This window comes from Amblyomma maculatum, chromosome 5, assembly GCF_055883805.1.
Source record: "Amblyomma maculatum isolate TAMU_Amacu chromosome 5, ASM5588380v1, whole genome shotgun sequence".
In the NCBI taxonomy this organism is placed as follows: domain Eukaryota; kingdom Metazoa; phylum Arthropoda; class Arachnida; order Ixodida; family Ixodidae; genus Amblyomma; species Amblyomma maculatum.
Window position 1 is genome coordinate 78449635 of NC_139348.1, and position 143680 is coordinate 78593314.

The window sequence follows — 143680 nt, forward strand, 5'->3', positions numbered from 1 at the left end:
TTATGTCACCGCCGGGTGAGAGGTCTGCTAGATATGCGGAGGTCTGAGGCGGCAGCCGCGGCGGAGTCTCGATGGACGCTTCTACGTAGCATGTGGTGTGTCATATTACAGTGGACGAAGAGACCGGCCCGGTGCAGGGTGCTCAACGCTAGCGCAGAGTACCATGGAGATGCGCGCTGCTTTTGACTCGCGCAGTGGCACGGCGTTGCCAGCGCCGACGCTCTAAAACCCCTGTCGATGCTCTAGGGTATATATCTAGGGCAACTATAAACGTTGATCTAGGGTGCCTCGATGCGCGTACTCCGGAAGAGAGTGCGCGCATCAAGGCACCCTCCGACGCTCAGGAAGTGTCGTTGGAGTTGAGCCTTACGTCAAATTACAATTGCTGTTCGAGAAGACCATAACAGTCAAGCATTAAACTCAAGGACGACGAAGGAAACATATTTTAATCTTATTGGAAAGTTCGCGGAAATGCTCACTCTCGTAATCTGGACACATCGCTAGCGCATTGACTGTGACATAGGTATATTCACTGAAAAAAGCACTATCAAGAATTTGTGACGTCATTGCAAGTTTTCTGACGTTGGAGACAATGTTCTGACTTTTTAGATATGCTGCCATCAGTCCAAGCAACCCTGCCGTTGCTGGTCGGCTCCATTCTACTGCACCCGTACATGTACCGGCGTGGCAGTGTTCTAACAGTTCTAACGCACGGACAACACGATGGCTCACTGTGGCGAAAGGTATATTTGATATGGCCATTTTCACTCGCTAAAACTTGCGAAGGTTGCCGCCGACTGCGTGGTGATGGTCAGCGGATGTACGACCTGGTACTGTGTTGTCGGTCACCGCAGCCGAGACCAGAGTGGTCGCGCGGCGCAGCAGTGTAGCGCTCCTTGGCTTCGTACTATATGTTATCAGGACTTCATGCGACAGCAGCATGCCTGCACAAGTGTAGAGCTTTAGGCGACGGCGCCTCCGGCGGGTGCGCTAGGCAATGAACTGCGCTGTTCGATGTCTGCCCTACTCATCGCTATAGGCCTAGTCGGTTTCGCTGGACGGCACTTCGGAACGGGTGAGCACTGTACTAAAGGTTCGTCTTTAATTCGTCACCGCTTTACTATAGGAAGCCCATCTCATAATGAAATACGCTCGATAAGAGGCGTATTCGGAGACCGTCCTCAATCGGCCTAATTGCTCTCCACAAGTAGCGCCTGCGTCGACTGTTGCGGACTGTCATTCCTGGGCTCATCGAGACACACCGGCGCTTCGTGGAGATTGTACGCGCGTCCTGTGATGCAAGGAATTGTCGATTTCAATACACTGTTGCCAACACTATACTCGATAACCATTTTCATTCGCTAAAATTTGTGAATTTTCTTTCAACAATCACCGCGGATTCTGGCACATGACAGTGGCTCACAAGGGTGGGAACTTTAGCTAGTCGATAACGGTGATCCATGACATGAGCATGCAGCAGTGCCTCGAAAATGAAAAGTGTGCAACCAAAGCAGTGCCTCATTGCGACGAAAACTACAAACTTGCGAGTATTTACGCTAAGCAAGTTTAGACTAAATGAGATGTCTTCCGCTATTTAATTTTCCCGAGCCCCTCGTATAGCGCAGGAATTTGGGCGAAATGTTCACCCGACAAGCACCTCCCGATATCTTCGCTGCTACGAACAAATTTCTACGGTGTGATACGGTGTTGCTCAACTGTCGGAGAGCAAGTAGGCTTTAATGATCAGCCAGAATGAAGACGCCCAGAAGAAAATAATCCACCTGGCCCTGGACACCATTGATCCCAAGGGATTCCAGCCTGCTGTAAGGGTATAAAGATTCCTTTATTAGTTCAAATAAAATTATTCATCATAGCGACAGCTGTTGGCGGACGACAACATGTTTTTGACTAGTTTCTATAGGCGCGGTGTGACACGATCGCCAACACGACGCAAACATGTATGCGGATGCTGTTGACCAGCTGTTTCCGCAGAAAGCTCCGCCATGACAGTCACACTGCAGAACAAGCAGACGACGTGCTACTAGTTGACGTCGCAAGTTTTTGGTCAACGTGACATTTCAATGTTATGTCTTCTGTTTTTGACGTAAAGTAAAATCCTGGCGACTACAAACCGAAACCAAAGCTACTACGAACTAATAACCTAATAATACGATAATAAATTATGTAATGCGATTTCGTGCTCTGTGATTGCAGAATCGCTAAGCACTATTTGCAAAAGAAAAGTACAACACAAAAAATTGGTGTCTCTACCCTTTAATGTTCACGATGTATTCCCCTCCATACCCGTTCCAGTTTTTGAGGAAGGGTATCATAGAAATATTGAAAATGAGTCGGGATAAGACTGCCCACTGAGCGGTGCCCCTTAATAGCAAGAGCTTTACTCGTCGTCATCAATTCTCAGTATGACCTCGCGATTGGATAAAACGTCCTTGACCCACAGTTCAGTTCACAATTAGTGTCATTCAAATTTTCAAGACCTCAGTCATGTCTAACATTATCAAATGCCCCATTACGATTCAAATCTAGAACGGCCCTGACATTCTTTTTCATTGATGATTTTTTTTTAATAATTTGCTTCCTAGTTGCAAGGTGATATCCTTTGCAAGACAAGTGCGGCCTGAAGCAGAACATGATGTCTGCAAGGAATCCTCTTTCCTATAGGCACGTGGATCCCTGACTATGGTTTACATAAGTTTACCGACACACCAAGTGAGAGATTTTGTTGTCGGTGTCTATTGATTTTCCAGGTTTGGGAATGAAGGTTACTAAGGCATTGTCCAGTCCTGTTTTGAGTTCATGTAGAGCAAATTGAGCATCTTGCACAGTACGGTATAGTAGGGTGGCTGAAGGGTCCCACTGTGCTGTGCCATTGACTACCCAGGTGGTTGAAATTCATGTGAAGCTCTTCACTGCGGCTCCCCACGTAGGCTATGCCGCTTTGGGACAGTAAACCATTATGTTATATTCCACACAGTACTTGAATTTCTGGGTATGAATTTCCTCTTTTTAAAAAACCCACGCGAAAATAAAACAATACATATATTTTTGCATAGATGGCGCTGCCAGTCTGCTTGGCAGCGTCGCGAGCAGACGATGCTCTCTCTGCCAGCTGCACACATGCATATCCTGCAGGATGCATTAAAAGCAGGAAACTGCACTCGGAACTGTTCAAATATAGCCTTTGACTTCGTTGGTATTCAGATAGAGCGACTCAAAAGTATTCATCAGCGTAGTCTGACGCAGAAATCTCGATTGCAGAGCATATCGGCGTCGTGTACAACCTTGTAATGGACAAGCTTTGTGGTAATTGCAACTGCAGGAGACGGTAAGTGGGTATTTTAATATCTAATTTCAGACTATAAATGGATTTGACCAGTGCGCAGTATAAATAGCAGATTTCAGTGACTGGCTTTGAGCTTGCTTTCATTTTTGAACATTCGAGTTACAGTACCACTGCTTCGAAATTATAAAGGTTAATTGACAGGTGCCTTTCATCTGGTTTTTATTAAGGAAACAAAGATATGTAGAACGAATAATGCTCAGTATTCTGTTATTTTGCGCAAAAAACACGACACAAAGAAACGAGGTAGACAGGACAAGGAAGCGCTTGTCCTGTCTACCTCGTTTCTTTGTGTCGTGTTTTTTGCGCAAAATAACAGAATGCTTAGGCACCAACTAGCCTGCAAAAGCGTACTCGCAATGCTCAGTATTTTGCGGCGCATTTTGGTATCACCAACATTGCATGGCTTTCAGAACTCCCGCTAAAAGATTGTTCAATACGCGGCGCTGGTAAGCTGAACTTTGATTCTATCGCATGCTTTGCATGCAATATTAAATAAGCTGCATAAAATAAATAATAAATTGTGTTTGTGCTTGAATTTAAGTTTGCTAAGGCTACAGTGGTTTAAAACTTGTGAAAAATAAAACAAGAGTCAAAACTGTGTGAAACCGAAATCGATGAAAAGTAGCGCCACTTTTGGCCTTTAACGGAAAGAGCGTTCTTTGCAAGCCCTTTCGTCAACTTTCGTTACATCCACCCCCCTTCTCACTGCTGCAGGGGGTGGTCTTGCAAGCTAGTTTTGCAAGGCCAGGATCTCGTTTACATTTTTATTTTAGTGCTAATTTAACCTGTTAACCGTGTTACACTACTGTTAACGAATCGTTTTTTTTTGTCTGTGTTCTCATCGCCTTCACTTTCTGGCCTCGTTGATGCGCTACCCTTCTTCGCCCGTTCGAGACGCGGACTCTCGTATGAATATGACTGCATCGGTGCCCAGGAGTACGGAGTCCTTTCCGACGTCCGGTAAGCCTACGAATCGTATTTCTGCTCTTCCGACGCGTGCCGTGCAACTGCTGGCCACCGCCTGTGCTCTGTCTGCAATCGTGTACAGGAGTTTTCGTCCGGCCAGTGACCCATGAGTTGGGAACCGAAAATCAATAGAGGGGGCAACAACAATCGTCCAGATTCCCAACGGACGCCGCCGAGGTCCGTGCGCGAGCCAGTTTTCGATAGTGAAGGCTGAATCGCATGCACGCGAAAACTCACGCGAACGCGAACGCGACGGCGGCACGCGTCGCGCGAAGCCTTCGCGCGAACAGAAATGCATGTGTCGCTTGGCTCGTCGCTCGGATCTGCCGAAATAGAAAATTTCGCTCGTTCGCCCGGAAGTAACCGTACGTCACTGCCGCTCATTTCGCATGCTTTCTTTATTTTGTCGTGTTGCATTGTGATTGTGCATTACCGCGTAAACATTTCGCTTTGTACGAACAATGGTGGATAGCCAAGGATTCAAAGAGCGTCTAATCGCAACCGAAACAGTAGAAACAAGGGGTCACGTGACTATTCGTGCCGATTACAGTGCAAGTTCACGCACATTCGATACGGTTTGCTGCAAATACATTTTACTTTGCCATGTTGTCGCAAAATAACGTCAATTCTTGCAATCGTTATGACTCTTGTTAGATTTGGCAATAGTTTTGCGGTGTACTAAGCCACTAAGCCAGCCAAATGCCAGCGTTGTCGTCGTTTCGCTCGGTTCGCGCTGTCGCGTGCATGCGTCTTCCCCAGTAGGCGACGGAGCGAACCATGATCGCTTACGCCGCGCCGCCTTGTCGCTTCGCTCACTTTTTCGCTCACATGCGTTTCCCGCTTGACGAGCTGCGAAAAGAGCGCTTATCTCATCGACAGGCCGACTCGGATGACTGAATATGCGCGGTTTCCTCCCGCAAGCGGATGTGTTGTGTGCTGCCATATGCGCTGCGGCGGTGGCCGATTATTGTTCTGCAGTTCTCTGAAAACGTGCTTGTTCTGCATGTATCTCAACGTCTTCGCGTGTTCGTTTTGGTTGTGCGTCTTTAGCAAGAGAACATCGCCTTTCTTGCGCCCTCGGGCCTGGATGTATTTGGTGTCGTCGTTGAAGTGCTGTTCCCCGGTATCCTGATGATCAATGTCACAGTTGTCACACAATGTGGTGACCGAGGTTTTCTTCAGGCCGTCTAGTGCAACTTGCGAGCTGTCATCTGCATCATTGCCCTACATTGCCCTGTGTCTTGTGTGAGACTCTGACCGAATCGATCAGATGCTGGCAAATGATGCACTCAGTTTTATCGTAAGCGCCCAAAGGGCATAAGTACCGGTAGTCAAGCATCGAAATGATAATTTGTTATAGCCTGCTTGTCAAGGTGTGTTGACATTCACGGTTTTGTTTACTACTGTTTTCTACCGATTTATTTTTGTCTACTTTACCAGATGTTCTGCCTCTATTTTTTTTTTCCTAGCGAGACAAGATCCGTGTTTTTCTTTTCCGCGGTAATTTTGCATTGCATCGATATCGCCGTCTCCTGTCTGCGAACACCAAACTGGTTTGGTTCCAGTTAAAAAAAAAAAAAAAAAAAAAGAAAAATCTTTCCTTGCAGACACTGGCACGGCCTTGTCCGCGTCTTTGTGAGCCTTCATTTCCCGGCTGGGGTGCCTCGTCTTTTGCGCTAGTTAACCAGTCAGAAGAAAAATAAAAATAAAAATAAAATTACTAAAAGGAAGTACCGCTGCAACGCCATTGCATACAAGGTCGCTCACATCTGTTTTTCCCTGCTGTGATGGCCTGATCATCCCTGCGAGGGACTGGATCCGCTTGTTGTTTTTATGTTCGTTGACTCGGCTGTCGTCTGCCGCTGTAGGGGTGGATGATCTGCGTGGAAAACCCAGCTCGCAGACCGCAACTAGTCGCTTGTGAAATGGTTCTTCCCATTTCTCATCGTGTGCCAATTATATCGTGCTCGTTGGGGGTTGTCTTAATTGTCAGGCTCTCTTTGGCCGATCACCAGTGACATTGCAGGGCCTCTCTGGCCGATCACGTAATGACGTTGCAACTTACGGTGGCTGATTGACCATAAAGTGGCGTCCAGCGGTGAAAGTTACCTCCATTGACGCAAACGGGTGAAGCATCGCAGCATCGCGGAGCAGACGATATCTTTACGGTTCGCTCTCCAGCAGACGATAACGGTTGAGGTCGTTTCTGACGTATCTTATCTTGCACCAGCCAAATTGAAATTTCTCCACACGGCTAAGGTGCGTGGAAATTTCGTATCGGTAGAGTTGACTAGTGTGATCGGAAATAACTTACGTCAGCCTTGTAACAATAAAGTTACGAAGTGTCTAAGGTACGTCCGACGGATCCATTCGATTCTCGTAAAGATACGGCGGACGTCGATATACAGGCTCATGGCTATATGCACGTCGAACGCGGCCCCATTCCGCTTGCTACGCGTGAATGGATCTCATCCTCTATGATATCAGCTAGCCGCGACTCTCGATGAGGTGCTACGAAGAGTGCATCCGTTCTAACATAGATCACGGTCTTCACTTAGGGTTGTGTACGGCAAACATCGCTGTCAAGCACATAGCTGCAGGCGATATGCTACGTACTGCACCAGCTCCACCAGCTGGCATCGAGATACGCACATTTACGAGCAGCTTTCGCTTCGCACTAAACTATCACCCCGATCTGCCCGTAATGCGAGCGAGCTATTCCTAGCATTTACGCTGTCTTAGGTCCTGCATCGACCTCTGAAGATCTAGCGCCGGCACAACACACACACACCTCGTCGTGCAGCTGAACATTCGGCAGTCCAAAGTATGTATGTGAAATGGCATTGTGCTCGTTCCTCACATGCAGACCGAGGAAACAGGATGTTTTTAGCTAAATTCTTCGTTTAAATTCTACCTCAGAGCCGTGGCAGAAGACATGCCGAATCTACTAGAGGCCTGCACATCGACTCGTCGAGGCGAAGACCTACTGCACCGCACCGCAAGAGTGCACAACCGGAAAGCCGGAAGCGTGAATGATCCGAATTCCCTGTGAACAGCAATGTTCTTTGGTATATAGGGGATTACTAGACTAAAGTGCTTAGGCTGCATCTTTTTCTTGTCGTTGAAGTTTGCGTACATGTAGTTTAAACCCCCGCATGCTCGAGGTTAGCGTGACCCGACTGAACGGCCGCGCAGCTTTGAAACGATCGGGATCGATATGCATGCATCGCCGGGCTTAGGTACGCGGTAGAAAATGTGCGCTGCACATTTCGTTGAAGAAGCTGACTCTTGGAATTTTGCAGAGTGTGCCATGCAAGCGATCGTTGCTACAACCACGCATCCATGTTCCCACGGCTGGCCTACCCCGAGGCGCATAAATGTTCAACCGTGGACGTATCAATGATCGAAGAGAGGACAGATTTTCACAATATTGGGCGCGAAATCGATAGCTACCAGTGCTCAGTGTTAGAGAAATTCTGCCTTGATCATGCGCAATTCAGTGTTTCAGGTGTGGTCAGTAGCTATATAAGTTTGAACAGTTCGCCTTTCAAGTCAGCGGCGCCAGCGATGGATCGGCGGAGCGATTTTCCACGCTACACCGCTGTCTTGCTAGAAAGCCTATCTAGGCGGCGTTTGACATTCACCTGCTTTTTGTTGGCCCCGTAATTGAAAGCAACGCCTTCAGAAACGCGTTAAATGTTCAAAAATGTATTCTCTTCAACAGTTTCACTCCAGGCTGTCAAAGCAGGCGGACGTTGATAAAACAGTTGAGCACTCCAGTCTTTAGAAATCTGTACAATCACCTTCAGTTTGTAAAATTATTGGAATAGGTCACTTTCCGATCGCTGGGACATAGACCCTCATGACAGCGCTGTCACGTGAGTAAGGACCACACCAGGCCGAAATCTTGTCTCATATAACATAGCTAACCAAGGTATACCTTACTACAGCATTGTGTTGATTTTTATGGTGCCTAAACGACTAATGCTGCCATGCACCAAGAACAAGGTTTAATGTATTTATTTTGTGTGTAATGACTAAAATGTTCTTTAGGATGTAGCTTGTTTAGGAACATTTTAGGAAACCAAAAATGCAGGAAATTTGCACGTCTCTCCTAGGATTATGCTGGGATGGAAATGGATCTGTTGGAAATTGTACAAAATGTTTCCTCTTTTCTCGACTCTGGCGCATGTGTAAGATATGGTTTATTGTTAGTTCATCTCCACACTCCTTGCATATTGGTTTGTCCTCTTTCATAAGTATGAAGCTGTGTGTGAGGTTTGGGTATGTGTTTTGTGAAGATGACCTAAAATGTCCTCCATGTTGTGTTTTTGATTACTGCATGATTTCCATTCCTTAATGACAGGTTTGACAAGTATAGTTTGTAGTTTATTTCAATGTTTCAAAAATCCTGCCATTTCACTCTCACTTTTCTTTGTACAAGCTTCTTGGTATCTTCATGCAGCATATTCACCCTCTGTAATTTAGCATTGCGTCAAGGTAACCTGGTTATTTCTTTTCACCTTTCAAGACTACTGTCCCGATTTCATAAAGTTTCTGACGACAGGAACTCCTTGGAAGTCATAGAAATAAATGAGATCCACAATCATGAGCTATCTAGGGTATGCATATACATGTCCATCGCTCAGTGGAATGGCGTCAGTACGCTGTTAGAACAGGTCTTGAGATAACAACAACCATTGTCGGAGGTGGTCCTTTAATGGGCATTGAAATGCTATGTAACTACAGGTACTGATAGAACTCTTGATCATGTTATGTGATGATGCAATCCTTGCATGAATATAGGTATACATTTCAGAATCTGCAGTGCACCACTTGACCATTTGCCATCAGTTTGTGTGAAAATGTATTTTTCATGCATGTTAACCAGTGTTTAACAGATGACCCCTGTGCACAAGCCAAAAGTGCCACGAGCCAAATGTCACGAGGCCACACGACATGGCAGGAGCTGTTAAGCCAAGCTTACAAAGTTATATTTGAAATATTTCATCTTCAACGTTTCAGCTCCAATTAAGAAAGGTTGAGGCTTACAGAGGTCTATGCCAGGTTGTCTATCACCTAACAGGGCAGCCTACGACCGTATGCTAATGAGTATATCTGAGATAACAGAGACATGAATTAAGGAATTAGTAGTAATGTTTGTAGCAAAGGGCATGTAAATTAACGAGAATCCACAGTGGGATCTGCAGACAAGAACCATTAACGCTGGCACACCATACCCTTACAGGTGGAGATTAGGAGTCTCCCTAATTTTTTTTCTGCTCAAAGCTTGTCATTTCCTTCGTTCTTCCAGATGAAGATGTGAAAATGATAGCATCTAAAATGCCAGAGACCATCGTTAACAAGGATGCTGATCCCAACAGCGTAAAAAGGAATTTCAGAAAAGATGGGTGACTAGTAATGCTGGCAACAGTTGAAACTAAGTGGAAAGGCATGAAATTGAAATGCAACATATGCAGAGATATGTTGCGAGACAACCAGTCTGTGGTGTGCGACATCTGTCTCCGTTAGTTCCATCAAGTGATTGGCCAAAGCAGATGGGGCTTGTGGTTTTGTGATAAGTGCAGTGTAGTAGTATAGATGCAACCTTGCCCATTAATAATTCGAGTGGAGTAAGTGCATTGTTTTGTTTTGTTCATGGTTTCCATGAAAACATTATGAGAAATTTTTTCCTAGAGAATGTTTGCTGAAATGTGAATATAATGTGCAATAAAACTTGTGTTTTCTTGCTGTTTACTTTTCCTTGTATACATTAGTTCTGTGAAGAAAACCACAGGCTAGAAAGAAATGTAATGGCATGCATTTTGATACTTGGCCCCGTTGTGCTGGCTCAAAGTGCTTGGCTGCTGAACCCAAAGATGCAGATTTGGTTCCAGCCACAGCAGGGACATTTTAATAGAGGCGAAACAATAGGCCGTCATGCACCGTGCGGTGTCAGTGCATGTAAAAGAACCCCAGATGGTCGAAATTATACCGGAGCCCTCAACTATTGTGTTCCTCATAGCCGTAGTTATTTTGGGATGCTAAACCAGATATATATCACATCATACTCTGAGTAAGATGCTATTCATGGTCAGTTAATCATACACTAAATGATCAATTTTTTTTCTGCATGGTACAGCAGCTGTTGTACAATTTTACTTTAGCCTTCATGAAGAATATCACACTGGCTCCACATGGCCTTCTGTTGACCCTTGATATGCGTCACAATCACACACCCAAGTATGTATTTGTCTAAAGGCACCTATGCATGCAAGGAGGGGACCGTTACTTTCCACTTGTCAGAACTGAAATGCATGATCCACATCATTTCTGTAATTCAACTGCTTGCTATTTGAACTGTCCAGCATTGATGCAAGTTTCAAAGAACTGCAATTAGCAAATTAATCCAAGCAGGAAACCATGCCAAGAACTGCTTCGGGTTCATCTTTAGCAACTGTTTGGGAACTAAAATTAGCCAAATGTTGCAAAACATAGATGAGAGGTTACAAAATCTAAAAAACAATGCAGCCTACCTGTGGCATGTAGGGTTTCACATCCTAAAGTGACATACGTAGCTATGAAGAATACCGTAGTGGAGAGCTCCAGACTAATTTGACTGCCTGGGCTTTGTACTTTGAATTGACATCTTGCAGAAAACAGAAGCATTTGCATTTCACCTGCACCAAAGTGCGACTGCCATCACTGGTATTAAACATCACGACCTTGGGGCAAGTAGCCTAACGTGCCACTAAGATGTCGCAGCGTGTACGTGCATGCTATACATGTCAACCTTTCTAGCATTAAAGCTGTCACATGCATGGCAGATATTCATGTTCAGCTTTGGACTGACAAGTTTAAAAGTGTACTATTTGTGTTTGTCTAGCATGAAAAACAAAGGAAACTAAGGAAAAACGAAAAAAAAATGAACATACTATGTTGAAAAAGCATTAGTCATTAACACATAAAGCATATTCGTTCCTTTATTAATGATAAAGTGGCCTTCAACAATAGTACAAAGCCTGAACATTTAGAAAGGTGCTGTGCCACGCAGCTATTTTACAGAAACCTGAACCATTTCACCTGTAGTAATACGCATCCCGGCGGTGTGGGCTGGGTACTTATTTTTCGGTCCACTCCAACATGCGAAAACTGCATCGTGCATTCCCATTTTCCGAGTTTTGAGCTCTGTAGTACAGGCTAACAAATTGTCGATGACTTATTTTCGTCTGATTGTTGCACAGCGCGTGTAAATAAATTACCACTGCACCTAATAAACACTGACATGCACGTGCAACATCGCCGATCATAAACGGACACACTGATGTCCGTCCGGACATCGGCGCACTCATCACAGCACTCTTCGTAGTCTCACACAGCACTCTAGTAGGACGTAATCCGTAATCACAGCATCTCACGGTAAGCACAAACCACACCTCCAGTTGTACAACAAACACGAATGACGCGATGCTTGGGCTAGAGACACGCCGGCGGTGCCCAGCTTTTTCAGCGCCGCTTGTACTACGTAGAACTTGCAGCACCAAACCTCAATGCGAGCAGAAAGCGATGCGTTACGTGACGCGTCTCATCACAGATGGAAGTGAGGAAACTTTGAAGAATCAAAACTACATAATTACATAACGACCGTCGTAGACGTTAATCCACATAATAACGAGGACCAAATGAGCGGGCGTGCGGGCCGCGGGCTGGCCGTCAACACCGCGATTACATGCGCTTGCGCTCTGGTCGTGCTTGCCACCCTGCCGCGGTCCAACTCACGTAAACCTATCATCATGCCATCACGTAGTATATCACCCATTCTAGGCACTATTCTTGCCACTGTACTATTCTTTGTAATTTCACATTTCACGCATGCAGTATGTAGTACATACTTCTTACACCTCGCACGTACACCTCATACCAACTTCGATTTGGCTACATATGGCTACCATGTTGTTGCTACAACCACATCTGAGTCCGGCTTTCCCGACGGATCCCAAGGCCCATATCGGAGAAAAATGCGTTGGGTCCGTCGGAAGAACCCTACCGATCGGGTCCGTCCGCCGTACCTCTGAAAAATATTTCCCGGATCCGTCGGACGGATCCCGAAGAAAAACGCACCGGGTCCGTCGGACGTACCTTTAAGACCATTGATCGGGTCCGTCCGACGTACCTTTAGCCACAGCCATAAAGTTATCGCGTTGATTGCGAAAAAGCCCGGGCAGGCATAAGGGATTACACTATTGAGGTATAGAAGCGAATGTAACGCGGCCTTTGCACTAACGATAATTGCGTATCAAGATTGCTAAGTTGCCTTTGTTATCTATGCGGGGAAGAGCGCCGATATATATGCCGTTCTGTGTGCCGGCGCAAACAAGTGCGACGGTCGCGCGCGCTGAGTCTCCCAGCCATTCGTTTTCACTTTGAAGCACATAATTTAGAGGTCGAGGGTATTACTCATGTCCCGGGTTTAGACGTTACTTTTGTTTGAGATGCAGCCGTATAGCATCTGTCGGAATTAAAAAAAAAAGATAAACCGAGAAAGAGGAACACCCGTCGAATAAGCTGCGGAAGGTTGAGGGTGCAAGTTACTCTCGCTTTCTTGGTTCACAGCCAAGCCCTGTGGGCTTTATTTTTGACAGAGGCTGTACCACGGCCGCTCGGTGGAACCTCGTTTGGTATTCAGCGGCCGTGACTGTAGTACGCTTGCATAGCTTTCCGCACACAATGCTTTTCAGGTATTATTACAGTCTTATGCAGCAATAAAAACAAAGTATTGGATATCACACGTTCAAAAACTGGGTCTGTGTGCGTCGAAGTAAAATTAGCGTTAAAATAACTGTTCTGCTTTCTCTATTGCTGTGACTGACGTTGACTCCATAGTGACAATTGGTCGAGTCATTTACGAATCGAAACACGCTGGGCAGTTTGCTGACAGTAAAGTGCATTGCTTGGCGTGCTGCTTTCTGCATATGAATGGGATTCAGCGTTTACAGTTGTTGAGAGCATGTTACGTTGAGGTAAAAGTACTTCGTGTATAGGTTTGTGCTTGGGCGTAGCATTTATTCTACAGGTCCGTGAGCAAGCACCTTGATGCGGCGGCTACATCAGTGTTGCGTTTAAGGGCATCAGTGGAGACTGTTGTCGCATTATCATGACACCTCACTCGCGGAGTCCAGCGTAAACGTTGAGTTGTGCGTAATGAAACCGAGGTACGTGTTCTAAGTCAACAAGCGGAGGAGGAAATTGCGGTGTTATGTATACTGAACTCGTTTCAAAGCGCTTATTGCACGGATCTTGCGAGCATCATGTTTCCTGTTTGGTCTTTGGGCGCCAAACGGTAAAAGAAACGCCGGAATCCCTAGCCCTGCAGCGCTTCGTGGAACGGTGTTTTGTTTGTTTCAGAAACTGACATCACTTTGTCTAGCGTCGAACTCCATATTTTCACTAACCACTGGACTGCGTTTCATCATAGGTACTGAATTCTTGTGAAGTTGGTATATAACAGACATGTTTGTAGTCACTTACGCCTCTATGGTTTAGTTTGGTGTATATTATAGGGTTTAACATCTCAAGGCTACTCGGGCTATGAGAGACGACGTTGTGGAGGGCTCCGGAAATTTGGACCACCTGAGGTTCTTTAACATGCACTGACATCGCACACAGCTCATGCGCGCCTAGCTTTTCGCCTCTACCGAAAAGTGGCCTTCGAGGTTGGGATTCGATCCCGCATTCTTGGTAACAATAGTCGAGCGCCATAACCGCTGCGCGCCACCTGGTCGGGGCACTTACTCCCTCGGTGGCTGAGTTTGGTCCTGTAAATATTTTGTTCACACTTCTAACTCCGTTTTTAGCAAGATCTGAAAGCGACCGCTTGAACAACTGATGTTTCAGAATACGTGTTGATTGGTGAGCAATGGCAAGTCGTTACCAGAGGGTTATGGACCGTATATTATATTCTGTTAATTTCAATTACAAGTCATTTAATAAGAATACGGTTTAATCACTGCTGCTTTAATGCAAAGCACAGCCTACCTGATCCATAGTTGTACAAAATCGTGTCCCCAGTTTACATAGGTTCATCAACCCGACTCTGGTAGCGATCATTGCGGTCGCGTCTACAGTCCGCCGCCTTTAGCCCGTTATACGTAGTTGCACGGGCAGAGCCATATTTTCTATTACTTTTGGGTATCCTCACCATAATATATGTCCGCCGCCTTAAGTCTAGTAGATTTTTCAGCGTACCCTAATTTGGGGGACCAGAGCTTTTATGCGGGTGACAGCCTTTTTGCCAGCACTAAACACGAACACGTAACATGCCCGACTAACGTGCGAGCGCGCACCTGGACAGCAGGTATAATGTGTGACTGCGTAATCCAGGACGCGTGAGCACCCAAAGATATGCGCGTCAGGCCCTTTGGAAACAGCGCAAAGGATGTCGTCACTGTGGCGCCCGAGGAGGAATAGATGAGGGAAGGGTGTACGGACGTCCTTGCGTCCATCCGAGCTGCCCAAGGTCGCCGGCGCTCGATGGGCGTCAATCAGCGCGCCATCGATGGTGTCGCGGAGGGCCTCCTCGGGCCTGGGGCGGGAGCGCTTCGTGCCGGGGCCTCGCCCTTCCCGTTGCGAACCCTTTTTTTTATTTTAGTTTTTTTTTTTATTATTAACCCATTGACCGCGTTTTCTCGTTTGGCACGTGGCCCAAGCGCCGTCACGTTGCTTGAGGGACCCGGGATGGGCTTTCGTCCTCACGTGATCAGGGTTCTGATTTGTGAAAAGCGTCCTAAGGTCTGATGCATCCGCCGCAGCCGCTTCGAAGTGGACAGATGCTGACAGTGCCGCCGCCGGTGGCGCGTTTCGTCTTGTCTTGGATCGGTTTCTTGGAGGGTCTCCCAAGGTTGCGTCCAATTCATTAGCGAGTGCGGGTACTCACTAGAGCTCGTGTGAGTTGCTGCTGAACGGCTGCAGAAGCGGGGTTTGCAGCTCGCGAAGGATGTTCGCGATTGACGGAAAAATCGTTGTTCCCCGTTTGTATTGTCGGTTTCGCAAGCCTAACAGTACAGTCCACTGTAAAAGGGAACATGAGATCGCGTGGCTGCCGGGCTTTACAGAGCACTTCCAAGAAACCCGGCGAGAAATTATCGCACAAGGTGCAAGCGCGGCAAGCACCGCCGGTTGCTTTTCCGGGGCATGCATATGGCGCCAGCCATTCTCGGCAGTGGTCGGCAGCAATGCTTTGTATAGTGTTTAGGCCACACAACCGCGTGTTCCCTTTAACAGTGGACCGTTCTGTATATGCGGTGCCGCGAAAGGTAGGAGGTGCTACCCAGCTAGGCCAGTCGGTCTGGCGCGCACTACGTTCATATCACGCTGTATTCAAACGCACCTGTCGACCACGCTGTATCAATGTTTGGTTTGGTTTGTGGGGTTTAACGTCCCAAAGCAACTCAGGCTATGAGAGACGCCGTAGTGGAGGACTCCGGGAATTTCGACCACCTGGGGTTCTTTAACGTGCACTGACATCGCACAGCACACGGACGCCTTGCTTTTCGCCTACATCGAAAAGCGGCCGCCGAGCCGGGATTCGATCCCGCGTCCTTGGGGAAGGGAGTCGAGCGCCACCCCGGTGGGGGCCCACTGCATAATACGCGCATGTGCGCTAGAGAAAACGGTTAAGTGATAAAAGGCAGGTGTTAGCAATGAAGTGCAGTACTTTTTGTTTTTGAAGCCCCGACCGCTTCTTTTCCAAATATTTGTTCAAGGGAATCGCAGATAAATTATTTATCCTTTCTCCGTTTATTGATTAGTTGGCGGAAAACTCACTTTCCCCTTTCCTTAGCCATTCATCGGCGCGGTTTATTAATTCATTCATTCACCATTCATTCAATCATTAACCATTCATTGGTGCAAAGGCGGGGCAGAGGGTTCAAAAGTAAGCGCTCACGGCTGAATTCTTATTGTCAACGGTTTATAGTCACGTTATAGATATATTTCTCGTTCCTTGTTCCGTCTTGTATTATATAGGTCTTAAAGGAATAGCTAATTTTACCACTTCTAGAGTTACGTGTTTGCGAGTTGTAGAACCACCAAGGCATCGGGAACCACGATTCTGTCGCCAACAGGGTTTTTCCTCTCATCGCCACCTGAATGAGAAACTTGACGCGAAATAATGTGTAGTGGAGTGCTACAACGAAAAAAATAAAGGGTGGGAGGCGTTAGGCGTAACGTAACCAAACTGCGCGCATGGGTGTGGTCAGTTGTATCAGTGCCCCTGCAGACACGACGAACAAACAGAGGGGGCTGCAACGCCGATGTCGCTACAGCTATCTACTTGAGTAAATTTACGAACTGGTGTTAATGTACTTTCGCGCGAAACTTGCCTCTGCCTCGAGGTGTTTTGGTGTTTTTCAGCCCTACAGTCCCCTCCATCAAGGTGTTGAGACAGTGTTGGTCCATTCGCGTGGCAGAGGTGGAAATAAAAAAAAAAATGCAATGGTAAATGGAGCCCACGGGAAGGTTGCTTTGCGCTGTCTTGGCTCCGCGCTCAGTGCGCCCTCTGCAATAATTGTTTTTGCGCGTCGTGGATGCTGCAACACGCAATCCAAACGCAGGGACATGCGGTGAAGTGGATCGCGGCGGAGACGCGTAATATGTGCGTCGTGAGCGGCACCTTGTTTGTCGGAGCGCTTGCATTGTCGTGGAAACAGCTTCGCGCGCGCGTGATTCGCACAGTTGTGGCAGTCCGCGGCTTGTTTTATGGCCGGGTTACAAACAACACCCGCCACAGTGGTCGCCATCTGGAGTGGACGAGTTTCGTCTCTCGACTCTTGCTGGAGTCATGCTGGAGTGTGCGCTTGGGAGCATCTATAGGGTTTTGAATATTTGGGGGCTGGGATTTAAAACATTCCTTTGCAAAATCTACTACACCATTCGAGCTGAAATAACGTTCACAAAGTAGCAAAATATCGTCTACGTTATCTGATAAGTGATTCAACATCGGTACTTGCCTAGATTTCTCGAAATCGAGAAAAAACTGCTCTCGGTGGCGTGCACAATTTTCGCAGAAGAGAGTCGAAAAGCTATTTTGACATGGTGCGTCATCTGTCGGGTAGCGAGGCAAGCGCGCTAACGGCCGAGATGGAGCTTGCCTCACTGCTCGACAGATGGCTAACCATGTCAAAGCAGCGTTTCGACTCTCTTCTGCGAAAATTGTGCACGCCACCGAGAGCAGTTTTTCCTTGATTTCGAGAAATCTAGGCAAGTACCGATGTTTAATCACTTATCAGATAACGTAGACTATATTTTGCTACTTTGTGAACGTTATTTCAGCTCGAATGGGTTAGTAGATTTTGCACAGGAATTTTTTAAATCCCAGCCCTCAAATATTCAAAACCCTGTACAATTGCGCTCCCTGGTGCAGTGTGAGCTTAGATGGAGCGTGCGCGCGTATACTGGTGTGCGAAACGCGTGAACGAAGCTATAGGAATGAAATTTGAGGCAAATCGGGGATTGCGTATATGCAATATCTGCAGCAAAAGTAAACGGACCAGTGCAAAAGCACGTTTACAGTCACTTTACAATGCCAGTGTTCTGAAATCGCGTCGTTTTCAGTTTCCACCCCCCCCTTATTTGACTGATGGAAATGCCGGAATCAAAAGTGGGCGTGGCAACATCCGGTTCTGGTGCTTCCACCAATCTGATGGCTCGAGGGGAGGGTGAAAACACTTTCGAAAGCGCCGCAAACTCGGCATACGGATCCTGAGCACCCGTAGATAGGTGTCATAAAATGACGACCTTTACCATGCATGCATAATTTCAAGGTCATTCTTTACATTGAACGGTTTCTGCGCCTTTTAATATTCGTCAAAATGAACTGTTTCTACTCTGACTGGCTTGTAGAAGGGGGTGGATCAACCTGGGACTGGCATGTTCGCCGGTCATGTCGGGGGCTCATTTGTCACCGGGCTTCTGGCCGTCGTCGCTTCCGCCGGACGACGGTTTTTGCCAGGCGCGTCCTCTTGGTCAATCTCTAATCTCGCGTCTCTGTTGTCCGCACGAGGCGGCTTTGGTGTCCCGGCTCGTCAGTTGGCAGTTTTTTTTTTTTTTCATTTTAATTCTTCCTTCAGTCCCAGCAACAAGTCCAGAAAAAAAAAAAATCAAGCCGCTACCTTATTGCGTTCACTTTTTCCGCCCGATAGTAGTACTGCGAGTGCGTAAAGAGGTGCATTATGTACCTCGCCCTGTTAATCGGCGGGGTGCTCTTGCGGCACCTTTCGGCATTTGCGCCAAGCCGTCGTGCGGCTGATCTAAGCCAACCAGTTGACGTGGCCTCCTAGATAGAAACCGACACCCTTCATATCGAGTTGGCATATGCACGCATAAAGTTTTTCTTACCGTCAGTACACAAATCTCCTCCACTGTTCTTTCTTTTTCTTTCTCTTGGCATGGTCCTATAGCGATAGCCGTCCTTATCATAACCACCAGCTCCAGAAAGTTCAGCGATGCCGTTTCTTGGGCTAGTTGGGGAAGTTTGCTCATTTTGGCGAAGTCTGAAGCGCAAAAAAGACACGTGAGAGTTAACAGGCGACAGGACACAGACCATTGCGTTCCTCGATGATCATTATGTTATCTTTATTTTTGTCTTAATTCAATAAAGTTGCGTTCACTCGCTCGATGGTCATGGCATGAGAGTGCTATGAGTCTCATCTCACTTTTCTTTTTTGGGGCGCTTTATTCTTTATATATGCCTCCGCGCTAGAAATAAAAATCAGTTTTCAAGTTACCGCTTTTCCCCATGTCTTTCTCTCACGTCCCTGTCCTTTTCGCGGTGGAGGCTTCGGCAAAATTAATGAGCACCACCACCAGCCCAACTGCGTCCATAGGCTCTGCTACAAACTGCTATCTCTCGCTGACTGCGCCACCCTGACCCCGCGAATTTTCTGGTTTCATCTCTTCAGGTCATCTGACCTTTCTGGTGTCGCCCCCTGGCGGGTGCAGGCGCTGCCATGTTTTCGTACCGAAGGGCAGCGGTACAAAGTGTCGACGTTTTATTCGGGAGGTATTTTTGCGTAGGCCTCGTGGATGCAAACACGCTGTCGAACTTGTTTTTATTTTTTATTCGCCCACTTCGATTTGGGTCCTCCCATCCAATTCGTGGCGGACATATCGCGTCGTCTTGCCGTCTGCGGTTGTCTTCGCTCGGCGTGTCGGTTCTTGTCGCGGGTCGGGGTGAGAAGCTGTCCGCAGTGTAGTTCCCACCGGATCCGGTCTCCCCGTACCGTCTCTCCGTTTTCCGCTTTCAGGAAAGAACCGGGTGAGATAAATGCTGTTTTTTTTTTTTTTTTTTTTGGTCTGTTTTCCTTCGCGACCACTTTATTTGTCTCGCATTTAACCGTCAGCTGTTCCTTCTCGCGTTCCGTGCTCTATTTGCGCCGGCGAATGGCTCGTCCAGAACGGCGACTGCTACTACGCCGGCCGCGACGTACGCCCAGCTGAAGGTGTCCAAAATAACGATGCATGTCCTTATCGGAAGGCAAGCCGCTGGTGCGGCATTTTTCTGCATCCACCGACCGACCGACAAAGCGCGCGTGCCTCGTTCGCCCGGTTTCGTCGTTGTCGTAATGACACGTGTGCCTCCTTCGACAAGGTCAGATGCTAATGGACGCCCTCCTCTCCCTCTTCGCGCGTTTTGTTGCAGCCTCTCGTCTGGGCAGTGCACGCGACCTGCTGTGCAAGAGCCGCGGGGCGTCAGCGTTGCCCTCTCTGCGCGCACGGTCGGCGGATGAGGGCATGAAGGGATGCGCGGCTGCGCGCGTTCGTTTGTACGTACGCGGTGTGCGTGTGGCTGTCGAGGACACACGCACAGAGTGCCCCGCGGTACGGTCTCTCTTGCCTCCGTCCGTCTGTGACCGCCGACTGTCGGTTTCCTCCTACGGACGTGCTCCGGGAATTTGACCTGAAACCCGGATTCTCCGTTCTCTCTCTCTCTCTCTCTCTCTGCACAACTTCGTCTCTGTGTGCGTTTCTCGCAGCCGTCCCTTTTTCTGCAGCTTTATTTTCAGGCCACGTCTTTTTTTTTTTTTTTTTTCCTTTGTTTGGCATGCATCTCCTGCTCATGCCTCTGCCGGGAACGGCAGTGCGAAGTTTCGGATTGCCGGTAGAGGCTGAAACTGCAATGCGAAGTTTCTGATTGCCGTTTCCTTCACGTCGACTCGTGTTTTGTGTCACTGTTGTGTCGCGGCACCGCGCTCCGTTGCCGCCGATTGCGCGCCTGGGGTCGTCTCCTCGCGAAGTGGAACGAACAGCGCAGTTTGTCCAGTCCGCTCTGATTTTGACTCGCTTTTCCTCCCATTTTCTTCCCTACGCTCTCGAAGGGGGCAAACGAGTAGCGCTGGTCGACGATATGCGTGCAGCTTAAATTGTTAAAATCGGGAACGTGACGTCGTTCGTTGGCAGGACGTATAACGCTATGCGACGTTTCGGTGATTCATACAGCAGTCGGTGCCGCTTTGGTTTTTATTCTTAATTTGGTTCCATTCGTTAGGGTTGATGGTTTAGGGAAGCGGTCACCGCTTACTTTCCTTCAAAGAGCGCATTGAGATATATATAAAGTAAAAAAAAAATGACGTCGAAACCGAATAAAGCACCGTCAACGATGCTCGTACAATTTTTTCCCCCTCTTTCCGCAACGTCAGCCGTGGGTATTTATGTTAGTCATCATTCATTTAGAGCGGCATTACATCGATAATTTTCGCAGCACCTCAGTTGTCATTCGTACGAGCGCTTGCTGACTACGCCGAGTACAAGCATAGCGGAGGATGGATGTGTGAATTTTTATTACTATTATTGGAGATTGATTGATTTATAGGAAAGGAATGGCGCGGTAACTGTCTTACGACACCTCAACCGCGCCGTAAGGGAAGGGAGGAAGACGGGAGTGAAAGTGGAAAGAAAGAAAGAGGGGCCGTAGTGGAGGGCTACGGAGTAATTTCGACCACTTGGTGATCTTTAACATGCGCTGACATCGCACAACACACGGACGCCTCTTCATTTCGCCTCCATCGAAACGCTGCCGCCGAGGTCGGGTTCGAACCCTGGTACTCCGGCACAGTAGTCGGGCGTCTTACCGCACCAACCCGGTGGGGCACTATTATTGGAGAAGGTGAGTCAAAGCATAACTCTAGTAAAGGGATGGGGGTATGACTTCTGGCATGCTATTTTTGTTATGCGTGCCCTACGTTGCCGACTGTTGTAGGCGTTACTACTGTGATGGATTGTTCGAGGTCCGATCAGTTGCTTTTCTGGAAGACAAATGCCCCTCGGTGACGAAGAGGTCACCGGTCTGAAGCGCACGGGCCGTGAATCGGACTTGGGAAATACCGATAACAACCGCGTGTCACCCCGAGACGTCGCCCGCGTGGAATTATGGGCGTCGTTCTGTATATGCGGGTATCGTATATGCCAGGGTGACCGCTTCACCGCATGACTGGGCCGGGGAGGGCGTATAGTGTGTGTACAAGCGCGAATGGCCTGCTTATATATACGCGGACTCGAGTGAGTAGTGGTTGTGGCGAAAACAAGCGCGCATATTATTCCGCCGCGGCCGGCGTTGAGCGCCGCGTTGTCGACACATCGCGTTGGAGTCTCGCTCGAAGCGAGACGCCTACTTGTGCGCCGGGCCAACCGAGGTCTCGGTTTGCTTGTTTGCTACTCGCTGATTTATTTTCCCCAGTGGCCGCGCGTGCGCCGACTCCGAGTGTGATGTGCCAAAGTTCCGACGAGGCGCGCGCGTCCTCCCGCGTTCACTTGGCGCGTCGTCTTTCCGCGAGTAGTTGTTGGGGGGGGGGGGGGGGGGGGGGTGATGCAAGCCCGACGTTAGCGCGCGATCACCTTCCTGCGGCGTCGGCGCTCAAGCGTGCGCGGAATAGTGCAACTAGGATGCGCAAAGAGGGCGAAAGGACGCAGAGAGGGTGTATGAGGTTGCGTCGTCCGAAAACTATTCGCGTTACTCGGGGCGGGGGAAGAAATGCTTTTTTTTTTTTTTTCCATTCCGACCTGTATGTTTTTCTTTTTTGCGCCTTAAAACTGGTGGTGCTGGTGCTCGGTCGTCAACTACGAGTATCCCCGTTCGGCTTCGAGGTTCTTGGAAGGCGTGAAGTGTCGTCCCCTTTGTTGCTTCGTGCGAGACTCGGAAGAAGAGTGAATTTTCGTAGTCGAGTAACCTTGAGCGGTGGTAATACTATATGTGCGCTTTGATTGTTCCCGCAGGCACAGAGTTGCAGCTTCTGCAGGCAAGCGCTTTGCGTGGACGTGATAGATATAAACCGGGAAGTTGTGAAGCGTAAGCCTTTCCCTTTCGAGCAGCTCCTACTGTGTCAACTGGTCGCTTAGGCCTGAGTTAACGAACTTGGTAAAATGCGATGATTCCTTCTACATAGCAGACTGCGGTCGAGCCTCCGCACTCTTAATTCGCACTCATTCCACCCCCCTCTCTGTTCTTAAGCGAACTGGGGAGGCACCACCTTGGTTCACAGGAAAGGAAACGCGCAGTATCTGTCACTTGTTCTGCGGACACCTGAACCACGCTGTAAGGGAAGGGAGGAGTGAAAGCGGAAAGAGAGAAAGGGGCCCCGGTAGTGGAGGGCTCCGGAGTAATTTCAACCACCTGGGGACCTTTAACGAGGTCACCGCCGCTTGCGGCCTGCCACCGAATTTTTATCTTGTAGGCCGTCATTGCACCTGCCTCTGCTTCAGTGGTGGACGACGGCTGTTGTTGCGGCACGCGTCTTTCTCTCCCTCTTCATTTTCTTTCTTCTCATATTTCTCTTCTGTCTGCACGAGGCAGCGGAGGTGGCTCAGCGACGACCCAATAGCAGGCCCGTGCATCCACAACAACAATGTGCACTGACATCGCACAGCACACGGACGCCACTTCGTTTCGCCTCCACCGGAACGCAGCCGCTGTATGCGAATTCAGGGCGGAACATTACAGATGTGCATAATATGCATGCGGTGCGTACCCTAATTACCCTCACTTACAAACAAGGGGGGTGCCGTATAATTTGTAGTCCGCGAAGGATTGGCTGCCCGCCAGCTGGTTTCTAACTCGCGTTCCCTGGAGCTCTACGTTGGTGGTTGTATATTCGAAGTGCGATCGCTACTTCACTCCCAAAATTCACCCTGGCTTGCCAGGAGTGCAGTAGCTCTTCGAAAGGGGAGAGAAACGGTTTATACCCGGCATTGCAGGGACACTCGTTCGGTGCCGGGCCCTGTTACGACCGTGCATCCGCATTTGCGCGCTCTATTGTTCGCCTGTGGGCATGGATACGTGTTGTGGATATGTGGTGATGGTCCAATGGCTCTAAGTGAGCCTGTTTCCAGGAATCCTGTTTTGTAAGCCTGTTTTGCTTTGTGGAGGCCTGCAAATGCCAAATTGACCCTGTCAAGAGAACGTCTGGAAAAACACAAAGAAACGTCCCCCTGCGGGAAATGCAGGAAGTGCTTTCTTTCTTTTGTTCACCCTTCCAGTCGAGAAGCCCTATCGTCCAGTGAGGAATGTCTACTTTCCAAAGGAGACGACAGAGTGACATGTCCGCTGACGTGCAGGACAAGAAAGGAGCATGACGCATACAGCCATTAAGTGATTTCCCAGGAATGCAGGAAAGATTTGCAATTGTCGAAAACGAAACAATGCCGGGCCAGTCAGTGCTTCAGACCATCAGTGCAGTGATGTGTTCGATTGGATGCCGATATCTGAGGGGCGTGCCCTGGATTTGGTTGGTCAGCATCTTCAGGGAGGGGCTGGACATAGGGGGTTTTAAGGACGCTGCAGAGCACGAAATGTCGCTCTGGGCCCTGGGTAAACGGCTCATCCAGTCGCTTCTCGCTATGAACTCTTAACGCTTGCCATTTTGCTGATGTACCCTTCTTTTTCGTGTAAATAATCTTGTAAATAAGTTTCTCAAAGTGCCATTAAACCTGCTTGTACATATTTCACCAACTTCGAAGATTCAATCCTACTTCAACCCCGAGTCTCTGCACGCTACCAAGTGAAGGCCGGGTCGACGTAGCCCCAGCGTCACAACTGGTGACCAGCGTTGGGATCTGAATCTACAAGCCACAACATCTGATGACTGGAGGTGGGATCTGGATCTACAAGCTACAACATCTGGTGATTCGAGGTGGATCAGAATCTACAAGCCACAGCTTGTGATCAGAGGTGGCATCTCAAGCAACAAGCAGGCGCAACAATCGGCCAACAAGAGAGCAGCTCGGAACATCGATCGCATGTGTGGGTGAGTGCTTGGCTTTCTTCTGATGTGGACCAGGTTCTAGAACAGGGTTAGAATTTAGAACTGGTAAAAAGTGTTGAAACGCCTTTAGGTTTGGTAGTTTGCACTGTTGTTTTGGAAGTAGCCGACACTCGGAGCGATCATGGACCTACAAAAGCTGCAGAAACCGGACCTGTTGCTATTGTGTGAGGAATTGGGAATTGATACAAGTGGTTTGGCACGAAAACCCTTGATTATAAAGGCAATCACTGATCTGGGAACCGATGATGAGGAGCTCAGTGAAGCATGGAACCTCATCGGGCAAAAAAAGGAACAGCTCAGACAGCAGAAAGAGCGGGAAAGAGAGGAAAAGAAGCTAGAAATTGAGCTCCGGAAATTAGAACTAGAGTTGAGCAAGAGGTCGGGCGATTGTCCCCAGCTAGCGGTACCTCGTCTCAACAAGGAGGCAGATTTCAAGATGTCAAAGTACATGCAGCCATATGTGATATCAGGGGATATCGGTCTGTATCTGGCTAACTTTGAGCGAACCTGCGAAAAACTGTCCTTCCAGCGAGACACTTGGTCTCAGAGATTATTGACGGTTCTGCCCTGCGAGGCAGCGGAGGTTGTCGCGCGGCTAAGCAAGGAGGACGCGGACAACTACGAGAAGGTCAAAGCTTGTCTTCTGAGAAAGTATAGGCTTAGCGCCGAGGCGTTCAGACAACGTTTTCGGAACGCTACTAAGTCCAGGGACGAGAGTTACCCTGAATTCCTGTACAATTTAAGAGTAAATTTGGGCGAGTGGCTAAAGAGCACAGATTCCTACAGTGATAGGGACGCTGTAGTCGAGCGAATTCTTTTGGAGCAGTTTTATAACTGCCTCCCAGAAAAAGAAAGAAATTGGTTACAGGACCGAGGCGAAATTAAGTCGGCAACTGAAGCTGCCGAACTTATTGAGGAGTATGCTTCGCGCCGACAATTCAGCAACCCAGCAGTGGATAGGCCCCGCAATCCCAAGTTCAGTGTGAAAAACCGTCAGGAAAGGCACTTTGCTAGAGTTGGAAACGAAGAAATGAAGGTTTCTTCAGGCAAATTCCCTAGAAAGGACGGCAGTGAGAAAAGTGGGGAAGTGACCAACGTGCAGAACACAAAGAATAAGCTTGAGGCTAGGAAGCCGCTCACATGCTTTAGGTGTAATGAGCAGGGTCACATTGCCGTCAACTGCCGGAAAGAAAAGATTGCTTTCTCGTATGTCAGGGACTGCGATGAAAATATGCAGCTTTTAGAACCCTACCTGCATGACCTAGTAGTCAACGGGAAGCCTTGCAAGGTACTGCGCGATTCGGCCGCAACGATGGATGTTGTCCATCCGGCGTATGTATCGCCTTCCGACTATACAGGACAGTGTGCATGGATCCGACAGGTAGTTGAGGAACAGAGTGTGTGCTTGCCGATCGCGAACGTGGTCATCGAGGGCCCTTTCGGCGAATTAACAACCGAGGCTGCCGTTTCAGGAAAGCTTCCTAAGTGCTATCCGTATTTGTTCTCCAACAAATCGGACATGCTGCTGCGAAAGAGGGGCATCCTTTTCGGAGACAGAGTTGTGCAAGCCTTAACACGTTCAAAGGCGCGAGAACTAGCTACACTGCTCATTCCAGAAAAATCCACAGCGGAGGAAACGGCAGTTAAAACAGTGGTAAATGCGGAAGATAGCAGGTCAGAAAGCTTTGAGAGCGAGGCATCTCAGATATGTCAACTTGACAGTGAGCTTGATGAGACGCGGAATGAGGACGTTCTTGAGAGTAACCTCTTGCCGCCAGTGTCTAGTAATCTCACGAGACTTTTAAGTGGAACCCGAGAGGACTTAGCTATGGAGCAAGCCGTGGTAAATCTAACGTTAAACCTTCCCGAGGAGATGGGGGACAACTTGATTTGCCTCAGCGGAAAGGGAAGCAACGCTCAGGAGCTTCTCAGAGAGACGGAGCAGAGAGGAGAACTAAAGAAATCCCAGCTGTCCGATCTGGGCGAAATAATAACAGAGTTTGAGGCCTGCTTCGTGGACAGGCCAGGCAGGACTGATTTGACTGAGCACGATATTGAGCTGACTTCAGACGTGCCAGTGCGATCAAGGTGCTACCGATTCTCTCCAAGGCAAAGAGAAATTCTGGATAGGGAAGTAACTCGCATGCTGGAATTGGGAGTAATAAAACCCTCGGAAAGCGATTATGCTTCGCCTATGATCTTAGTAGAAGCTCCAGGTAAAGACCCTAGGCCTGTGGTAGACTACCGAAAGCTAAATTCTCTCACCAGGGATCAAGTGTATCCTATTCCGAATATTGAGGAGAGAGTAGAACAGGTCAGTAGAGCGGCATATGTGACTACGCTGGACCTTACTCGAGGATACTGGCAAGTACCGCTCACTGAACGCGCCAGCAGATACGCGGCTTTCGTCACTCCGACGGGCAACTACCAGCCAACAATGATGAGTTTCGGGCTCAAAAATGCTCCATTTTGTTTTTCCCGACTCATGGATAGGGTTTTAAATGGGTGTGAAACATTCGCGGTGCCTTATTTAGATGACATTACGGTTTTTTCCGACTCATGGGCGGACCATATGGTACATCTAAGAGCTGTACTGAGCCTTTTGCGTCAAGCTGGACTAACCGTAAAGGCCGAGAAATGTTGCCTGGCAAGGGCGACCGTGGACTACTTGGGTCACAATGTAGGTCAAGGTTTCAGGAAACCCAGCGAGATTAAGATTTCTGCGGTAGCAGACTACCCGCGGCCGAGCACGAAGACGGAAATTCGAGCATTCCTGGGTCTGACGGGATACTACAATCACTACATCCCTAACTATTCAGCTTTGGCTAGCCCTCTGACCGACGCTCTCCGCAAGACAGAACCGACAAATGTAGTCTGGGACGAACAAAAGGAAGCCTCCTTCGTAAACCTGAAGGCTGTGCTGATTAGCCGTCCGGTATTGCGAGCTCCAGACTATGCCCGAGAATTCACGGTCCAGTGTGATGCCAGTGATCGAGGGCTAGGTGCTGTTCTCTGCCAGAGAGATGACGACGGTAATGAGCACCCCGTGCTCTACCTGAGCAGAAAACTGAGTTCTAGAGAGAGAGCTTATTGCGCGTCAGAGAAAGAGTGCGCTTGCATTGTATGGGCCATTCAAAAATTGCAGTGCTATCTTGGAGGGGCCAAATTCATCGTAGAGACGGACCATTGTCCCCTGGCTTGGCTGCAAACTGCGACATCGAAGAACAGTCGCCTTCTTAGGTGGAGCTTGATTTTACAGCAGTACAATTTTGAAATAAGATACAAAAAGGGGAAGTTAAATGGGAATGCGGACGCGCTTAGCCGCTGTTTCTAAGCGGTCCGAGATGTTCCTCACCATGTATCGAAATTGATAATCAGGTTTTTTTTTTTTTTTTTTTTTTCCGTGCGCTTGTATATGTGTGACTATGTAAAGCAGCACGTTTGGTTTTCTAGGCATACGTGGGTCCTGAACGTCTTGAGAGTGGGCTTTTCTCGAACAACAATGGCAGTTTTCTTTTGACCTGGTCTCTTCAGACGGGAGCCGAGTGCTTGTTTAGACATGTGGTTGAGTTTCAGACAGCTCGAGCAATTTGGCCTACAACAATCAAGACAACGCGACAAGCAACAGCGAGCTTCAAGCGTTCACGTGCAGGCCATTAAGTCGTCTCTTCATGCAGCAGCGGCGACTGCTGCCCTCCGTGACTCTTCTGGCGGGGGAGGAGGCTGTTACGACCGTGCATCCGCATTTGCGCGCTCTATTGTTCGCCTGTGGGCATGGATACGTGTTGTGGATATGTGGTGATGGTCCAATGGCTCTAAGTGAGCCTGTTTCCAGGAATCCTGTTTTGTAAGCCTGTTTTGCTTTGTGGAGGCCTGCAAATGCCAAATTGACCCTGTCAAGAGAACGTCTGGAAAAACACAAAGAAACGTCCCCCTGCGGGAAATGCAGGAAGTGCTTTCTTTCTTTTGTTCACCCTTCCAGTCGAGAAGCCCTATCGTCCAGTGAGGAATGTCTACTTTCCAAAGGAGACGACAGAGTGACATGTCCGCTGACGTGCAGGACAAGAAAGGAGCATGACGCATACAGCCATTAAGTGATTTCCCAGGAATGCAGGAAAGATTTGCAATTGTCGAAAACGGACAATGCTGGGAGCGTATGCGGCGCCCACGTGCACTTGGGTTTCTGAGAAGTAAATCCACTTGCCGGAACCAGCTGCCTATCGATTCTTGGCTGAAGAATAGAAATGTACCTCCTCGCCGTTCCCAAGCTTTTCCCGCCAACAAGTGACCAGGCTCAACGAAACAATGCCGGGCCAGTCAGTGCTTCAGACCATCAGTGCAGTGATGTGTTCGATTGGATGCCGATATCTGAGGGGCGTGCCCTGGATTTGGTTGGTCAGCATCTTCAGGGAGGGGCTGGACATAGGGGGTTTTAAGGACGCTGCAGAGCACGAAATGTCGCTCTGGGCCCTGGGTAAACGGCTCATCCAGTCGCTTCTCGCTATGAACTCTTAACGCTTGCCATTTTGCTGATGTACCCTTCTTTTTCGTGTAAATAATCTTGTAAATAAGTTTCTCAAAGTGCCATTAAACCTGCTTGTACATATTTCACCAACTTCGAAGATTCAATCCTACTTCAACCCCGAGTCTCTGCACGCTACCAAGTGAAGGCCGGGTCGACGTAGCCCCAGCGTCACGACAGCCCCCAAGCAGTTGCGCAATTAAGGCGCTCGACTGCTGTCAAGGATGCGGGATCGAATCCCGGCCGCGGTGACCCATTTTCGATGGAGGCGAAAATCAAGGCACCCACCCGTGCGCTGTGCGATGTCAATGCACGTTAAAGAACCCCAGGTGATCGAAACCTCTGGAGACCTCCGCTACTTCGCCTTTCATAGCCTGAGGCGCTTAGGGACGCTAAATCCCGTAAACCAATCAATCATTCGATGTATAAGTATAATTACTAGTTATTTACTCCGCCGGCGTGGCGCAGTGGTTACGGCGCTCGACTACTGTTCCCAAAGACGCGGGATCGAATCCCGGCCTCGGCGGCAACTTCTCGTTGGAGGCGAAAAGCAAGGCGCCTGTGTGCTGTGCGATGTCAGTGCACGCTAAAGAACTCCAGGTGGTCGAAATTTCCGGAGTCCTCCACTACGGCGTCTCTCACAGCCTGAGTCGCTTTGGGACGTTAAACCCCACAAACCACACACCATCAACCGTTTGTACCGCTGTTGCCGCAACTGGCGCGTGGACGCTCATGCAGATCGTTCGCTTTTCGCGGGGCGCACGCGATATACATATATATATATATATATATATATATATATATATATATATTAAAGGGAAATGAGGGTGCTCGTTATAATACATGAAAGAAAGAAGCCAACAGTCGGCGAGGCCAAGGAAAGCGTTGGGGATGGTACTTTTATGTCTTTTTTTTAATGTTTGCTTGGATAATCACAGAAATTAGTAATGTAATCGGTTTAGGGGAAAGATAAGGCCGCTCGCCGACTGTTGGCTTCTTTCTTTCATGTATTATAACGAGCACCCTCATTTCCCTTTAATTGATCTGCTTGTAGCTTACGGGGGTCTCGGTTCTGGCAGTCTTGAAGCCATAGGTAGCGTAAGAGAGTTCTAGCACAGCTTTCGCCCTCGCTCTTGATCACGTTCTACGTGACGCTGGCGGTAACAAAGGACGTTCTACGTCCGCCGCTATGGCTGAGGGTGGCGCTGGTGAACACTCTCAAGGTTAGTATACAGACAACATAAATACCCAAGCAAGTAGCAGGGGGAACAGCGGCCGATGTAGCTCAGTTGGAAGAGCACCGGACGCGATATTCGGAGGTCGTGGGTTCGGATCCCACCATCGGCACGTTGGTTTTTCTTCTACTTTGTGTTTAATTATCTTTCCTCTAAACCGATTACATTACTAATTTCTGTGATTATCCAAGCAAACATTAAAAAAAAGACATAAAAGTACCATCCCCAACGCTTTCCTTGGCCTCGCCGACTGTTGGCTTCTTTCTTTCATGTATTATAACGAGCACCCTCATTTCCCTTTAATTGATCTGCTTGTAGCTTACGGGGGTCTCGGTTCTGGCAGTCTTGAAGCCATAGGTAGCGTAAGAGAGTTCTAGCACAGCTTTCGCCCTCGCTCTTGATCACGTTCTACGTGACGCTGGCGGTAACAAAGGACGTTCTACGTCCGCCGCTATGGCTGAGGGTGGCGCTGGTGAACACTCTCAAGGTTAGTATACAGACAACATAAATACCCAAGCAAGTAGCAGGGGGAACAGCGGCCGATGTAGCTCAGTTGGAAGAGCACCGGACGCGATATTCGGAGGTCGTGGGTTCGGATCCCACCATCGGCACGTTGGTTTTTCTTCTACTTTGTGTTTAATTATCTTTCCCCTAAACCGATTACATTACTAATTTCTGTGATTATCCAAGCAAACATTAAAAAAAAGACATAAAAGTACCATCCCCAACGCTTTCCTTGGCCTCGCCGACTGTTGGCTTCTTTCTTTCATGTATTATAACGAGCACCCTCATTTCCCTTTAATTGATCTGCTTGTAGCTTACGGGGGTCTCGGTTCTGGCAGTCTTGAAGCCATAGGTAGCGTAAGAGAGTTCTAGCACAGCTTTCGCCCTCGCTCTTGATCACGTTCTACGTGACGCTGGCGGTAACAAAGGACGTTCTACGTCCGCCGCTATGGCTGAGGGTGGCGCTGGTGAACACTCTCAAGGTTAGTATACAGACAACATAAATACCCAAGCAAGTAGCAGGGGGAACAGCGGCCGATGTAGCTCAGTTGGAAGAGCACCGGACGCGATATTCGGAGGTCGTGGGTTCGGATCCCACCATCGGCACGTTGGTTTTTCTTCTACTTTGTGTTTAATTATCTTTCCCCTAAACCGATTACATTACTAATTTCTGTGATTATCCAAGCAAACATTAAAAAAAAGACATAAAAGTACCATCCCCAACGCTTTCCTTGGCCTCGCCGACTGTTGGCTTCTTTCTTTCATGTATTATAACGAGCACCCTCATTTCCCTTTAATTGATCTGCTTGTAGCTTACGGGGGTCTCGGTTCTGGCAGTCTTGAAGCCATAGGTAGCGTAAGAGAGTTCTAGCACAGCTTTCGCCCTCGCTCTTGATCACGTTCTACGTGACGCTGGCGGTAACAAAGGACGTTCTACGTCCGCCGCTATGGCTGAGGGTGGCGCTGGTGAACACTCTCAAGGTTAGTATACAGACAACATAAATACCCAAGCAAGTAGCAGGGGGAACAGCGGCCGATGTAGCTCAGTTGGAAGAGCACCGGACGCGATATTCGGAGGTCGTGGGTTCGGATCCCACCATCGGCACGTTGGTTTTTCTTCTACTTTGTGTTTAATTATCTTTCCCCTAAACCGATTACATTACTAATTTCTGTGATTATCCAAGCAAACATTAAAAAAAAGACATAAAAGTACCATCCCCAACGCTTTCCTTGGCCTCGCCGACTGTTGGCTTCTTTCTTTCATATATATATATATATATATATATATATATATATATATATATATATATATATATATATATATATTGTCTGTCTCGACAGTTGTGGGTACCGCGGGCCCTTCTAACTCATGGTGGGCGCTTGTGTTGATCGCCTCCATGTTTCCTTTTTGTTGTTGTTTTTGTTGTTGTTGTGGCGCGCCGTGTCCCTCTCTGCGTGACATGACGAGAGCAGCTGCGGTACGCGTGTTCGTTACGCATCGTTTTGCCGCTCGTTTCCTGTCACCTGCCCGCTGTCGATATACATGTCGCGTTATAATGACCTCGACCCACTCGTCCGTGGCTTCTCTTGCTTTCTTTGGTGAACGTTATTTTGCGGCGTACCAATTTGCGCTAATTTGGGCACTTACGACGAGCGTCGTCGCGTGGCTCAAATTTGACCCCTCGCAAGCGTCGAACGTTGCTTCAACGCGCCGCCCATTTCGACCAATAGAACGAAGGGGACATCTTCGATGAAAGGTTCACTGACCTCGGCGGCCAGCTGTTCACACAACGCATTAAGCGGCCCCTCTTCGCCGTGGCCATGCGGGTTTGTGCGTTGACGTTGTCTCGAGTGCTTTGCGGATTGTCACATACTCTCTTTCGGGAAGTGGGGTGGGGGTGGAGTGCAGGTGCGGAGCAGTTCACGGTTCGTGTCTGTTTGTGGCCTCCGTTCTGTCCGGCTTGTACCGAAGGGAGAAAAAGAGAACAGGGGTACAAGAGAATATCGGCGTTTCGCTTGGCCGGCTACACGGATCGCGGGTGGTGGTGCTTCGGGCGTTGTGCGTCGAAGTTGACGCGGACATCTGCCGCGCCCTGTCATTGTCCGACGCCGCCTGTTTGCTTTGCGCGGCGGTTGTTTGTCTCCTGATGACTTGTATTGTGTAAACGCGTTTGCCTTACTTAAGCGGGCCTGACGTCGGTAGCCCCCCAGAGTTCCTGTGTTCGCTGGGTCCCATATCCTTTGTTCCATTTCCCTGGTGTCAGCTCAGACGATTTCTGCGGGCACTGCACCTGAGACCTCACAGACATTACCCACACCTCAATTGACGCTTCATTAAGAAAGTTGTCTGGGACGTGTGCCGAGTTGTCTGGGACGTTTAATGTGTAAATTGAGTCGTCGCTTTCATCGCCGCATCGGCAATGCACTGCACCCTAGTACAAATGTATTTCTATTGTAACGTTCCTGGGTTCCTCGCTGCTTCACGCAAATTTCGCTTGCGGCTTGCCGCTGTCTTTTCTGAAGTGATATATCACGTGGTTATCAGCTCAAAGTGTTCGGGAACTCATGCTGTTGTATGTACGCACGTTACCAAGGGAGCTTTGTTTTGACATAGCCTCCTTTATACTCAAAGGAGGCAATGGTTTCGAAGAGCGCACACCATGCCAGTGAATCCTATGCCCAAGCGGCACACAGACGGGCTTACGACAATCAGATATCGATAGCGTTTTTTCCCTCTTACTTCTTGGAAGGTGTCACGAGGAGCGCGCTTAACCCTTTGACTATTTTTGCCGTACGGGTACTGCGCTAAAGGCATAGCGTAAAAAAAAAAAAAAAAGAAAGAAACCGACACTGGGGCTGAGTGCTTTTTTTTTTTTTTTTCGGAATATTCGACAGTCAAATGGTTAATGGACTATCGTGACTGGTCAAGGAGGTTTCTAGGTTGTACAATGCTGCGAGGAACTGACGACTGCGTGCTCTGCAGTCCGCTTTAGCGGGGCTCATAAGCGCCGAACTCCGGAGACAGTCGCGGGGCTAATGAATGCGCATACAAAAGTCTACAAACGTCGAAGATACACAAGCAGAAGGCTCTCGAAACGCAACCCGAGACGAGATCAAAGACATTTTTCAGGCTACTACAACTCATTTCATTCAGTCCAGAGGTGGGTGATCTCATGTAAATAAAAACTGGGCCCCGTCCCGTGTCCTAGCGCTGTTTCCGTTATTGTAATCACACCTTATATGACTGTTTATATTGAGGGGTATATGTGCTATATATTAGTGTCAACAAGCTTAACTACCCTATTTCGAGCCGTGCTTGCTTTGACGCGCTATGCAGCCGGAATTAACGTTCGTGTCACGAAGGCATTTCCCACTGTGCGGTTTCAGTGTTGTCACCGACACCGCCTGAGGCGCAACGTGACGCTTGTGTGAGTCCGTATAGGGAGCGGCCATCTCCGTTTGCACCGGGACTTCGTCCACGGCCGGTAGACGCCGTGACGACTCGCGCACGTTTGTGTTCCGTTTCTCCGAAGTGTGCGTACACCTGTACCGGCCACGTGCGAAAAAGGGTGTGGTCGCGTAGAGGTGCGGCCACCACTTGATGGGACAGAAACGCTGCGCTCGTAACAAATTGTGGAGAATGGCACAGTATAGGAGAGGCGTACTGAACGACGACTGATGTACGCTCATGTGTACGATCCCCCTGTTCTTTTTTACTGGTTCTCCTTTTCACTGTGTACCAACTGGCCCAGATTCCCTCTCTGCTGCTATAGCGATGAATTGGCAATTCAAAATTACGCAGTCGACATGGTGAAACTGACGCCGGCTGGTATCTTTACTTTATACTCTGCTCCGCGATCGTGACTTTTCGAAATTCGAAAAAAAAAAAAAAAAATCTGGTTCCGCAAGCTACTGACCAACACTTCTAAACAACTCACGATGACTACACGTAATAGATCCAGAACCGTTTGACACACAAAGCAAATTCTGCGGGGAGAAGGTGGACCTGTACCACATGGTGTGGGCCTCCCAACGAAATGAGACTATCACTTAATAATAAGCAAACGTAGGAGGGGTGGGAGGCAGCTCTGACCAGCTGGGATGCAAGGGGTCAAAAAGAACTCGTCGAAAGAGCGCGGACAGCAGCCTACGCCAATGGGGTTCCGGACTGAAGACTCCAACCGCCTCTACAACCTCATAAACATTTTCATTAATATATTTTCACCACCAGCCTCTAACAGCCTTGTTTCAAAGCGGACCTCGTTCCGCCGGTGGTTCACACGAATGGCCGCTGCTTTTTTTAACGCGATAACGCTAGGGCCCCCTGTCGCTAAAAAGCCGGAGTCGGCATTGCGGTTGTAACGCGAAAATCGGAAGAAAGTAAAGAAACAATGAAAGTTTTGTGGAAACCCGCGGAGGCGACCACGGTTGCTTCGCAGTGTATGTGAGGCGAGCAACCACTCCGCCACAAAACCGCATTGCTTCTCTCCGAATAAAAATGGGCCTAATCTACGCGTTACCTTATGACTGTTAGCTAAGGTGCGTCATTAGAAACAAATTACGGAAGTAATAGTTAAGCTAGTGGCAAACAACATTTCCGCTTTGTATACCTGCGATGCGGCGCTCACTGGAAAATTCCTTCGATCGTACGGCACTTCCACAACAGATGGCGGGAGCCGCCGCCTGATTCAAAAAGTCTTATACATCCAGTGTCCAAAGCATTGAGGTTTGAAACGCTATCGCGTTGTGACTCTTAAAAGCAAAGCTTAAGCGACCTCCAGTTTTTTTTTTTTCGCTTGCCCGTGTTCATAATTACAGAACGATCATGTTGGGTACAGATGAAAAGGTCTTTGTAGACACACCTGTGTGCGCATACGTTTTTCTTCTCCGTTCCTAACCGCGCGTGGAGTACAGTTCCGCTTTCGTCGTGTGTGTAGGGCGCTGGCTAATTATCGGGCGCGAACAGCGGCGAGCCGTCTTTCCCGAGTGTGAAACAAGGCGACCGCGCGCGGTTCCTCGTTTGCGGGCCTTATAATCAGCGACGCAGCAGCGGAAGGAACAACGCACATAACACGTGGCTTGCGCGTGCCTTCCTGGAAAAGCCGCTGCCATCCTGATTAGTTCTTCTGTGGAATAGGCGCCCTTTCCGGAGCGCCGCGGCGTCCCGGTCGACGACAGCGCGTTGTGCTTCGTCCTTCAAGAAGGTTCCTCCTTTTTTCCACATCCCATACACTGCTGCGACTATTTAAATGTCGCCCGGACGCCCGTCATATCCGCTCGTCCTGCTCCCAGTGCTGGAGGGATGCTCGCGGGTCGATACACGGGTGCAAGGCGGGGCTCCCTGGGGGAACGGAACTGCTTGCCCTCGTGCATTGTCTTATTCATTTACTTCTAGTTCGTTTTGAAGACACACTCCACCGTCAGATATCAGAGCATTCAACGTCCTGCTTTGAGGTAAAGGAACCGTGTTCGTTCCGTGTTTTCGGCCTCGGCGCTGAAGCGTCCTGTTCGGACTTCCCATGGGAGGAAGAGATGGCCGTGCTTGTAATCCGGTTGCGACGTTCACTTCGATGGTGTGCATGGGTCCGGTGAAGGGTGCCGGGCTGTGATCTAGTGGCCAACACACTTAAAGAAGCCTAGACTCGCAGCCGGAGTTGTCCCCGCACAGACGCGAGATTAAAACAGACGTCGTGGTGCACACATCTAGTGGAAACCTTGTACACGGAGTAGTCTTCGGGTTGTCCCTAGAGGTGCGCATTGGAAACAAGTCTGGTGCGTCGACGCGTTAACGGCAGTCATTCGCAAATATATCAATAGCGTAGACGCATTTTTTTTTTTTTTTTCTTGGGACGCTCACGCGGGACAAGTTTCAAGGCAGGGTCGTGGAGCGGAGGTCAAACTCTGCACACAGTCACTTCCAGAATGAGTGAGCCTTCAAATAAGTAAGCTACCTTATGTCTTGCTTTGAGTGGTGTTGCGTCACAGCTAATATTTCGTTTACCCATCCTAGTTCACCGCCGCGCGAAATAGATAAATGCTTTTCGTAAGGTTTACACTTAGTGGCAGCTCTGTCGGCAGTGAATGACCCCGCTAGCGTTTACGATCTGAACATTGCCTCGCCTCCGTTATCCGCAAGCAGTAGTCCGCGCTGCAACCGTTCCGGTTGCGAGTGCCGGGCTCGTCGACCCTTTTCCCCGTTCGTAACGGCGAGCCGCGGCCTGACCCTCCCTCCTTGCCTCTGCGGTGGCGTTTTTCCACCGACGCCCCGTGTGGTGGTGGTTGTTGCCCACAAGGGCGCGGTCTGGGTCTCCTCTTGCTCGTTGCGCTGTCGGGTCACGCGCCGGCTCGCAGCGCTCGCTATCTCCGCTCTCTCGCCGCCGCCTCGGCGGGTTGCGTTGCTGCCGCTGCGCGGGCGTAGTGGTTTTTTGGACGACGCGGATGGAGTCTGTACAGCTATTTTTTAGCTTTTTTTCTTTTTTCGGGCGTCTTTGTTTTGAGGCCTCTTCATCTCCCGGCTGCGCGCGGTAACTCGGGGTCACCACACCCTGCGCGCTTTCTTTGTTCGCCTCAACTCTTTTCGTTCCTGCTTTCTTTTGTCTTCCTTGGTTGCTTTCGCTCCTCGTGCAGCGCTGCCATTCGATACCTGCCTGTCCTGTACGTGCGCTTAATTTCCCCGGGAACACTCACTTGGTGGTGAAGTTGCGTATGCGTTTCGTTTTTAAACTTGCCGAATTCCTTTCTTTTTTTTTTTTTTTTTTCCCTGTAGTTTCTAGCGTTTTCGCGTCACTTTTTTTCATTTTCGTTCTTCCGTCGGCCGTTTTGGTGGACCCGCACGGAACGTCGTCTTCCCGGGTGCGTGCTTTGCATAGATAGCGCGCGCGCTCGTGCAGTGCCTGCGGGCGCTTTCGCGCGTTTTTCGCGTGGGGCGGTGGGGGTCGGCGAGCGCTGCTACGCGGGCGTTTCCCCCGCTGAGCCGAGCGCGTGTCGTCCTGCGCGTGCGCGGCCCAGTTTCCTACCTACCATGCAGTTTCCTCGCTAACGCGGCTACAGCGACTTGAACATTCTCCACGTACACGCGAGGTTTGGAGTTCAATTCCCTGTGCCTCCGTTTTCTCCACTGGTTTTACAATGACCACAAAAGGTTCTTCCCGTTGTCTGGTTGGCTTTTTTTTTTTCTACTTTTAAATTCAAGTCGTCACCCTGTTGGGCACAGTGCGCAAGATTCCTTGACCTTAACTTTTTTTTTTTTTTTTTTTTTTTTTTTTTTTTTTTTTCATTTTAAAAGCCTATGGTGGCAGAGTGCGCTCTTCGATCTGTCCAGTGGTGCCTCTCTGTTGTCTGAACCGGACGACGGCCGTGTGGAGCCGTTGGCTTATTTTCAGCGGCGCTTATTAAGATCCGGGGTGTTGAGCCAAGAGAATCTCTCATATGCTTGAAGACTGCTTTCGCTGGCTCTCTGCAATTGCGAGCGATCTTTCGACGCGGCGAACTCCTCAGAAACGTCTATTGGGAGGGCGTGCCAAGCTCCAGGTAGCGGTGGTAAGGTGTTTCCAACCGGGCACCGCACCAGCTCATTTTGGAACGAGCTGGTCGAATTAATGTTAACTTGCTGCTTGTTAGGAGACGCCTGCTTCTGGGAAAGAGAGCAATGGTTAGCCTTGACCGCCTAGTAAAGAGCAGAGACATTAGTCTACCAACCAAGATCCGTATAACCCGTGCTATGGTCTTTCCAGTTGTGATGTATGGATGCGAGAGTTGGACTGTTAAAAAGGCTGACCGCCGAAGAATTGACGCGTTTGAATTGTGGTGCTGGCGAAGACTCTTAAGAGTTCCTTGGACTGCCAGAAGATCAAATCAGTCGATATTGTCGACCATAAACCCTGACTGCTCATTGGAGGGTCAAATTTTAAAGTTAAAGATCAGCTACTTTGGTCATCTGATGAGAAGAGAGGAGTCGCTGGAGAAAGATTTGATGTTGGGAAAGGTTGAGGGTCGCCGGAGAAGGGGTAGGCAGCGAACGCGATGGTTAGATGGCATTCTCGAGGCATTGCAGATGAAGCTATGTGATGTTAAGAAGATAGTGAGAGACCGGAAAGTGTGGCGTGACATGGTCCATAGGGTCACGAAGAGTCGGACACGACTGAACGCCTGAACTGAACTGCTGCCTTTAGACGGGCGTGATAAGTTGTGTATTGTCTCGGGTGCACGCAGGAGTGACTGAACCTCTTCCTGCGTCTGCTTCAGTGCGCGTAGCTGCGCAATGCTTCTAATGTGTCGTTGATTCATTGTGACCGGAGAATTCCAAGTCGTCCGTTTGTTTGCCTGCAGTATGCCTTCGCGTGTGGCCCTTCCGGTCCTCTCCCCAGCTATTGGCCTCCGGCGGAGCGCTGTTTACTTCGGGCGAGTTGCCTGCCTCGCTTTCCGAGTGTTATACGACACCAAGGGAGATTTTGTTTGTCGCTCGATCGTGACTCAGTTGTGCGCGCCGGCATGCGCCGTGTTGACTAAGCGCCGGGAATCCGCAACGCTGTCAGCAGCAGAGTGGGGGGTGTCGGCAGCATGACTAAACTCTCTCTGGCCGGCGTACAAATGCCTTGACCTGCATTTGTGTGTGTATTGCGCGTAGGGAGGGAGATTTCTTGTACTTTCTTCAACGCGGATGTACTCATCGATGTTGTGAAGGGGGCTTTTCCTCTTGGCACGGAGCCTGTGCGGGGAAGCGCGTTGTTTGTTTGCAGGATGGAGGACGGGGGTACAGTCGCAAAGATGTACCTGAATGTTCAGCCGTATTGCTTTAGAGCAGCGGCAACTGTCCCATTCTTTTAAAAACTGGTAAAACTCACCGGTCTGACAGGTCAGATTGATATTGGCTATCTGGGACGCTACATCGTTCAATACAGCCGCCAGGAATGGGAGTTTCATTTAATGCAATAGTCCTTCAACTTCTTCTTTCACACACCCGTAATTCTAAGCGACTCTTTTTAGTGAATTCACGAGGGGCAAACGCGAGAACGCTGTTGCGAGCAGCCAGAATACGGCTGATGGATGCTATCATTTGGTTTAGTTTATCTCTGTGCTTGTCGCACTTTTCCACCTGGGTTGCGTTGCTGCACGGGTCCCACGAATCTTTCCCACCCCATCTTCTTTCGGTCACCGCGAAATGGTAGCTTTTGTGTCTACCCCGTATGCCTTGCGCTCGTCGGTGTCCCAACGCGACAGAGGAGGACGAAGTGCACTGTTTCATTTCTGGAGGCAAGCTCGGAGAAGGGAAGGGAACGTCGCCTGTCGGCTCCCGTGCTACTCCGATCTCTCGTTGGTCGTCTTTGCGGCAGCTGGTGGGAGATATTTAAAGACGAGGTCGGAGTAATCTGTTGTGCACGTCTACAGAGAGAAGGGGCCGGTTAAAGGGGTGATGTGATTTAACGCCGCGGTCACGTGTGACCTCCCTCTACTGTCTCAACCACAGTAGCTTCTTTTCAGAAACTCGCTGTTTTTCTTTGCGCCTTTGTGCACTCCCCCCTCCCCCTTCACATGTGCGCGCGCGTGCCATAGTGTATCTTCGCGATGAATATTTTTAGGGCATATCGAAGCACCAATCATAAGGCTACTACTCCCTGCGAAATATTGTCTTGCTTATTGTGGAGCCGCTGCATAGCAAAACCGCCCAACTGTTATTCAAGCACAGGGTCATCACTGTACCTGCGCATAATAGCCACACCAAGGTCAGTTGGCCAGGACCTGGGTCATGCCCTTTGGCCGGGACCATGTCCTATGACCTTGACCCTGGCATCGAAATCGTCTCTGATTCTGACGCCGAAGCAACGGCAAGTACCGTTATTATGGCGCTGCAGTCGCGCAGCCGATCAGCGAGGGCAGATATATATATATACTTAGTGTGTGACAAACGCGTGTCTCGATTCTAGCCTACCTTATAAAGCTGGGCGGCCAGGATTGCAAAACCTGTGCAAATACCGCTTTCATACCATATTTGAATTTCAGCAAAAAAATATATATTCTTTTTTTTTTTTTTCACTTCTTAATTTTAACACTTTGTTTTATGGATGTTAAAGTGACACGCAGAAAAAATAAGTTGGCCTTCAACGACTGGAGATACCGTGTCCAAGTTACCTCCCCGACCGAATGCGGAGAATTGTATACCTGAAAAGTAGCCATCGCCGGTCGGGGACACAAGCGCGCGCTTTTTGAAAACTTACGCTACACTAGCTGCCGTTCGCATCGAAACAGTACGCGACATCTGGTCGGTATCGGCGAAGAAGTCACGAATTTGAATAGACTTGCTGAAAGAATTTTAAATCTTTTTCGGCGACGTCTCTCGTTGCCGCACAGTTACAGCGTATACAGCGTTGCCGTACAGTTACTTTAAGCGTAGCCCATGCAGGCTTGATAATCAGCTTCCGCCGAGAGACGTAAATTGGCTGCAGCTGTCCTCTAATTGTTTCTAACTTCTATATTCTGTCCACGTCAGCTCCCGGCGACAACTGGGAACGGACTCGGCGCCATGCGTGCATTTTACTGACACTGATAGGCCTCGAGAAGGGAGCTTTGTTCCTCTTACGTCTGTCAGCGTCAGCCTTATCTTCGGACAGCCTTATCTAATCGCGCCCGTTGGGGCATCTCATTGGCGGTCGACCTTCGGAACTGCCGTAAATGGGCGCCTGCATGCCCCTGGCGGTACTTTTAGAAACAGTAATAGGGGCGAGGGGGACTTAAAATGAGGCCTCTCATCATCAGATACTGTATATAGCGCTGTGCAGCTAGCGACCTCTTGTATTTTTGAGCGAACGCACGGAGCGCTATCTTTGTTCTGCCGATTACGTACTACGTCGGACGCGGTTGTCGTAGCTGGTATTGCCGTTCCGTGCGCACGTCTGTCGCTCTAAAATTTTGGCATCGCTGAGCGTTTTGTCGTGACAGTGAAGTTCCAGCTGTCAATCGTTTCTTTTTTTTTTCTTTTTGTCGCAGGTCGTTACTGATATATGCTTGCAGCGCTTCCAATGTATCGGCTATGTGCCAATCCCGTTACCCCTGATAAGTCTTTCGTTTACGGATATCTCCTGAGATGAGTGCGATGTGTGCTTTGCGACCTTAGCCTTCACGGCGCGCCTCCGCGATTAGAGGAAAGGGGTTTGTTTCAGGCAATGACACACGTTTTATCTGTCGTTACCTTGCTATGTGGCAGCTGAGGTGGCGATCAGCGGCAGTGTGTGAGGACCCTCAGTCAGCAACGGTAGGAACCAAGGTTAATGTGCAAACGAAAAGTGTGCCAAAGCTCTGCTTGAAAGGTCGTGTAGGCCCGGGGGTCGCGACGAAAAAAATAAAAATTGATGTTTGTGGCGGGTTTCCTTGTGTGCGGTCAGCGCTTTATTGCCCGGAGCTACGCCGCATCGTACCCGTCATTCCCGGAATGGAAAACAGCACATGGCGGATGTCTTCTGCCGGAGCTTGTATGTGGGTGCCACTACTTGGAAGGCTAATCGTGGTATCTCTGAACGAGGTTGGGCGACACTCGAGAGGTGTAACGTTGAGTGGACGAGCGGCACGTAACCGTGTTGCAGATGGGATGAAAGACGGTGAAAGTGACCTTCATGGAGCATTCCGTTCCGCAGCCAATTGAGCAGTTTCTCTTAGGCTTTGAAGGGACAGTTGACCACTGGACGCGATTTTTGTAATTAGCATTATATATATATATATATATATATATATATATATATATATATATATATATATATATATATATATATATATATATATATATATATATATATATATATATATATATATATATATATATGACGCCGCGCTTATGTATATCTCGTGCATATATAGTAGTCAACGTTTGAGTACTCATAACTAATTCGTCCCTTTTAGTAAAATTAACTGGCCTCTGTTCTGTGGCGCAGTTTCCTTTTCTCTCATCCGGACGAGGGCTTACTGCAGACCGGGCATATCCAATCCAGCGGGACAAAAAGGCCAGTGTTTCAAAACGCGGCTTTTTAAATTAACATTGGGCATGACAAGAAGCGGCTTGTATGCGCCACTCGTGTTGCGCGCATGGCAGACACACACAGAAACGGTTTGCGGTCACAGTGGGGTGCCTACTGTTCGTTTATGCCTAATTGGAATCGGTGGCGGAAGCGGAAACAGGCCCAATTGTACCGGAATCGCTGTCCTAGCGCGTGCGAGATACAGCATACAGCGTGTAGTGCAATCGTTGTCTTTCGTCTGCCCTTTGCCCTGTTCGCCCGGCTTCGACGTCCGGTCTAGATTCCGTGGCTTCAATAGTTGGTGTGTTCGAGTTTTTTTTACGTTCAGGCTTCTTTCGGAATTTTTTCTTTTAGTACATCAGACGTCGATCTTATACAGTGTTTTACAACTATCGGAACTGTTTTGTAAAATTCTCCCGCCTCAACTGTAGGCAAGTTTGCTGTGAAACCGTGCAGAAAGCTTGGAGGACCATTTTGTTGCGTGATAAGTCGTATAGTAGTGCTTACTTGGTTTTTGGTTGCGCATGAACAACCAGAGCTGTATGTGACGAGACTAAAGAAACAAAAGCCGCGAACGCCCATATCCGGCGAAGGGGCATCGGTGGCGCCATCTAGCCTTGTTAGGAAAACGTGCCCCGCCTTTCTGGCCGCTTTGGAAGTGCTGCGCTTTCTTCCAGCGACGCCAGATGGCGCCACAACTGCATTCGCCGGAAGTAGTAATAGTAAGTTGTTTTATTATTATAAACTAAAATAAAAATAATAAAGGAAGGAAAATATTTTTTTTGTCTGCCCCCTTGGCATCTTTGCTCTTCAATCTCGTCTCAGTTGTTTCTGGGTTTTCGTCACGCGCAGCCAATTAAGCTAGGCAAGCGCCATGGTTAAACTTCCTACGTAAGTAAAGGATCAACAACGCGCAAGCTTTATGCGCAGTTTCAGCGCAGATGAGTCTCTGGTTGAGGCGGGACAAATTTTCAAAACGGTTCCGATGAAGTTGCAGAACACTGCATAACAGGACAAGCAGTGTCAGCTTGGAAAGCTACGCAGACTACTCATTTTCACGTTGGCTGGTTCGAAAACTTGTTTCGGTAATTGCAAATTATCATTGCCTCATTTCGACCACTAAACTTATTACCGTGCCTTAACGGCTGTCGCAGCAGAGAGTGTTTGTGTTCTGGCGCGTTTTCCCCGAAAGCTTACTAGGGTAAATAGCTGGGAGATAAAAGCGCCCATAAGTGCATAGTGTAGTAGGGAATGTGGAGCAAAAATGTGATCGAAATGGATACTTATGTCAGACGAGGTCTACGCGGCGTCACTTTTGGCAACGATGCTTGGCAGATAAAGTTGGTCTGGGACTTCGTGGAACGCTGTGTATCGCCCATTTGTTCCGCGTTTCGTAGCAGCCACGGGGATAAAAGCTGCGCGGAAGTATGCAGCATGGTCATGGTGGTGTTGCTTCTCGCCCAAATGTTACACCCACCGGTAGCTGACGCGGGTGGTCCAGCGTTCGAGCGTCGGCTTCGTTACTGTCAGGTTCGAACTGTGCGCCTGCTCCGACCATCGGCATGATGGCGCAGACAGCCTGTCCGCGATGCGAAGCGTGGTCGAGGCTTCTGTCATCCGCCCTCCAAGCTTTTCAGCGGGTGCACGGTGAGTGGTGATCGCTATCAGGGTCGGAGATCTTGCCTCACGTAATGTCTGAACCGTGTAAACAAAGGCTGCTGAGCGGTAGGGTGCTAAGACAACCTCGGATCGCATTGCAGCGGCATTCATTACCCGAACAGAGAGCAACTGTGCGTCAACAGTATTCTCCACCACTAGCCTCAGAAACCTGTCCAAGCAGGCTTCTTTTTATATAGAGAATAGGGCTCATTACCGCGAGTTACGTAAGCAAGTTAGCAACGATTTTTTTTTACGAGTGTGTGATTTGGTGCGAACAGCTATGATGTGTTGTTGCGGTCTCCTTTTCCTGCAGGTGCGAGATGCGTACAAAGGGTAGATTCGGTGTTATGATAGTAAAAGTACAATTAACGTTGAGCTTGAATTGACCTTGAACTGCTTACTCTGAAGTACAGTGAAGGAAACAAACTCTTGTTGCATGCAAGGTTTAGTGGTCTGCAGTGGTAGCTCCATAAAAAGAATCGTTTCTAATTATGGTCAAAACCTGTAGCTTGACTCGCGACACTCACTGCGTGCATTGACATTCGCGGAGGAGCAAGATGAGCGAGGGCTCCTTTCAACGACGATTTACTGCGCAACTCACCTGTGCATCTTGTGCGCAGTGGCTGAGGTTGGGTGGTCACTTCGGTTACCTTAGGAGACGCTCGATAAGTACGGGATCCATAACGACGTGCGCAAACAGCATGCGCGCAAAATTACAGACGACGCAAACCAATATTTATTATCAGTGAGCATGTGCAAGTGGCAGGGGTCAGGCCCAGACTTTAAAGCCAAATGTGCTGGCTGTAGCTATAGGTGGTATTGAAGGAGCCTCTTTCTGCTCGTCACTGCGACCCAGCTATGGAATCGCTGGCGTAATTGGCGCTGGCACGGTTTCACGTTCTTTTTTTTTTTTTTATTTTTGCGCACACGAAAGGTGCCCGGGTGCGCTGATGCTTCACCGCATAACAGGCGTGCATGACGGCAGAGAACTCTGCGGCTGCGCTTCGATGTCCTCACTGCCGAGCGTGGACGACAGGGTCGGCTTTGTCGTCGGAAGCGTACCTCGCATTCATGGGCGAGTGGGTATGGGGACATGTTAATGTTGAGCAGAGTACCACTGGGAAGAGGAGGATAGAGTTTTAGATAGCCCCGATATTTTGGCGGCGATGGTGATGAAGCTGATGAGTTCTAATGGTGTCAGGGCAGCTTCGGCTATATAATGCCGTATCATGCGATCTTTTGTCTTTTACCACCTGTACAAGGCGGGGTCGTGGATCTCTTTTCCACGCATTTCACTCGGAGAATCTGGGAAAACTAACCTGGGTATGACATTGTAGTCACCGTGTCACAGGCGGGCACCAGGCGGGGCATGGAGATCCAATTCTAACTTCCCGCATGTGGGGTGCGATTTGGATGGACCCGGGGCCGCCGTCACTACGGTCCGGCTCAGGTCGTACGCAGTGGCTTCTAGGGGCAGTTCGTTTCTCGCGCTAATCTTCACGTTTTCTTTTTTTTTTTATTTGGGAGAGTGATGTTGCTTTTTTTTTTTTTTTTGTTACTGATGGGCTTGACACTCCTGCCTCCTTGTTTCGGGTTTGAAACTATCCGTGAGGCTCGAATGAGATTCTTACGAAATGAAAACGCGCCTAATAATGTGAGACGAACGCAAACGAGGCAGGCCGCGATGTCTAAGTCGGATAACTAGAGTAGTAGTAGTAAAAACATTTATTTAAACGACTTGAGCTAAGCAGAAGGTCGTCCGTGACGACCGCTGCCCTCGTCTGGCGTGCTGTGGGAGCAATTCCGCCTCTTTCCGAGCTCCATGCGCGTCCCTATCGTCCCTTCTTGTTGCACTTTCAGACTATTCGACCCACGGCGTGCGTCACTAACGTGCGTTAACCAGTCGCAGTAGGTTTGGCGCTTTTTCCTTTTTTGGCCCGGGAAGCCTTTCAGGCAGAAACGTCCATCTTCACCTTCCCCTCTCCGAGCTTTTGACGCTATAGCTGCTGGTCTGCCGCGGTTTGCTGACGCTCGCTCGCTGGGGCTTTCGTGGAAAAGGTAACTGCATGCGATCCTTTTTCTAAAGTTGTAGCTGAAGAATTACGTTCGCGAACACTTTTTCCAATAACGCTGCACCATCTGCGTTCGCAACCGAGTTAAGGCAATAAACTAAACGCATTGCGCGGTAGATGTAGTGAACGTACGGCAGTCGAACCACGAATCGGCTTTTTTTCTAAAGAAGTGGTAAGGCAGCTTTCGCCACTCATTCTAACTCCAGCCTGTTGTGCACTTACATGCCTTCCGTAGAGGACAGGCATTGTAAGGATTCTGCTGAGACTGTAGTCAGGCACGAATCGGTTAACAAGATCGGGCTCATTGTGTTGGCCGAGGTTGCAATGGGCGGCGGCAGACACAAACCTTACAAGACCGGCGAATGCTGACGAAGAACGCGCACGGTTGTGCAGATCTTTTCCGGTGACTTCACCGCTCGGAACGGCGCCCCAGCGCTCACGTGATCACCTCTCTTTAACCGTTAGTATTTAATGTGCAGTTAGCGTCGAGTTCTTTTTTAATGCTAGTTACTGGCGCTTTTCGGCCTTGGACGGCCTTTTGCGCCAAAAATCCGCGGCTCCTTTGAAGGTGCGTGACCGTACGCGGATGTATCACTTTGTGAATCTCGCCCGATACGTCGCGTCGCGCTCGGCAGCCGGGGCTGCGTCGCCGCTCCTGGAAGCCGGCTTCGCCCTAGCGCGCGCCGTACGAGCGGTGAAGGCCATCTGTTACCGATGAGTAGAGGCGACGAACGCGAGACTCGTTTTGCAGTGTGCGGTCGGTTGTAATAGTCGCAGGACGGCGTCCTTGGAGGTCGCGGCGGACTTCCCACTGCTGTCCGCTGCCGCGGTGGTACAATGCCGCCTCCTTAATTTAACCCAGGAAAGCGGCCCTTGTAGTCTACGTGACCTCCACTTTGCTTTGCCCGGGAGGCACTGCGCAGGTGTCGCTTTCGGCTCCGTGTTGTTCCCGCGTGTGTTCGCTTGCGGCGTTTTTTTTTTTTTTTTTTCTCTCTAGATCGTTTTGGCATTCGTGGCTTGAAGCCTGTATACACTGCATTAGGATCTGGGCTACAGTGTGCACCGACGACTTTGTCGGAGTAGCTGTAAGACTGGCTCAGGTGGTGCATTATTTCTTGCACAAGAGGTTTACCCGCCGCGATGGTACGGTGGCTAGGGCGCTCGACTTCTGCGTTTTGGGCGAAAAGCGAGACGAACAATTTCATGAGAGGGGTGTATATAGATTTTCAAAATGAGCCTTTGGAAATCCCAAGCATTGCACCGCCATGGTCTTTTGGTCTTCATTCGAGCTGTTACCCTTCTAAGTAGGTGTATTCTTGACCCGCCGAGATAACATTTTACAGCGTACGTCTCGCCAGCCTGATGTGTACTAATCTCCTCTTTATGGTGCGCACGCGTCGGAGTTATCCCTTTTTTCATTTGGCGGACTTGTGTCGCTCGCTTGTAAGGCGTGGCAGCGGCTGCCGCTGTTTGGCGGCATGGGCACTGCTGCCACGTCATCACATTTGGCGTAAATTACTCCTCCTTTCCCCAATGCCGGATGAGGTGCCTTGGCCGTGAGCTTTTTCACACGCGGTATAAAATATACTTTTGTATTTTATGCGCAAGTGTGCTGCGCCCTGGCAGGGGTAGTTCCGGCTCGCGACCGAAAATTCCCTCACTGAGGACCGCAGCAACAACACCAAACAGCTCGAAGCTCCCGTTTCAGCCGAAGCGGTGGCCCAGTATAAATAGCCGATTCCCTGGCCCCGTCGTTTCTCCGTGCCCAGTAGTATAGTGTGTGGTTTGCCTACTGGTTTGCGCTGCTGTCAGGCCGAGGAAACGCCTCGCGCTTCCTGCTTCAAAATTCTTCTCCCCGCGTTGCGCGAATAGTTGGGAACAAAAAGGGGGAAACGAAATGGAGCGACGGAAATAGCGGCGTCGAGCTCGGCTGCGTTGACAGCCTGCCGTTTTTCACGGGGCTCGGTTACGTGTATCCACTCGTGGCCGTCGTCCTCTCAGACTTTCTTTGGCTGCCGCGGGCTCTGCACGCGCGCCGTGTGGTTATATACTTTGCATACCTTGGCCGCTTTGGCTGCCGCCGCTGCTGCGCTGCTGTCCGCCTGGAGAGCTGCCTCTTGCGATGCAGAGTATACGCGTAGAGTTCTAACGCACCCGGAGTTTGCGTAACCCCGGTTAGAGCGTTTTAGCGGGCGGGCGTGCAGTTTCGCTTCATCCAGAGATCGCGCGGCGTATGCGTGTCTTCCCGTTGCCGCCGCAGTCTTGGAGATGACGAATCCCAACCATTTAAGAAGGCACACAGTTGTGCACATAGCTCGTAGTGTGTTCGATATAGGTGTGATTTATCTGCAGGTTGTGCATTCCAGCATAGCTTATCTCGAGTTTGGGTTTTTGTTACGGCCCCGCCGGGGTGGTGCAGTGGTAAGACGCCCGACTACTGTGCCGGAGTACCCGGGTTCGAACCCGACTGCGTCGGCTGAGTTTCGACGGAGGCGAAACGAAGAGGCGTCCGTGTGCTGTGCTATGTCAGCGCACGTTAAAGATCCCCAGGTGGTCGAAATTACTCCGTAGCCCTCCACTACGGCTGCCCCTTCTCTCCTTCCACTTAACGCCCACCTTCCTCCTTTCCCTACGGCGCGGTTGAGGTGCCCTCAGATACAAGTGTGACAGATACTGCGCCTTTCCCTTCCTGTGAACTAATTATTATTATTATTTTTGTTACGCCAAAGGTAAACAGCATTCGCTGAAAAAAAATGTACATATATTGAGGGTAGTAGAACATTTTGCTTCATGTTTGTGCAGATAGCGATTACCGCTTTTCTCTCTCTCATTTCCTTATCAAAAAGAACGTTTCCATCTTCTCGCTCCCCGCCGGGGTGGTGCAGTGGTAAGACGCCCGACTACTGTGCCGGAGTACCCGGGTTCGAACCCGACCTCGCCGGCTGCGTTTCGATGGAGGCGAAACGAAGAGGCGTCGTGTGCTGTGCGATGTCAGCGCACTTTAAAGATCCCCAGGTGGTCGAAATTACTCCGTAGCCCTCCACTACGACCCCCTTTTCTCTCTATCCACTTTCACTCCCATATTCCTCCCTTCCCTTACGGCGCGGTTGCGGTGTCCACAGAAAAACAAGTGAGACAGTTACTGCGCCTTTCTCTTCCTATAAATAAATAAATCATCTTCTCGCTCGTGTCACGAGTGGTGCTATTTGGTTCTTCGATTTTAAGCCTTCGTGACATTTCTTGTACGAAACTTTTCGCGCTCTCCTGTGCAGAAATGAACAGCGGGTGTCTTGATATTGGAAAACTAACGAGAATCGTCATTGATTTGGGCCTGAATACATTATTCTGGCACTTGAAAAGGTTCGCAGGCTTCGTGTTAGGGAACATCTGAAGGCGCAGTGCGTTTTCTTTCTTTCTGCTATACGGGCGCGCAGTCGGTTTTGTAATGCGAAGAGTTATTTGTGGGCGCAGCGCAAACGGAAGGGTATTTACACTTTGGTAATGATAGTATTCGCACGTTAGCGCACTTCATAGTAGGAGGGGGAAGAAAGGAGATGAGTAACCTAGCTGTACGTGTCCCGGCACCGTTGGTATGTAGTGCGCGACGCGCGGTTTGAATCGGGCTGGTCGAAGCGAATCGGGCAGCGTGATTGGCGTCGTATATGTACTCAGGTCTGTGCATCTCGTGCAGTCTCCTCCCCTTATTGGGTGTTGTCGGCGGTATGTTTTTTTTTTCAACGATACACTCGACGACAAGCAGCGCACGCTCACTTTGAGAGTTACTGCATGCTCCGAAGGAAACTGGTTTGCGCGCCAAAATGAAACTGCTTCCAATCCTCAGACTTCCGCCAGAAAGAGCCCCATTGCATACATTGCTCGCGGATTCTGGTCGGCCCATTGCGCGCGCTGCTCTCGTTTCGTGTATACGGATCAGTTGTGTACGGGCGCCGTTGGATCGACTGGCGACTATACCGTGGGAATGGTATCGCGCTTTGCCTGTGTCTCTAACTCTGCGCGTACGTCCGGTTATTTTTTTTTTTTTTTTTTTTTTTGCAGTGCATGCACGTGCTCCCTCGCTTTTTTCTCACCTATTCCTGGCCCATCACTGGGCGGCAGTGTTCACGCCCGTTTTATTAATGTTATGATTGTTGATATCCCTTCCCTCGCCTCTCTCCTCTTGATTGGGAGTGACCGTAGTTTTCTCTCAGCTCTTGCAGCGTGTTCACGAATGGAAGTTTGCCAGCATCCTTGATGCGGCGCCTTTCATTAGCGTTATCCTGTATATATTTTTTTGTAACCTGGTGTGGGGCTCTTGCTGGCGTTTAGTTTTCTGGATTTCCCTGTGCGGGCTGTAAGTGGCGTCGGTGACGGTTACGCCCGGCCTGCGAGCAGATAGAGCTTTCCTCTGTAGTGCAGAGGCGCGCATTCAGTGTGATTCCCAGGAACCGTTTGCTTTTTTCCTGCTTTTTATTTTCACGATAATTCTGTTTTCGTTCGTGACCAATCTTGGAAACCATTTTCGCGTGCCCGCATATCGATCCTGTCTTGGCAGCAGGTACACCGGACAGAGATATAACAAGAACGCGGCCCCCGTCCCTAGCGAGTTCTTTCGGGGCAAGAGGGATCACGTGACTCGCGCTGCCCGAAGCTTTGTATAGTTTGTGCATATTATGAGGCAGGTGTATCCTGCGCATCGTGACACTTGGAGGAGAAAGGTGGAGCGATGGTGCTGGCACAAACTATTATTTGAAACTCTAAACTGTTTGTCGCAGTTTATGGAGATTAAAGTCCTAGAGCTATACTTAGGCTAGGAGAGACTATATACGAGCAGCGCAGTTAACGGGACACACGAGGAAAGAGACATACACACGGGCGCTTTGGCTCTTTCCTCGTGTGCCCCGTTAACTGCGCTGCTCATATATATGCATATGCAATACCAATTAGCCCATCACATCGCTCTAGGAAATACGCCGTAGTGGAGGGCTCCAGAAATTTCGACCACCTGGGGGTTCTTTAACGTGTACTGACATCGCACATCACACGGGCGCCTTGCTTGTCGCCTCCATCCAAAACCGGCTGCCGTGGCCGGGATTCGATCCGATCCTTGGGCACAGAAGTCGAGTGCCCTAACCACCACTGCACCACCGCGGCGAGGGCTTGTCGTAGTGGCATTTCTTTTTCGTGCGGTTGTTCTACGTTCGTTCGGCACATGGTTTCTACGTTTCTTTTTTTCTTTTTTTTTTTTTTTTTGTTGTTGAATGTATTTTCTAGTACACGCAGATACGTGTCTTTGATGGAGAACTCTGGGGATGTGTTCCTTTTTTTTTTTTTTTTTTTTTGCCCCTTCGGTATATATAATTCCCTCCCCAGACGGGATTCTGGCGAACTTTGGCTGGCTTCACACGGATTCGTTTGAACCCTTTCGATCTGAGTATGTTTAACATTCGAAACGAAACAAAACGGAACGAAAAATGGTAGGGGTAACATTAAGAGATAGGAAGCGTGCAGAGTGGGTCAGAGAAATAACTCAGATTACTGACATTCTAGTGGAAATCAAGAAGAAGAAATGGGCATGGGCAGGACATGTATTGCGAAGAGAGGATAGCCGATGGTCGCTTAGGGTAACAAACTGGATTCCAAGGGAAGGAAAGCGTAGCAGGGGGCGGCAGAAAGTTAGGTGGGCGGATGAGGTTAAGAAGTTCGCAGGGGTCAAGTGGATGCAGCTAGCACAGAACCGGGTTAAGTGGAGAAATATGGGAGAGGCCTTCGCCCTGTAGTGGGTATATTCAGGCTGATGATGATTATGATGACGTTTAACGTATAGAGGATTGATAGATAGTTGCAAAACCTTGTGAAGCCTGCGTAACACTGTCTTCCGAACAGACTCGCATTTATGCATTTATCGCGTGTGAATTGTGCCGAACAATATCTTCGCTGTCGTCGCTCGTACGTTACTGTTCTCGTGGTGCTTTTGTTTATCGGCGGTATAATATTTCCTCGTAGTTTTCAGCGCCTTTTGTACCTTTCCGTGCAACAATACCTTTCCGAAAACTGCATTCCTTCTCTCACACTGGCCGCAATGAGCGGGGAGGGGGTTGGGGTGGAGTCGAATTTGGAACACCTAGGGCTCTTCAATGAGCGCGAAAATCGCCGCTCATTGTCGCCTTCATTGATCATCAAGCCGTTCCGAACGCGGTTCCATCTGCTTGTGGTTCGAGCCAGTGACATGAACCGTGTCAGTGCATGTCATTGATTATTCGACGCAAAAACTCTCTCTCTCTCTCTCTCTCTCTCTCTCATGGTGAGGTTGAACTCGGTACAAAGCGTTGTTTCATGAATGCGAGCGACAGTTGCAACAACGTATCTGGGTTGTGAAATTTGTCCTCGAGATGTTTCGTTCTTTTCGTCGGGTTCGCAACCGGCACCTTTCAATTCATTGCTCCTTTCTAAAGGAAGGAACATGGGAATGTTCCCGAGTTATTCGGATGACAGGTGCGGAGCGTCACCCGTGTCGGTTGCGTTGGCGGCCTTTTTACTTTTGAGTTGGACGATTTCGAGTGGAATAAAAGGCCTGGCTCCCCAACCGGGCGTGCAGATTCGGCGCGGATTTGTAAACGGCGTTCGTTCGTTCGTTCCCTTTTTTTTTTTTTTTTGCCTTTTTTGTCTCCCCTTCGCGTGGAATGAATGGGGGCCTCTCTCGAACACCTGCTCTTTTCTCTCTCCCCGCTACTCCTCGTGCCCCTGGCCGGTGGCACTCTGTTCTTTCCCCTCCACTGTCGGGGGTCGCGGCTCGGCTCTGTGTGGGAAACACCCCCGGTGTGCAGCACCGGTGCCGCGTCTGGTTGCGGGGAGGCATGTGAATGGAATTCGTGGTGTCAGACTCTGAACGTGGCTGCATTTGGTTCCCTGCTCCCCTTCCATTCTTCCAGACGTCCCGTGTGCTGGAAAGGAAAAGAAGACTGGAAAAGGATCGAAAGGTAGAAAGAACAGTCGGGAAGGGGAGACAGGGGGGGGGGGGGGGGGGGGGGGGGCGGAATCCCATGGAGTTGCGATTACGAAAGTGGGGACGAAAGTATGAATAAACTGCTTGACCCAATATGGTTCGGGCAAAAATGCAGGCAACCTCCGAGACACACACAAAAGAAAAAAGAGGGGGGGGGGGGGGGGTGAGCAAGGGCACTGTTATTGCTTTTAGTCTGCCATTGTTTCGTTTTTGTACGCGCCTCCCTCTCTCCCCGTCTGCTTCGTGCCATGAGGAGGGACCTTCCGCTTGCTGCATCTTGCTGCCCCCCCACTTCCTCCCCTCTGTCGAACAAAGAACTTTAAAGGTGCGGGAAAGAGAGAGGGGAGGCGTGTCAGCTGCTCGTACAGGTGAGTCCAGCTCCCACGTCCCCACGCCGCCGCGATTAATGCGGGGAGGGTGCTGTGCGAGGGAGAGAGGATGGAGAGGATCATTTATGGTTGTCGAGGAGGAGAGGGGGCAGGAAGTAAAGACAAACATGGCCGGCGGCGTCGGCGCGTAACGACGGCGACAGCGGAGGGGCGCGCGGCGAGCCGGCGTCTGCGTCGTCGTCAGTAGTGCCGCGTCGGACGTCGGACGACAGTGCGTGCGGCAGATGGTGGAGCGTGCCGTCCGGGCTGCTTCGGTGGCTGCCGTCTCGTCCGGGATAACATGCACCCGCCCGTGGACGTCAGTGCCTGTGAGTGTTCTGTATCTCTCTGCTCGGGGCCCTGTTTCTCGGGAGGCACTTTCTCCGCTCTAAAACGGAGTCTTCGTACTGCGTCCAACTGGGAATCCGTTTTCTTTTTGTCGCGAGAGTTGATGTTCAGGTAAACGGGACCGCAGGGTGCAGTCGTCCACACACCGGCCTGGGGCGCTCAGTTGGCGTCGTTTACTAGCATCATTTACGACTGGCCAGGCGCTCGATCAACAGCGTGTTCATACACAGGGTCCGTGTTTACATTTTCACCTCTTCAAAGATACCTGCCTGGCCCTGATGGCAGCGCTGGTTGTCGTAAACGCACAACAGAGCGCACTGTTCGAGCGGTGTGTAAACAAGTGCGTGGACGATTGTACACGTGGGCGCTGCTGTCGAAGGCTAAGCTAAAGTTCCACCCACATGTTTTTCCTTGCAAGGGTTTGATTTCATCTGAGGGGGCTCGATTGCGGGATTCTTTAGCGTGCTCTGCGCGCTAGTGCACGGCTGTCTTGCTTTTTGTCTCCGTCGAAACGGGGCCTGGTTCGAACCCTGGTCTGCCGGTTTAGTAGTCGAGCGCTCTTACTTCTACGGTTCGGAAACCGCCACATTCAATTCCTCCTTACAGAAAGGGGTCCCCTTTTTTGTTTTGTTACCTAAATAAACAGCTAACCGCCGTACCAAATTACGAGCTCAACATTTCCAGTGAGCCTGGATTGTTTGATATTTTCTTTGCTGTTCAGCGGAGCAATATACGCTCCCCTTACCATGGCCCGTAGTTAGCAGCTGCTGGTTTAAGTTGTACCTTATACTAATTCATCCGGCTCGGGGACCCATGCGCTCACGTGGTGGTTAGCTGTCGTGGCGACTCCAGATTGCGTGCTTGTGGTGACCGTTGATAATCTTCACATGTACGAGGTGATAACAAAACCCCGTAGTCGAGCACGGAATGAACTCTCGTCATCACGCCTCCGTAATATTGCACTTTTGCACCTCCGTTCTACGCGGCTTACGAGCTGCGAACTCCTTTCGCCCCGTACTTTGAGCCAAGGTTGTGGACGAGCAGCTGCCGGTACCTTCTCGTTTATTTCTGTTTGCGCACGATCCGGCAAGAGGCGTGCTGCGCAAAGAGAAAATTATGGGGCGCGAATCAGTGTGGGGGAAAACGCGCCAATATATTCGCCTTTTTCACTCGCTAGTCGATTCCTGTTCTAGTTCTGTGTCATTTGTATTCGTAATCGCTTCTCTCCTGCACACCTTGGACTTTTTTCTTTCTCTGACCGACGGTTTGCGCAGACGCCGGACAATTTTTCATGACGCTCCCGGGGGCTATCGCGATAAAGAAACCTCGCTTCTTTCCGAGCAGTTCGACCAGTCGTCAGAAGGAAACGTGATTGTTGAGGTTCCTGTTTGCGGCGTAATGTGTACAGTGATTCCTTGCCGTTCGCATCTACCCGCGTGATCCTGGCGGAAGGTTGGAGAAGTCGATTTCCGACGTGCCGATAAAAGCAAACAGCCGGCCACCGATAGCCAGGTCGGAGAAAAAGAAGTCAACCACTTCCTATATATACCGGCGATAGCGGACCATAGCCGTCTTTGATTTCCGGTCACCGCGTGGTTTACGATCTGTCCGGAGCTCTTTCTCCCGGCATGTCTATAGAACTCTCGATTTACGCAATGCGCCGGTTCCCACACTCTTGGTTGTCCTTCCCTCCGCTGCCGTGGGAAATGTGGCCGCTGTTGCTGCTGCTCGACCAGCGAGACAGATAGCGCCGAGATGGCGATTTTAGATTTGGCGCCACTTTATTCCCCGCCCTTTTTTTCTTCCTTTCCGCGCGCATTTGTCCAAGACATGCTCCCGCGTACGTTTTCGTCGTCACCTTTCCTATTGCAGTTCCCTGCTGTTTCTGCATGTACTTTAGATGTGTATCTTCTCTGCGGACTGTGTTCTGCCGCGGCGGCCACCGCCCGCGTTGTGCGTTTTCGCCTTGGAAACAAACGCGCGCTGCTTTCGTATAGGGCCTGTCGGAAGCGTTGCCAAGGTCGTGGCCGCCCGAATTAAACGCCGTCCGTGGGCTATATTTCCCTCGCGAAGCAACCTTGTGCCGTCTTCGCCTCAGTGCTTGTTTTGGAGGACCTGGCAGTTGTATTTTAGAGGTTATGCTTTATTTTTTTTTTTTTGTTCCACCCGGGATTACAGTGCTTAGATTTTATAAACATCGCTGGAGTACACCTCCTCGCCTTAAGGTGCTCTGGCTACTTTCTCGTTCGGGCCACTTCATGAAACGGGTGCACGTTTTGCATTCGAGCGATGTCTTATCTCCCAATCTCAAAGCGGAAAAGAAGTGCGAAAAGGTCACCATCCTTTGTGCATCGCGCAGATTTGCACGGGCCCACTTGCGTCCCTTGTACGGTAGGTACTGCGCGTGTTCGCCCGCTGAAATGCGGGCCGTGGTAGAAAGTGTCCGTATTCGTCCCACTCCACCGCGAAGACGAATAGCGCATGGGCGCAGGTAACTTTCCGCCTCTTCTGGCGTTGGCGGCTGCGCTTCGGCCCGTGTTTTGACGCGCGAAAGTGGGTCACCCCCACGGAGCGCGCGTCCTGACCTCGTCTTCTTGCTCCTTCCTAACTTCGCTCCTGTCTGTGCCGAAGGTCGCGGCGGCCGCCCCTAAACTACCCTCCCCGTCTCTGTTGTTCCGGCGGTAATGCAAACAGCTTTGGCGCCACCTAACAGGTCGCTCCCCTCGGGCCGGACCAACGGAAAGTGAACGCGCCGGTGACCGGGGCCGCCGGAGTGTTGCTTACCAGGGTGCTGCAGAGGCGCCTGTTCGCACCCTCTGCTTGCCCCCGGCCGCCCATGCTCCAGCTTTCCGGGGGAGGTGTGGAGGCCCGGGAGGAATGTTCGGCCGGCCTGGGCAGTTCCGGGAGGTCGAGGCCTCTCGGGGCATCATCGTTGCTTCCTCGGGGGGTTTGGCCAAGTGCGCGTTGTCGGTCTCCCCCCTCCTCCACATTGCTTGCTTGCTGGCTGGCTCAGGTATACATAATCTAAAACGTCCTCTGATCGTGAGCGCTGACATTGCTAGTGAAGAGACCGCCATCTCGTCTTCGCTGACGGCCACGGTGGCCTGTTTGCTCTAAGACTGGTTATGTTTGTAGAGAAGCATGCTTATATGCCGAGGGGAATCCCCCTTGAGGACGTTCCACCCACCGCCGCTGTTCCCGTTGTGTGCGATGAGATGACCGAAGACGGACTTCCTTTTTTGCTGTAACTCTTGTGTATCCCCTTCCGTACCTCAGCGTGGCCGGCTCGTTCCAGCGATGCTTCGTTCCGCGCTGCTGGAGGAGGGGCAATTGTTGCTCAATGGTTGACGGCGCCGCTTTCTTCCCAGGACCGAACCATTCCGCGTCGTTCAGTATAATAAAAGATGAATCGTGGAATTCGCCAAGTAAGCAGACGCGGCGATATCTGGGGAAGGCCTCGGGGATTTTTGCGGAGTGCCCCGAAGATGAAAACAAGCGATCCGACGGTGCCTCCCCTCGATGTGAAACCTTGTGGGATGGTTGCGGTATTTTTCCTTACTTTTTCGTTTTGTCTCGTCGTGAGTGACCTGCATCGGAGGCCGCGTTGCTTTCACGCGCTGTTGACTGAACTAAGCGTGAGCGGCGCGCCCCCTCGTGACGGCGTGTCTCGTGGTCGTCGTGATCGAACAGAGAATGGCCGCGGGGGAAGCAGAGGAATCCGCCGTTTCCCCACGCGCTTTTTCTGGCAGCCCGTCGTTGGAGGACGCGAAAGACGAAAGATTGCCTGGAAGAGCGTGTGTAGGCAGACGCGTGCTCGCGGCCTTTGTTGCCGTTTTGCCGCTGCTGCAGGCCCGGCGGCCTCGCATTTTCTGGCTTGCGTAGTCTCCGTCCCCCGCAGAGATGCCTCCGGCATGCGTGCGCCCTCTCGGTCTTCCGTTCAGCCTCGCTTTTTATTCCACGTCTCATACGTGCTTATTTTGTGGTTTCTTCTCACTTCGTGAATGGCGGAGGTTGTGGTCCCCTGTGTGTGTGTGTGTGCTGCTGGGGCGACTGCTGTTTGTTGTCAATCAGCCGATAGAGGGAGAGGAGAGATGCCGTGGGTGCGCGCACCGCTTCGCTGCCAAACTAAACTCCTGAGCGTCGCCGCTAGAGGGCGGTAGGTGTGTAGAAACTTTCCAGGCGTCGCCGAGGGATAAAGGTCGTCGTGTTCTCGACTGCAGGACGTAGAAAACACTCCCGAACATTGAATCGGCTGCGACCATGCCGGCCCTCGATCGAATCATGAAAGCCTGTAGACGTGCCTTACCGGCCAGAGTTGAATCGCTCGAGCACACGCGGCTACCCAAGAAGCTACCGAAATCGGATTCCGGCCGGGGCGATTACATTTCGACCATTGTCGATGATACATCGTCGTATCAACACACCCCATTTGCGGCGGATGTTTCGGTTCACCGAGAACTGTTCTGCTGGAAGAATGAGGGAAATTTGTTTCTACCAAAAACAGATAGTGGACGCAGTTGTCCACTATATTTTTGAGGGAGCCATAACGACATGGTTAAACCCTACATGTCGTACCATAGTCTTGTGCTTCAAATGGATCGAAGTCGAGCGCTGCACGCATACATGGCAAAATTACTTTTGAAAGGGAATTAAATTACATTACTAATTACTTTGCTGAAAATCGCAGAAAAGTAATTAAATTACATTACTTATTACTGCTCCCAAAAAGTAATGAAATTACATTACAATTACTTCTACTGAGTAATTAAATTACTTTTAAACTACTTACTAGTTTTCATCCATGCATGCAAAAACTAAGCAAAGCTAGTAAACAAAACAACTTGTTCTCCAGACGCGAAGCACACCCATTCTTTCGTCTTCCCGCCAAATTTCGTCCCAGAGAGCTATTCCTTCCCTCTCTCCTATAGTACGGGCGATTACAAAAACAAGACGACCGCAAAAGAAAAAAAACATGGTCGAACGGTCTTGAAATGACCGGCAAACCCAGCGTCTTGCTGGCCTGGAACGGTATCCGCCATTTGGAAGGCCCGAAGCTAGGTTATTTATTGCTTCCGCAGTCCCAAGAATCGATGTCGGCACATTTGTACTCTGCGCAGTAATGTTCAAGCCACGGTGCCTCACTTCATGGACCCTTCTGCCTATCTCCCCCAACCCCAATCCTTCCTCGCCCCGTGGCGACGAGTGTAACCAGGCACCACTGTGCCCTAGCCGACGCAACAGGGAGTGACGCTGCGCCGCGCTCCAAACTAGTTTTCAGCTCCAGCCTTCTTGCACCATCTCTCCCTTCAGCATTCCCTTGACTCCTTGTATCCTGCTGCTTGGAAAATGGTTGAGGTCTCAGACGCACTGGCTGGTCCCCCTTGCCGATCCGTTACGCTGGCTTCGCTTGCCGCACGCCGTTCCTGCTTTCGCGGCACTCTATTTCGTTGTCTATTGAAAGAGTAGTGGCACATTTTAGTAAAAGTAATTTCGAAAGGAATTAATTGCTTTTGCTGCGAAATTACTGCTAAAAAGTAATTCATTACATTACTAAATTACCAACCCGAAAAAAGAATTCATTGCATTACAAATTACCGAGAAAAGTAATTATATTACAGTAATTCCATTACTGTAATTCAATTACTGCCATGTATGGCTGCACGGAGCGCTGTGTGTCGGCCCTCTAGCCTTTCTCTTTCCCAACCGCGGAGATCACACCTAACTGGGCATGGTTTCTGGAGAGGTCTACTTTCAGTGTTCACATCTGCAGTGTTTGCCATCGCGCCCCTGATGCTACTAGGCTGTCAGGTGTAAACGCTGCTCTCTGTACGACCCCGGTGGTGTGAGCGTGCTTGATGAAAGCGCGATTGCGACTTCCTTAGCGTCCGCTATGCTTCGGCTTTGGACCGTGGCACTGGCAATCTCGTCTCCGAGGTTGGTTGTGACGGTTTTTCTCTGTCCGACCCCCGTGTATTCGAAATACTGGAGAGTGCCTTGGAGGTGTCTTTGCAATGAAGTTGAGGCGTTTTAGTGCCTCGTGTCGTACACTCTTAATCTGGTTACACATATATTCTGTTTAAAAGTGGAGCCAGAACAAGAGCGTACCTACGCGGCAGGGAAACCTCGCGTGGTGCGGAAGTCGTTGCTTTGAGTCCAGCGTCCGTAATCTCTCGTGTGCGGCGAGGGAAACGAGCGTGACGTGCTTTATGCTTTGACTTGCCGCTTCTTTATCTGCCGCCCCCCTGTTTGCTCCCCTTTGTCTCTGGATTGGCGTCCTTCTTTATTTCTCCCTCGCCCATCTCGTGCGCGCGCGATGTATATGTGCGGCCTTTAGCCGGCAGAGCGGCGCGCTTCCGCGCTTGCTGCATCCGATGTGCTCGTCGTGCCTCCCCTCTGACCCGTGGAAAGCTGGGGGCCACCACGTGCGTGAAGAGCGAAGGACCGGCACAGTCGTCATAGTGCTCCTTCTTCTCACGGACATGCCGTGCCCTGCGAATCACATCGCCGGACGATGTCGGTATAAACAATTGCGCTTGCACGCACGTGCAGCAGCAGCCCTGCTTTCGACATGATGGATGGAATCGCCCGCGTGGCTTTCGCGGGGTTGTGGTGGTGGCCCAGTTTTCCCCTCCGGATGTCTCTCGCGCGACCGTTCGTTGCTGGCTGGACCCAGTCGCGTGTTCCCCGAATGGCGTTCGTTTGCCTCTGAATTAGCGTATACGAAGGCGGCCGCTTTGCTCGCGTGTGTCCAGTCGTCAGCGGAAGTTTACGAGGTGCGCACGGTTAAGGGACGAGTGCATTGTGGGTGGTGCCGCCTTGCGACCCACTTGTGCGGAGTATGCGCGGTTGCATGCTTCCCCTCCACACTTGTAGGCATTTCGAATTATTACTCCGGGAAAAGACGCGGAGTATATGTTTGTAATATCCGTTTTTGTTGTTGGTGTTGCTTGTAGCCATTGATTGTGCCGAGCTCTCCTGGCCAAAGTCCCTATATATGCGCCGCGCTGCCTTGAGCAGCGATGCGCCCTGGCCATGGTGCGCCTCCATTGTACGGAGTTGCGGTGGTAGATTATGCGAAAATTTGAACATCGAATTGTAGTGCTTTTTTTTTTTCCCCAATATTTTACACGAGTTTCGGAATATGGCCACCGTAGTATTTTTTTCTTCGACGACTGTTTATAGGGAACATGGGCCCACACCGACGCTGCAAGCAATCGTGCAGCAAGATGTCAATATGCGCGCGACGAAAGGATCAGTGCGGTACGCGATCCGTTCGTGTAGCAGCGTTCATATTTATCATACACGGCCTCTAACCGGCTAATAGCAAACCTAGCAACCTTGCCTTGACGCCCGAGTTGGGGGGGCTGTCGCCCATGTCATGTCCTTGGGTGTGGCTCTAGTTTATCCTCTTTCGTCATCGAGAGGAGCAAGGGTAATATTTCTGCACGTGTAACTCCTAGACCTAACGTATCCTGATTTCGTGTTGCGGCCCCGAAGTGGATATTAGTGTTCCGTCTTTTATTAGTTATAGCTTTAACTCCACAAGTTAGCTCCGTACTGCAGCGGCGCCGGCGGAGATTTATGTATGACAATTAGTGATGGTTTGTAAAATTATTCGCATGAGAGCGAGTATATTACTACAGTTCTATCCAAATTCAATTCGACATCAAGGTTGGATTCCTATTCAATTGGGTCGAGAAACAATGCACTATTCGAATTGAATTCCCTATTTGGGGGTACACCATTCGTGTTCGATTCGGAAAAAGGTATTGTTCGCACTCTTATAGGAGAGGAAGGGGGCGGGGCACTTGCTGTAGTATACTGTCATTTTCCGCCTGTACGCAGCGTGCCCTTCCTTTCCCCACTGTCCAGCAACAACGGGGCGCGTATCGGACTTCACTTGCCCAACTGGTGAGACGCAGAGAAACGCAAACTATTACAGTCGTCTACGGGTAATGCTTGCCAGAGGTTAATTTAGGCTCCGCGGATTCCCTAACGCGGGTTTATATCGGGACACGCGGAAATGCGCCGAGGGGGGCAGCCCTCGGGATTGGTGTATGGTCTCTGCAGTGCCCTTATCGCACGTGCAGGCTGGTCTTGTTCTCGGGAATAGTCTGGAACGCTCGGGGTTGTTTGACGTAGAGGGTGACGTAGAGGCTGCAATATTTCGCCCCACTCATTATCTAAATTGTACCGCACGAGGATGGCTGCCTGTTTGGCAAGCATTCGTATGCACTGAATCCAGGCTCGTTGCATGGTTATCGTGTCTCAACCCCTTGCGCAAATACATTTCGCGGTTCGCCAAAAAAAAGCTTCGAGCTTGGTTTCATATAGGGTAAGTGGAAATGCAGACGTGTATAGATGCGAACAGCGGGGAACTGAGCATGCTGTTGCCTCCGAACACTCTTGCACATGTTGCCTAATTGAATATGCCATAATATGTGCAGGTTAGTAGTGCACGCCTGTGCGGTGTCTCATTGAAAACGGGGTTTCTTTGTCTCCGCGACGGGGAAGGCGTGATTGCGCTTGGTGAGTGGCGTGCTTAAATCCGCGCACTGCGTCGAATAATTGCTAACCGGCGTCTGTAGTTGTTTTCGTGGGAGCTTCCTTTGTTCGCCTTGAGGACGTCCTTCTTTGAAGTCACTGTGGCTTTTCTCAGCTGCAGGGCCGCGGGCGTTCCCTTTGCGTGAAGTAATCCAAGGCGGACGCGCGTTCACACCTATACAGTTCCGGTCACAGTAATGCGTTGCGCGCTTTCGTGGAAAAGATGGTTTCATTTGGTCCATAGGCGAGTGCGCCAGCGGTATGTGCCAACGAATGTATAAAGCTCAGCTGCATTCTAATATTCGCCAAGTTAGGCGGGACATAAGTTCCTGTCGCCGAGGCGTGCTCCATGTCATGACTCACTCTGTGTAAATGACACAGGCTTTTGCGAGCTCCTGCCCGCAGCCAACCCTGGCGGGTCTCAGTGGAGGCGCTCGATGAGAAAGCGCCCGCGTGCAGTCCGACATCAGCGTTGGACAAAAGAACTCCAGACACCACTAGAGAGGCGCGGACAACGCAGTTGGTGCTTTGGACACTGGTTCTGTATTTGGTCATATACTCCGCATAGGTGCGGCTGGTGTAGGTGCACTCATCTGGGGGGCCCAGCTTTGGGTGCGCCCCGCTGTAATCTCCGGACTTTTCTTAGTCCTTGAGTTAGGCGAAGTTGGAGGGCTCGCTTCCTCTTTCTGGCTCTGGTATCTTCTTTTTACGCCCCAATGAGCGAGCACTGACTGGTCCGTGTGCCTTGAGTGCAGTGTGTGTGTGTGTGCAAGGGCGCCGGCTGGCCTTCCGATGATGTCACGGTTATTGACCGGCGCGGCCCGTGGGTCGAAGCCCATCTGCGGGCCTCTTCTCGGCGGGAGCTGACACACTCGGTGGCGCTGAGTCAGGCGTTGCTCAGCATCGTTTTTCCCCCAGCCTTGCGTGGTGGAGAAAACGGTGGTGCCCCTCGCCCTGGTTCCCTGTCGTGTTCCGTATCTATACGTGCGCTGCATGCTGTCGGCATTGCGTGACCTGGCCCCACTGTGTGCGTGTGTGTACGTGTGTGTGCTTGCGCGTGTACATAGCGTCATGACGTGCCCCGGAGCTGTCGCATTGCCGATATCACTTTATATGTACTGTCTGACCCCCCCTTGCCGTCCCCTTCTCTCCTTTCTTCTTTTTATTATGGCTGCTTCTCTTCGATCGAGGAGGCAAAATAAGACGCTATTTGCGCTCGGGGTGCGTGTCCGGGGTCCGTTTTCGCCCGAAGACGTGCAGTGATGCGCCGACCCAGAAAAAGAACGGCTTTGGCACTGAACGATAGTTGGACGGTCGTTGCGTGTTTCACTCTGCCTTTGACGCGTCCGTCACCTGCTCCCATTATTACTCCTTACTTATAGCCTACGCCTCTCTTCGAAGGTGTGCAGCCCTCAGTACAATGAGCTAGTTGCACGTTATAGCGAGTGGTGAGTTATAGAGGGAACCTCCGCGGTGGATCAAATGGCTTTGAGCACGGCGGGAAGTGGCACTGCTCGCCTCCTTGCGCCTGGCAAAGCCGAGAAATCAAGCCTCCATTTGAATGTTGCGTTTTTTTTTAACCAACTTGTTACACTATAGGTGCCATGGCTTTATCCAAGTTATTGATTCTGGATTTTCACTATCGTCTAACGCCTCCCCCTGCGCGGCATTCATGATTCTGCTGTTTTAATTGTGCGGCACAGGTTTGAATAACGTGCATTTCGGCGCTCTTTGGCCTTAGTCGCCCGTGCGCCGTTGAACTCCACACGTAAACAAGGGTCTTTACCACCATTCCATCGATTCCAGTGTCGCCGGATCGTATCCGGGCTGCGGCGATCGCGTTTCGATGTATTGAAGCAACGCAGAGAGACGACCGTGTGCTAGGCGAGGTCACGTTAGTGGCATAAAAATCCGCGGGTGGTCGAGGTTATTCCACTACCGCGTCTCTCTCGCAGGGGCTCTGGTTCAGGTTGAATTCCTCATACCATGCTCAATTGCTTAAAACATTGGAGGAAGTGTTCGGGATGTACAGAAAGCCATCAGTCCAGTAGCGGAATGGATGACACAAACACCTTCGAAACGGGCGTACGCTTTCCGTGCTTGTAGACCGGCGGCGAAGCCACCGGTAGCCACGAAGTAGGGGCTAGCCGCAGTTGCGTGGTGTGAAGTTACCTCTTCATCTTTTCTTTGCCCATCAACCTAGTCCTTCACAGCGCCCGTCACTTTTTGCGCCCCTTTTGCGGGGCCGGTGTGCCGACAAAACTGTGCAGTTCGTCCTCATGATGCGAGGCGCTGATCGTTCCCTCCATTGTGTTCCTCGTCGACAAATCGTCGCGTTTTATTTGTCGTTTGTGGCTGCGCGTGCGTCACGTCAGGTGACGCAGGGGAACGCTACGTCACTCGAACGGCTTAAGTCGTCATCGGCCGCTGCTATAACCACAACCGCTGACGTCATGCATCTGCGCTTGTCCTGTTGTCGAGTGAGCGTTGCGTGAGCCGAACTTTACATTCTGTGGCGGCCGGCGTGCCCTTCGGCGCTGCAGCAGCAGCAGCAGCAGCAGCTGTGTCATGCGGCGGCGCAGCTGCGTTTCCGAATGTCGGAACAGCCGGTCGCTTTGGTGGCGTGTTCGGAGCGGGACGTGTGGCGGACTGGCGCGTTTCCAGGGAGGGCCAGGAAAAAATGCCGCTGCACGCCAACGAAGAGAGAAGCAAGAGCGGCCGGGCTATCTGCTCGTCGTGGAACGTCGGGGCAGTGCTGGGCTCTGTTGCTTCGGCCACAGTAGCTCGCTGGGACTCGTTCTGGTCACTGGGGAAGAGAGCTGCGTCATTGAGGCGTGCGTCGCTTCGTCGTTCGTCCTATGGCCCTCTGCCGGTGTCTAGCGTGCGAGCGGATTCGGGTGCTGGATGGTCCCTTAAAGGTGCGTTGCTTCTGAAATGATAAAAAGGAAATTACTCGTGAGAACACCGGCGCTTGCCGATAGCCACGTGTTTTGAATGGCGGCGCTTAATTTAAAATTGTGCTTGCTTGCTGCCATTTGCTGGGGGTCGCTAGATAGATGTACCCATTGTTTGGATTGATGACTAAACGGGAGGGGATAATGGATATTTCAAGTTGACAGCAGCCGGCAGCTAGTGCTTTGTCGTAGTTCAACACTGACTTTCAACAGCATTTGCCGCTTTGGTGGAGCGTCAGGTTTCGAAGGCGCAGCTTTCATCGTGTGCCGGGGCTGATGACGGCCTTTTGTTGTATGAGTGTCTGGCCAGAGTGATAGTTTAGAGCGTTAGCACAGCTGCGTTCATTCGCGAGTTTCGCGTTATTTCTGGACCTATGGTGCCACGCACTCGTGCAGCAAGCATCGTCGTCTTTTATACCATGCGCGAGAGCACTGTGCGAGCCTCGTGTAAAACTGCAACACACTTTGGCGCTATCCAGTAAAAATAGTCTTCATCGAGCTGAGTTGGACATTGAATATCGGCATCTTATTGAAGTTCCATCTGCGCCGCTTCTTCATTTAGTATGAATCAATACGCATACGCCGTCTCGCTAAAGGCAGACCGCAGCCGTGCCAGACAGGCTGCAGAGCCCATCCAACCGTTAACGAGAATCCAGATTAGCCCGTTGCCGTGAAGCTTACCAAGCGCGGGAGTTAGCCAGTATTGAAGCGGTTGCGGGGACTGCGGCTGTGGCCGATGGTATAACGCTTGCCAATCTTGGCTCAAGGATAGTTCAACCTCTACCATTTATTATATCTTCCTCGCTTAGCTTATAATACTGCTTTTTGTCTTTTTTGTGATGCTGAAGGTTGTGAAGGTTTTCGAGGCTTTTCACTCGCTTAAATTGACTTCCGCACGACTAAACTGTTGTGGCGAAAGTCGGTCCAATGTGACGTGTATGACAACCTCGAGTGTAGTGTCGCACAACGGACGACACCGGCCGACTTGAAATCATTGTACCGAGGGAGGGGAATAGTGAAACTCGGGGGACGTGACTTTTGAGGATGTGCGCTTGAAGATTGGTGTGTTTACTCACAGTTGTCGGAACCGCGGTTAAGAATTAGACGGTACCACATCACTTATTAAGGCGCTTCAAGTGGAGTTGAGCCTGTCCGCGTAGCCGGAAGTAGTAATGCGGAGTTATTGCCCGCACGCATAGTAGACAAGTACGGCGCGCGAAAGAAGAGAAAAAGCGGTAAGGAATGAGTCCAATTAGGCCTTCCGAGACCGAGTGTGTGTCCGGACTATTTATAAGGCCGTTTCTTTCCCTCGGACGTCGTCGATGTCTCAGCCAGCTGACGCCTCGAGCACACTAGACGGGGTCTCGCCCCTCTCCTCTCGGTGTTCCGGCTTGGTGGTTTTATTTAAAAGGCCGGTCGTGCTGGGCAACAGCAGGGAGGAGACGTGTGTGGCGTGGGTTCACTGACACCGCCGCGCTATTAATGCGGTAAAGGGAAGGAGGGGGAGGAACTCGCTTTGTTGTCTTGCTGGCTCATGGGCGATGTCTCCCTCTCTCTCCTCTCGTGTTGTGTGCGTGCGCGCATTATAATTAAGAGCAAAGCGTGGTACTGCAACTCGCGCGAGGTCCTTCTTTCCGGCGCCTTGACCAAGACACGCGACAGGGCGACGTATGTAAAACAAAACAAAGGGAGGCTGCGGAAGAGGAGGCAGCGGGGGGCGCTCGCTCATTATACGGGCACCGCCAACAGAGGAGGTGGGGGACTGGCTTCCCGTCGTTCATCACGCGTTTAGTTCACCGCTGCTGCTTGCTGGACGTACTCCACGCTCGGTTTCTTCTTGTTCGGTGGCGGTGCACTTGCACGCGCGTCCCGTGGATAGGAGTCTCTCTCCCCTCCGCTTCCTCGGACACATCCGGCGTGCGGCTGCCACTCCACTCTCTCGCGTCGTCGGCCCCCTGTCTCCGTCCCTTGCAGGCATGGATGCTTCCAAGCGTCGGCGCCATTGTTTGGGCTGGGCGGCTTGGTTCTTTCTAGAAATTTCACGCGCAGACTTTGAAAACTGTGGAGCCGACGGGGTGGTGGGGGTGTGGGGGCAGTAACTTTGGGGACAGGGAGTCTTCTCCGCTAATGAGCGCGAGGTTCCCTCTGGGTCCGCGCTGCGCCGCTCGATCGGCCAAGCGCTTCTGGCGGCTGGCGGTGGTGACCGTCTTCTCGCGCCTGGGTAGGTGTTGACCGCTGCCGTTTTGTGTGAACCGCGCGGCGCCTCGTTGCGGGCTAATTTCACCCTCCTGTCCTTTTAAACACGCTCTGCGGAGAAGGCACTTCCGCGCATCGCGGCGGCACGACAACGGGTCGCGTCGTGCGTGTCCAATTTTGAAGGTCACCACATGCAGCCGGGGTGTCCCGTTATGTAGTGTCGCTCTACGTAGATTCCTAGTGGCGGCGGCGCTTGCGGTGCTGCATAGTTCGCGTGTTTTCGTGTGCGACTTCCCGGAAGGGGCCCCCATCCCACTCGCACGCCCTTTTCGTTAACAGCACGAGTGTCGTTCGGGTCGTGCGAATGAAAAGGGTGGCTCCACTGTCACCTGACCTGCTCCGAGTCGCCTGGGTGCTTCCTGTTGGACAGCACGCTTCACACCACCTTCTGGAGATATTGTGGTCGAGTTAGTTTCCTCGCATATATCGTAACGAGTGTGCGTAATATATGATACATTAAACAACAAAAGGGATAAGAATGGGATCCAGGGTGATGCAGCATGCACAACATTTTGCCACTATCCCTCGAGAGCATATAATCTCCGGTACTAACGTAGGGGGCTTATGGAAAGTGTTCAGCCCAAATTGAAGACAGTTCGGCGAACCACGCAAAAGGAAACGATAGGTGTAATTTTATGACACCGCGGAAAATAGCAGAGTGGGGCACACAATGGGGGGGGGGGGGGGGGGGGTAACAAAGCAAGGGTGACTAATCTATGGATAATAGAATATGACTTCAGAAAGTCTAAATCTAACGAGGGTCGGCTCGGCCGAAAGACCACAAAGTTTGCGGCAGGGTTACTCGCCCATAGCTGGCACAAGGAGGGAACGGATCAGCCGTGGGAGGACATGGATGATGCCATTACCCGGGAATGAACGCAGTTGAACTGATTATTATGATGGTGGTGATCAGATAGACTCAATTGGGCGATGGTTTAGACTCTCACATGTGCATAGAGAAGATGGTTCCATTCACCAAGCCGGGGCCTCAAGTGGGCGTCTTGGCAGACAGCGGGCCTTTCCTATAATTGCATTTTGACACCTCGGCAGGCCGCACATTCACCGTGTATAATCTCCTCCTCTAGCCTCGTGAACATAGCGGCGGATGGCTGGCAACGAGGTCCGAGATTCCTTTGCCGCCCCCACGCCGCTGCCGTCGTTGATGTGCGCGTGACTGGGTGAACGCGAAATCGCGCCGTTCGGATTGACCGTGACCTGCTCCCACTGACTCGTTCCTCCGGCCGCGTGCTTTTCTCTGCTTGGCGGTCGTGATCGTACGAATCCCGATCCGATGGAGCGTGGGATCGGAATGCATTGTGTCTGTGCTCTGCACACACACATTGTGCACGCTCCAGTTGTTGGGCAGGGAGCGCGGGGTGAACAACTGCATGTGCCGTACTCATCGCGCTCGATCATATGGTTGCGCACTGCGACCGCCGGGCATTTGCGACTTCTAAGTGTGTGTTGTTGCACGAGAGGGTGATCGTTTCGCTTTCTCCCAAAAAGAACCAGGTTCGCTGCGATCTCCTCCTCGCTCCCCTCAGCACCGGAAGGAACACATACGGGTTGGGATTTTGTGACCTTTTTCGGAGATGAGAGCATTTTCGGAGTTTCCCACAGTCTGCAGGCGTATGTCCCGTTATTGTTTTCTGTCCTTATCTTGGTGCCCAGTTTTCGTGTTTCTTTGGGCCCCTTGGAGAGCGTTTGAGTGCGTTGCCGTGCATTGCCGTGTGGAACCGTTGTCGCCTGCAGCTTACCGAAAAAAAAAAGAAAAAAGTAAAACACTGGCGCATCCGTCGATAAACGTCCGTGGAACGCGATTGGTTGTTTGCTGTTGTTGGAACGAACCGCACGCTTCGAGGACTCGCCGCCGTGTCGCTGGTGAACAGTCTCTGCGTACCACGCTATGCGTTTTTGATGGCTGTATATATATATTGAAAGGGGGTTTTTACTGTGCTTTAACAGGGATAATAGCCCTGTCGAAGTTTCACGGCGAACCACACAAGAACACAGCCAGTCTCAGTCTCCACAAGCGAGCACGAGCAGCGCAGCGGCACTTCGTCGTCCTTATCCTCGTCTTCGTGATATTCTCACCTACTTAATCCTCGTCTTCGTATATCCTCGTGTAGTTCACTACAATATATATATATATATATATATATATATATATATATATATATATATATATATATATATATATATATATATATATATATATATATATATATATACCGCATGTGTGCGCGTGTTAAACGCCGGAAATGCCGCGTGTGGCAGGGTGACCTTTGGTCGCGTGTTTCTTTTTTGTTCGCCTTTCGTTCTGGCGATGATCTTGGGCGGTCGCGCTTTGGACCACGTATGCTAAGCCCGAGAGCCGTCGTCTGCAACCGCCCACGAGCATACGAAACCCCGCGAGAGCAGACGACGTCGTCTTTCGCCATCGCCTCGAGGCATGTTTTGCGCTTCAAGCGGACGGAAGTGATTGAATAAGCGACGCGCACCAACGGCTGCTGCACAGGGCGTGAGGATTGCACGGGGGAGAAACGAATTGAATACTAATAAAAAGCGGCCCTCGCGGAGCGCGTGCGTGAAGGGATGGGGAAGTTTTGCAAATCCTAATTTGCGTGAATCCCGCCGGCGTGGTGGCAGTTGCAGCTGCGTGCTGGTCGTCGAGGAAAAAGATAATAAACACGCCTTGGTACGCCTTTCACGCTTGACTAGGATGATTGCGTCGTGTTCGATCGTCATTCCATCTGTCTGTCTGTCTCTCTCTCTCTCTCTCTCTGCCTTCCCACAACTTTATAGTTGCCCGTTTGACCTTATAGGGCAGCGTTCTCGTGAAGCCTCGTCGGCGCCTCGAGGAGATTCCCATGCGAGTCGAATGTCTCGCTTAGCCTTGTGGTTATTGCCGTGCAGAATGTTCCGGGTTATGATCGATAAGTAACTGGGCTAATTATCCTCTGTGGCATGCTATCATGGTCGCTGCATGTGTGATCGGAAGGGGATTGTTGTTGCCTTATAAGTGCACCCTATCATTTCGCCCTAATAGTAGGGGCTGGCTAGCAGAATGGTTAAGTTGCCAAATTGTTGTCGGTTAGCGCGATTGCTGAGGGGGTGTCCACGGAAGTGTGGCCGACGCCTTCGATCCAGCACGGAGTTCTTGCCCCCCCCCCCCCCCCCCCCCCCCGTAGGCCATTTGAACAGACGTAAACTCTGTCCCTCTTAGGAACTGTTCCGAGCGTTGTTGGGAGGCAGCGCTCTAGGTCGTACCCGATCTCGAGTACTTTTTTTTTTATCACAACATAACGGTTTCACTGGCGGTGAAACTATGTAACAGAGAGCCGCACAAGGCTCTCGTAAAAGTTGAGGTCATGCAAATTCGTCATTACAGCCGTCCGTCCAGCTCAGCAGCTTGCATGCTGAGTACGGTTTTTCTTCGGAGAGGAGCTAAAGAAATCTATGAATATAATTATATCGATGTACATACCAAACGAAGCTAGCAAAAATGCGACGTGTGGCCGCCTCGGGCTGCGAGGGGGGTGGAGGTTGTCGGTGAAATGACTAAGCCTTTTCCCCCGTGACTAGTCCTCTTTCCTGTTTCCGGATTCATTGATGAGAGCGGGCTGTCGCCGGAGCCTCCTTTTTTTCCCTCTCTCTCTCCTCTTCCCTCCCCTTGGCGCTCGTCTCGCTGACAAAGCGGTTTGCATCGTCTTGTCGATCGTTGCGTTCTTTTCACTTTGCGCAAGCCCCTTTTGTCTCGGGCGTGATTGATGATGGCTCTCACGCGCACGCACGCACGCACAGCTGCCACCGTACCGACGGAAAGGCGCCTCCCTCCCTTCCGTGATGCGCCGCGGTTTGGACTCGCTTCGCTTCGCATTATTGAACGCAATTTCCTAAATGCTGCCGGTGGCGGGTTTCAATTAAACGTGGCGGAACTAGGCGGTCGATGGCGACGCGCGCCGCGTATTCATTTGAGTTGAGAGCCGGGCGTCTCTCGCCACCGCCTCTCTTGCTAACTGAGGCGGGAGTGTGTATACTGGTGATCTCAACATTAGCGCGCGGGCTTGGTTCCGCGCCACGAAGGCGCGTTAGACTGCAGTTGCTCCGATTACCTTCTCTTCTTGCTCTTAGTGTGTATTCCGGGCTAATTGTGTTTCAATGATATGTGGGTGCACTGATCCAAGTACTCTTTTCACGTCGGTAGTTAACGGTTGTCTTCCGCCACGGTGTAAGACGTAGGAGAGGCAAAGTCGGACGGAGCCCGGCACTGCGTCTGAATTAGCACACTATTTTTGTACTCACCCGCCTTAATTATTAAGACGACAGTGGGGCGAAGTAGCATCAGAAAATCCGATCAGTTTTCGCATCAATGCTGAGTGACTTTTTGGGAGCTTTTGCTACTATATAGTTAACGTTTGATTCGTTTTTTTTTTCTTTCTTATTGTAATTAAGCCAAGTACGCGCGCCGCATTTGTTTGTTACGTGAAATGACGGGTCGATTGGAAGCGTCTTTTTTGATCTTAGTAGATTCCTAGAACCCTGAAAGGGCCGCATGTTATAGTAGGGTAGCCCAGCGCTGTGTTCTGCAGCGTGGTCTCGGTGTACCGATCTGCGCTGCTGGTTAGGGCCTTCGTTGAGCAGATCACATGCATGGTATCCCGCTGCTCTTCTCTGGGTGTAACGAATAGGATCGAGGGCGGGCTCGAATTCGCGCACTCACACTTTCAAAATGTTGCAGCTGTCGCCCCTTGGGCTGTAAATAATAGAGGGGAGGGGGGTGAGGAGCTTACCGCCGGTGTAACTAGGCTGGTGTTTTGAAGTGCCGATGACGCCTCCTTGGTTATGGATTAATGTGGTACGGGGCGTACCGATCTAGCCTTCCGGTATAAATGGTGTCCAGTGTACGATGTTATTTATTGGCAGCGTTGCAAACCTCTCTCCCTCGCTTTCTTTAGGTGGTGGGTTATCCCGTGTAAGAGCTGGAGCATGCCACTGGGCGGCACTGTTCCCCCGTTCGGTCCCATGCGACCTGGCAACCAAATAGATTTAATTAAGGTGGAGGGGGATCTTTTGTGCGTAGAAGTAAGCCGGTTCTGTCTACTGTGGTTTCGATAGGCATTATGTGTAGCCGGGAGGAGAATTGAATTGCGGGTTTAGGCAATGCGGCCTGACTGGATCTGCGTGAATGCATACTGAGGTGCTCGCCAGGCGGCTGTTAACGCGCCTGCAATGGCCATTCTGCCTTGAGTTGGTCCAACATAATCCGATTATCCCATCTATGCCAGGTGCATTTTGCTCTGGCTTTTACGGTGCTCTATACTACTGTGGCCAAGGATGCGGAATCGAATCCCGGCCGCTTTTGGTGGAGGCGAAAACCATGGCGTCCGTGTGCTGTTGTGCATGCTTTGTCAGTAGTGCACGTTAAAGAACCCCGGGTGGTCGAAATTCTGGAGCCCTCCACTACGGCGTCTCTCAGCATGAGTCGCTTTGGGACGTTAAACCCCACAAACCAAACCTTTTCTTCTTTATAGAGAGAGAGAGAGAGACGGAAAGCCAAGAGACTGTCTCAGCTTAATATACTTGGCGTTAGAGAAGTGGGGCAGGTACCGCTTGAAGGAAATACGCTAACCTGGCATTCATACCAAAGAACAAACACCACTCTGCAGTCGGCCGCATGCCAAGGTTCACGTAAATAACGAGATATACACCCGATACTTAACATGCAGGAACGACGGGTAAAATATTGGGGCGGGGGGACTCACATGTTCCGCTTTAAGAGCAAACACTATAGCGCCTTAAACAGTATAGCTTTTTGTTCCGCGAATTTGACATTGAGGTCGTTGTTGAGGAAAGGATGGTGAGTGTCTGCCACTTTTGAGTCAACACCTACGCTTAATTTGTAAATTGCTTAATAGAAAGTGGAGGCGCTGCATCTGTCACAGTTCTAGATGGACAACTGATCCGCCTCGCAAGGGAGAAGGACACCACCTCAACTGCAGGCCTCCATTTTTACTGCTATGTTCTGAACACTTCCGGCGACGGCTTTTCTATACCGAACGAGCTATACACTCTCGCGTATTGCTTTAAGTACCTTTGCCGCAAAACTGTGACAACAGGAAATACGGCGGCGGAACAACCGCTTCTGGTTGTAGTGTCCGTTTGCAGTGGGTTCCATGACTTCTGGCCGGTTCCTCGAGTTGGATGTGCACGGCTGGGAGTCTTCGATATCCTTTTCTTGTTTTGAGTAATACACGAGTACGGCGGCTTCATATATCTTCGCCCTCATCGCCCAAATCCCCACCACCATGCGGCCTCCCATGGCCCTCTAGTATCTTAGGCGTCCGCCTAATCCTTTCAATCTTCCCTCCTTTGATCGGCGGCGTCTCGTTTTTGCTCTCTCCCTCGTCGGCGGCGGTGGCACTTTCGTTCTCTCTGCGAGTCGGCGTGGGAAATGGCCCCGGGCCATTCGATGAGGATCACGCGACGCCAGACAAAATGAAAACACGCCGAGGAAGACGAGACGGAAGGAGAGGAACGCGTCCGCTCTGCGGCCAGCGTGAGAATCGTTTTCGTAGGCCCAACAACAAGCACGTCGCGGACCCGAGGGGCGAAGAGCCCGGCTCTTCGCCCGCTCATCTCCCCCGACGTGGAGAACGTGCGCGCGAGTGTGTTTACAGTGTTGCTACGTGTGAACGGCGGCTGGGGACGTTTCGGTTGTTGCGTGTCGGCGGCTACTCCGCGCGGCTGATGGGTTGTCTCGAACAGCTTCGCATCTTGTTGCACCCGGCCCCTCTCTCTGTTCCTGCTTATTTATCCTCTTCCCGCGGGGAGCCATGGTCGCAGTTTCTCTTTGCCGTTTTTCGTTTCCGTTGCTGGTGAATTGGCAGTTGTCGCCGGTGCGGAGTGCTGTCGCTGTTTCGCAGAGAAGAGCGTCACGGGATGCCGCTTGGGGCTCGGTGGCACGTTGCACCGGTAATCTTTCGCACTACTTGGATAACCTCGGAGCTGCGGTCGCGTTATTTTATAGTTCCCGGAAGGCTTCGGTGCCGGACATCGACACATCTTTCCAGTGTTTCCCGTTTTGTGGAACTCGATCGAAAAAATTATGCTCCCGGTGAAAGGAAACTGTGGCCTGTCGATTTCTTTATTACCCCGAATAGTTCTCAAAGGGACCTCATTCTTCCGAAAAGGAGGGCATTTTTCTTGAGCTGGAAATCATGCGCAGCGTGAAAGGCAATAACCTGTCGGACATTTTTGCGCAAGTGCACATCGGTGCTCGCCTCAATATTTGGGGTCAAAAGGTACGACGTAGCGTTTCCAAAACGGCTTTCTTTTGTTCCGCGGTCATTCCCGTTGGGGCGGGGGATACACGTCGTCGCCTCCGCACTGTTGCGATCCGTTCACTGTCTTGTTGCTTTTTCGCGCGACTAATCCTGTTACTCTACCGGATTAGTCGGGGGACTCGTCGGACTCTCGGAGCTCGGTTTCTATTTCCCACCGCGCCCATTGGGCGTTGGCGAGGCTGAACGAATTCATTCTGCTTACGGCTGCCGATCTTTCTGACGTCACTCGATGCCTGCAGGTATAGAATTGACGTCTCAGCGGGGTGGGACGGAGGCAACTACTTCTATGCAGGCACTGAATGAAAGCGGGAGATTGAAAATGTGCTGTACGTAGAAATAGAACCATCGGAGCAGCAACGTATGCACTGGTGCCCTACTCTGCCGTTGCGTGTTTTGCAGCTCCCTCGCACGTTGTTCTTCGGCACATATATCAATCGGCGTGGACGGTTCGTTAATCTGGTTACCTTTTAACTATTTTTGATGCCTTCTAGAAAGGGAGAGAGCCATATATGGTGTACTGTTGTGCTGATATGAAATTTGGGATGTCCAGAAGCAACTCGGGCCATAGGAGGGACGTCATGTGTGGAGCGCTCTGGATTAACTCGGGATCTTTCGGCCTAGTTTCCTATTTTTTGCCATCTTGTTCTGGCGGGAAGAACATGTTCTCGCCAATTTTTACAATTCTGCCAATTCACGAATGTGGGGCCGCCGCTGTATCAAAACTTTCCGCGGGACTAGCCTCGGTTGGATGGCGGCTTGAATGTTAATTTCCCTCCTCCGAATGAAACGCCAGTTTTGTGCAGGCTGCTGCAGCAGATGTTTTGAAGAGGAGAATCTGCAGTTCCTTTCGTTCGAGATGTTCGGCACGTCCCGGTGCGTGCGGCACAAAATGCCTCTAGCGCTGCTCTCAGGTGCGTTCACCTTGCGTGCGTTCCACCCTATGGGGTGGGCAGACGGTTGGAAGAGCCGACTGAGCGTGTACAAACAAGCGAATGTAAATACAGTAGAAAACACGCGATTGCATCTGGCCGCGGAGACATCTGCCGCGTTTCGGTGGGCCGACCCATGCTCGAGCTGTGTCTTGGGGAGGAGGGGACCTGTTGCTCGCGGTAGCGCAGAAGCCACCCCTCGCCCAGTCGGAAGCCGACGCAAGGTTGAGGGGAGCGTGAATGGGTGTGGGGTGCCTCCCCGGCTTGAACAGACCACACCTGGCTGCTGCCAGCTGGCCTCACCTGTGCGAAGAAGGCCTTCGCTCTATCTCACCTCTCCATTTGGGGAAAGGAGACAGTGTGTGAACCGGAAGTGGAGAGAAGGGCACTCGGCCTCTGGCTTCCAGAGAGACCATTGGACACTACTCTGGGGGAAAGCCGCACGCACCACGGTTTGCCGCGGGGGAACATCCTGGGAGAGGGGACAGGGAAAGGAGTAGCCGGCCCTTGTGCATGAGCAGTTATTTACCTATACTTGGGCGAAAGTCGACTGAAAGAACAGTAGCAGAGATTTTCACAAACAAAAAAATTATGACGAACTTTGACGTAAATACTACAGCGCGCGCGTTCGACGCCCTGGTGACTCGTTTTTCTGTGGCGCAGCTCTGAGTGGCCCAAGTAGGCGCCGTTAATCTTTGGTCAGCGCGCAACGGCTGTTCGGCGCGAGCTGGAGGTTGTTGACCGTGCTGCGTTTACAAGGAACGTCATTAGACTGTTAGCATTAGTTAGTGAAGCCTATAGCGCCCTGGGGGGGGGGGGGGGGGGATGAAACTCACAAATGGTGTAAACCGCGTGAGGTATGTCTTGTATACCGTCCTGGTTCAGTTATAACGGTGTTTTACTGAGCGCATGGTTACCGCTTCGCATTACGGGAGGCTGTCGTATATCGGTGTAGCCGAAGCACGAATGGGGCCTAGCGCTATGTGCGCAGCCTGCTCGGCTCTCATTTTCTGCAAGGAGCGTTTGTGACGTCCACAGAGACGTGAGGCAGCTAGTGCGGATTTCGTTCCTCCATACGCGTTATTTTCACGGTAATGTGCGCGTTAAAGGGCAGTGCGTTCATGTGCGTATGCAGATGTCGCGCATCACTCGTCGAGTGCCGCCGTACTCCCTTAGAAGTGTCCCGGTGTCGCAATAATTCGGGCACGGTGTCATCGGCGCAACGCGCGCTCGTGGTGCGCGCCTCTTTCGCCACATCTCGTGTGGGTGTCGTAAAACACTTGTGCACGCGCCCTCCCGTGCGTTACAAAACAGCGCGTGCGTGTGCCATCCGGTTCCCGTGGGTTTGAGCGTGTCGCTGTAGGACGCGAGGAGAAAAATTACCAGATTAGCTTCCGCTTATTTCGGCAGCATTGGTCGCTTATTATAATGCAAATGATAAGCTAGGTATTCAGTCATGCACCCGCCGTAAATTCCTCACCAGTTTGATGAAAGCGCGTTGTGGAGAATATGCCCAAAAGCAAACAGATGGACTTTGACCTACTGGAACTGGCGTGGTTTGCCCGTTGCGGGTTCTTCGGGGGAAAACTTCTCCGATCCTGGCACTGTCGCCTAGTCTTTTTGGCATTGCAACATTGCACGCCAGCTGTTTCTCACCATTGGCAACTGATAGCTGCAGGCCATCGCGTGTCACTCGCGTTCGCTACAACGTTCGTTGAGTTCTGCTTCCGAGTACTTACTTGGGGGTGTACCACTGAAAGCGAGGGGTTGCGTGATGGCGCGCTCACGAGTCGCGCAGTGCCGGTGCCAGCAGCAACGCGCCAGCCTCTGCGGCGCTGGCCAACTGCTTCACTTTTCCCGCTCGTCTGCGCGACAACTAGCAGTGTAGTAAAGAAGCCCCCCATACATTTGGCCGTAACATGTTGCAACCATTTCTGCACAGTCCCCTAGACGCTGCATGATCGCAAGCATGATCATTCAGTCGTTATGCTGCTGACAACCAGCCAACACACGTTCAGCCATGGGCTTAATTTTCACTCGTAAGAGCAACTGCATTGAAACCCATTTGCAGTTAGCTGCGCTGAAGTGATAAAATTTGTAGCCGCATGCCCCATCGGCATTGTGGACATCGAGGCTCTGCCGGGCGTGGGTCGCGGACGCGTTGGTCCCACAGATGCTAATCATCCAGCAATGAGCCGCACGCTTCGTGGCACGCCGAGGAAGTCTGGCGTTGCGCGTCGGGCGTGAACGTCACTTGCGTCCTCCTCCTGCGCGCGTTGGGTGCATCGAGGTCACTGGCGTGCAGGCACGTGTATCGAGGTCGCTGTTCCCCCGATCGATGATAAGTCGCGGAACCACGCCGCCTTGCTGAGTCTCCCCATATAGGGCCAACAGTATAACACAGGCCAAGTGTGTTCCTCGTTGTGCGTTCATCGTGTGGTGCTGTGCTTACTGCCCACACTTCTGCTGCTGCTGCCGCCTCCCTCCCTGATGGTGCGATGTGAGTCGGCGCTTTGGACGTCGGGCCTTTTACCGTCCATGCCCCCTCCTTTTCATTTGGGAGGCTGTTTTAACGATGCGGAACTACTTGGCACACTGCGATGCGAATGTTGGACATACCCAGCAAAGCCTGGTACGCGAAGAGCGTGAAAAGGCGAGAACATACTCTATCGGACACATCGGCTGTCTGTACTTGCGTCCCTCCATGCTACCCTTATTTACGAATTCCCCTGAGCTGGCATTCGTACCCATAAAGCTATATATTTGTGTTGGACGGTGAAAGTGTAATGTCCTGTGTTTAGTTCACATGCACGCGTCTAGCATATGCCGTGTGACCTTCGCACTATTTTCACTGATAACGGCCGAGATAAGCGTGCAGGGTTGACCCCGCGATTATCGCGCCTGGCAACGTCAGCCTGCGAACGCGCGGCCTGTAGGTTCGCGGGCCTCCCCTTGCAGAGAGTACCCGAAAAGCGACGTGTGTGCTTGGATCGGAAGACTGAGCGCTGAATGTGGTTGTAGAAAGGAAACGAGTCCGTACCTCTCCGTTTCAGTGTGTATTGGTGCCGCCTAGTTCAGCTGTTTATATTTTTATCTGCTCTTCGAGCTAGCCAAGCTTGGTGGCCTCGTATTCGCGTCCGAGCCGTCGTCCGTGTCTCTCTCGTTGGCGCAGAGAAGACCATGGAGTACCTGCGCTTTCGCTGCATTCTGGTGTGCTTATCGCTTGGTTCTTCTTACGCGTATAACTTGCGTCTATCTCGGAGACACTCTTCCGGAACGCCCCGCTGCCTCAGTGCGCCGCGGCTGCGTATAGCTAAAGTAACTGCAGCGTCATAGCTTAGCGTCACTCATCGTGGCGCAAAGTGCCAGGAGAGCAAAGAGACAAGCTGGTTATGCGACCCAGTACGCAGCCAAGGGAGACCTATTGCGCCATCCTGAGTGGCGCGGCAGTCCTGAGGCCTTGGAAAGGCTTCCGTGTATTTTGCATATGCGATTATTCTTTCTGAGTGTTGCACGTGACCCGGCGTGTTGGTGGTGTCTCTGGATCTGTTTCGTGCAGTCAGAGTTGTTTCTCCTTGTGCGTCGCGAGGTAGCTAAAGCGGAGTCTTTCTTTCCCCCTCTGCGCAGACCTGACGCTGGAGGAGCAGCGGCTGCTGGCCGATATCCGGCAGCGCAAGGCCGAGCTCCTCCAGGAGATCCAGCAGCTGAAGGACGAGATCGACGAGGTGACGGCCGAGATGGAGCGTCTCGAGGCTCAAGAGGACGGCTCCAAGGGCGCCACGCGCACCAAGCAGCTGTCCATCGGCAAGAAGAAGTTCAACATGGACCCCAAAAAGGGCATCGAGTACCTCGTCGAGCACGGCCTGCTCCGGGCCGACGCCCCGCACGAGGTGGCCCAGTTCCTGTACGGCGGACAGGGCCTGAACAAGACGGCCATCGGCGAATACCTGGGCGAGCGGGTCGACTTCAACATGCGCGTGCTGGATGCCTTCGTCGAGCTGCACGACTTCACGGACCTGATCCTGGTGCAGGCGCTGCGCCAGTTCCTCTGGTCATTCCGGCTGCCCGGCGAGGCGCAGAAGATCGATCGCATGATGGAGAAGTTCGCGCACCGCTATTGCCAGCTCAACCCAGGTGTGTTCAGCAACGCGGACACCTGCTATGTGCTCTCGTTCGCCATAATCATGCTCAACACGGCGCTACACAACCCTTGCGTGCGCGACAAGCCGTCGCTGGAGCAGTTCGTCGTCATGAACCGAGGAATAAACAATGGCGGCGACCTACCCCGCGAGCTCCTTGCCTCGCTATATGAGAGCATTCGCCAGGAGCCCTTCAAGATCCCTGAGGACGACGGCAACGATCTCATGCACACCTTTTTCAACCCGGACCGTGAGGGCTGGCTTTGGAAGCAAGGTGTGTATACCATTCTCCTTTGTGGGCTTTACCTCTCCTCCTCATAATGCCCTCCTCCCTGGCTGGTTACAGTTAGTGGGCAGTTGAGCCTTCTGTCCTCTCTTGAGGAGCAGCACCTGCAGCAGTTCATCTTAGGAGAGAAAGGACAAGGTTGATTGAATAAGTGTCAACTAGGGATTCTGGGGACAATTATTAACAAGATAGATGGTTTAATTTTTTAGTACCTTCCTTTTATGTGTAACAAGAGTATGGGATATATCCATGTATTTGAAATTAGCAAGTTTAATATTACTTTTCGCACTGTCATTGTACGTTTGACTTAGAATCTTGAGAACTTTGCATTAAAAGCTCTGACCTCGCTTCCTGTGCCACCTTTGTATAGCTTTTGAACTTGTAAATATTTTTTTGTAAATCTAATGTTTGGGAACATTCAAATTCAAAGGGCAACAAAGTTTGGGAACAGCATTCTCTAGGAGTCCTTAAGTATGTACGAGCAGTTTCCTAGCCTGGAAGGCATGGCTCTACTGAATGGCTTCTGCTCCTGTGCATTTTGAGGCTCAATGAAAAGGAGCAGAAAAGCTTAACATTGCATGAAATTAGTGTCCTCATATCTATGGTACAGACCCTTTGTAAGTTGCAGATTTTCGGTATTGCTGTAAAGCGAGTTCTCCCATTTTATTGTCTAGCTTGCTTGCACTAGTTCAAGCAACAGCCCTTGAATTCGTACTGCTCTCTTATGATTAGTTTTTTTTTTAGGGCCCGGCCAACTAATATAAGAATTCTGGTCCATTTTTGTAACATCTTTATTTAAGTCCACGAGTGGCGCAAGCAAAGCCGCATCCCAGTTGTTGCCAAGATACGCCATTTGGTAAGGATGGCAGTAAAGTAGGAACAGAATGAAAGTAGCACAGTTGTTATTCATCTTGGCTGAGCATTGTCTTAAGGCAGTATGCTGAAATTTTCTAGGCGCAATGTAGCTCTTTGTGGATGCCTATGCAACTGTTCAGCACTAGCAAATCTGGTAGTAATAAACTTTGGGAGTGAGGATCATTTCCTCATATATTAGTATTGCATTGTGATTTACTCTTTGTCCTGTGTTTTTGCTTTTTTAGGTGGCCGCTACAAGAGCTGGAAGAGGCGGTGGTTTATTCTGAATGACAACTGCCTCTACTACTTCGAGTACACCACGGTGAGTTTGGATACGTGGGGTTGGTTTCTATGTTAATGATGGCCGTGCTGTCCACTTGTAAGGAGGCAGTGCACAGTACAGGCTCCTTTTAGATTTGCAGCTGGGACTCTGGAGAAGAAGCTCACGAAGTTGGGGTATGTGTAAAAATGTCGTTAATTTTTGATGCCAGGGTGAGTTGAGATAGCTATTGTGGTGTTGTGTAGGTAAGACCAATATTTCGCTGCCTGCTCCTGTTATTACTGATACATTAGCAGATTCAAGTGTTTCCTGTGAGCATTGCTTATTCATGCATGGTGACAAATGTAAACAGTGTCAAAGACCTCACTTGTATGAAGCTCTGATTTAGCATTAATTGCATAGTGAGGCATGTGAAATAGGTTTGAAAACACATCAACCAGTATGCAATAGCATTTTTGGACTTCTGCTGTAACCTTTCATATTTTGCTTGGTTGATGCATCATCTGTTGGGCGAGAGAGTTGCGATGCCTTTCCTACCTTAAGAGTGTTTTTATTCTCATGTGTCCCCTCAGAGAGTGTCCATTCCGGTGCCTTTACTTTCCTTGTGAAACATTTGGGTTCGTGGTTTGGAGGATTGTTCATGCAGTTACTGTGTAATTGGGAGTGTTTAGTTCATGGCAATGTTCTTAGATAAGAGACAGTTGGAAAACAGCACGTCAGTGGGCCCAAACAATTGCTGGTCTGGCACCCGCGAATCCCGAAACGACCCCCCCTCCCCCTCCTTCGCTGTGCTGGATGGGTAAGGTGAAAATTTTAAATGCTACTAACCCTCATCTTTCAGCAATGCAAGGAATAATAAAACTGCGTTTGCATGTTTTAATGCACATATGTATGCATGAAAAGCCTCCATGTTTGCAGAAGCAGGCAGATATCAAACGACACGTTTGAGCTGCTCGAGATGCGTCAGTAGATGGACATGGTGGCTTTCATATGCGTACAAAAATGTGTTTAAAGGATGGTAACGCAGTTTTATTATTTGTTGCATTGCTGAAAGAAGAGGGTTTGTAGCATTTAAAAATTCCACCTTACCCATCCACAGCAGTTGGGAGGGGAAGGGGGGCACTGTGGGCATTTCAGGATTCGTGGGTGCCAGACCAGTGATTGTTTGGGGCCACTCCACAGCGAGGAGCGCCAGCGCTGTTTTTCAACTGTCTCTAAGAGCATTGGTTCATGCTGTGTTATTGACACATCACTTGGTCTGTGGAAGGGGAAATGGGATGAAGCCTTTTCTTTTCAGAGCTGCGATTAAATCAGAGCTGCGGATGTTTGTAGCCCCAGGATACTGCAGCAGTAATGGGGCACCTTTTATTTTTGCTGTTTTTTTAAATCCTGTGCTGTTGCCACCTTTGCGCAGGACAAGGAGCCCCGTGGCATCATCCCACTGGAGAACGTGCAGGTGAAAGAGGTCCAAGACCGACACAAGCCCAACTGCTTTGAACTCTTCTCAGTGGGCAGTGAACTGATCAAGGCGTGCAAGACCGACTCAGAAGGGAAGGTGGTCGAAGGCAAGCATACAGTCTACCGCATGTCGGCCGCCACACCCGAAGAGAAGGATCAGTGGATACAGTGCCTCCGGTAGGTAGCCCTGCCTTGATGGGAATATTTGTAATGTCTAGGCCTGGCGACGAATGCACCTCAACAACTAAGGGGCAATTGCCCCTCAAAGGCACAGTTCAACAAATGGTGTCGCCCTTTTGTCGTAGCAATGCAGTCAGTAACCTTGTAATTACTTGTAATTACTAGTGGCCGTAGCAGGTGCCAGGTGCTTGACTGTAAAGTCATGGCTGTTGGTAATTGGTATTGTTTGTGGAAGGACTTCTACATAAGGGACTGACTATTTCTTCATTTCTCACTTTCATCTATTGTAGAATCATGCCAGGTATTGAATTCATCTCCTGGGTTACCTTCTTATGCCTACTAACTCTAGCTTAGTGCTGTGTGCCTAAGTAATGGACATATGAAAGAGCACTGAACAAGGGTTGAGGGGGAGCCTTAGTTCGCAAGCAGAGTCAATGTTTCAATAAAGAGATTTCTCTTCGTCTTCTCTTTTTTCTCAAGGCAGAAGGCGAAATCCCCTTCTCGAAACATCGGACCGGCCAGCGAACTGGGGCTTCCCCTCAACCCTTGTTCTATGCTCTTTCATACTGTGCGGCCATCTTCTTTCTCTTGTTCTACCCTGGATCCTCAAGTAATGAACATGACACATGAAAACCTATTATGGTGCCTGAAAGCATCTGAATGCAGGTTGTTTGGGTGGCATACAAGGGCTGTAAAAAAAAACTAAATTTGAAGCCACATGGCTTCTTTTATTGTGCTGCTGTGGAAAACAAGTTTTTATGCTCCCTCACAGAGTTGGCTTGCCACTTGCTTTGTGTTGCAAAGTTTCTTATGTCTTTCCATATTTCCCACAGAAGGCAGGTTTGTGTAATGCTAACCTGCCATGCAAGCTTAATTGCTTATGGTGGTTGGGTGCTGATCCCCATTGCAGCAAGTTGCTTTAGATAGGGGGAAAATGAAAGAGCACCTATGTTTTGAAATCTGGATGCTAGTTAGACCATATGTGGTCAGAATCAACTAGAGCCCACCATCATGGTCTGTGTCATAGCCATGGTGTTGCATTGGCTGTAAAAATGTTCCAAACAAACTTCGTTATGAAAGCTGATATTTTGGCTCTTGGTGTTTACAAATCAAGAGAATTAGTCATGCAAGCCATGACTCGTGAGATGTGAAAAATGCTTCATTTTTTTCTTAGTTACCTTGGTACGGTGTGTACAGTCAAGGGCAAAAGTTTTCGGGACGCGAGTTTGTGGAAAAATTATTTTTGTGCGGTTGGACAAATTTAGTGAATGAAATGTGCTAAATTGTAAGTAAACATGCATGCCTCGTTCAGAGAAAAAAAAAATCAGAGCACAAACTAGCGAGGGAACAAAGAAATAAATGTTTTTCCACAAATCTTTGTCTTGCAAACTTTTGTCTCCGACTGTGCATGCATGCAACTGTATAGTCAACCGACATCTTGGCGACCTGATGACTTGAATTGGGAGGTGGAATTTTTGCAGACATATAAATGAACAACTTTTCTCAATTAAATGATAGCTTTTCTTGGTTTGCCCGTGTCTGTTCCCACTTGATATTTTGTCGGTGACCTGAATGTGCGTTCTTCTTCGGTTGCAGCCAGAGCATCAGCCACAACCCATTCTACGACATGCTCTCAGCGCGCAAGAAGAAGGCAGCGCAGCACTACAACCTCAAGTGATAAGTGCGGGTCCCCTGCAAGCCGTCCTCTTCCAAGACACTGAATCTAGTCACAATTTTTGTATATACCTATATAATAACTTGCAATAATAAACGGTGATTTTATGGTACCTGTCGCATTCAGCCACATCTCCAAAGAGCAGCCTGTTCAGAAGGGACTGTGCAGGCTTCTTATTACACTGGCTCAAAGTAAGTACTCCTCACAGTATGTGTAGTGTGCTTTTGCTGTTTTGGGTAGACTGCTTTCGATGCTGATTTTATTTCACGTTTAGGGAGACAGTGAGACTGAAATGCATTAGTTTAATATTGTGCCATGAATGCATCGTCATTCTGCATACCGCACTTGAGAGATGAGCCTAGTAACATGAGGATCACCGTACAGCAGCTCTACAAATAGGTTCTTGAGGGTGATCTGTAAATTGAAAGTAGCATAGTGTGGTTATGCACTTGGAGCTAAAAAGCCTGAAATTCTGAGAACAGAAAAGCAAAATTGTAATTTTTGCTGCCACTGCATATAAGCCAGGTGTTAATGGATTGTGACATCCTAAGTGTTTTATTTTAACCATTCGCAAAAAGTGTTGGAAGTTTGGGGACTGTGCCCCCACCGAAGTGGTGGCCTTGTGGTGGAACATCCGCCGCGAATTCGGGAGGTACCAGGTTCGATCCCTGGTGCTGCCGGCCACCCACCGGTTGTCATTGGGTCAGCGGTTTCACATGCCTCCTTGGCTTTAAATGACACCATGAAATGCATTGAAATGTCGGTAATTCAAATGAATCGAACTAGGAACGCGCTACGGACCGACGCACGGACGGGGAGGAGGAGGGACGGCAGGGATGTTAACCAGAAAAGGTTTCCGGGCTAGCAGCAGTTAATGCAGACAGGGGGTCCCGTCAAGATACGGCCATCCAAAATATGTGCGAACACGGCTCAATGTGGCCACGCTCCGCGGAGCGTCAGCGCATCCGGCGCGGCCGCGCATCGAAGCAAAGCTGCGCAGGCGCACAGGAGCCTAGAGGCGGTGCTTCGTGTCGTCTGCTATAGCGCGGAAGCGCACTGTGCTTGCACTGTTAGGCGTTTTTTATCACCGAGACAGCATAATAAATAAGCAGCAAAGAACGAAGTTGCATCGCTACTTTTAAAATTGTAAATACTAATGGACCGAGCTTTCATAAATCATCCGAGAATCGCTCACTCTCCAGCCGCTTAGTTTGACGCTCATTTGCAGAAGCTTATCAGACTCGTCGGCAGATTCTCGAGAGACTGCTGTGCCCAAGCTAGCATAGTCCGTCACGACGGAATAGCACGTTACAGTAAGTGAAGCGCGACAACGCCATACAGGCGTGTTTGGGCACTGACAGCCATGGAGGTGCGCTGCTTAGTAGAGAAAGCACGGTACGCTTCCGCGCTCTAGCAGACGACACGAAGCACCGCTTCCAGGCCCCTGTGTGGAGCGGAGCGCGGCCACACTGACCCATGTTCGTACACATTTTTTACGGCCCTGTACAATCTGGGACAAAAGAAAGCGCATAATACATCGTCTTTACAATTCTCTAGCACACTTGATCGACTCCAATCTATCATATCTACTAATACGGCACGGAGGTACCGGCCGATACAAAAGTGACGCGCTTTGGTTGTCATCCACGTGCTCCTGATAGTACGATCTACGAAGCCGGCGATAATCCAGATAGACCTCCCTGAATCTGAATTGCATAGAACAGCGGCGCTCGAGCACCTGAAGCGTTCGCGCTATGGCAGATGCGAAGGCGATCGGACGTCCGCCATTGTGCGAAACTGAGTCCAGCAGCATATTTCGCTTCTCATAAATCGTCATCGTGCCGTTGCCATCGGATGCGCACATCGGTTATTCGTGACCTTGTGGACACGCCTTTGCGCGTCATTTTTCTCAACTATGCTAGGCTTCAAAGCTAATTTATCTGCACAGGGTGTCATGATTCAGCTCCAAGTAAACGTCATAGACACTGGGAAATGCACGGGCACCAAAGCAGTGCTAGGGCTAGACCTCACCAAGGTCTTCGATAACGTGGCACACGAAGCCATTCTCGAGAAACTCTCTGACATTAATCCAGGAGAAAAAAAAAACCTTCCGATACATTCGCTCATTTCTCAGCCATAGGTCCGCGATAATTAAAATAGGCGAAATAGAGTCATTACCTTTTCGGCTAGGGGGTAGAGGGACGCCGCAAGGACCAGTACTGTCACCATTTCTCTTCAATCTCTCCCTCATAAAGCTTCCACCCCGACTGGAAGCCATTCCTGGGCTGAGACATAAATTCTACGCAGATGACATCACACTCTGAACCACCAATGGGAATGACGGTCAGGTAGAGGAAATGTTGCAACGCGCGGTAGACACTATCGCAGAGCTCGCAGGTCATTCAGGCCTATCATGTTCACACCCAAAATCAGAGCTACTGGTCATCAGACCCAAACCCAGGGGTCCCGGTTCCAGGAGCTAAGCGCCCCCAACCCCGCTTAACGTGTGCGTGGGGGAACTTCCAATCAAGGAGGTGCAGTCAATAAAGATCTTAGGACTGTATCTACAAGCTAACAGGGAAAACAAATAAATCCTGCAAAAGCTGAAAACATCAGTTAATATGTCAATTAGGCTAATCAGAAGAATTGCCAACCGTAGGAGAGGAGTCGAAAGAAAAAGACCTCTGTAGGATAGTGCAGGCATTTGTCCTGAACAGGATAGTGTATGCGCTACCACACCTAAAACTAGATGCTGCGGAGAAAGGCAAAGCCGAGACAATAATTAGGCAAGCATACAAAGCAGCCCTGGGGCTGCCGAACTACACATCGACAGAAAGACTCATGGGACTGGGAATACATAATGTACTAGAGGAGCTCAAGGAGGCTCACCTCACAATGCAAAAAGAACGGCTTAAGCGCACTAAGGTAGGCAGAGCCACACTGGAGCGCCTAGGTATAGGCGTGGAACTTCCACCCCAGGACACGAAAACACAGCTACCCAAACTCCTTCGCAAGCGACTGACGATCAAACCACTACCAAAGAATATGCACCCTTCTTACTACGAAGGAAGGGGGAAAGCTAGGGCAATAGCTCTACACGAAAAATACGCAACGAGCGAAGAAGCTGTCTATGTTGACGCGGCAGAACACGCAACAAGAGGAGCGTTCACACTGGCGGTGGTGGACGTGCACGGGCGGCTGCAGGCATTACGGTCGGTAGTGACAAAATCTTCGGAAACCGCGGAAGAGGCAGATGTGGCACTAGCGATACCTAGCACCGACGCGGACACAATCTTCTCCAATTCTAAATTTGCTGTCCGTAGCTTTGCGGGGGGCAGAATCTCAACTGCAGCGCAAAAAATACTGAAACTGACCAGGCAACCATACAGAGAAATTGAGGTGATATAGGTGCCGGCTCACTCGGGGAATCCGGGAAATGAGGCGGCCCACAACATGGCTCGAGGTTTCGTCAACCGAGTCGGTGGGTCCTTCGTATCCATGGGTTACTCCAAGGAGGGGCTGGCATCTTTTCACGATATCATAAGTCATTACAGATTGGAACGGGACAAATTTCCACCACCTGACAAAACGTTAGATAAGGCACAGGAGATCGCTTGGAGGAGACTCCAGACGAGATCCTTTCTCAGCCCTTACCTATTAGCAAAAATTTACCCGGATGACTTTAACCCCGCGTGCAGGTTCTGTGGCGAAACAGCCACGTATGATCACATACTATGGCAATATAAAGAAGAACCTCCACCGGAAGATCTAGTACAAATTCCTTCTCTTGAGCGATGGGAGGCCGTTCTGGTCAGCTCGGACCCGGGCATTCAAGCCTTGACCACCGAGTGGGCCACTAAGGTCGCCGCTAGCCATGGACAGGAGGCCATCTAGAGCAGACCGTCTGCATCTGCATTTTGACGGAATAAATGTTTTCCAATCCAAATTGTTCTATTTTGGAATGGCGTCACATCATTCCAACGCCCCTACGCACATTTCTCTTTTGAATACATGTGCTTCATTCGCGGTTCTGAGTACGCCGAGTTCGTCAAGATTCGATGATAGTTCGCCAGGTTCATCGCCTAGTCTTGTGGTGAAGCATCATCAAAATGCGACATGGCCGTTTGTGAATAGGCCCCACCGCGAAAAGCGCCTAGGAGCCACGCGATATTGGAGCGATTTTTCAGAATTCCCCAAAGTGTGCGCTAAGCAAAGCAGTTGATGTAACGAGAATTGTCGTCGTCGTCGCTTAATTTTCGTCTCAGATGAATAGACTATCATATTCCAAACGTTCGTTAGAGGCTAATACCGTTAAACAAGCGATTGGTTGTAGGTTATTTAGGGCCATTCGATAATTTGAAATTTCGAATTTTTTATAGTTTGTTGAACGTTGAATTACCGAGAGTTTACTGTATATTTCTAGTTTTACGAGCTACACGCAATAAAATATATGCAACCTTTGGTTAAGCTCACGAAGTGCTTCTGAAGGGAAATACGTGCATTAAAGATAGGAAACATTAGGCTAATTCATCAAGCGGTTTTGCACTACTGTTCAGAGATATCACGTTATCAGCTATTACAGTCGCGGCAATCTTCAGGCTTCTCCTCGAAGCACCGCAGCAATGCGGAAGAACTAGACGGTGACGTCGTTATTGGTGATGTTTCCAATTTTAACTGCTTTCGCCCAATAGCTTCTGTGAGTCGTCCGATGCCGCCAAAAAAACGCTTCGCAGCCCCTTCGTTGGATTTGGTATTCTCCAGTGCAAGCGTGTATGCGTTGCAAATGCATCACCTCTGCAGAAGGCGTCATCATCGGTGCCACTATTTGTCACCGTGCGCCACGGAGAAGCCTGAGCACCCAACTAGATTTATTCGCCGGTTATGTCATATATTTAAACGCTAGTGCAAAACTATATCACGTGATTCAGTATTAGCTTGCACACACTCGACTCCTTTAATGAGCTGAGGTCAAAACCCCAGCGAACGATGGCATTTTGTGAATCTACTGAGGTTTGCAGTTTCCTCTTAAGCAATTCTTTTTGAGTGACTGAAAAACTTTATTTGGCTTTGTTTTGAACTAGTGCGTTTAGTAGGGGAGTCTGAAACTATAGCACGTTAGAAGCTATTACGTCATGTAGTAGGTGACCGTAGTGCATGTATGCGACGTCACGCACGTACCTCGTGTGCGTAGCAATAGGAGAGCGCGAGTATAAAATCTCTCTATAGGGGCCTTCCGAAAAACTGCATGTAACGAAGAGAAATTGTGAATTGAACTCGCGAGCTGGCGATTAAGCGCCCAGACCAATCTGTTTAAAAAAAATCTGTAAGCGTTAACACAGACACATGGTTTTGGCGTCAACGGTGCGGGGCAGTAGTAGTAAACTCTTAATTATTTTCTCTCACTGCGGTATGTTTTATATACTGTTTGAGGTCCTCGAGATGACAAACGGGTGGATGCGGTCGTTAAAACTATAATGCTACCGTGCCTAGCCCTCCTGCAGCAATTTTGGCGGAAGTGCCGTATCGATGTAATTCTTGCTTTTACGGCGCGGGTTGGTACGTCTTATTCTTGGTTGTCTCTTAAGAAATGCCTATTTTGAAATAGGTAACTGTAAACTGTGATCTGCTAGTACCACCCTTTCGCAATGTTTGTCATACACTGCTGTCATACGGGCTTTGCAAGACGTTCGGCTTTCGCCACAGCACATTAAAGGTGTTCGTGTGGTGGGCTTTCCTGCTTTGCAGCGATGTTGGTAAGAGATTGGGTGCGCCTACCAAATAACCACCGGTGATGCTACGTCTGCCGCTAAGCGTGGCTACTGTCGTCCGTTATGACGTTTCTACCGCCTGCCTGCAAGTCATTAGAGAGATTTAGCTTACCGTGATCCGCGATCCGCCACCGTGACCCACTACGTGCGTAGGCGCCGGCGGGGCGCACAAGCCGATTGGTCCCGGCGCGGCAGGTATATGGGCCGACATCCAGTATATGGCACCATCTATCGACGCCAAGGAATCTGGGCATGCGCAGTGGAACGCGTGGTTTCGGATCACGGTAGCGTATCGCGGATCACGGTAAGCTAAAACTCTCTATTGTTGCCTGGTCGTTGGATGGGATGCGACCTGGTCGCACTCCACCACACGCTGATGGTATAGGCTGGAGGCTAGATTGCCAACGTTTACACTATCGTTTGATTTCGCGATTTCCACAGGAAGCGGAAATGCAGTTCTGGAAATGACACATTTTTATACATCGATGCTGCCGAGGGCGCATATTTTATGCTTTTGTGCGGGAGAGAATTCCTTATTAGGGCGCTTGGCTTACGCCAGTTCTACGAAATTTTGGGCCTCTGCCCCAGTTTTTAAGCCTGACTATTTCCATTGCCATATACTTCACCTGAAGGCATTATTGCAGGGCGGATGATGCATTAATGCCACGGACCAGGCCAAAAGTGTAGAAAAAGGAAAAACATAAGCGCACAGATTTAGCAAACAATTTCTTTCTCTTTCCTACCTTACTCCCTAAGCCTTCCCTCAGTGCAAAGGGGGCAAATGATAGTTTTAACGCAGGAACGGCTCGTTTTTTTAGAAAATCTGGTGGTGTTGTGAGCGAAAAATCACATGCATAGCTCTGGCTGGTGGTAGTTGGCTGGTGTCATAGCCGGGTATAGTGATTGGTCGGTGGGGTGTGTGAAGTCATGAGACCCTATGACATGACAAGAGCTGGCAACTCGGGCTTCTTTTAGTCGGTTGCTGAGATGGGAGCAGAACCAGGGTACTTGGACGATCTATAAGGACGGTACGGTACTCATAGGCAAGGCAGGCACGTAGTGCATCCGTGCGCGGGTTAAAGCGGGCTTTAAGGTATCTTTTTTGGGTGGGTTCGCACTTAAATAATTGGATAGCTGTATGCAAACGATTATGGGTGGGATAAAAGATGCACAAATTAACGGATTATAGATTAAACGAATATCACGTTTCAAGGTAAAGATTCGTTTAAAAAAATTGTCTTCCTCTTGTCCAGGTTCGCAGATCGTATGCACCCGAAGCTGGACGATCATCTCAGCATTTGCTTTAAACGCAGCACACGGGTAGAGTGATGAAGTCTTTTCCTTTACCACCTTCTGGACTGAATAGGTATCGCATAATCTCAATCATGTTTTGTCACAGTGGTGGTGCGACGATATTAGTGGTGACCGCTCCAAGTTTCTATACATAGTGCTTGACGACGTCGCTTCCTGTGCAAACTCAAATGCGAGACAGTGGGACAGGGTGCAGCCAGGCATGAAGATAATCACCGTTGGTTTGTCCTCGGCAGATGCGGTTTTTTCACTGCCGGTCAGGCGTGTAAGCTCGCTTTGCTTGTGTGTTGCTTTTCAACGCCTTCTTTCGTAAGAAGGCTGCCGCGTGTACAAAGATGAAAGATCCTTAAGACATTCAGCGAGCCGCGCAAGATGTATGCTGCATTCACTGTCAGTGGCCACCTCGGCTCCGACCTTGAATCGCAGATTGCAACAAGCCATGCAAACTATTTCTCTCGGATGCTAACTTACGTAGTGGCGGCCGCTGCAGTTTGAACTGGTTATGTAGCCGATATGCGTGTTCTGCTGACTTATCCATCGACTTGCAGACTTATTACGCTAAACAAGAAGTTCAGCCTGACAGGAAGCTAGAGTAGAGTAGAACACTGCTTAAAGAGCTGGACTGCACAGTGTATCTCACGATGGCTCTATTAGGCTCATGGGGAGAAGTTAGCACGGAGCGAAATTTTTGTGTTTTCCACAACTAAGCGGCTAGTACCACCTCGAGCTGCTAGGAATATAGCTTTCTGTATTCAGGAGGAAGTAATGAATACACCAAGTTTTTGTCTTCGTCGGACTTCGCGTGTAAAGGGACAGAAAAAGTGATTCCCGATATGTTGACCACAATAGAAGCACATTTAAGTAGGGTTATATTCATAGCGTCGCAGTCTTAACAAGACCCATAACACATATTTAAGCGATCCTGGCTATGCCCCATTTGAATCGCTAATGCTGCGTAAGTGCAGACGTGCCGTACATATTGGAAATTTGTTCAGTGGACAAAACAGCGGGATGTGTTTTTAACGCTTAGCATTAAAGGCCCGTCCACTGAAAATCCGACGTCGGAGCCGGCACTGGTGTGAGCTAAAAATCACGAGGATGACGCTGGCAGGCGGTAGATGTCAGCTGACATGGCCGCACACAGACTGGGTTGCCTGACGTTACGTTTGGCAGGAGCTGCCAACACGGGCTCTCCTTTCGCATGCTTCAAAATCAGCCTGCCAGGATTCTTGCATTCACGTTACTGCTATGGACCATGCAGGCACGTTCGGCTTGCCTAAAGCGGGGCTTTATATGTCGTCTGTGGTAGCCTATCGCTGTCACTTCATACTCTTAAAGAGTCCCATATAATATATTTTTTTCGTTTGGTCTGGTCAATCCTGCAGTTCCACTTTCGTACTCTCAGCGAAGCGATCATGCTAATGTCGCTATATGCTACAGGTATTGAGTTGAACCTGTTCACTGCAACATCTTCCTGCTTGTTTGCAGGGTTACAACCATCACATGGGCCACTGAAAGGCGCTTAGACATCGCACCTTTCGAATCTTGTTGATATACACCTATATTTTTTTTTGTCTTGGAGCGCGTCTTGGAGATTGTTTGCACTAAGGAGCAGAGTTAAGTACATGATTTGTTTGCAAGCTTCATATACGGCAAAGAATACAAGCAGGGCACTTGACTGTCGTCTGATCCTCCATGCGACGATGAAATGGAGGCATCCTGCTCATTGTTGATAGCCCGGGAGGTGAGTTAGCAGAAAACGTTGCCAATAAGTCGCATCGAAGCTCTGGGCAGCTGCAGTTTCACACCGGTGGACGAAAAATTAAAATACATATCCTGGTACACCGATTCCGCCTGCAAGGTATGCGTGAACAAGGAAAACCTGATGGCGGGGGGAAGATGGCACCTCTTTGTGCCCGTTTTTTTGACCCAGCTTCGTCATTGTCATCAGGCAGCTGACTTGTCGACTACAGAACAAAAGCCTACACCTATCTATATCCCAGCAAACTTTCTGACCTCAGCCACGCAGTTAATGTTTGCCGCTCCTTGATAGACTCGTCTTCCCTTATAATCCACTCAGTTACAGATAGCAGTCAATTACATGCCCTGCTCATTTCTACTTCTCGACCTTGACTAGAATGTCGCGAACTCATGGTATCGTGTATGAACTCGCGCTTGTGTTCTTACCGACACTGCTCTCTTTCCGTCTCCTAACATCACGACTATCATTTTCCTCTCATAACTCGCTGCGTTTTAAGTTATACCCTTTTTTCTTTGACCTTCTCGTTTATGCTCCACAGGTGAGTACCGGTCAGAGATTGAAAATGAACAATTAGTGAATTACGCTTTTGGACGTTTCGGACATCCGCAGGTCCTCCACACACAGCCCGAAGTTTCACGGCTTATGTCCGCAGGACGGTAAGGCGCATACAAATTGGCAGTTCATGGTACGTTTTGCGATCAGGTGCGAATACTCGTGTGTTCTAAAGAAGAAGGAAACCCTTTACTTAAACAGCATTTGACACCCACCTTACATTCTTTGTACGTCATGGAACAGCAGGTAAAGCGTTCAAATGCAAAAGCAGTAGTCCAGAGTGCCACTGAACCTTTCAGTTCAGTTCAGGCGTTCAGTCGTGTCCGACTCTTCGTGACCCTATGGACCATGTCACGCCACGCTTTCCGGTCTCTCACTATCTTCTTAACATCACATAGCTTCATCTGCAATGCCTCGAGAATGCCATCTAACCATCGCGTTCGCTGCCTACCCCTTCTCCGGCGACCCTCAACCTTTCCCAACATCAAATCTTTCTCCAGCGACTCCTCTCTTCTCATCAGATGACCAAAGTAGCTGAGCCTTAACTTTAGAATTTGACCCTCCAATGAGCAGTCAGGGTTTATGGTCGACAATATCGACTGATTTGATCTTCTGGCAGTCCAAGGAACTCTTAAGAGTCTTCGCCAGCACCACAATTCAAACGCGTCAATTCTTCGGCGGTCAACCTTTTTCACAGTCCAACTCTCGCATCCATACATCACAACTGGAAAGACCATAGCACGGGTTATACGGATCTTGGTTGGTAGACTAATGTCTCTGCTCTTTACTAGGCGGTCAAGGCTAACCATTGCTCTCTTTCCCAGAAGCAGGCGTCTCCTAATTTCATGGCTGCAGTCTCCTTCCGAGGTAATCTTGGCGCCCAAGAACAGAAAATCTGTCACAGCTTCCACTTCTTGTCCATTGATGCTCCAGGACTTGATAGGGCAAGACGCCATGATCTTCGTCTTTTTAATGTTCAGTTTAAGCCCAAACTTCTCACTCTCTTCTTGTACGCGCATCAGAAGTCTCTTGAGTTCCACTTCACTTTCTGCCATTAAAGTGGTATCATCCGCATATCTAAGGTTGTTGATACGTTTTCCAGCAATCTTCACTCCAGCTGAAGACTCGTCCACTGAACCTTTAGACGTTAGCAAATGCGATGAACCAAACTGCCGCTTTTGGATATGGTAGTGTATTGCTTGAATTAGAAATAACGCCTATAAAGCGCAAGTATCAAAGAACCTGCAAGGGAAAAGGGAAGGGGTGACTAAATAGCATTGTTATGAAGCACAACTTGGCCGTCAGCTCGCCACAGTTGTGAACTAGCTGATATGGACTCTAGCTTATATACTGAACCAAGACGTGCGTGTACGAAGCGTTAGTTCTGATTTAATACTAAAAATATTGTAACGAAATATTTAATCTGTGTATGATGCGCATGGCTTGCTCAATCCAAGGAGCGCAAGACTGTTCAGGGCAAAACGCGAAAACTCGTGATTCAAATCCGAAAGAACTCCCTCTCAGGGCATTTGCGAAATGTCCCGAAGTGACGACTTAGAGATGCCCGCGAAAGATAACAAAGCGGACTTTGTAATTGATTTAACATCCCAGTAAAAAAAAAGAACGTTTTCAATTAGAGAAGTTCTAATTGAAAATAACTGAAAATTTAATTTGGAAATCGGCCTCCATCAAACAATTTAGGTCAATCCAACCGGACGGAGAACAAATGGGCGGTACCCAACGGAGCTATTTGAACTGTTTGGAGATTGTCTTGTGTCAATATTTTTGCAAAATAATTAAGATGAAGAGAATGACATGCTGTTTTTGCAGTTTAAGCCAAACAAATATGCATTACCCAGCCCATAGTCACAGTGCTACGACGAGCTCAACAACACTCTCTTTCACGGGCCTTTTATCACGGTTTGGGGAATCTACCTGTTGTGAGTGAGCGAAAATTGTTTGTTGAGCGAAGTTATATCACTTAGTCATTCCCGCAGTGCTAGTGGAAGTGAAAACGATTTAGCCGATTTACAGCATTTTCTTGTAGATGTCTTGCAGATGCACAGTCGTGATGAAATGTCTTTTGGCCGCCGTTATAGCGACCGGAGCGGCTGGGCTGCGATTTATTGTAGCGTTGTCAATGCCGGTGGGCTCTGCCGCCCGCTATCGATTAAATTAGCGAGGGAAACGGACTGAAAGAGTATCTAGAACTATAAGCCTGCAAGGAATATACCTGCATTTTGCACCTTTCTTCACTGACTAGATTGGCTCAGTGAAAACACTGAAGAAATTGTAGAAAATGCTGTTTCCAATCTAGACTCATAATTGTATATTTCACTCCTGTAACGTAAACGTGCTTTCCCATGGTAATAATTTAGGCGCTGCTTGAAGTAATTTATAAGATAAATGTGGGATGTTAAACTATAATGTAAAAATAATTAGTACCAACCTTTCTGAAAATATTAAATTTCCTTTTGTAGCTACAGGGTCTTTGTGCCAAGTTCCATTATCATCGTTTTGATAACACTGATCATACAAATATGTAGAGATAATTATTTTGAACTTCTCACCCGGCTTTTTAAGTGAGACGCCGTAAAATTATCCTCAGAATTTTTGCGAACTTTCGCCCATCCGGAATAGAGCACCTGAGTTCATGTACGAAACTTTGAGGGTTGACGCTCAAGGCAGCGCCGAACATTCTAAGTATGTTATATGGGCATGGTGCCGAATTTCAGAATATTGTTATATGGACATGACTAAGCATGTGCCAGTAATGCTTGATGTTCTGTAGAAAGGAAACCAGCGAGAACGGACGCAGAATCAGAGCGAAGAAGGCACACACAACAACGCGGAACTTACAACTGATTTATTCCGATGACGAACATTTTAAAAAGAATTCCCTGCGCACACACAGGAAACACACTTCGCGCACGACATAATGAAATGGCATTTATGAAGATAAAAACTTGAACTCTTTTCCGGCGATAATCATGGACTGTTTGCGTCTGTTTTCGCTGGTTTCCTTTCTATGCAATATAACCCAACTAGCCCAGCAGTTCACTTTCCTGGACTACTATTCTTGTACACCAGGCTCTTTTATGTGTATTCGTAAATCTACGGATGGTTTGACTTCCTGTATTAGCGCGATTGCTTTGACTACTTGTAAGGCACGAGAGTTGTCACATGGCCTTCAGTGTGGCATCCCACCATTAGAATTCTGCCAGCTATACGGACCTCTACAACCTTCAGCAGGACACTAGAAGCGTGTTTGCGAAATCTTGAAGTCGGAGCTGTACCGGCAAGCCAGACACTTGCGGGAATGGATACGACTTATGTGCCTTCAACTCGGGCACCTCTGGGCGGCTGCAAGTATAGGCTTCGAGAGCATCTTCTTCTAGCTTCACTATACTCATTGAAGCCTAGTGGAATTACATTCGGCGATATCTGCCCAGAAAAAGGAGACAGAAAGCAACTGGTACAGCTGCCACATAAGTGGACGGAGCCTCTCTTCCCTCGGAATTTGACGACATCCTGAAGCTGGGATCTAAGTATTCCCTCGAGGCAAGGCCCAGCAAGGAAGAGCTTCTGGCAGCGGTTCACAGAAACGCTGAAAAGGCCTCTTTTGAGGAGAAAGGTCGGTGCGTTTCAGAGGGAGTTGACTGTCTCATGAGAACCTGAACGGGCCAGCATCACCCAAGCAGGGATCTGCGCCCTTTGGTCACCCACTTTCAACAAGAAGGCCTCAGTCTTCTGCAGGCTGACAAGGAAGGTGGGTTCGTATTGCTTCCCTCGCCCCCTTTTAAGACGAAAACAGCCATAGCTATACAGAAAACTTCAAGAAGGTAGATATAAAACCACGTAAAGCTAAGGCGTGGGCCTTAAGGCTTCTCAATAGGTTGAATTTGGGCAGTACTGAGAGTCAAGTTCGTAGGTGCCAACAAGACCCCCTTCATGTGTTTTTCACATCAAAAATAAGCCTGGTAATACTTCTAGGGTGATCGTCACGGAAGAAGGTTTGTGGCAAAAAGTGTTTTCAAACTGTCTGCAGCATTCATTCGAGGGTCTGGTGCCCGCGGTTCCTTTTGTTGTGCATGGTTTAATGAGCTTGATAGTGTGTGTCAATTGCGATCTTCCCAGTGCTAATGCAGACTTTTTGGTAGACATTGTGGACGTGTTTTATTCTGTGCACCATGACGAATGGTTTATTCTGTACGCGAATTAATTGAAAGAAATGGGACAATTTTCCTTCAGAATAAGTGTGGCATCACTTTGGAATCCTTCCTCGGACTTTTTAAAATTTTCTTGATTTCTACGATTTCACGGCATGAAGACAATTATGTTGCGCAAAAACGAGGAATTGGTATTGTTTCCTGTGCGCGTCAGTGCTGTGCAACATCTTTTTAGCAAAATTTGACTCGATGCCACAGGGCTCTCTTCAAGACACACGTGTTGTAAGGGTTTGTAGATATGTGGACGTTCTTTTTTTTTTTTTTTTTTAGAAATATTGAACTTACTGGAAACTGACCAACTTACCATTGTGGCAGACCAGATTTTAAATGTTTTTAGAACCTGTTCCAAGAACTTGGTTTTTACAAATGAGATTCCTTCTGACAAGACCATTAGGTGCCTTGATTTAGAATTGACTGACTCGTGTGTTGGAAATATGCGCACAGATCTAAAAAAGGCGCTTTTTCCGCATGAATCAACACATTCTAGGTTAGTGAAGCGCAGCATTGCAAACTTGCGTTTCTTGAATGTCTTAAAGAAGAGTTGCCCTCATGTGATGCAGCAAAGTCTGGCAGAGCAGGCTGAACGGCTAAAATGCTCTGAGGGGGGCGGGGGGGGGGGGGGGGGGGGGGGTTCCTTCCTACCCAATATTAAGCAAGCAGTTTACTCTACTGCTTGATGCTATATTGGGACGTTAATAAATTTTACATTTTTTACAAATAATCGACATATTTTGTATCACGCATGAAGTTTAACAGTCTTATAGCAGAGGTAAACATGATGTAATATATGTTCCAATGTTAATATGTATTGTATTGTTTAAAAAGTAGCAGATATTATATTATCCCAAACAATTTGTTTGCGTTAAAACTAACCATAAATCTAACATTCAGTAATGTTTACAAGTCTTTGCTGATAACAGCATTACAAATATGTTTTAAGCACTGTGTTTCAGGACCTCTTTTATTGTTCTCTTATAATAAAGGCTTTCTTGAACTGTGAGCACATTTTAATATTCCTCTTTCTGATAGTGAATCTTTCTTTTTAATAAACTCCGTACTGTGCACGCACAGCCCCATTATTTTTTTAGAAGACTTTGCTTATTGCCCATTCACCATCGTCCATGCAATAAACGGAACTTTAATAAACGAAGGTTACACGTAGCACCTTTTAATGATGAGTATAAGCTTTTGTTCATTATATTCATTCGGAGTTGAGTTGCATGTATTAGTTGTGGCGTGTTGTAGAACTTGACCGTCGCCTGCTGTTTTTCTGCAAAACGCACAGCTGTGCACTTTAACGGTTGACGGGCTTTCAAGCTTCTTGAAGGATATTTTCCATTTTAGCGAAAGTAGCCTTTACGGTAGCCCAAATGTTTGATTGGTGTTACAGCCAGATTACTTCACGGCTATTGCGTGGCTTTTAGTAAATATCGGAGGAAAGGACACCTAGAATAATATAACGAGGATCGGTAATCAATAACCCGCACATCCACGAATTTGTAACAGACGGGGGTTTATTCACTGAGTGCTGAATTGATATAGAATTGGAAGAGAGCTCAGCGGGTCAACGGCTGCTTGTCCGGTACGAGAGTTCTTCTTCTTCTGCCTTGATATATGGCACATACCCACGAATGGGGATTCCAGGGTTCAGTGTGGACTGCCAAATGTCCTACACAAACTAAATCAGTGCATTAAAGTAATTGTCAAATAAACAAAAAACATAAGATTTAAGATCATAAAACTGATTGAAAGGGAAAAAATACGGAACAAAAATGTGGAAGTTTGTAAAATAGGAATACAATTAGCAAGGGAATCTGTCCGTAGCTTTGATGTAGCTATATAAGTACTGACAAATTTGAGGCAACGCGAATCCTTTCGCACTCACACCGAAGGAGAGTAGAAGCGGGAATGACAACGTAAATCCCAAGCGTGCAATTGGAATTTCTAAAGGCACCCTCCTCTGATGTGAAAACGTTCGGCAAGCAAGAAGGAAGTGATCAATATTTTCAATCGCACCGCAAGCCTCACAAAGGTTTGTGGGGCTGATCCCGTATCTACACAAATAGGCGAGGAATCCTGCATCTCATGAGAGGCATCGCTACCTCACACTGCCGTGATTTACATGAACGAACTTTCCATGAGTATATGAGATGCTGGTATTCGGCTGTAGATAGCAAGGAATCATTGCATGAAGATAACGCTGAAAACGGGACATTCCAAAAATGGTGATATTAGGGATGGTACATGAAACAGATGCATCAAGAGCTGATTTAGCCAGGCAATCTGCCGCTTTGTTCTGGAAAATACCGCAGTGACCGGGGGCCCAGATGAAGCGTATTTCTTTCACCCACCCCGGTATGAAATACTGTAGTGAGCGGCTCAAAAGAGCATCCCGTGCTGACTCCAGTGACAACAAAACAGAAAGAGAGTCTGATAGAAAAATTATTTTTGATTGACTGCAGGGAACTTTTAGTAGTGCTATATCAATTGCCATAAACTCTGCTAAAAATATCGGTGTGTAATCCGGGACACGCACTGAAAAACTCCACGAAAGAGACTGTGAAAAAATTCCAATCGCTGCTTTCTGCGCAGTCACAGACGCATCAGTGGCAATTACAGTGTGATCAGGGAACGTTTCAAGGTGATCAACGGATTCAACCCGACGTCGTTGTCCTTTTCCGCCACTCTCTATTTTAAGTATTGCTACAATTACCGTCTGACGGAAAAACAAAAAAGTACTGTAGCGCTGCCATGCTGCCTGGGAGATTACTACTCATGTGACGATTAGTTACCAGCGGATAACATTGGATTATTTCAAGCAAACCAACAAATAAAGAATGATAAAGACTGTGCAGCAATTTTATAGGGCACCTCAATGTGCAGCGCAGTGCCCTACAATTTTTAGCAATGTAGCGCCATCTCGCAGACAAAAATTGTAACCTTTAATGCGGCGTTTCGTTTCTCTGTTTACAGAGGGCCCATGTAGCATGAGCGTTGTCCACGATTTCGCGGTTCAGGCGGGATGCGGGAAGCGTTTGAATGTCTTTGGCATTGACATCCAAAGATCGCAGCAGAGAACGGGACATCTCCTACAAGCTGACGCTGACGACATCTCTGAAGGCTGGTAAAACATGAAGCTGTTGTTTGGAAGTTCAGCCTATAGGTCACATTGTGTGCGGCCCCGAAAGGTCTCGCCGGCTGACAGCTGAACGGCACTACAAGGCACGCTGAAGTGCTGCTGTGGGCCAACAAAATTCATAACGCTATACTTCTGAACCTTACAAATGCAGCACTCGCAGCTGTTGATCGTTTGCTGCGGTTAAGGATCCCGTGGAAGCAGAACAACTGGCTTTAACCATCGCCACGGGGAAGTCATCAACAAAATGAGGGATTTCCAACAACCCTGCACAAATTACTTCAATGGAAAACCTCACGGAAGAGCATGCACACTATTACATACGTTCTCCCATTTATACAGCATAACAGTTATACCTGTACAAGGGTTTGACGGAAACAATTGGTGGCGAACGATCTAGCCCGAGCTTTCACAAACAGGCTGGATCTCCATCCTATACCCCCCTTCCCCATTGGATGCATTGTGACAGGCTAGAGCACCTGAACATCTAAGGCTATAAGACATTTCTCATTAACACACAAACTACCCTCATCGGATGCTATAGACTGCAGGAGTCTACGCATTTCCCAATCTGCGCATTTTAAACAAGGTAAGTCCAACAAAATATTCAAATTAATGTCCTCGACGCGGAGCGAGCCTCATGCTCTACAATGCCTCATGGGAATGCCGGGACAAACCGGACAGAAAGTTAATAGTTACACACCCGATGCACGAGAAGTGATAAGCGGTCCTGACCAGAGGCAACCTAGACCGGTCACCCTGGGTCGTTCAGCCAGCCCAGAATTCTAGACAATTAAGGCGAACCAATCGTGCATCCAGCTAGCGATAATTATCTTTCATAAGACTTTTTTTAAGCATGAAATGCTTTTAGCTCCCGTTGACGGCGGTCTTGAAGGGACGTCGAAATTCTACTCCTTTCGGGCATCGAATTCTCTTCACCCGTGCACTTTTCCTCCATGCGTGCACTGATTTCGGCACGCATGGAGGATTTCGGCACGCCCTCATCCGGCCATCGAACGAGATTTCACGAGACGAGTTCTCTCTCTCAGGCTTCCGTGCCATTCGTAAGGATGGCGCCACGGTGCCAAACACTCGCGCATTGAACGCCGCCCTACACCGCTGATCGATGGGGCAACAGCTCGAAGAGCGGCCATTTGCAATCGAGTCTGTCACTGTGTTCCGTCGTCGGCTGATGGAGTTTCTCGGACACTCGGGGAGCACTCGAACGCGTTGCTTTTCCTACGTATTTGTCAGGCCAGCGTCTCTTCGTGGCCACGCACTCGTTTGCACCGTTCTTTAAGCCGCGCAATGAAGACAAGACGGGGAGGGTGGCTGGTCATGGCCCTGATGGGGCTGGGATAGGTAGCGGCGGTGGCTAGCCTGGCACCGAATTTTATCTGTTGTAGGCCTTCACTGCACCCGCCACTGCTTTGGTGGTGGACGACGGCTTTTCTTGCGGCGCGCGTCTTTCTCTCCCTCTTCTTCTTCCTTCTTCTCTATTTTCTCTCCTGTCCACACGAGGCAGCGCAGGTGTTGTGGTTTTTGTGGCTGCAGGAAGAAGGAAAAAAAATGCACGGGCTTGCTACTGGCTCAGCAGCTGAGCCACCTTTGCTGCCTTGTGCAGACAGAAGAGAAAATAGAGAAGAAAGAAAAGGAAGAAGGAGAGAAAGCCGCGCGCTGCAACAACGGCCGTCGTCCACCACCGAAACGGTGGCGGGTGCAATGACGGCCTACAACAGATAAAAATTCTGTGGCAGGCTAGCCCCCGCCGCAAGCGACGGTGACCTACCTGTCCCAGCCCCATCAGGGGAGTACCGGGGCCCTCAACGACCCTCCCCAGCTACAGAGCCAGTGGCAGGCACATGCATTTTCTTTTTCCTCTTTCTACAGTCGCAACAATGAAAGGAGAGGTTTGGTTTGGTTTGGTTTGTGGGGTTTAACGTCCCAAAGCGACTAAGGCTATGAGAGACGCCGTATCGGAGGACTTCGGAAATTTCCCTGGTTCGAACCCGGCCTCGGCGACTGCGTTTCGATGGAGGCGAAACGGAGTGGCGTCCGTGTGCTGTACGATGTCAGTGCACGTTAAAGAACCCCAGGTGAAAGGAGAGGTAGGAAGCGTCTTGCGGAAAGCGATCGCTTTGCCAGTCATACGCCCCGGCAGGGCTGCTCGCCTCTGCTTACAATGCCATGATTATGCGACTGCTAAAGAAGGTGACAAGGTTACCACGGGCCGCAACTGCGCACAATTGCAGGTGATCGCTGTGACGCGACAAGAAAGACCTACGAGAACTATAGAGCGCGCTGGCTTTGTTGACAGGAAAAAAGCTCGTGGTATGCAGGGCACAAGACCCATTTCAAGATAGTGACTAATACACACTCCAACTAATGCAGTATGTCATTGGTATGCTATGCTCTTGATTACGGGAGAGGCAGAAATATTTTCTCTATTTCTTGCTGCGGGCGCTGCCACGTTGCTCAATAGCTGTGATGTGCCCATGCAAGCCATACTCGCAAATGACGAGGTTGTTTCCTCGCGGAACGATTCACAGCTGATCGATAAATGAGCAATGGTTACTCACTACATAGATGTACTCACCGTGCGTCTGTACGACGTATCTTTGATTTAAAGTGCCCACTTGTTTGCGGTAACCATTCAACCGTGGTTACAATCGTGCCAGTACCAAAACAAGGACAGACAGCTACAAGAGGTGATTTTAAAATAAAGAACCCGCATTACAAAATCACTACGCGTTTCCGCTTGGCAGATCAGTCTGGTTCTGCGCTAGTTACAATCCAGCAAAACTTATCGTGTATCACGATCTCTTTCGTTTGTATCGGATAGCCGGCTATAGTTCCCTTACATATTTACAACACAAAATATTCTCGTCGGTTTTTAGGATTTGCATTTCGTTTACGCGGCAATGGTATAGAAAGAGAGCAATAACCGAATAACAAAAATGTCGCCACATTCTGTCGCCTGCAGCTAAGCTGGCCGACCGGAATTGCCGTTGCGGCCACAAGCACGGTTGCACGAGGCCAGCGACGGAAACATGTTGGTTCCTGTCAGGCACAGGCGCTTCTGCAGGCTTAGAGCGAGCGTCTTGAGACACCGCATCTTCCCTTCTCCGGGCAGCCTGACGGCGAAGTACGGATACTTCAGCCGCTGGATGGTACAGAGGCCAGACGAAGGGGTCTGGCACTCGGGGTGGTAGGTATGGTTGGTCAGGCACTTGCGAGTGCACGCCTCCTGGCTTCCAAAGAGGTCACCGTCCGCCATGGGGCACCTGCCCGAGGGGAAGTCCCAGGGACGACAGGTCTCGCCCTCGAAGAACCACAAGCGCTCTTTTACGTCGGCGCTGCGTGAAGTGGAAATGCTCCGAGGTTAGTCTCTACAGATCAAAGCTAACGTCTGAAAAACTTATGCTAATTTCAGCACAGACATCCAGAGTTTGCAGTCATTGCGACACCATGTACTCAGAAACACATGTTCACATGTTCCGTTTCTGCTTGCTCTTTTACTATATTCACATTTTCTTTCATTGTGGGGCAGTAGAGTTCACTCAGGTTAAGATTGATATAAAGCAATTTTTTTCACTGTACACTTGTTCAGCTTGTAAACGCTTTGGCACAAAAAAAAAAGCTCGTGCTATTCACTAAAATTCATTCAGTATAGCGAAGTCTTTGCGGAGAAATGGTCCAAATGCGGGCAGTCCCGATAAGAGAGTTTTCGGTTGACACCAATGGCCATATCACTGTTTAATTAATTAACAGCTTTCACTGTAAAGTGGAGGTGGCTGTAACGCTTTATGACACGAGTGCTGTCTACACTTAAGTTATTTACCTTCTGTGGCCATATACATACGTGGTCTATGCGACTGCGTGTTGCCGTACCTCTCACACTGGGAGAATAACGGACTGTCCAGGCACCTCCCAGTTGGGCTCAGGGCGTCCATGCAGCTAGTCCGGCAGGCGTCCCTGGAGGCGAACCTGTTGGGCCCTCGGTTGCAAACCTCAACTCCGTAGGACAAGGTCGCGCAGATGCCAAGCTCTTGGTTGAAGTGGAATCTGAGGCCTCGGACAGTACGTGTATAGCGCTGTGCCGCAAAGCTGACGCCTCTGTGGAAGAAAATTAAAAACAAAAAGTGCCCATGCCAAACATTTGCTTCGACTCTCATTACTGGCGAAAAGTACCAATGTGCTATGCAGACGAAGGAATGCCCATGCGGAAAGGTTGCGTGGGGGTATTTAGGCAACCGCTAACGCACTGTCTCTCGTTCTGCACGAACGACATGCAGGCCGGAAATTTTTCTCTGGGGATCGGTATTTCTTTAGCTCAGGGTGAGACAGTAAGGACAGCCTGATCGAGGAGCTGCGTCTTTCTTCGTAGGGATAACAGATGCAGCGTCCGTAACGTCAATCAGTTTGTGGTAATGGGAGCCGAGCAAAGTCCGTGGAAGGACATCTGTTGTATTAAAACTGGACCTATATATTCCTGCCATGGAACGTTAGCCGGATTACACCGCGATAATCGTACCTATCGGGTCTCGTGTTGCACAGGCAGATCTATTTACAAATGGGCACAAAGGTGCGTTATAGATACGTGCTCGCGTTCCCAGGTATCCATACAGCGTGCTTGTTTATGTCGAGCGTTCCAGTGAAACAACGGAATGGGCAAATATGGAATCGCGATCGTGAAAAGTAGAAAGCGGAATAAACCGATTTTCAGGGCGGACGTATTTAGTTTGGTTGCGTGAAAATCATATTGGTAACTCTGAGGCACATTGTACCTCTAGTCTTCAGGTTAAATCCTCCTTTAACGGTGACATCTGTGTTTGGCGTTTGGTTCAGAGGTTTTTAGTGAAAGTAATGTCTCGAATCTTAGAACGCAGTAAGTCATCGATGCATGTCAACTTCCATGTGTGCTAAGTGCACCGTTAAATAAAAGACGCCAGCTACTGACATCAAACTAGCTTTGTGGTGCGCCTGCCGTAACCACATAAAACGGTAAAATTTCTTAGCCTTGAATCCTTACCTGATTTTCTGCCACCCCAATTGCCTGTCATTGAAATCTCGACTGTTACTTGCTGGTACCAAGGGCTATTTGTAATCATATGGGATTCCGTATTGACGTCAATGTATACTATTCTCTTTGAACTCCAATAATCTGACTAGCTGAAGACGCCCCCGAACCTCAAGGGCTAATGGCCGTTGTCTAGACAGGAAGTGACCTGTCGGTGACTCCCCTGTATCCGCCAGACAATAAAATTTTTCCATCCATATGTCCTATTCTGCAATTAGGTTCCCTTAAGTCTATCGTTAAGGGTAGGATGCGAGCGCGTCAGTGTTTCCCATGTATACTCCCTTTGCGAACGAGATCCTTCGGCCTTTACTCGACGGATCACCATCCCTCCCTTTGTTGATCTGTTATCTCCCACGTACTCATTGCATCCACTCATGAGCGAACTCCCGACATATATAAGGAGCCCTGCTTTAAACAAGCCCTGCGGACGTGGTCTAGAAATTAGCGTGCCGGGACAAAATAATCGCGGACGGTTCGATTCCCGCTGCTTGAGTGGGCAGCTCCTGCCAACTAAACGATGTCACGTGGTCACGTGACGTCACGAAACCCGACGACCAATCACAGCCCGACCATGTCACCAACGAGCTACTGACTACCCGTGATATTTCGCTCACAGAAAAGGCGACAACTATGATGCCTGAGTTTCTGGCCAGTGAAGCCTCTAAAACTTCACGTTAAAATTACTGCTAGTGTGTAGCAAGCTGAATCAGCCATGGTGAGGAAAATGACCCAATACCAGATGTGGAAGTAGTCGACAATGGATATACAGAAGCCGTATTACGTGCCTTGGATTGTGTGACAGCCTGCTGGATGTCAATCTTTGGTTATGCCTATATTGTGTAGACACAAAACAAGCCTCTTTTCCCTACTTATGGCCAAGATGTTTGGCTGCCTTCCGTTAGCCAAAGTGGGGATACATTGTGATCAAGTCTAGAGGGGCAGCATTAGAATCGAAAGACAAATGCCGATAATTACATTTGCGTGCTCATTTCTCAGACAACCACAAAGAGAACGACCTTCTCTTCGCTCAAATCGCCTCCCCGTTATTGTAGATAGATCGGCTAATATGCGAAACGAATTTATTAGTGCGGTGGCGTTAAATTCCACACTCTCCAGGATACCCGGCGTCACGAGAAAAATATCACAGGCATGCCTCTGGTACTGATCTGTCTTCGGGTGGTGTGACGTCACGCGTCCGCATGACGTTGATTTTGCAGGAGCTGCTAATTCGAGGAGTTCCGTTGAGAAGGAGGGTAAGATGGGACTCGAACCCCCTATGACCCCTGGACTCTGAGTAGGACATAGGCCACGCAGGCATGCTCGAAGGGCTTGGTCAGAGCAGGGCTTGTCGGGTACACTTATTGGCAGAACGTATGTGTCTCCAAACGTTTCTTAGAGTGTAGTTCAGGACTTTGGACTGGGTCTCTCTTCATTTAATGGGAAATGGACAAGTAGGAGGGCATATGTAAAGGGGATAACAAACAGGCGACTGTCTGTGCAAATAAGAGTAAGAATTTTATAGACGAAGAGAAAAGGATGGCAAAATGTTAGATAGGAATGCGAAGCTAGGACATTTGGTCGGGTAAAGTTGAACAAGCATTCCGCGGTACTCCCGACCTGGCTGATTGTAGTGACCACGACGGATGTTATGATCCTCGGTGTAGTCTGACTTGCTTACGGATATGACCGTGAGGACTGATTGTAGTGACCACGACGGATGTTATGATCCTCGGTGCAGTTTGATTTGTTTACGGATGTGACCGTGAGGACTGAGACGAGCTGTGCCCAAAGCTTGAAATAATCCCCCTTGCTACTCTGCGCGTCTCTGAGTAAAGCAAATGATTGACCTGGGCACATCCTAAAAATCAAAGTCCAATAACGAGTACTGCGAAGTAGCTTTCGCAATGTTGGCACACATCGCAGGAGCCTAGTGGTTCGAGCACCCGCCTATATATGCTCCCGTGGACGTGTAGGAGGATTAAAACTCTGGTATTGCGAATAACCTATCGGCCTTAGAACGGCTACAAACCTGTTTCAAATGGCTTAATACAAGGCTTTCCTGATCTGAAATAGTTAAATTATCTTTGACCCAACATCACGTTCGCCAAAAGTACATTACCCATGGCTGCATTCTGGCCAAGCATCCTCTACATCATTAAATCAAACTCATCATAATCATTGTAATACTGACGGTGGGGTTAGAAACAAAAATCATTTGGAGTCTGACATATAAAATCCTTATTGAAAATAAAGCAAAACAACACAAAAACAGTGCGCTCTTAAGACACGGACTCATTAATGTGCAGCAGACAACACAGCACTGTTGTCCTACATTTCTCTGTCCATGTCTTAAGGGTGCGCCGTTTCTTTTTTTCGAATATAATTATCAACTAGCCATTTTGATCCACCACTCTAGCAGGGTATCAAATTTTGCGTGTCATCCTCGAATCATCAGTATGCGCTTGTTTCATAAGTTATTTTTACCTCCTCAATTCAAAATCCGTCCTACTACAGCCCTATGGTAGGCATTTCACCACGCATTAGTCTTCCCCTTAAGTTGCTCGTCCGCAAACTCATAGGTTTGCGGCATCATTCTTTCCTCGCTATTACATAGACTGGTATGGCCCTCCACGTGGCATTGCTGCAACCACTTTCCTATTCACATTTTGCATTTGTATAACTGGCATATTTACCCGATAACATATTTATTTTGTATGTAGGATGTTGATGCACGTACCCGCCTCTTATGTAATATCCCCAAATTGGGGCTCATTAAGGTAACAAAGAAGTGAAGGAGGTAGTGCACTCACCCCTGCGGAATCGGATTCGGATTCAACGTCGTTTTTCTCAACCAGGCCGGCCGCCAACGCTCCCTCGACCTGCCACGTGGTGCTCTTTTGTGACCTGCCCGTGACCGTGCTCTTCCCCACTCTGGGATTGCGTGTATGATCTGCCGTGCCGTGAAACGACTCTGCGTGAAACAAAGTCGAACCTGGCTCGGGCTGCGTAGCAACATACGGGACCGCTGCGCGAGAGTTTGTGCCGCCTGTCACGGAGGTACATAGCCACCAGCTCACAGGGACAGCTAGTTCAGCATTGCTTGCACTTTGGTGCCCCACCTAAGCGGTCTTATATAAAAACCGTAATGAGTGCTTCGGGCTGGTAGTGTTATAGTTAGCTGCAATGATGGGCTTGAGGGCGGATACCCCCAAAATTCTGGACAAGTGAATTTTTTTTTTTTTGCTGGGAATTCGTTTATGAATACATTTTTTCCCGCGCTCGCAAGCTTGCACGATGTCGATTGATAAAGCCGACAGCAATGCCGATACCGGTCGCGCAGAACCACCGTTCTTCACCTAATTGGTCATTATAATTGCAGTAAATGCTTCGTTTTAGGCGGAACAGTGAAGTGTTGTTCGTTTTTTTTCCTGTGTTGATGCGTGTTACGAACGGAAGAAGGGGCAGCAGAACAGGTCTGCTACTGTTCAGAGAGAGAGAGAGAAAAGAGAGAGAGAGGTGTTTCAAATTCAGTTTCGATATCTTCCTCATCGGTCTGGAAAATACGCACGCGACGAGCGCCGTATTGTTGCTGCGATGAGACGGTGCTTGAGCTAGGAGGCAATATCTTTGAGAAGAGCCTCAGTGTGAAGCACTGCGGTAAGCAGGCAGCATCATGAACCTGGTTATTAAACAAGCCCGATACAGGGTAAGTGACCTTCGCCTATATTGGTCTGTGTGCCTTTGGTTTTTCTTTGATCGTGCACGCTATATTTCCATAAGTCCGACAACCCGTAACAATAGACCCGTGTAACCAACAAGGTCGAGGGCTCACTATTCTGGCCTGTCATTTTGCAAATAATTTCACTATTTTGGCCTGTCAGCTTGCAACTAAAATTGCATGTTACTATGAGACAGGATCCGATGACAGGCGTTTTTCCTTTCCTACAAGCATTCAGCTACATGTGATCGAAGGGTGACTCCGAGCAGGCATTCCTCGACGATACATGTGTATCGCGCCCGGGCGATGTGACTTAAAAGAGTACAGACAAATAACTTTTGGGTTCAAGCATTATCCTTTGTGAGGATGCACAAGACATTACTCTACGCGGTTCACCACGTGACATTCGTCTACGACCGCTGAATACTCTATGATCGAATTTCTTTTCTCACCTGTTTCGGTTTCAACAGTCGAGGGATGGCTATGACGTCAAAATGAACTCTAGGTCACGTGAAGGACAAAAAACAACAACAACAACAACAGCAATATATGATTTTTAATCTGTTGTGTGAATTCTCTACAACGCAAAAGCCAGCCTGCCTCATCAAGAGGAATGACAAGTGGAGAGCCGGCTATTATTTCGCTGTTTTTTTTTTATGCCGCGCGTGAACAAGACTTGGTTCTGAGGTCACAGCCATCTATGGGCCGCTGAAACCTGAATTTACGAGAAAAAAAAAAATGCAATTATAATATATTTAGCGGTAGTAGGCGAAAACCACGCGGTGATTCATATACAGAAATATTTCGGTTGCAGGATTATTCTGGTTACAGAAACCGAAGCAAAGCCGAAAGGCTCAAAGTCTGACAAAGGTCTCTGTTTCGTATGCAGTTCGACACACAGCGATCACACTCGCATATAACTACAATTGCAAACACAAATTACTTGCACTCAAATATATAATGTAAATCTATGTCTAATGCCTGAAGAACAATCTTGGAAATTTGCTACCAAGCACCTCATAAAAAACTTGAATGAATGGCAGGAAATTCTCTCCCCCCTCCCCCCCCCCCCCAAAAAAAAAATAAAAAAAAATAAAACATACATAGTGTACGATAGAATATAGATTTAGGTTGACAGTATCAATGACAATGGGCGCAATACATAATGACGCAATGAAGATATAACACAGTCATAGAACTATATCATCACTTTTTTTTTTTCGGAAACAAAGAGTACAAGCAACAACGTTGAAACTACATCTGGATAAACAAAGTACTACAAAAAATCAGATGAACTCAATATTTTCTCGTATAATTATATTCTCGAAAAGCATTTTGGGAATTGGCTTCTTAAAATCTAATAGTTTTCAGTGCGATTAAGTAAACAAGGAATATGATACCGCACGTGTTGCCTCCCTGCCTCCTTTAATTTGTCCTCACTATAGATATCTTCCTACTATGAGTTTGAACGCAATACTGTAAAGTTTCTTCTTTTGGACATGTTGCAACAGGTTATAACAATATATTTAGTTAGCCTTTATTAGTGATTATTTATCGGAGAGTGGACTAGTCGCGAAATATCGAGGTTGCTCGTGATAGCTCTCATTTAAATGCAAATTCAACAAGTTTTGGAATTCTTTTTGTGTTGTTGTTCCACACAATCTTATACATCATTAACAAAAAAAAAAGTGCTATCAACATTTGGTGTCTAACTCTCTTAAATTATCACGAAACGAGCTGTTGGGGCAGAGATGGGTAGACAAGGCGAAACTTCGCATACAGCGTTCTGCTGCCACCTGCTGGGATGAAATGACATTGTCACGACGAGTAGGCGCATACCACTGTGGACTCCAGGAGGTCGGGGTACCATGATTGGCGACGTGTCTTTCGCCGGCGGCATTAGTCGCACCAGGACGACGGCCGTGAACAGCGCGAACACAGCGGTGAGGAGCACCAGGAGCGCGTAACAGACGCTCCTGACAAGCGACACTGACGACGCGTCGGAGCAGTCGTCCCGTCGGTAACACTCGGAACAGGAGGAAGACGTCGGATCCTCTCCCGGGTACTGGGACGCCGACAAGTGGCGTACAGCGGCGTCTCTGGTGAGGTAAAAAATGTAGCGCACCAGCTGCCGAAAATCAAGCAGGAAGGACTGCAGGTGTGCACTGCCGCATGATAATTTCCTCGTGTCTTAAAAATGGCATGCAAAATATAATCGAAGACAGTGACATTTAAGTGCACATGACCCGAGTTCGACTAACAAATGGGCCCTATTTCAGTAGGCAAGTAAATCTGCAAGCAAAGTAGGGTTTGGAGGAGAACTGCAAAAGAGACGGATACTCCGTATTCCGAATGTACTAAGTAGCTTAAGAACAGACTTCTCTATTTCCCAGAGTATCTGTGACTGAACAAATTTGTGTTATGCTCACTGAAGGTAGTAAACGGCTGCTGAATAAGGAGGTGAGGATATAAGACAAAGGGACTGCACACTTCTGTTGTAAGTGTGATCGCACCCACCCTGCGGAAAAAAAAGTTGTCTATGAGAAGGCACACTAGCGCCTACTACCTAATGCCTAATACCATGGGGCAACGCTTAAAAATATTAGGAGGCAGTGCGCGGTACGTTCACCTTTGCATGCGCCTGTACATGCTCCTTAAACACCACGTGCTTAAATGCTATTGTGAATAGTGGGGATTTATGATCAATTTTCATGCTGCCTCTTATACGCCTGATGCTCGGACTGTCGTAACTGTCACGTGAAAATAATCTAACTGCTGCGTTTGTAAATATTTCGTGTTCGCAACTCTTGTAAGTCTTGGGGGGCGGGGTGGGGGGAAGGGGGTCTGCCTCATGAAACGACACTAGGCAACACCTCGAAACTGTTATTTGCTGTAATCAGCGGCACAATAATTTCTTTTCAACAAGTAAAATTATGTGCTCACATCCCACCATTTGCTTTGACTGGGGAAACTGCCATGAGTACGCGCACGAAGATACAGCACCTTAGCCCCGAACACACAGGGAAAAAGCCGAAACCAGTTGTGTTTGGTGAAAAAGAAAACATAGAAAGAGTAAAATCGACTTGGGCCAACGAAGCCACTATCTCTGAACATTGCATACAAAAGAGGGGTAGTGCGATGGATAAGTGAAAAGAGAGAGAGATTAGACATGGGTGTCAGTCCTCAGAAAGGCCCACGTGCGCCTTGAGTCTGCAGTTCATTCTCTCCCCCCATTTAAATGCCGTTCGTCTATTAGGCGATATTTTATTGCCTATAAAATCACAAATTCGCGCCAGAAGTTCTGCTAATAAAATTGAACTTTAAAGCTGTGATGTTGGGTGCTCCAGGCCTTCAGAAATTGTGAAATGTGTGCCGTACGCAGCTCATGCGTATCAGACGTGAGATTCATTTGCTTGGCTCACTAAAGAAAAAAAAAATGACAGCGGCCAGTACAACCATGGTTGAACCGAGTTCGACGACTGGTAGTCGGTTTTGCATAGCTTTGCGAGGTTTAGCGTTTGTTTTCGAATTCTACTTATTGAGACCTTTTCAACGACGTATGACTTGGCGTTGTATCATAAGGTGCAATGTTTACCCACAGTAAACTAATTAACGCTAACAAATAAAGACCTGAAATTAGCACAGTTCAATTGTACTCGACATAAGCTCACAAGCGGTATGACTTCATACTGCAGCAAAAAATTCAATTTTTAGTTCCTAATTATCTGTAAATAAATACGATGAGTAATTAATAGAACTGAATTATACTCGACATAAGCTATGTAACTATGTAATACTTATGTTGCTAATACACACGGCATGAGCCGAATACTTTTGTTATAGCTTGAAGGTTTTACATTGAGACTGAGCTAAATGTCATACGCACGTAGTACGATAATACGCGACTTTTGCGTTGATTAGGGCTCTCAGTCTGAAGTAAAACTTTGTTTATCTCTCAATTTATGGTCAACGACGCTGTGTGCTAACGTTTATAGGTCTCCTGCATGCTGTACTTGAAACTGTATACTATTGCGTAATCCTGAAACAAGAGTATTTTTGGCTCTAGACGACCAGGCACCTTGGCGGTTTTGAGAACAGAGTGGCGGCAACATCGCTGAAATGATAGCACAGATGCGGAGCTGACCTAACCCTCCTTATTAAGCCGGCGTGTTGAGTTGCTGGTTCAACTATAGCCGTTTCGGCGGCGCACTGGCCGAGGGGTTAATCAGTTGAGCATGAGGTCATGGATTAGGATCCCTGCATATTCGTGCGTGCTTCGAAGGGGGCGAAACACAAACGTTCGTGTGCTGCATGATGTACCTGCCCGTGAAAGAATCCCAGAACGTCAAAATCAAATCGGCATCCTTTGTTATGGTGCCTCCCGTAGCCCGTATGTAGCCTGAAAGCTAATATCATTGCGTATTATACCATATTACAATGTACGATACTACATCATAGGACATGCTGCCGCACCGCACACTATACCATGTCATTCCATACCATACGACACCACACCACACCTTATCATACCGTACCGTACGATACGATATCATACACTGCCATACTATACCACACAATGCCATACCATATACACCGTACCACACGATAGCACACCACACCACAAATGGTGTCATGCCATATATACCATACCAAATCATACCACAAATATCATACTCTACTGTACTATACCATACCATACACTGATCATACCATAGCCACACAATAAATCCCTCCGCATGCTACGTCACATACCTTACGCTACTATTTGGTTCAAGTTAATTTTTTTTGTGTACAATAATTCAATAAATGTTTGGTATCCACTTTACATTACGTAGTGTATCGCCGTGTTAACGCGCAAGGCTTTGGCTGCGACTTCCCGGCAGGGCAACAGCTCAATCTGTTTATTTTTTAACGTTGAGGTTGTTATTGTGTTGTGTCCTTAGATATAGTGGTGCTGGCGTCCCCACCAATTCGTCTCTCAAGAGAGCGCGCACGGAGAGGTGCCACCATAAGGCCATGTCTTTCTATACAGTCTAATACCTAACCACATTGTACGAGCAATGCTTGGGTTTAACGCCTGTATTTCGACTACCGAACACTTGACAACATCGGACCAACCACATGCCCGAAGTGTTCCACACCAACTGCAGAAGTGGATGTTCGCCACCTAATGTGGACTTGTGCAGGAACAAGGGCATCAATGACACAGATTCTGCGCGAAGTGGGACTAACCACAACAAGAGAAGAGGACTTCTCTAAATGGCTCACCGACAACGACAATAGTGGCAGCCTGCTCCGGTTCCTTACCGTAAATAATTTACATGAGTTTCTATAATATGCCTTATGGCAAGCTTGCGTAAAAAAAAAAAAAGAACACATGACAAAGTGAAAAGCATACCTAAGCGAAAATTCCGCGGGATTGACGCCGTGGCGTGTCAGGCGGCTCAGCACTATGGCGGGTTGCTGTCTGACCTGGTTGTCATGCCGCACGAACCGGTGCCAGGACGAGAGGATCTGCTTGGTGTCTTGAGATAGAGACGTAGACGATGACGTCGGCGTGGTCGTGACTGTGCTGCTGCTGGTGTGGGCCATGGACTTTCGGTAGGCGACTCGAAACCACGGCACAGAAATTCTTGCCCCTGTCTAGATCACCGCCGTTTTCTTTCTTGTCGTTTTCGCGTTGTGCGCATGCACACAGAGCAGTGACAATTCAACGTATGCTTATGTGACAGTTGAAGAGCGCGCAAGCGCATTTCCCGAAGAGTAGACAGCGCTGCAAACTGCTTTGTGGTGCATGACACGCTCACACCCGTCAGTCTTTGAAATTATTTTACAATTCCAACGGGCTCCGAAATCAGCGCTATTATATTTGTAACATAATTGTTATATAATAGTAAATGATTCTGACTACTTTTGTGTCGTCTTCAGAATGTCGTCATGAATCATCTAGCCAATACTTTGGGAATGCTCTAAGTCTCCGGGCGCTAGGGACAACATCTTTTAAAGTTGTCACTGCTGCGAAGCGACGTCCCCGTTGACCAGCAAAGAGCCGTTCGCCTGGCGGCTGAGGTCGCGAAAGATCAATGAATATTCGTCAGTCCTTAGTCGTTTAGGTTCCAGCTCCCGTTCCTCAGGCCTGCGTGCCAGGGATCGGGGAGTAGGGGGCCTCCTAAATTGGTGGAAAATAAAGTTTTAATCAATCAATCTGCCAAAACAAAATTATTACCTGTATTATAAATGAGGTCAGTTTGTTCTCGGGAAATTTACAATTCCAGAATACAAATTATCTTCCGCTGCGTACAATATGTGAACATGTTGCACACAGGCAGCCAGCGGTCCTTATGGTAGGGTTTGCCGATGTGACAACTTAGTCACTCTTGAGTGGCTGTTCATCGAAGGGAGCGAAAAATGGGCAGAAGATAACGAAACTCCGTAATTCAAAATTTGAGCCCAGCTATTCAAGTGTTTTTGTTTTGCAATGGGCTGAGGTAAATAATTCGAGCGTGACAACAGTGATATTTAGTTTTCCGCACATAATCATCTTTTAACTGACACTACTTTCACAAATCTTGGCTATCAGAAATCAGGCCTGCAATCTCAGGAATGGGAAAGGTTTTTCAGGTTCTCGACTAACGCCTCGTTCTGAATGGTGAGGCCTATTTATGAGTTATAACAAGGGAGTAATTTCTCACTGAAAATCTCCGAAGTGAAGCCATATGGCTGCAAAGGAAAGCTATATAGCTTTCTCAGAAACTACATAGTTAAAGAAAAATTCATCCTGGTCCGGGGATCGAAGCCGGTATCCCACCGCCTTTACGGGGCAATCCCTCTACCAACTGAGCTAACCAGGTCGGTCAGCAGAGCAGATGGTAAGGCGAGAGTGAATTGATCAATAACTCGAAGTGGGAGCGGTGCTGGCCGAATTTCGCGAGTTACGTAAGGTCCTCACAGCAGTTGGAAGGTTCGCCTGATCTACCTCGTCTCGGGCGGTGCGTACAGGTGCGGACATGAGTAAACGGAGCACGCTTTTCCGTTCAATTTAAAATCCCGCCTTCTGCGTTGGAGATAAGAAAACAATATTTGTCCAAGTGAAAGAGCACTGGCGTCTACAACCGGTTGGCATATACCATTACGGCCAGTTTCAATTATGCAGAACGTGAAATATTTTAGAACGAAATAGCGTGCTCCGTTTACTTTTCCCGCACCGGCACGTGGTCTATGCGAGCACGTTTCCCTTCTTAGCGCACATATTTTACCGCGGTACATTGCGCATCAGACGGCGCAAATAGAGCGTGACCCCTCTCGCCTGCCCCCGCCGTACTGTCCTGCTTCACTTTCCACCTTAACCTTCCGCATTTCCTTGGTTCTTTCTCCACTGCTCTCCGCTCCGCACCCCCCTTCTCCGTCTTTTTCGTTCTCACCATAGACGTCAGCATTTATGGCAATCCCCCTTTTGCTTTAGTGTTGCAAGGGCATCGATACATCCCATTGTGCTTATTCTCGTAGCAATAGCAGCCATAGGGCTCGGCATTATATTGCATATGTGGTGGGGGAGGGGAGCGTTGCAGCGAGGGAGGGGGGAGAGATAAACATTCCCCATCCACTTTTTCTGCCGTTGGGGTCGAAATAAACATCCAAGAAAAATTTCTTTTCACCTAATGTAATTGCTGAAAACTAAAAAAATGTAATAAATTACATTACTAATTACTGCTCCAGAAAGTAATGACGTTACGTTACAATGTCTTTTACACAGAAAAGCAATTACTTTTAAGCTATCTATAATTTTCATCCCCACAAAACCTAAGCAAACATAGTTAACAAAACAACAAACTCTCTACAGAGGCGGCACACGCATTCTTTCCTCTTCACGCCAAATTCTGTCACAGAGAACTATGCCGTTCCTCTTTCCGGTACCATTAAAAAGATACCACCACGAAACATCATCATCATCATCATCATCATCATCATCATCATCATCATCATCATCATCGTCAACCTGACTATACCCACTGCCGGGCGAAGGCCTCTCCCATATTTCTACAATTAACCCGGTTCTGTACTAGCTGCATCCACTTGACCCCTGCGAACTTTTTAACCTCATCCGCCCACCTAACTTTCTGCCGCCCCCTGCTACGCTTTCCTTCTCTTGGGATCCAGTTTGTTACTTTATAAGTGACCATCGGTTATCCCCTCTTTGCACTACCACTCCTGCCGATGCCCATTTCTTCTTAATTTCCACTAGAATGGCAGTAACTTGAGTTATTTCTCTCACTCACTCGGCACGCTTCCTATCTCTTAATGTTACCCCTACCATTTTTCGTTCCATAGCCCTCTCGGTTGTCCTCAACCTCAACTTAAGTAGAACCCTCTTGGAACAACGAAACAACGACAACGAAAACAGGAGCGCGGTCGAACGCTCGTCACTTTCATTGCGTTCATGATAGAAACGACTACAAGAAACGAGTGGAGATCCCAGCGTCTTGCCGGCCTGGAGCTGGCCCCTAGCGCTCAGTAATATTTATACCAAGGACCTTGTCGCCTGTATTTCCCCTCTACGTTCCCTACAATGGTGTAGATTGTAACCAGGCCCCACTGCACATGTGTTCTAGCTGATTCAACATGGAGTGCCACTGTACGCGCCCAATTAGCCTTGACCTCCGGCAGCCTTACAGCACCTTTTCTTCGGCTGCCACTTGACGCCTTACATCTTGCTGCTTGGGGGTGGTTGCGACTACCCTGTGAGACAGGACACCGTAGGTCTAAGATATATAATTCAACTGAATTCTGTCTCTTTCTGCCGATCCTTTACGCTGGTAAAGGCTTGCCGAGCATGCTATCGCGGTACTCTACCGTGCTGTCCATGGAAAAAGGAATGGTGCACTTTGTTAAAAGGGATTTGAAAGGAATTAGGTAGAACGAGAGGAAGAAGATAGTTTACACGGTATGAAGGAGCCCTGAACAAGGGTAAAGAGCCTCAGTTCGCAGGTCGAGCCAACGTTTCTACTTATGCTGGAAAATTACAGCGTTAAAGTAGTTAATTACAATAATGAATTACCAAATCGGAAAGCAATTCATTACATTACGAATTATAGAGAAGTAATAAGTTACAGTCAGATTCATTACTGTAATTCAATGCTGCCATGTCTGCCCGGTATTACGTCCGCAATTGTGTCCTAACTCTCCTGTATATTCAGCTTCCTTCTGTGAACATTGTTTACATGGTGCGTTGTATTCAGGTCCACTTACATGTCGAACCTTCCAGAATCACACGATGGCCTCGGCTGTTTGCATAAGCATCTTTATTCCCTGGCACGGCGAGCCGCGCCTGTACGCGTGAGTTCACACTCAGCAGTCATGTAATTCTGGTCCCCGTCCCGAGGCGACAGCATTAAGGGACAAGAACACAGATGCAAAATATACATCAGCGTCATTAAGGGACAAGAACACAGATGCAAAATATACATCAGCGTGATCGATTCATTATTTGTCTCCTACCCAACACTGACTGGCGACGAACTTCAAGTGACTCCTCCGCCGCCATTACCGGAGCCGATGACGTATTACTACTTAACGCGCTGCATGATGGTCATCGCTCTCTCGCTGTGAGCAACACATTCCGCCAGGCTTTCAAACTTTCCTAAATCCCTGCTTCCCGTCTTTGCATTCGTGATGCTCCGTAGAGTGACATCGACTCAACCATTGTACCCTGTATATCTGGCTTTTTAAAAAGGTTACTGACGCTTTCATTTTAAAAGAAAATACCATTAATAACTTAACTGACGAGTGTTGTTTAAACGTGTTTCGTGAAATAACTTACGAAGACTTGGTCAGAAATTTCAGAGCCAAATAATTTTCTTCTCAGTCGCAAAATGGAGTCGTCACGGCACCATTAAAGGCCATAAAGCGCTGAAATACTTGGATACAGTTTCTTTCCATAGGTACGGAACCATCTCCTAACGTCGTAAAATTATTTGGCGTTTGGCCAACACTGTGCTTTCTTTGCAAGCCAGTCCGATCAACTGGACAGCTTCCGCCTTTAGCTTGGTAGAAGGACTAAAACGTTCTGGTAGAAACCGGAAGTGGCTGGAACGACCCGGTAAATAAATGGACGGCGGCTTAGCTTCGGCTAAGCCTAGTGTGAAGCTATAGTTCCGGCCGAGGCGCGCGGTGTGCCTCTATATATGCTCGAGATTGAAAGTCAGCGATATATGCTTGAGGTTAAAAATAAGCGATCATGTGTCTCGCCACGCAGCTGCTCACGAATTAAGCTACTTCGCAAGTCAGTTGACCTTTGACCTTGACCTTTGATGGGAACATAGCTACCCAGTCGGAAAAAACTACAGAACATTTTCTGATGTTTCGACAGAATTTCTGTGCGGTTTTTGACGGGAAACCTGTTGTGACAACAGAACACTCTGTAGTAACATCAGAAATTTCTGTAGTTACAACAAAAAAAAGCTAGAGAATTACAGACAACAGAAATTACTACAGAAAAACTGCACAACTGCAGAAAAGTACTACTGAACTATTGAAAAATCTGATGGTTACGACAGAACTACAGGACATTTGTCGTATTTTTTACACCGTTCTGTAGCTTTTTCGACTGGGTACCCAGAGTGGTTGTGGCTTAAGTTTCAACTTGAAAATTGGAAATTTAAAAACTGCAGCAGACACCGGACAGAGTGAGGCGACGACACTTCCTCAGGTCTGTGTCTGCTGCGGTTTTTAATTTTCCAATGTATCACCAACTTAGTTATATATCTATCCTCCTAAGTTCTAACTTGACCTCAAAGTTGTTTGAAGGTCATCGGAATCACACGGTGACCTTGACTTGACCTCGCGTTGTGAAGCTACCGCTTCATAAACGAATGGCTGCTCCGTGCTCGGCCGATCCGCGGGCTACCAGACGTGGAAAATGGAAGCCCAGTACAGGAAACAGTTCGTGAATGTCTATTAGGTATTTGTAGTAAGGGCCTAAGGCATATTGCATTGCATTCAAAAGCCACAAAGCTTGCGGCTTCTTTTCGGAACAAGGTAGGTAGAAGGAGCATTTTAGTCGTGTTAGGCGAGGCTTTCATACGTCAGACCCAAGTAGCGCAGCACTTGCAATACTCTACTGCATGGCTATTGGCCTTGAGATCTAGCAGAGTCGCCACCTAGCGGCAAAGCGGCGAACCCTACTCAGTGTGGATGCGTGTTCGCGTCGCGTGCCAGCCCGCAGTGATTTACGTGCACGCGTGAGGCGTGTAAAAGAGTGCTTTTTGTTTGTTTCGCGGTTCCTGTGCGCTGTTGCTTACCTATCTGCCTTTTGCAAAAGCAATATGAACAAGCTGTCACCGCACGCTCCATTAAAAAATACTTGTCCATATCGAGTATGTCATGCTAGAAATGACATCATCAGTCGCGGTTTTCGGCGCTAGAGATTCTTTGACATGCTGCGCCTCAAACGAAATGGTGCGGTCGTTAGGCGCCGTGTCAATGCAAAACAGGTTGCTGCTGTCAATGCAACTTAATGTAAACGCTCAGAAATCGTATATATCCCCGTTTCTGTTTGGAATACTGCAGCTACTGAAACATGCGACAGCAGACTGCTGCATAGCAAAATCTAGTTTGAACAAGCCACTCTGTACCTTCTATATCCACGAGAGTTGTTTGAGTACCTTTCTTTCTTTTTGCTGTTAAACCTCTGTCGCGGTATCTTAATGGTACGACGCTCGACTTCGAGGACGGAAGGATTGATGCTGGCCGTTTCGAAAGGCGCTCCTCGGCTGTGGGACTTGACTGCACGTTAAACAATCCCGCGTGGCCTGACACCGAAGCCCGCCCCTAAATCACCCATCATATAGCCGATGTCGCATGGCGCGTTAAACCTATATATAATTACTTTTCTTCTTTTGTTTTGTTGAAGGCGTCTGCGCATGTGCACATTTCGCTTTAGAGAAATGCTCGAACGTTTGAGAAACAAATGGTCGCAGCACCTGTTACACTAAATATTACATAATACACATAGATAAATGCACACTGGTAGCCCTTAGAATCATTAGAACCCCTTTTTGCCTGTGCTCTCTTCTGAGCAAACTGGCGGTTTCTGACAAGGGGAGTAAAATAGCTTCATACGGGCTTAACCATCGGCGTTTAGTTCGGGAATAAATACATATTTATAGTCGCATGATAAGATGAACTCCATTTCTTTCAGAATAGTTCTATATCCGGCACCTGTTTTGGAAGTAACCCTAACATTTTGCTTCGCATAAGATTGTGTCACTGCTCAAGAATAATTACAATGATAAAGAAATCTTCAGCCTCCAAAATTCCTTGCCAGAACATGACAGCGACCTAGCGCAGTTTTTACGATGGCTTCGCAGCTACTGATTCGTTGCTTGCACTTTAACGTTACGCAAGATTAATCGCTGATATTCCTAAATTTTCTCAAGTGTGTAAAAGTGCTCTCACATCGTGAATTAATTGTCATTGAAAAACATAATTACACTACTAATTTAGCATTTATCAACATCACACACATAAGAAATTCCTGATCTTCCCTCGGTTTCAGGAAATCAATTAGAGTAATTTCACAGTTCAACAGTACCAAATTATCTGCCGCAAGAAGAATCCGCCATGTTGTGAGCGGATGCTTCACTCCACTAAGCTCCAAACTCAATCCACTAAGCGCTCTACACGTGAGCAGACAGCTTTCCTCTGCGGTGAGGTTTCCTGGACAGTGTCGGCATAATCTAATTTTTGGGGAATACTTGTGCCTGGTTGTCAAGCCAGAGTTAATGCTCACTCAGTCTACGGCAACCTGCCGGGCCGTAAGCTGACAGTGCTTCATTTACCCTCCTTAATTCCCGAGTCAAGTACGATATTATGAGCCAGGCTGCCTCAATTCATTCTAAAGTACTACAGGTCAGAGAACGAACCTTGTATCTTCGTGGGCTTGACACTAAATTTGCCTGCCTCACTCGTGTACGACATGCTCATACTGTTGAAAAGGCGATAAGTTATGTCATGTTCAGGCCCGAGTATCAGGCCTGTGAGCGCCGTACAACGCAAAAAGCGTGCAAAACGATGCCAGTAAATCTAAAAGACGGGTGGTTGCGTGCCTTGTTGTTGTTGTTGTTGTCCAAATAACGTATGGCACATACCCACAGACGGGGATCGGCCAAGAATTGGGTAGCAAAGAATTTTTTTCTTTTTCTTTTTATTTTTTAAGTATGCTTGCATCTTCTTTTTCTTTTTCTTTTGCTGCATTGGCGAAATCCACGTATTCTTGTCTGCAATATTGGAACACTCTCAATCGCTAATGCATTGCAGAAAGCACGTTTTCATCGCCAATAAATTCGTCGTAATCTTAGAAGCAGACATATACGCCGCGTTCGTTTCTGCGAGCGCCGCCGGCTGCCGATCTACACTATGGCAGCAACGGTGGTGCCACCTCTAGGTCGATCTCGCGGCGTATTGTACTTTCGTTTAACTGCACGAATAACGTATATGCGAGGGTCCTATGACTTGACGCTTCTTTTCTTATATTTTATTTTATTTGGAGTAAAGCTTCTACTCAGAGATCTGAAATTGCACTTAAGTACCACTGGAAAGCGAGGCATGGTAAATAATGATCTGTTCGCAGACTGACACCGCAGAAGACGAAACCTGGCAAAATGGTGCGATCGTGCGACATGATCAAAAATATTATGTCACCTGCAACGAATTCTGGCCAATCCCCCAATGTGGGTATGTGCCATTACAACGAGGGAGAAGAAGACACCATTCAACAAAACGGACGAGAAAGAAGCGAAACAGACATTTTCGCGTTCCGGCCATCGACCTTCCGTGGTATATCGAGGACCCCATGGATCGTGCGCGCAGTGGTCGAAGCTCGAACAGCAGCACCGTCACCAGCACGCCACCGACGTCGTCAACGACGCTTTCGCAGGACACTGACGAGATACTGTCCTCGTGGCATCGGTTCCTGGAAGGCTGCCATCCGGCCGTCCAGCGACGCGCCAAGTTGGGAGCCGAGCGGTTGGGCTACGGATCCGCGCTGCTCCCAACGTCCAGCAGGTGAGCTCAAAGCGAAGCAACTGTGCACTAACGGCGAAGAAAATAAGATGAAGACTAGTGCACAGTATTTTAATGAAGACCTCACCTGACATAACCACCAATGCAGAACATAATTAAACAAGACAGCAGGGTAACTATAGTCACGCAACACGGAGTTCTACAAATTCACAAGTTTGCCTCTCATGAGCATTACCGCAAATTCAGTTGCCCAGAAACTGCTTTTGACGGTTTCGTACTAACACCATACTGCGACGTTTAGTGGAGAGAAAAACCAGAAATATAGTCGCTACTGTTCATTATTGTGCAGCCGCTCTATATTGCACTAAAGGAAAAGAAAAAAAAAACGTAGCCATCCGAACTTTAAGTTGGGTGACGAAGTGGTAGTGACGGTTTTTCTATGGTTCTCGTATCGTCTCAACGGTTTTGATTACTAACTAATTGGAGCGTTTGATTGAGATGCTTTATCGAATAAGTACGCAGAATTAGGGTGGGGCCGGCTGTTGCCAGCGCTGGTACCTATGGACCTTTGCTCTTTGCTGCGGAAGGTCCTTGCCACCAGACCATGTCTTGTGCATGCCGTCGTTGCACTTACCGCTGCTTTGGTGGCGAACGACGGCTGTTGCGACGCGTCTTTCTTTCTTTCTTTCTTTCTTTCTTTCTTTCTTTCTTTCTTTCTTTCTTTCTTTCTTTCTTTCTTTCTTTCTTTCTTTCTTTCTTTCTTTCTTTCTTTCTTTCTTTCTTTCTTTCTTTCTTTCTTTCTTTCTTTCTTTCTTTCTTTCTTTCTTTCTTTCTTTCTTTCTTTCTTTCTTTCTTTCTTTCTTTGTCCGCATGAGGCAGCGGTGGTGACCCACCAACTAGAGCCAGTTGGCGAGCCTGAGCATTTTCCACTTTCCTACAGTCGCGACAACAACAGCCCAACTTGATACAGTCCAACTCAGTTTGAATCCAGTCAGATCGCCGCCTTTCCTGGCAGGTACGCCGGGCTGCGGTGCGTGCCTGCGTTGTCGCAGCAGGAAAAGCGGCCCACGCAGCAGTGGACACCTCCCTCCGTTTCCTCCTCCTCCGACTGCGAGGGGAAGGACGAGTCGGACGTGTCGCTGGGTTGGAGCGTGTGCTACGCGGTGACTGTCCTCCTCACCGCTCTGTTTGCGCTCACCGCGACAGTGGTGTTGGTTCAGCTGATCCCGGCCTCCGCCGCGTCGACACCACGTCGCTTGACAGTAGCAGCGGTACAGACCAAAGGTGAGCTGCTCCTTGAGAATGGCGTTAGACGTAAAAACGAAACCAAAACGAATGACGCAGAGAATGAAGCGCACACTCCTTTTGTTGTTATGATTACTACTCTGTTGGCCTCCTTTCGAGCGTTTCAGTTTTAACGCGGTAGGGTTGAAGTTTTGTTATTCAGGAATCCGGGATCGGCGTTTCAAGTAGAAAATCACGTGCGTGACGCTGGCAAGTGGTAGCTACCAGATGGCAAGGTCAGACACTGATTCTTCGATGGTTCGTGGGACAACGAGACCACATGTCATAGCCTTTCCCGGTTGCTCCTTCTTAACAGAATGGGTTCATTATCAGATGACAGATGATCTTGATATTAAAACATTATTATTATTATTATTATTATTATTATTATTATTATTATTATTATTATTATTATTATTATTATTATTATTATTATTAATCATTGCACTCTGAATCTTGCCGTCTCCGCTTGGCAAGGCGTTGTTCTCTTTGTTCGCGCCACTATCCTCTGACGTTATGCCAGATGACAGTGGTTGCTAGGCAACGCCGCAAGGAGTGGTGCGCGAACACCGCGCGGCCACCGCCACAGCGAAAATGAGACTTTGCGGCCAATGAAGCTCTCGTTACAAAAGCGGTGCACCGGACTAACGCCCAAGAACAGTTCCTGAGATCATGAACTCTGCAAGCAAGGCAGCCAATCGCTTGAACGTGTTGATCTGTCTACCAAGGTAAGCCTGTCGCCAGGCCCACCGAGACAACTTCGGGATTCAGTCTCCGAAATAATACTATCGCGTGGTAATATATACGCCCTGCTTGCAGTCTCACTGCTTCTTTGGCTTGCCGATTTTTGAAAGCATTGCGAAGAGCTTCTAACTTCTCCAGCTGCGTGCAGCAAAAATTAAGCATTTGTACTGTGTTGAGTTGTTTTCCCCGTTGAAGAACTCCAAGGCTTTTACTGCATCGAAAAATTCAAGGAAGAGTGTATGGCATGGTACTAGATGTGGTGCACGGAATCTGGGGAGTCGTCAGATGTAACTTACTCTGTGCTTTTGCTTCAGGCCAGGGCATCCTTCACCGCTTTGGCAAAAGCCATTGAGGTGGCTATGGCCTTGCCAGTTACCACCTGTACTGTAGAACTACATTAACAATAATGTAGTCTACATTAACATGTAGACTATATTAACATGTAGACTACATTAACATATTGATGAGCATATTGTCTGGTGTGCTGGTCGTCAGAACACGTGGGTCGAGAACCTGCACGCTCCGAGACTGACTTGTCTTCACGAAGTGGTAACATTTTGAATTTCGTGTTTTTTTTGTTCAATAACAAAATTCAATGCTTCTCCAACGCTGGTCCTGTTTATAATTTTTCTGTCAAATGCGGACTTCAGACTGTATATTAGGCGAATTTTGGTACTAACCTACCCCACCATTCTCCCTTCTCTACGCACTCCGGCGGCTTTCGGGCGGTAACCCCCCCCCCCCCCCCCCCCCTTTCTCTTTGCAAAAAGTTCTTGGGCGCCCTTGGCTGTTTCCTATCACTGAATGGTTGCACGGTAGAAATGTTGACGAAGTCTGAACCTGCCTGCTTTATATTTCACTGCCTGAAATTTGAAAGGTTTAGCTCCATTCGTGGGTGATCGCAGCTGTTGCCCAGTGGTTTGTTTGCGCACGCGCCTCACATGTGGAAGGTGCGAGATTAGATTCCCAGTGCCAACGGGCACCCACCGATTACGCTATAGATATAATCAAGATTGGGGTGAATTGACTGGTAAATGGGTATGCGACTCCACTTTCTGTAAATAATAATAATAAAAAAAAACAACCTTTTGTCATGACTCTCCTCGGCCGCAGTTGCCATTGCGCCACATAAGCTAATCATGATGACAATCATTATTAATTCTGTTGGCGTCGATAAAATGGAAGCCGTGGCCAAGCTACAAGGAATTGTATAGTTTCAGTAGGACAACATAATTGTTATACTGGTTGGCGGAACATCGTTACAAATGCACTAGCTAGCTTCAATCAGGTATCAGTTTAACGTTGCATGTTGCGATATGTAGTTCATCTGAAGAATTAAGGAAAAAAAAAACTGTACGTGCATATGTCGACGGGTGCTGCTGCAACAGAAGAAAAAAAGCTTGGGAGTGATTGCTCGTAAAGGATGATCTATTCTACTGCTCCTATGTTCTGGTTCACGAACTTCTGCTTGTTATTCATCTTCTCCATTTTGGAAGGTTATTTGGATAACATATGGAGAGCCTACCAACCATCTTACGTAGCCTGTTATTCAGTGTACGGTATTCTCATATGCATGTACAGTAAGCTGTAAGAGATAATGATGGCCGTTGTTTTTGTGCCGGTGTGCTCGTATCAGGATTCTGCAGAGCGAACAGAAAAATGTTGTGGGGAGTTGCGTGAGCTAATGTAGCTGAACAAATTCGTGGTGAAAGTGTTGTTGCCCGATAACTCTTCTAGACATGATCGACAGACGGCGCCATGTGGCTTCGATGTGGGACTCAGCACAAAGTGTGATAACTTTTATGTCGCCCGATATTTGTGCTGCAAATCCCATGAGAACGAGATATTACATTTCAAAGGAGGAGCAACGGTACTAACTTCATAAATAATAATTAAAGGCTTGTCGCTTTTACAACAAGAAAACGTGACATCAGCCATTATTGGCCTGACCAGCGACTACGGCTCAAATGCATAGATTACATAGAGACGAACTACGTACAGTCGCGAGTAGTTGATTACCGGATTGCCGGACTGACAGCGTGTAGCGCTGCGGCCGCTCCCAGTGCCCGCCTTTCGCATTCTTCAGTATTAAGGCGCTTACCGAACTGTAACAGCACAGAAAAAGTTTTCTGCCTCGTTCTTTATCTTTCCATTTTTTTTAAATGCGGAAATAAAAGCAACAAAAAAGAAGACATAATTGCTCTTATTGACTGAGCCAAAAGAAATATCACATGTACAGTGACGTAAGGCCGACTGTTCGAAGCTACGGCGGTGGAACGATTGGTCTAGGTTATTTCCGGCCGTGGCCCCCTGGTCTGCAATATTGGGAACAGGCCCAGAACAACGTGGGGAGATATCACAACTCTGGTCGCTGTTCACATTTACTAACATTTTTTACTCGCGGCAGTATTTCACCTTTAACGCTTTGCAGGTGTCTTGCGCAACAACCCGACGCCATCACCGAAGGCCAAGACGCTGCCCGGTTCTACATCTCGCACAGTCCGCACCGGCCTGCTCCGCGCTGCGTCCTCTGCTATCCGCCGTTTGACGGCATCGAAAAATTTCACCGTGGTGAAAACGACGCTAGTGGACAAGACGGAGGCGACCACTGGAGGCGATGTGGAGGAGGGGCACTCACCGACGGTTCTATTAAGACAGCCACCAAGTGATGAAATATCGGAGGAGGTGAGACGGAATATCGGCGTACTTTTCCTTTGCTGTAGCTCTATCCTCTGAAGACCTCTGAAAATTGATACAGCGTATACCTTGATCGGAAAGTTTGCCACTTATAGTGTCTTCCGTACTAATTTAAAATTCTTTGCAATGGTTGCAGCAGAGGTACAGACAAGAGCAGTTGAAGTTTGACGTGCTTGATAATGTTTAATATTTAACCATAATAAATTATTGTTTGCAATGAAAACTTATACTACTTTGAGTGATGTATCAATATTTTTTTCTACCGCCAGCTAGGAAGACAGCGGCAAAAAAAGAAGTGAAATATTTACCAAAGTTAAATGTTTACCCTGCTGTTTTTTGAAAAGTTTTTGAAGAAGACGCTAACGTGGCCTCCACTCCTGCATTATGCCCAATGGCAGCCCTCACTACATAACCTGACTGCACACTTGACTCTGATATTAAGCGGTTGCACATGGAAACTAATTATTCAGTGTCCGGACACACACTACAGCAGCGGGGGGCGGGGGCTATGAAGTCTTCTTATATCCGAGTTTCATATAACTGAGGAGTTCAGACTCCGAGACCGATTTCGCGTGGCTAAAAATTCAGCAGAAGGCGATTGAGACGTTTTAGCATTCCTTCCTCTATCCCCATATGTTCCCACTTTTAGGAAAGAATTTTTCAATCAGTATTAGTTCACTACAGTCATAGAAAGCAAGTAAACTGCATGACTTCGCTTTATTTCCAGCTTGTATAGACGTTCTAGATTCATCTGATGTATAGTGAGGCGGCACATATTGGAAAAACATTTTGAATCTATAAATCACTTCGCGAAGTAAAGCCAAGGTCACCGTGTGCATCCGATGACCTTCAAACAGCTTCGAGGTCAAGTTGGAACTTAAGCCAAAACCACTCTGGGTAGCTATGTTCTCACCAAAAGACAAGGTCAGAGGTCAACTGACGTGGCAAGTAGCTCAGTGCGTGAGCAGCTGCGTGGCGAGACACATGATCGCTGACGTCAATCTCGACCACATAGAGAAGCACGCTGCGCGCCTCGGCCGGAGCTGTAGCTTCACACTAGGTTTAACCGAAGCTGAACCATAGCCAATTTTTTATACACGACCAGGTGATGAAATTCAGAGCTTGTTGTTTGATTTATTGGTAAGTCGCGATCATGCGTGAATTTTAGTGTGCCATATGTAAATAGCATTTGTGTGATTTTTGTTGATTTTGTTCTTGTGAAATGCAATGTGTGAAGACCAGGCAATAAAGAAAAAAATAGTTGCGATCATTGGAGATACCAGAACAGAGCATAAAATTTCGGCCGTCCTTGCTTCTACACGCAACACGCTATTTATGATTTTTATTGGCTCCTTGACGTAAGCACATATGCTAGTCACAGATTGCTAAGTACTTCGAGTCATTTGTTTACCAAATTGGTACCCAGTCTCCACGCTTATGAACTATTTTATCTATACGTACAGCGCGCACAGCTTCAACAAAATTGCTCGAAGCGTACTACAGTCGGTGTGCCAAGGAATTACGAAGCTCACTGGGGTAGCTGAGATATTTATTGCTTAATGTCTCATATTATAATCGTTATATAAATATAGTAGTATCATAGTAAAGATTATGGACTGGCAATGTGGCTGCTGCAATAGGAACGCGACTCTCCTGCAACATAAATAACTAACAAAACTATTCTTTTTTTCCCTACACAAGTAACTGAAATGGTGCGTTGCAGAGTTTCTAGCGAATTTATAAGCCGCGGTAATTTATACTAAAGGAATCCTCTCCCAATGCACAGTGATATAGTACACATAGATATAGTGAAAAATGACCTATTTTCTTTGCTATCTTAAAATTGTCTTACTGGCCTCTAGGGAAAGCCGAACGTTTTGCCGGTTTAAAGGAATACTATTATGTGATTTCATGAGCATCACAGCGTCACGAATTTTTGAGATGAATGAATATTTTTTTTATTGAACTAGCTCGCAAAATTCATTGCGAAATTCGATTAAGCAACTCGTTAACTTCCCAGAACTTAAAACAAGGCTGTCAGGCGTTGGCATTGATTAGGCCTGTCGACAGAAAGGTAGCTTCTTGGAATGGTTGCCGCGTGGTCTTGTTTTTCTCCCTCACGTAAGCTTTCTCACGCATCATCGTGAGAATCCATGGTCATGAATGCTCTAACTGCAAAAAGTGCGTAACTATTGCCCTAACGTTTCCGTGACTGCGGGTGCGCTCTTATCCTCGCGTTTCACAACAGTTCAGTAGTGTGCATAAACCACCGCACTTGCTATCACAATCGATATAAACTTCATTATATAATTAAAATGCCCTTATCGGGCCATTAAGGTAGATGAAGTGAAATGAAAGTCTTGAACTGGTGAACAATACTGCTCCAACCATGCAAACCGCAAGGAAGCACGAAGACGAGACATAGCGCAAGTGTCTCGTCTTCGTCCTTGTGGTTTGCATGGTTGGAGCAGTATTGTTCACCAGTTCAAGCATGCACCAACTAGCCCAAAAAGAGGTGTTCAGTCAAAAGTCTATAATTGCAAGCATTTAAGAACCTATTTGAGGAGGTGGGAGCAAATGGCGAAATAACGGTCATGCTAAAGGCTAAGCAGCAACAAGCTCATATCATTGCTGTATCCTTTCTTTTTGTCTACTCGTAAAGGAGCACCACCTCTGTGGCACAGTGTTCTACACGTACTGCCTGAGACCCCTGCGCGAGTTCTACTTTGACCGGGCGGCGAACTCATGCGCGACGGCTGCCACTTCGTACGGAGTGGAGGTGTGCAACCGCAGTCCCAACCGGTTCGCTTCCAGGACAAGCTGCGAGCGGAGCTGCGTGGACGCCCGGCGTCCTTCGGGCAGATGCCTGGACCGTCCGCTCTTTTCTCTGTGCGGGAGGTACGACAAGATACATCAGCATATATACATTGTGTGTGCGTGCGTGTAGGTCTCGACTGAAGGATCTGCACTGACCGGTAAACTCTGCCGCTAGCGCTAAAGAAGCGCTAAAAAATATCATTTCAGGGTCGTCATTTTGGAGGTGAGCAGTGTGGCATGGAGTTGGTTCACGAGGTCAGTGTGTTGTTTAACTGTTGGCAACTTTATTTTATGGGTTCAGTCCACAAAGAAAAGTCGTCACTTCTCGCCGTGTCACGTTATCTTTAGGATGTCCTCCGTCTTGAATGGAGTAAGCAGGGTGATCAGCTTTCATGCTTGAGGAGGATTTTGTTAGCTGTTGTTCACACAGGGACGCCTTATAGTAGACAAGATTGCATAGAAGCAGTATAGTCTATACTGCGAAAATTTGAGGGAATGCTTGCGACATTCACAGTGCACAATCGCAGTTTTTATCGACATACTATACCACTTTTGCAGTAATCTCGATCGGTCACTTTCATAAGGCCATCAATTTCTTGTTACGACGTGCTACAGCACATTGCAATTCGTACTTAGTCATATGACTAGTATGTCATTAAATTCTACTTACGACATAGCGCACCATATTTGCAAGTCGTCTTGATTACGTGACTTTGGCGACGTCAACAATGTTTAGTTACGATATATTGCACCACTTGTAGGTCATACTTGGCCATACGATTTAATGAAATCAATTTCTTGTTTATTTCTATTTACAAATACTGCTATCCCATTACACTGGAACATTATAGGAGTTGTTGTAGGACATTTTGAAAGAAAAGAGAACAATGTCAAAAGTACGTAATTGGAAAAGTGGGTACAAGTTGCGATGTACTAAGTAAGCCATTTAGAAAGTTGCACTTGGTCATATGACACTCGTGTCATAAGTTAGTTATGACGATATCGCTATCGTTTATCTTTATATCTAGTTTCATCGCTTTTGTTTCTTTGTTTGATCATTACGTTCTATTCTTCTTATCCTTCTTCGACATGTAAATGTTAGACGATATTGCTCTAAGCCTCCGGTTAGGGTTTTTAGACTAAAAACTATCGAGTACAGCAGTTGAAGTCAGTTTCCATGTGAAGTCAGCCAGGGCATCCTGAAATTCCGAGGCTTACTGCCACTCTGGAGTGGCAGTGAGCCTCATAATTAGTTCTTCGCTATGTACAGTGTAAAAACAAAAACACCTGTTTTCACATGTCTATAATTAACACCCTTACACCCTCTAAGAAAATTGTCTTCCAAGTGCCAGTACACTCTCAAAGACAGTGATTCGTTTGTCGTAACACTTTCTACAAAGCCAATGCACCGGGATGCTTTGATAAGCTGTAGAACGCACCGTAGGTTGCAAGAAACAGTCTTAATTCTAACACCGTTTAAAAAAAGCTGTCCGTATAACCTCCATATTGTTGAAATATACAGGTTATACTTCCTGTAGTTTGTGGCAATATATTACGTTACTTTATTAGGTTTTACATTTGCCACTTTGCATTCTCTAATGCTTTTCATGTGTGCACATTTGAAATTAGGCCCGATAGTACACCTGGCAGCCATCTGTGATGCCAAACCAGCACATGAAGCCACCACGCTGAAGCTGCATGTAATTACTATGACATCTACAATGCCCGTGCCAGTATCAATAAATATTTTCTGAAATTCACATGAACATGTCACAAAAAATGGCATAGCTTCACATAGAATGAAACTGCGTTTTTTATTCAGTACTTGCAGAAATGGCAGCCTTTTGCAATGAAATAAACATACAAGCAGTGCACCTTGGGTTGGATACAGGAACACCTAAAAAGAGCTGCTCTAATAAGCCGTACAAATTATCCAGTTCCATGACATATGCAGGTTGGTAGCTAGTAAGCTCCTAATATGGGAACAATGTCCTCTGTTGTGTCGATCCCTCGAAGCAGTTGCTGCAGCTCCACGAGAGAAACAGCTCTTCAACTTCTGCTGTGCTGCTCACAGAGTTCACAATGCATAGTGTGGCGGTCTTTCCTTCCGGTTCCTGCATACAATTGCGTGAATCAGTTCATAAAAAAGCAGCTAAGTAAATATGCACTGTGTATGTCAAAAGGCAAATCTACAGTTGCCCTGTTGTGCATTTAGGCTATAAAAATGGTTTTTTATGTGCACCTGTGCACTGGAAAAGCACCTATTTTGCTAGCGCTGGTAGTTATCTCAGAACCAGCAGCAACATAAAGTACTGCCATGGGTGATGCAGAAGGCGTGAAGCTGGTAGTTCTTGACCAAGCAATGAATGAGAGCACTGTAAGGCCACTACTTTTGGATGCACAGTACATGCTGTCACATGGTATACTTAAATTATGTCGGTTTCTATTTTGTCGAATAAAAAGGGGCACGCTATTTCTACCTCTTGAAAAGCACCTTTTGATAGAAAATTTCTTGCTGTCCATGACTTTTTATTTCATTGTTTAAAATCATAGGTAAAAACGCATTATTTCAGACATGTAATGTAGGGCAAAATGCCGAAGTACTGCCTGGTATGAAAGAGCCCTGAACAAGGGTGGATGGAGCCGCAGTTCTCAAGCCAAGACAGCATTTCGACAAGTGGACTTGTCTTCGTCTGTGCAGCGCAATCATCACTGGCAAGGGTTTAAATATGCTTTTACTCCTAAAGAAGAAACGTCAGGGAGGGGGAAAGAACTAGGGCAAGGAATGAAGGAATGTTTCTTCGGTATAATTTCAAAGCCTGGAAGCGGTGATTAGCGTGATTAAGAAAATAAAAGTTGCCGCAGCAGGAAAAACTCTAAACAGTACATTGGAGAGACAGAGCAATCAATGAAAATAAGGCTAAATAGTCATAGGGCAGACACAGGCAAAAACCTCCCGAAAGCAGTTTCTCAGCATTTCAATCACAAAGACCATAAGTTCGAAAAAAATAATTATTTATTCTCCAGTGAGCTTTAAATCTTCAAGGGCTGAAAATATAGGAAGGCATATCTAATGCATAAATTTAGAACACTGGAACCAACAGGAATAAATACCTAGAAATAAATATTACAGTCCCTCAAAATATAATCCCTCTGCACCATAACTAGTCCAGAGAACATTCCCATATAGCATTAATTGTAGAGTTTGTTCACAGCACGTGTACACTCTTCCCCCCAAATTTTTTTCCTGGTTTCCTGCTGCTGCTGCTGCTGCTGCTGCTGCTGCTTTTTATTTCCTTTTTGAGGCCAGAGGATCGCGCCTTCCAGGCTCAGAAATTCATAGGCAAGAAACATTCTTTCACTCCTTGCCCTACTTCTTTCTTCCCCACCCGCTCACTCCCTGGCTTTTCTTCGTTGGAAACAAAAACGTATTTAACCCTACCCTCCCACGTGATGGCGCTACACAGATGAAGACAAGTTTATTTGTCAAAATGTTGGGTCGGCTTGCGAACTCAGGCTCACACCCTCAACCCTTGTTTATTGCTCTTCCATAGTGTATAGTCATCTTCTTTCCTTCTACCAAATTTACTGCACATAACAATTTAATGAAATTAATGAAAAACCAGCACCTCCCGGCATCTTCAAGTGTGAATGCAGCATGTATTTTGCACTCATAATTGCTGGGTACGCTGGCAACCTGCGATATTTACTGAAGCTGTGATGGGTCAGACACTGGTTGCACTGGTACGACGGAAAAAACGCCGATATTAGCTTTACAATACTGAGTGTGCTGCCGGTGTCCAACACTGGACAAAGCTCTTGAGAGGTGCTGGGGCCGCACTGATTCCAGTATCATTTTAAAAAAAGTCGGAAGTCCAGTAACAGGGGGCCAACATATAGGAGAAATCAAGGATATTATCCTAGTACACACTGTTTTCTTGGAACCGAATGAGTAGCTGAATAGACGATGTAAGCAGTCGCTTCTTTCTACCATTTAAAATGGGCGAGTCTATCTTTCTTATGTCACTCCGGTTGGTGCAGCGTTTATCCTCACATCACCAACTGCGAAACATATTACAACTGAAAATTAAATGAATAATATAGGCTACTATCACATGCTTGAAATATTTTCTTGAAGGCACTGGGGGAGCACTCGTAACCACCAAAATATTCACGGCTAGCTCAATTGCAGGCTTTAAACAATTCCCACGCATTATGAAGTGTACCCTGCACCGGCCGAACAGAAACACAACATCGAAGCAAATAAAATGAGGAAAACAGCCTACCAACTGATGGGTCACTATAAGATAAAGAACGTACAGCATGTGTAATATATAATTCACTATGCGCTTTTCTGTTTTGATGCTCTTTCTTTTGCTGCGTATGAACCAACCGAGCCCAACAGAAGAATTAGGGTCAAGAATGTTACATTTGCTTCTATTTCTCAAGAATTTTGGATGTTGCATTTTTACCACTTCGTTCCCTCGAGCCTTGTATTAATGAATATGTTCAGTCTTCATGCAGGTAAAGCACATGAAAACACCCATAAATTTGGGTGTTAGCACATGTGTTTTTACACTTCAACAAAGTATTTCAAGTATTTCTACGCAGTATGACGTATCAAGTTACGGTTTCAGCATTCAAGCTCACCTTTCTACTCTGACAGGAATGAAAAGGATATTGCGCTATAATGCCAGGAAACAAGTGGTTATGACTTTTCTCGAAACTGACATGTCGCCGAGTTCTTGGCATTCAACAAGATGCGCTGCAACTGTTCCGTAAATTTTAGGTTTCGTGCTTCTCGTTAAGTGAACCAATATATTCCTCGCCATCACAAAGGCTTAAAATTTATTTCTGTAATTTCCCTTATTTTTTAGACATGTTTGCAGTAGGTGCAGACATCGGCTTGGGGAGGAAGTGACTCATTTTTCTATGCAGTCATTCGCCATCCTTTCTTATATGACATGCCTGACCGCAAACTGCTTATTCTGCATCATCACTCGTGCGTTGTTCAGTAAAACTATACTGCAACAGTATAAAAGGGAAAATACGACCGTGGCAATGCTCTTACAGTGGAATAAATAACCTAGCTCGATAAAGGCCCGTTTGCATTAAACTCTACCTGTAGACGGCACTTCACAAACGTACGCACTTTTGTAATAGATATGCACGCGAAACGCTGCGCATTTCACGACGGTAAACTATTGAAGAAGCACATTTAGTAATCGTAAAAATTTGATCGAAGCGCACTCCACCGTGGAAACGGCCTCATTGTGAAATTTTAAGAGTAAGGTAGCATGGATGGATGGAATGGATGGAATATAGGAGCGTCCCCTTTGAAACGGGGTGGTAGCAGTAGCTATCATGCTCATTTTTCTCCATATATCTTAAATATTGATTTAGAATGATTACTAAACCATCATTCTATTTATTAAATTTTGCTCCTACATTACTAGCATTATGTCACTTCTCTGCTTTTAAGCCACCAATCTTCCAGCCGTTTTTTGCTAGTTTCTACCGCCGGTTTATTCACCCGGCCACTGTTATCTCTAAACCTCAGAGCTTCAGGAACAGTGATTGCGCCTGCATCAAATTCCGGATGGATACCATTGCATTCGAGTATAATATGGTCCATTGTTTCACTGGAGTTTCCACATACAGCACGTGCGTCATCTCCATCGTTAAACTTCTTTTTGTAGCTTCGTGTTCTAAGGCACCCTGATCTAGCTTCAAAAAGTAGGGCACTGCCTCTTGAGTTATCAAACAAATCTTCCTTCCTGATCTGAATTTTCGACTTTCGGTATAATTCCACACTCTGTTTTTTTTTCCATCGAATTTATCCAGTTTTTACCTTCTGTGTTTTTCACCTGTTGCTTAATGCTCTTTATTTCTCCGTCCTTGCTACTAGCATACTTACTAGTTAGTTTCCTAGTTCTTTTCCTCCATTGTGAGTCAACGCTTTTTAGGTACAGGTATTTAAATACCTTAGCTGTCCATCTGTTACTGTCCAATTTACTCAGGCGTTCCTCATATAATATTTTACTCTGAGCTTCCCGTACTTCGAAAGATGCCCAGCCCATATCTCCCTGTACCGCCTCATTTGTAGTTTTGCCGTGGGCACCTAGTGCTAATCGTCCAACAGATCTCTGATTCGTTTCTAATGTCGACTGTACCTCTGATTTTAGGCACAAAACCGCATTTCTGAAAGTAAGTCCGGGCACCATAATTCCTTTCCAAATACCCCTCAATACCTCATACCTATTGTATCCCCACAATGCCTTATGCTTCATTATCCCGGCATTCCTTCGCCCTTTGGCCTTAAGTGATTGCTCATGCTTTCCAATGTATGCCAATCCTTCGTTTACCCATACCCCCAAATATTTATATTCTGCTACTCTAGGTATTTCAAGGCCTTGTATTTTAAGACCTTGATCAGTTGAGCCGTTGAAAATCATCAGACCCGACTTAACTGCGGTGAAAATGAAGCCTAGAGCGTCCCCTTCGTCTCCGCAATACTTAACTAGAGTTTGCAATTCTTCCAGACTCTCAGCTAGCAGCAAAATATCGTCTGCATCCATCAAACCGGGGAGGCGCTGCTCTACCGCCTTTCCACCTAATCTATATGACAGGTTAAAACCTAGGTTACTGTCCTGTATCCTCCGTTCCAGGTTTATCATATAAAGCATGAACAGCACCGGTGATAGAGGACAGCCTTGTCTTAATCCTTTGCATACTTTGACATCCTCCGTACTTCTTATCCCTTCCCACGTAATTTCTACTTTGTTATCCCGGTATATTTCCTGTAGGAACTCTATTATCTCATAACCGATACCTTTTTCTTTTAATATGCTCCACGGGAGTTCCCTGCTTACGTTGTCGTACGCCCCGTTTATGTCCAGGAAGGCCAAATACAAAGGTCTATTTTCCACTCTAGATATTTCGATGCATTGGGTAAGCACGAACAGACTATCATCTAAGCGCCTACCATTTGTAAAGCCGTTCTGAAGTTCTCCGAGTATCGTGTTACTTTCAACCCATGCTTGCACCTTTAATTTCACCGCCTGCATGGCTAACCTGTACATTACAGATGTTACGGTGATCGGCCTGTAGGATTTTATGTGCATCCTTTCTTCTTTCCCTTTATAAATCAAATTCATTTTACTCTGCCGCCAGCTGTCAGGAATTTGCTTATTCGTTATGACTGTTTCCAAAGCTTTTAACAACGTTTCCTTACTTTTTGGACCGAGTTCATTAATCAGCTTGATCGGAATTCTATCTATTCCTGTAGATGTGGTTTTAGGAATATTTTTTTCTGCCTTTTTCCAGTTTAGATTGGTCAGTTCTAAGGGGCTTTGTATTCTGCTACCTTGTGCTGCTTCCTGATTTGCGGAGATTACCCTATCGTCGTTCTTAAATGACTCGGCTATAACTGATGTAATGTAGTTCACTGCGTTGTCTCCCTTTAAACAATTTCCCTCGTTATCTTGAACCCGATCTTGCTTTCTTTGATTCTTCTTCCCTAGCCAGGTTATATGGTTCACGAATTTTCTTGCTCCGCCTCTAGAGGCATCGTGTATATCAGCCATCCAGCGATCGGTGGACTATCTTATTTTACTTTGGACGAGGGCCTGCACTTGAGGTTTCTTTTGTCGATATGATTCCCATTTTTGGTCGATTTCCTCCTGAGAAGCCTGTGCTTTCTTTGCCATTCGGTGTTCCCTCGAAGCAGCCCGTCGTTGTTCAATAGCTTCCTTGATTTCCTTATTCCACTAGCTCCGTGGCTTCCTCTTTCCATTCCAGCGGTTTGCTACTTTAACCTCCTGAATTTTACTCCCTATGAGTAGTTCTACCTGTTCATAATCCCAGTCTTCCATGGGGCTTTTCTCTATTGCTTCCTCTATGTCTGCTGCTATCTGTGCTATTTGATCGTCGTTTAATTTTGCGTTTACGTTTTGTCTAAGTTCCATTTCTCTTTTCATCAAGGGCTCCATCTGCAGACTAATACGTTTATGATCACTTCCCAGACTACACTCCCCTTCTTCGTCTATTTCCATTTTTGTGACCTTGCTATAAATTTCCTGCGACATTAGACAATAGTCAACGGTTGTCTGCCTGTTGCGGAATTCCCACGTGATTTGGCCTTCACACTTTGTTTCTCTATTTACTATAACTAGATCGTGTCGCTCGCAGAAATCTAGCATTAGCTTCCCGTTACAATCCGTGTATCCATCCAGATCGTCGATGTGGCCGTTCATGTCCCCCAGCAAAATAATATTGGCCCCGTTTCCAAACTGGCTCATATCGTCACTGAGGCATTCAACAAGATCCATGTTTTCTTGCCTGCATTGATGTCCTGTTCCTAAATAAACTACCCCTAGCCATGTCTTTATGCCGGCAATGGTCCCTGAAACCCAGATATGTTCTTTGCAAGATGATTTAATTCTTTGCCAATTTGTTCCCTGGTGTATCTACCCCTCCACCCTTTTTTTTCCGTTCTCGTTCTGTTGCACCCTTCCCAGACGTAGCCTTCTATAAACGGCGGATCTTCTAGATCCCTGAGATGAGTCTCGCAAACAGCGTACACAATATTTTGTCATCCTTCAACTGCTGTTCTATCTCTAGCCATTTCGCTCTTTTTCTACCTCCTTGCATGTTTATGTAGCTGATCCTAGTGTTAAATTTCTTTTTGTACTTTTCTTTCTCGACCTACTCTGATTTTCTTTCTCGACCTACCTAGCATGATTAGCCACCGGCGGCCCCCTGGCGGTGAAATGTTGTTTCTGTTTCACTTTCGTTTTTAGAAAGCACTTGTGTAACGTTATTTTTGGGGCTTTAGTTAGGTATTTGGTTATGTCTGCTAAGTGCCGCTCATGTATAAAAAGCTACGAAGTTACGCACCTTATACACTTATACCCAGGAACTCATATCCCCACCCTTACGAACCTAAGGCATATTTTCCAACCGCTGCACCCCTTTGGTATGCAGGAAGTGATTTGCAATGACACGAACACCCAAGACTCAGGGTGTAAAGGTGCTTTAAATTACAATGCACAAAAAGTGTTTTTGATTGTACAGTGTATAATTCGGAGGCTTTGGCTTTGCAGCTGCGACAGCGTTGCAACTTTCTTTGTGTATAAGTACCAGCGCCACACAGTTTCAGCTTAGGACTCACTGTAAATGATGCGCATAAATATATAGAGATGTTCATAAGTAAACAGCAAATAATGTGCATGTACTATTGCTCTTATTTTTTTAGCAGTAGTGCAGCAACCTAGGCCTAAAATGAACATTTACTTATGATCTGTAAATAGAGATTTTTAATTTATTATGTCTTAATGTTAGTAGAAACATTGATTCCATTTTACAGGACAAAACAATTCACTTCTGCATGATTTGTTACCGCTATACGCTGCCATCAAGGGGCAAGGGCTTTAGTCAACCGGCTTGTATAGTAGCTTTTAGTCTTTGTCCTCGAGATTTTTCTATACCGGAAAGATTGCGGAATAAAGGAAATGTGAATGAATGCAAGTGATGTAAAATGAAAATAATTGCCGCACGATAGACTCTGCCACAAAGCATCTTTTATTTTAGACTGTTGTATTCAATCGAGTTGGGAAATTTAGCTGATCTAATGGCTACTCGGACAGGAGCTCAGAAGCATTTTGCAACCATTATTCTATACAACAAGCGCTGATGCTTAAATCTTATCGTGATGATTCATAAAGAAAATCGACTAATTGAGCCACGCCGACCACCATACTGTCTGTCACGACTAACCTTGCTGACCATTAATGCCTTGCAGCGAGGATCTGAAGACGCGGCTGTGGTTCTTCGAGGCCGGGGCATGCCGACCCTGGGACTTTCCATCCGGCAAGTGCCCCAAGGAGAACAGTGGCCTTTTCAGAAGCCACGAGGCTTGCGCTCGCAAATGTTCCGCCAACCGGAAATACGTTCCGCTGTGCGGGACTCCCCCTTCGGGTGTGTGCTCTGTCAAGGAGCTAAAATATCCATACTTCGCCGTCAAGCTACCAGGAGAAGAAAAGATGCGGTGCCTGAAAACCACGGCTCTGAGCCTGCAGAAGCATCTCTGCCTGACGGGGACTAACCGGTTCCCTGCATTGGCGTCATGCAAGCGGGCTTGTGGGCGCCGAATGAGGGCCAGACATCGGGGCTGACTTTGGCGTGCGCTGTATCACCCTGCAAGGCAATATGTGACAGTGACTGCTACTTTCTTTAGTTATATTTTCAGTGACAGCACATGTAATATATTTTCAGTATACGACAAAGCGTTTTTGATGCACTCCTTTGGTGAAAATTGAACGCTGCGAGGCAGTGCTCCATAAAGATCAGTAATACTTGCGAGCGGGCTAGTTGGCTATACGACTCCGACGACATCCGGCGCTGCATGGTTATCAAAAAAAAAAAAACGCACACAAGAGAATTAAACCAGGACGTTAACACAGATGATGCGCTCGCTACCAACTGCCAGTTTTTGTTTACTTCTTCTTCATATTGTAACCCCACGTTTTGTGTGAAGCTTTCTCCTTCGCACCATGACAACTGGCAGTTGATAGCGAGCGCATCATCTGTGTTAACGTCCTGATTTATTTTTTTTTGTGTGTGTTGTTTTTTGTGTATATCCATGCAGCGCCGGATATCGTCGGAGTGCTCCATAATGTCTATAGGCTGGGCATGTAGTGTGTGGGCTGTTTTCTGCCGTGCCGTCTACGAGGCACTGCTCAATAATGTCTATAGACTGGGCACATTGTGCTGTGGGCTGTTGTCCGCCGTGCCGTCCGTTGCGGCCGAGCTTTAGTTTACATTTTCTTGTCGCAATGGCCTATTGGTTCTTGCATTCGGCTGCTTAGTCTAAGGTGATTGAAAGAAATTGCGGCCATAATGGCAGAATTTAGATGAATGCGATTATCAAAGCCCGCGTACTTTGCGATGCCAGCTCATACGAACACGTGTCCACTTGTCGAAACATTGGCTCGGCTTGCGAACTGAAGCTCCCGCTCAACCCTTGTTCATGCTCTTTCGTACAGAGCAGAGGAGGGAACACGAATGAATGGGAAATTATTTGGAGCGCCCCAGTGAGGCGTCCTCTGTTTCCACGTGTATAGATTGTGTACGTGAATTCCGTTGCATGAATTACAATATTTTGCGATGCTATACGCGACTGCGAGCTTCATATTGAATCCCATGTGTTTAAAACAAAGATGATGATCGAATCCACCGAAACCAATTGAGGCTATCAAATAGGGTTAGCACTCGCGGCCACACGTGCTGACAAAAAATTTCAA

At 48.3% G+C, this 143680-nt stretch overlaps 3 protein-coding genes and 1 pseudogene across 5 annotated transcripts; 3 read left to right on the plus strand and 1 right to left on the minus strand.

Annotated features, from left to right (window-relative positions):
* The first annotated feature begins 4029 nt into the window (after positions 1-4029).
* On the plus strand, positions 4030-85372 carry step (cytohesin steppke). 3 transcript variants are annotated; one of them, XM_084603828.1, is made up of 5 exons: positions 4030-4324; positions 80015-80800; positions 81913-81989; positions 83362-83582; positions 85182-85372. In XM_084603828.1, exons 1-5 carry the CDS (start codon positions 4231-4233, stop codon positions 85261-85263), a joined length of 1260 nt encoding a protein of 419 aa, XP_084459954.1. In that variant the 5' UTR covers positions 4030-4230; the 3' UTR covers positions 85264-85372. The 3 variants fall into 3 exon arrangements, with proteins under 3 accessions (XP_084459954.1, XP_084459955.1, XP_084459956.1); XM_084603829.1 differs by lacking the exon at positions 4030-4324 and adding an exon at positions 54184-54339; XM_084603830.1 differs by lacking the exon at positions 4030-4324 and adding an exon at positions 65468-65820.
* A 1639-nt stretch (positions 85373-87011) lies between these two features.
* LOC146188545 (uncharacterized) lies at positions 87012-89154 on the plus strand (annotated as a pseudogene).
* Positions 89155-104614: 15460 nt separating this feature from the next.
* On the minus strand, positions 104615-116408 carry LOC146188546 (uncharacterized). Its single transcript, XM_084605068.1, has 4 exons — positions 116215-116408; positions 112631-112915; positions 105910-106134; positions 104615-105374 (listed from the first exon to the last, which is right to left on the minus strand). The coding sequence occupies exons 1-4, from the start codon at positions 116406-116408 to the stop codon at positions 105002-105004; spliced, it is 1077 nt and encodes a 358-aa protein (XP_084461194.1). The 3' UTR covers positions 104615-105001.
* Positions 116409-124665: 8257 nt separating this feature from the next.
* Positions 124666-142734, plus strand: LOC146188547 (uncharacterized). Its single transcript, XM_084605069.1, has 5 exons — positions 124666-124877; positions 125851-126119; positions 129295-129548; positions 132223-132458; positions 142180-142734. The coding sequence occupies exons 1-5, from the start codon at positions 124666-124668 to the stop codon at positions 142550-142552; spliced, it is 1344 nt and encodes a 447-aa protein (XP_084461195.1). The 3' UTR covers positions 142553-142734.
* Positions 142735-143680: the final 946 nt, after the last annotated feature.

Bases quoted from the DNA above. Each gene is read 5' to 3' on its own strand.
- step (XM_084603830.1), top strand. From the start codon at position 65,583: ATGCCGCTGCACGCCAACGAAGAGAGAAGCAAGAGCGGCCGGGCTATC. The intron at 80,801-81,912 runs GTGTGTATACCA...TTGCTTTTTTAG, and splicing joins GGGCTGGCTTTGGAAGCAAG to GTGGCCGCTACAAGAGCTGG. The intron at 83,583-85,181 runs GTAGGTAGCCCT...CTTCGGTTGCAG, and splicing joins CAGTGGATACAGTGCCTCCG to CCAGAGCATCAGCCACAACC.
- LOC146188547 (XM_084605069.1), top strand. From the start codon at position 124,666: ATGGATCGTGCGCGCAGTGGTCGAAGCTCGAACAGCAGCACCGTCACC. The intron at 124,878-125,850 runs GTGAGCTCAAAG...CTTTCCTGGCAG, and splicing joins CTGCTCCCAACGTCCAGCAG to GTACGCCGGGCTGCGGTGCG. The intron at 132,459-142,179 runs GTACGACAAGAT...AATGCCTTGCAG, and splicing joins CTCTTTTCTCTGTGCGGGAG to CGAGGATCTGAAGACGCGGC.
- LOC146188546 (XM_084605068.1), bottom strand. From the start codon at position 116,408: ATGGCCCACACCAGCAGCAGCACAGTCACGACCACGCCGACGTCATCG. The intron at 112,916-116,214 runs GTATGCTTTTCA...TTACCTCACCAG, and splicing joins CCCGCGGAATTTTCGCTTAG to AGACGCCGCTGTACGCCACT. The intron at 106,135-112,630 runs GTCATTTCATCC...TTTCTTCCACAG, and splicing joins CGCCTACTCGTCGTGACAAT to AGGCGTCAGCTTTGCGGCAC.